A 144179-nucleotide genomic window follows, 5' to 3' on the forward strand; every position below is an offset into this window, starting at 1 on the left:
TTTCTATCTTAAAAGTCCAGCTAATTTAGGCTGTTTTATCAAATAAATAAAAACTACCTGCATGGACAAATAATTGCATAACATTTTTTGTATTTTTTTTTTCTAAAATATAGTCCTTTTATCTTATAATTTGTCAGCTCTTTTTTGCAGTGTGTTAATCTGGCTCTATGTAGTTGGTTTCCAGGCTAAAAAACCTTTGAAGCATGAATTCCATCCATCCATCCATCCATCCATTTTCTACCGCTTGTCCCTTCATTGTCTTTATATGTCCAACCATCACTACGGCATCTAATCAATATACAGGAAAATATAGAATATTATAGAATAGGCTACACAGATAAGCCAGTAATGTTTTAATTTTTTTTCAAATTATTTTTACTTCATTTTATTTTTTTTCCAATACGCTCGTCAATGAACATGTTATTAAAAAGTCATGTCATCTTGCAATATCGTTCATTTAATGAATTAAAAATATCAACCAATCAGCTAAACAAAAAAACTACATGCATGAATGTTTGATTAGTATCTATTTCCTTTAAAAATATAAATTATTTTTGCTGTTAATAATTCAATTTTAAAAAGGCTTATTCACCTTTCTGCACCTATAAGTGGATGGATGGATTTGAAAAAAAAAAAGATTAGATTGATCGATTAAAAAATATATTTTTTATTTAATAATACTTTTTTAAATTATATATTTAAAATATTAAAATAACTATACTTTGACTTTTTTAATCAATTTTCCTCTGGCTTGCTCGCTGGGCCTATATAACATATGTCAGCAGCTAATATATTATTATACCAAACTATATATAGCAAGAATCTTTAAAAATCGAGAAGCGTGTCGAATCAAGATTTTTTTTCTGAATCAAAAATAAAACATGAGTTGTTGTAAGACTATGGATAAAAACTAAAAATGTATGTTTTTATAGATTTTTTTATTAAAAAATAAATGTTCGATGGCTTCCTCGCTGCGCGTCTACGTCCTACGCAGTGTTACTGTAACGCCGTTACTTTTGGCGGTAAATAGTAATCTAACGTGTTATTTTTTGTATTCAGTAACTCAGTTACCATTACTACATGATGCGTTATTGCGTTATTTTACGTTATTTTTTATGTAGTATCGGCTAGAAACTGAGAAGATTTTAGTGTCTTTTATTGGAGCACTGCGAAAGAGGCGACGGAAAAGAGGCGCGCCGCTCGCTGTCTGTGTGTATGTTTGTGTGTGTGTGTGGGAGGGGCGTGTCTGTGTTTACTAACAAGACGTCATGGCGAAGCCCGAAGCCGAGTTTCTTAACATGGAGATATTCTCACTACTTTTCTTTTGTCGACCACAAAGAAAATAACATTTTAGTTAAATGTAAGTTGGGTCTTGGATCAAAGATCCTATCCTAGCAGTTCAAATCTGCTGAAACAGCTACAAAAGCAAAATGCTTCGACGAAGCTAGTAAAGAGAGACACACTTCATCTCCTAAGCAACAGCGGCTGGATTTTAACGAGGCACTGCGCACTGAAGGTACACACACTCTGTCAATTCTCTTGTATAGTGTTGCTCTTTCAGTCTAGACTTCTAGAGTGTTTGATTATCACATCACTCTAAATGTATAGACTATAAAGTTCACAAACATAAAGAGGGATGCTAGTGGGCCAGGCCAATCTTTCCTTATCTCTAAACTAAATCTGGGGAAATGCGTAGAGTGTTCTGGGCTTCAGACATGATTTTATTTCAGAATTCCTTGAGAGAGAAAAACACCTGGTTAGGCTTTGTGTATGTAGTGTGTGCCTTCCTTGGTTTACACCTATGTTGTTATTATGCTGTTTGTTACTTATGTATGTTATGTTGGAGCTATTTAAAATAATTTTGTCAATTTGTTCTGGCCCAAAACAAATTGGCCCTTTGAAACATATCTTTGTCTTTGTGTGTTGTATGTAGACCACATTGTTTAGCAGAGTTCAGTGATGCAAATGCATGTCAAGTTGATCAGCAGATTGTATTATTCTCCAGTGCAATAACAGTACTGAAATGAAGGCTAAAATGGCATTAAAGGGGGCCTTAAAAATACAAACCCCATTTCCATATGAGTTGGGGAATTGTGTTATATGTAAATATAAACGGAATACAATGATTTGCAAATCCTTTTCAACCCATATTCAATTGAATGCACTACAAAGACAAGATATTTGATGTTCAAACTCATAAACTTTATTATTTTTGGAAATAATAATTAACTTAGAATTTCATGGCTGCAACACGTGCCAAAGTAGTTGGGAAAGTATGTACCTTTCAACATTAAAGGTGCCTTCACAGATGTGTAAGTTACCCATGCCTTGGGCACTAATGCACCCTCATACCATCACAGATGCTGGCTTTTGAACTTTGCGTCGATAACAGTCTGGATGGTTCGCCTCCCCTTTGGTCCGGGTGACACGATGTCGAATATTTCCAAAAACAATTTGAAATGTGGACTCGTCAGACCACAGAACACTTTTCCACTTTGTATGAGTCCTTCTTAGATGATCTCGGGCCCAGAGAAGCCGGCGGCGTTTCTGGATGTTGTTGATAAATGGCTTTCGCTTTGCATAGTAGAGCTTTAACTTGCACTTACAGATGTAGCGACGAACTGTCTGTAGCAACAGTGGTTTTCTGAAGTGTACCTGAGCCCATGTGGTGATATCCTTTAGAGATTGATGTCGGTTTTTGATACAGTGCCGTCTGAAGGATCGAAGGTCACGGTCATTCAATGTTGGTTTCCGGCCATGCCGCTTACGTGGAGTGATTTCTCCAGATTCTCTGAACCTTTTGATGATATTATGGACCGTAGATGTTGAAATCCCTAAATTTCTTGCAATTGCACTTTGAGAAACGTTGTTCTTAAACTGTTTGACTATTTGCTCACGCAGTTGTGGACAAAGGGTTGTACCTCGCCTCATCTTTTCTTGTGAAAGACTGAGCATTTTTTGGGAAGCGGTTTTTATACCCAATCATGGCACCCACCTGTTCCCAATTAGCCTGCACACCTGTGGGATGTTCCAAATAAGTGTTTGATGAGCATTCCTCAACTTTATCAGTATTTATTGCCACCTTTCCCAACTTCTTTGTCACGTGTTGCTGGCATCAAATTCTAAAGTTAATGATTATTTGCAAAAAAAAAAAGGTTTATCAGTTTGAACATCAAATATGTTGTCTTTGTTGCATATTCAACTGAATATGGGTTGAAAATGATTTGCAAATCATTGTATTCCGTTTATATTTACATCTAACACAATTTCTCAACTCATATGGAAACGGGGTTTGTAATAAAAAAATAAAAAAATATATATAAGTAACTAAATAGTTACTTTTCACAGTAACACATTACTTTTTGGTGTAAGTAACTGAGTTAGTAACTGAGTTACTTTTGAAATAAAGTAACTAGTAACTGTAACTAGTTACTGGTTTTCAGTAACTAACCCAACACTGATCCTATGTCAGCAGCCAAGAGAAGCTTTCACCTTTATCCTGTTTTGAAAAGGTTTAATTTAATTTTTTATAACAAATAGTACTTTTGTATATTGTGACAATGGTGTTGAATCAAGATTGGATTCTGAATCAAATAGTCAACCCAAGAATAGGAATCAAAACGAGAGTTGTTGTGAGATTTTACATTCATTACATGAATGAAGGGTGGATGGATGGATAGATGGATAGATGTGACCTATAAAGGCTTTATCCTCAGAAGGCATGTAGTCAGCCAGATAGACAGACAGACCTTGCAAGAGTTGTCCACAACAATACCAGACGACGTGTCTGCATGTGAGGAGAGACGGGATGAAAGAATAGAGGGCACCAGAAAAGAGACAGACAGGAAATGAGCGAGAAGAAGCGGGGTGTGCACAGAAGATGGAGGCTTCGCCTGTCTTGGCCTTAATGGTCCAAATGAGACCGGGGGGTGGGTGTGACGCAGCAGCGGGGGGTCTAGGCGTGGTGGGACATACATAGAGAGAGTGTGGATCGAGCAGGGTTAGGGTCTGGGCTTAAAGACGCAGGCAGACCGGGGCTAAGTGACTCAGACTCAGCACCATATGAGCTGGCAGCCTGTCACATTCCGGCCTGTCAGTGAGGGACTGGATAGCAGAAACTGTTTTGACTACAGAGCAACATTTATCACTTCAAAACACAAACATACTTTTAGAGATGAGCCGATAAATGCGTTAAAATGTAATATCGTAAATTATCGGTATCGTTTTTTTTATTATCGGTATCGGGTTTTTGTTTTTTTTGTTTTTTTTGTTTTTTTATTTTGTTTTTTTATTAAATCAACATAAAAAATACAAGATACACTTACAATTAGTGCACCACCATATTAATATTCATACTTTTAGAGATGAGCCGAAAAATGCGTTAAAATGTAATATCGTAAATTATTGGTATCGTTTTTTTTATTATCGGTATCGGGGTTTTTTTGTGGATTTTTTTTTTGTTTGTTTTTTGTTTTATTAAATCAACATAAAAAACACAAGATACACTTACAATTAGCGCACCAACCCAAAAAACCTCCCTCCACCATTCACACAAAAGGGTTGTTTCTTTCTGTTATTAATATTCATACTTTTAGAGATGAGCCGATAAATGCGTTAAAATGTAATATCGTAAATTATCGGTATCGTTTTTTTTATTATCGGTATCGGGTTTTTTTTGTGTTTTTTTGTTTTTTTTAATTTATTTTTTTTAATTAAATCAACATAAAAAACACAAGATACACTTACAATTAGTGCACCAACCCAAAGAACCTCCCTCCCCCATTTACACTCATTCACACAAAAGGGTTGTTTCTTTCTGTTATTAATATTCATACTTTTAGAGATGAGCCGATAAATGCGTTAAAATGTAATATCGTAAATTATCGGTATCGTTTTTTTAATTATCGGTATCGGGTTTTTTTTGTGGTTTTTTGTGGATTTTTTTTTGTTTGTTTTTTGTTTTATTAAATCAACATAAAAAACACAAGATACACTTACAATTAGTGCACCAACCCCAAAAACCTCCCTCCACCATTCACACAAAAGGGTTGTTTCTTTCTGTTATTAATATTCATACTTTTAGAGATGAGCCGATAAATGCGTTAAAATGTAATATCGTAAATTATCGGTATCGTTTTTTTTTTTTATCGGTATCAGTTTTTTTTTTGTGGTTTTTTGGGTTTTTTTGTTTTTTGTTTTTTTAATTAAATCAACATAAAAAACACAAGATACACTTACAATTAGTGCACCAACCCAAAAAACCTCCCTCCCCCATTTACACTCATTCACACAAAAGGGTTGTTTCTTTCTGTTATTAATATTCATACTTTTAGAGATGAGCCGATAAATGCGTTAAAATGTAATATTGTAAATTATCGGTATCGTTTTTTATTATCGGTATCGTTTTTTTTGTGTGTTTTTTTTTGTTTTGTTTTTTTATTAAATCAACATAAAAAACACAAGATACACTTACAATTAGTGCACCAACCCAAAAAACCTCCCTCCCCCATTTACACTCATTCACACAAAAGGGTTGTTTCTTTCTGTTATTAATATTCATACTTTTAGAGATGAGCCGATAAATGCGTTAAAATGTAATATTGTAAATTATCGGTATCGTTTTTTATTATCGGTATCGTTTTTTTTGTGTGTTTTTTTTTGTTTTGTTTTTTTATTAAATCAACATAAAAAACACAAGATACACTTACAATTAGTGCACCAACCCAAAAAACCTCCCTCCCCCATTTACACTCATTCACACAAGAGGGTTGTTTCTTTCTGTTATTAATATTCTGGTTCCTACATTATATATCAATATATATCAATACAGTCTGCAAGGGATACAGTCCGTAAGCACACATGATTGTGCGTGCTGCTGGTCCACTAATAGTACTAACCTTTAACAGTTAATTTGACTCATTTTCATAAATTACTAGTTTCTATGTAACTGTTTTTATATTGTTTTACTTTCTTTTTTATTCAAGAAAATGTTTTTAATTTATTTATCTTATTTTATTAATTTAAAAAAAAAGTACCTTATCTTCACCATACCTGGTTGTAATGTGTTAATTCCACGACTGTGTATATATGGTTGATATCGGTATCGGTAATTAAAGAGTTGGACAATGTCGGAATATCGGATATCGGCAAAAAGCCATTATCGGACATCCCTACATACTTTGCATACACTAGATTTAAAGTTGTTGTTTTTGTTGTTGTTTTCGTTCGCCATAGAAACAGGAGAAAGAGGCACCTCCTGCTGAACTCTGATTGGGCAGCACTGCAAAAAGTCAGTTTTTCAAAAAAAAAAAAAAAAAAAAATTAGGGGTATTTTATTTGAACTAAGCAAAATTATCTGCCAATAGAACAACAAAATTTGGCTTGTCAAGACTTTCCAAAACAAGTAAAATTAGCTAACCTCAATGAACCCAAAAATACCTTAAAATAAGTATATTCTCACTAATAACAAGTGCACTTTTCTTGGTAGAAAAAAAAAAGACCTTTTTGCTCAATATGTTGAAAAATATTCTTAAATTAAGTAAATGCTAGTGCCATTATCTTGACATAATGATATGCGCTCGACATTACATTTATTGAAACCAGCAAACTTATACTAAAAACTAGTTTATTGTTCTTAATGGAAAGGCAACAAGGCAACCGCTTGTTACTCTCGGGGTCTACTAGCCGCTCAGGCAAATCATATGGTCTAAAAATGCATTTTTCCATCGATAACATGACATCATCGCGCCAAGTGCGTGCTCTTTCAGTCAATTAGTGCGCATATATACAGCCCGGCCCCCGGCCAAAATTGTAATTTTGAAGAATTCATCTGAATGTGCATGAACTATTTCTGTTCAAAATTGTTAGAAATGTCACATGTTAAATGTTTAAATATTAACTGTCAGTTTACTGTACTGGGCCAACTGTACTACTATATGAGTACGTGTTTTCTATTGTTTCATTGAAAATAAAACAGCAAAGTCCATTTGGCTGTCATCTGTTTTAATTATGAGACACAATTGTGTCAAAATCATGATTTTTTTTGCATGCTTGAAATAAGAAATTATTACTTTAAAAAAATAGTTTTATACTTGTGAGTGTTGATGACACAACTTTGCAACACTTGATATTCTAGCATATTTCAAGCATGTTTTATTCAATATAGGTCATAAAATCTCAGCAACAAGCTGTAATATCTTACTGAGATCATTTAGGACCAAAACACTTAAAACAAGTAAAACACTCTAATATAAAATCTGATTAGTGAGAAGAATGATCTTATCAGACAGAAAATAAGCAAATATCACCCTTATTTGAGATATTTCATCTTACTTAGATTTCAGTTTTTGCAGTGAGAGTGTGCAGATCTTAGGCAATGTGATTTGCGTATTTATAGGGGGCGTGGCCTGGGCGTGCCAAGCCACACAAAGTGCGGAATCCAAGTAGATTGCGATGTGAGTGCGCAGGCTTTAATACATCTGCATTTTTTTCTTGCGTACGCAGTTTTCTGGATCTGAATGTATGCCAATTGTTAGTCGATAAATCCATGCAACTTAATGGATGAGGCCCTTGATCTTTCTGGCCACTATTGTCTTAAAAGGAAAGTAATATTTTATCTGAGTCTGTAAATTAGTTTGCTTGTTGATGATTTTTGTTTGGTTTTGTATTGTTTAGTTATATTTATATGGTGATTAATCTGTGACTGTAAATTGTTTGCTTGTTGATGCTTTTATTTGTTTCTGTATTGTGTAGTTTTAATTATATGCATTTACTTGTAATTGTATTGAGTTTGTGGACCCCAGGGAGACTAGTGGGTTGTTGTGGCAACCAGCTAATGGGGATCCTTAATAAAAATAAAAATAAAATAAAATTAATATCGTCGTATATTTGTTCATTGTACGGTTACATACGGGTGGTGATGGTTTTACATTAGCGCCGGAAGTACAAAACCCAAAACCAGTGAAGTTGGTAGGGTGTGTAAATGGTAAATAAAAGCAGAATACAATGATTTGCAAATCCTTTTCAACTTATATTCAATTGAATAGACTGCAAAGACAAGATATTTAATATTCGAACTGAGAAACTTAAAACAATTTTTTCAAATAATCATAGGTAAAATTTGAAAAAAACTTAAATAAAATAAGCCACTGGGAACTGATTTTTAATGATTTTAACCCTTCTGAAATTGTGATAATGTTCCCCTTTAACTTACAATTTAATGGCAGCAACACATTGCAAAAGAGTTGGCACAGGAGGATTTTTACCACTGTTTTACATGGCTTTTCCTTTTAACAATACTCAGTAAATGTTTGGGAACTGAGGAGACCAATTTTTGAAGCTTTTCAGGTGGAATTATTGGTGGTGACCCTCGCCTCATCCTTGTTTGTGAATGACTGAGCATTTCATGGAAGCTGCTTTTATACCCAATCATGGCACCCACCTGTTCCCAATTAGCCTGTTCACCTGTGGGATTTTCCAAATAAGTGTTTGATGAGCATCCCTCAATTTTCTCAATCTTTTTTGCCACTTGTGCCAGCTTTTTTTAAACATGTTGCAGGTATCAAATTCCAAATGAGCTAATATTTGCAAAAAATAACACGGTTGTCCAGCTCGAACGTTAAGTATCTTGTCTTTGCAGTCTATTCAATTGAATATAAGTTGAAAAGGATTTGCAAATCATTGTATTCTGTTTTTATTTACCATTTACACAACGTGCCGACTTCACTGGTTTTGGGTTTTGTAGGAAAAACAGCTTTTCACACGGCTGGTTTTTCGTGTTTGATTAAAAGGGAGTCCTTCAGCTGACCGCCTTGTTTGATTACAAATCACTGCTTTTTCACATGTAAATGCTTGGTTTTTACATTTAAAATATCCATCCATCCATTTACTACCGCTTATTCCCTTTGGGGTCGCGGGGGGCGCTGGAGCCTATCTCAAATAAATCAAATAAATAATAAATCAACACAAAATGAGTACTTTGGAGCAGTAATCATGGACGGTAATTGGCTTGATTTTTTTGGATGTGCATGTAATGCAACGCACGTTTACGAGTCAAGGTGTGCGGCCGTACTGGGGTGTCGAGACGGGTGGGATGTGAGGCTGATGTGAAGATGTCGCCGGCACAGAGCGTACAACGAACCTTAACATTGTTGTCATTTGCTGACAAGGACTAGAAATAATGGCAGTATTCTCAGCAAGAACATGCCAATCTCTCTTCTCCCTGCAGCTTGCTGCTTCCACGCTAAGTATGTGTTGCACGTGGCTCGTCCTCATGCTCAAAACGTGCATTGTCGCGTGTATGATGTCATTCCCTGAGGTGCAAAAAGAAAGAAAATACATATATTTTTACTGAGGAAATTATAAAGTCGGTAACGCGCAGTGAGTTGGATAATTGGTCAAATTAGAGTTGTCTGTTAGAGGCATCGCTGGTGATGAAATTCATTGAATCAAAGGGACAAAAGCGAGCACTGATTAAAGTGATTGTGGAGGGAGGCGTGGCCAGCGCTGCCTGCGGGAGTGGAGGTCATCGCCCCTGTCCAAGGTGCTGAGGACAGCGCACCGACAGACAGGGGCGAAACACCTGAACAGGTGATTAGATTTCCCAGGTGGTACGAGTTGTCTAATCACCTGTTGTCTTTAACAGTAGCGGCCGGGATCAGGAAGGGGGAGGACTGAAAAGTCCTGTATATCTGAAAATATTATTGAGGAGCTTATTATTATTATTTTCAATGGGTGACATTAGCTGTGTCCCAATTCCGTAGCTGTACTCTTTTTTTTTTTCATACCTTAATTTATAAAGTTCAACATTTACAAACATATGAAAATATGACATAACAAAGACAATTAAAACAAGTACAAAAAAAGTGCATTATATAGCGCTAGGGGGTTGTTAATTCAATAAAGTAATTATAGTAGAATGTAAAACATATACTGTATATATAGTAATGTGTATAGTTATAGGCTCACAATTTCTGTAAATACTTTAAATTTGTAGCATAGGATTATAGTTTTCACAGCTTTTTGGTTGCTAGAGGTAGCTAGTAGGGATGTCCGATAATACATGACTTAAATGTATCTTCATAAAGAACCAGGATGAAATGCAGTCTCCATCTGGTTGACGAACTGACAAAGAGCTGGAGTTATGTTGTTGGCGGAAAGATGCAGAAAATTGTAAGGATGACAAAAAGCCCATATAAGAATTTTCTGTCCGTTCCGATAAACCTTTTTTCAAACTGGCGGCGCCATGTCCACCGTGCAGTTCTTAGTGTCTCATTGGAATATTCATGCCAATTAAAAGGCAGGGTCTAAAAATAGGCAACTATGATGATTATGTTGGTGGGGCGCATGAATCCTGTATGAAAATGAGTTGTGTATTTTCATTGAAATGAGGTCACATACAGTCACGATCAAAAGTTTTTCATTCATTCATTCATTCTTATTTATCTCCTTCATTGATGTGCATCTTTGATCGATAGACAATTATACCACAATTATTCAATTATACATTTACACACCAATGCCCGAGAAGGAGCAGGATGAAGAAAAATCTTATATTTTCCTTCCCCCTTCAACATAATACGTAGTCTTACTTAATGATATCATATAAACCAGTCATCCCCAACCTTTTTGTATCTGCGGACCGGTCAACGCTTGAAAATTTGTCCCACGGACCGGAGGTATTGATCTATATTGTAGGGCTGCAACAACTAATCGATTAAATTGATTAAAATTGATTATAAAAATAGTTGGCGATTAATTTAGTCATCGATTCGTTGGATCTATTCTATGCGCATGCGCAGAAGCATTTTTTTTTTTTTAATTTTTTTTTAATAAACCTTTATTCATAAACTGCAACATGTACAAACAGCTGAGAAACAATAATCAAAATAAGTATGGTGCCAGTATGCTGTTTTTTTTCCAATAAAATACTGGAAAGGATAGAAATGTAGTTTGTCTCTTTTATCCGATTATTAATCCATTAATCGAAGTAATAATCGACAGATTAATCGATTATCAAATGAATCATTAGTTGCAGCCCTACTATATTGATATATAATGTAGGAACCAGAAATATTAATAACAGAAAGAAACAACCCTTTTGGGGTTGGTGCACTAATTATAAGTGTATCTTGTGTTTTTTATGTTGATTTAATAAAAAAAATAAAAAAATAAAATGTTTTATTATTATTTTTAATTTTTTTAATTTTTGTGCAGCCCGGTACCAATCGATCCACGGACTGGTACCGGGCCGTGGCCCGGTGGTTGGGGACCACTGATATAAACCAACAATTACATCCAAATATAATGAAAACAAACAAAAAAACATACAAAAAAAACACAACAAGTGCAAAACTTCATGAAGTACAAACCGAACAAAAAAAATAAAAGTAATATACACCTCACGGGATTATACAAAACAAATACAAAACCAGGCAAAAAAATAAGTAAACTAATAAATATAAAGCAAAATGTAAACACTTATGGCTGTCCATATGATCTTATTGTTCTGTCTTTATATATTTTTTTCAATTGGAATATATTTTTACAATCTTTTATCTCATTGTAAAGAGAATTCCATAGTTTACGGCTGTCTTGAGTTTCCAATAACGACTCTTATTTTTTTTTGTAATAGAGTGATTGGAGCACACACTTGTTGGTCACAAAAAACATTCATGAAGTTTGGTTCTTTTATGAATGTATTATGGGTCTACTCAAAATGTGACCAAATCTGCTGGGTCAAAAGTATACATACAGCAATGTTAATATTTGGTTACATGTCCTTTGGCAAGTTTCACTGCAATAAGGCGCTTTTGGTAGCCATCCACAAGCTTCTGGTTGAATTTTTGACCACTTCTTTTGACAGAATTGGTGCAATTCAGCTAAATTTGTGGCCAAACAGCTCAATTTTTGTTTCATCTGACATCACATAAACAAAGATAAGACCTTCTGGAGGAAAGTTCTGTGGTCAGATGAAACCAAAATTGAGCTGTTTGGCCACAGTACCCAGCAATATGTTTAGAGGAGAAAAGGTGAGGCCTTTAATCCCAGGAACACCAAGCCTACCGTCAAGCATGGTGGTGGTAACTACTAACCACCAGTGTTGGGACTAACGCCGTTACTATCGGCGGTAACTAGTAATCTAACGCGTTATTTTTTATATTCAGTAACTCCGTAACCGTTACTACATGATGCGTTACTACATAAAAAATAACGCAAAATAACGCAGTATCGGCTAGAAACTGAGAAGATCTGAGTGTTGCAGCGCTGCTGAAGAGGCGACAAAAAAGAGGCGCGCCACGCGCTGTCTGTGTGTACGTGTGTGTGTGTGTGTGTGTGTGTGTGTGTGTGTGGGAGGGGGCGTGTCTGTGTCTACTATCAAGACGTCATGGCGAACCCCGAAGCCGAGTTTCTTAAAATGGAGATACGATTTCAGTACGTTTCTTTTATCGACCACAAAGAAAAGAACATTTTAGTTGAATGTAAGTTTCAAATATGCTGAAACAGCGACAAAATCAACATGCTTCGACGAAGCTAGTAAAGAGACACACACTCACCTCCACCTCCAACAGCGGCTGGATTTTAATGAGGCACTGCACACTGAAGGTACACACACTCTGTCAATTCTCTTATATACTCTTTCATTTTAAACTTTTAGAGTGTTTGATTATCACATCACTCTAAATGTTTAGACTATAAAGTTCACAAACCTAAAGAGGGATACTAGTGGGCCAGGCTAATATTTCCTTTTCTCTAAACTAAGTGGGGAAATGTGTAGAGTGTTCTGGGCTTCAGACATGATTTTATTTCAGAATTCCTTGAGAAAACGCCTGGTTAGGCTTTATGTATGTAGTGTGTGCCTTTCTTGTTTTACAGCTATGTTGTTATTATGCTGTTTGTTACTTATGTATGTTAAGTTGCAGCTATTTAAAATAGTTTTGTCAATTTGTTCTGGTCTGAAACAAATTGGCCCTTTAAAACATATCTTTGTCTTTGTGTGTTGTATGTAGAGCACATTGCTTAGCAGAGTTCAGTGATGCAAATGCATGTCAAGTTGATCAACAGATTGTATTATTCTCCAGTGCAATAACAGTACTAAAATGAAGGCTAAAAGGGCATTAAATGGGGCCTTAAAAAAATTAAAAAAAAATATATAAGTAACTAAATAGTTACTTTTCACAGTAACGCATTACTTTTTGGTTTAAGTAACTGAGTTAGTAACTGAGTTACTTTTGAAATAAAGTAACTAGTAACTGTAACTAGTTACTGGTTTTCAGTAACTAACCCAACACTGCTAACCACATTGTGAAGTATGTGGACGACACGACAGTAGTGGGCCTCATCCGTGACAACAACAACATGGACTACAGGGAGGAGGTGAAAAATCTGGTTGACTGGTGCAGAACCAACAACCTGGTCCTGAACGTCGACAAGACCAAGGAGATCATCATCGACTTCAGGAGGCACCAGTCCAGCCATGTTCCACTCTTCATCAACGGCACAGCAGCGGAGATCGTAAGCAGCACCAAGTTCCTGGGGGTGCAGATAACTGACACTATGACCTGGTGCCTACACACCGGAGCTCTTGTAAAAAGAGATCAGCAGCGCATGCACTTTTTAAGTCGGATGAAAAGGGCACAAATTTGAATGACAATAAAAAGGAAGTCTAGTCTAAGTCTAAGGTTGTCAATGGAACTGGTGCTTTACAGAGAGTAAATGGGACAATGAAAAAGGAGAATTACCTCCAAATTCTTCAGGACAACCTAAAATCATCAGCCCGGAGGTTGGGTCTTGGGCGCAGTTGGGTGTTCCAACAGGACAATGACCCCAAACACATGTCAAAAGTGGTAAAGGAATGGCTAAATAAGGCTAGAATTAAGGTTTTAGAATGGCCTTCCCAAAGTCCTGACTTAAACGTGTGGACAATGCTGAAGAAACAAGTCCATGTCAGAAAACCAACAAATTTAACTGAACTGCACCAATTTTGTCAAGAGGAGTGGTCAAAAACTCAACCAGAAGCTTGTGGATGTCTACCAAAAGCGCCTTATTGCAGTGAAACTTGCCAAGGAACATGTAACCAAATATTAACATTGCTGTATGTATACTTTTGACCCAGCAGATTTGGTCACATTTTCAGTAGACCCATAATAAATTCATAAAAGAACCAAACTTCATGAATGTTTTTTGTGACCAACAAGTATGTGCTCCAATCACTCTATCACAAAAAAATAAGAGTTGTAGAAATTATTGGAAACTCAAGACAGCCATGACATTATGTTCTTTACAAGTGTATGTAAACTTTTTATCGCAACTGTACATGCAGATTATCCTAAAGTTATCAAATAGGCTTTGGTTGTTAGATAACCGTATTACACTTCCCTAAAAGATGAACTACATGATAATGACACGCAACAACGTATGAAAACACAAAACACTGTAGTCGATTGTATGAGACAAAGTTGGAAGACTGAGGAATAATAACGTTAATTAATATTTTTGGAGAGTATTAATAAATGATCATGGTCTATTTGTTTGCTTAACTAGTTGAGGAACATTGCGATTACTTTCACACAGGACCGCCCCTCCCTTTAAAGGCCTACTGAAATGCGATTTTCTTATTTAAACGGGGATAGCAGGTCCATTCTCTGTGTCATACTTGATCATTTCGCGATATTGCCATATTTTTGCTGAAAGGATTTAGTAGAGAACATCGACGATAAAGTTCGCAACTTTTGGTCGCTGATAAAAAAGTCTTGCCTGTACCGGAAGTAGCAGACGATATGCGCGTGACGTCACAGGTTGTGGAGCTCCTCACGTCCGCACATTGTTTACAATCATGGCCACCAGCAGCGAGAGCGATTCGGACCGAGAAAGCGACGATTTCCCCATTAATTTGAGCGAGAATGAAAGATTTGTGGATGAGGAAAGTGAGAGTGAAGGACTAGAGGGCAGTGGGAGCGATTCAGATAGGGAAGATGCTGTGAGAGGCGGGTGGGACCTGATATTCAGCTGGGAATGACTAAAACAGTAAATAAACACAAGACATATATATACTCTATTAGCCACAACACAACCAGGCTTATATTTAATATGCCACAAATTAATCCCGCATAACAAACACCTCCCCCCTCCCGTCCATATAACCCGCCAATACAACTCAAACACCTGCACAACACACTCAATCCCACAGCCCAAAGTACCGTTCACCTCCCCAAAGTTCATACAGCACATATATTTCCCCAAAGTCCCCAAAGTTACGTACGTGACATGCACATAGCGGCACGCACGTACGGGCAAGCGATCAAATGTTTGGAAGCCGCAGCTGCATGCGTACTCACGGTACTGCGTCTGCGTATCCAACTCAAAGTCCTCCTGGTAAGAGTCTCTGTTGTCCCAGTTCTCCACAGGCCAATGGTAAAGCTTGACTGTCATCTTCCGGGAATGTAAACAATGAAACACCGGCTGTGTTATCCGGCACAACAGTCAGGGGGTGCATTCTACGGTGTGGGTGCGTTATCCAGCACAACACTTGCCGCAATACACCGCTTCCCACCTACAGCTTTCTTCTTTGCTGTCTCCATTGTTCATTGAACAAATTGCAAAAGATTCACCAACACAGATGTCCAGAATACTGTGGAATTTTGCGATGAAAACAGACGACTTAATAGTTGGCCACCATGCTGTCCCAAAATGTCCTCCACAATCCGTGACGTCACGCGCTGACGTCATCATACCGAGACGTTTTCAGCAGGATATTTCACGCGAAATTTAAAATTGCACTTTAGTAAGCTAACCCTGTCGTATTGGCATGTGTTCCAATGTTAAGATTTCATCATTGATGTATAAACTATCAGACTGCGTAGTTGGTAGTAGTGGGTTTCAGTAGACTTTTAATGCAGATCATATGGTGTGCGTAGGGCCCCGCAAAAAATAAGCCGAATAGCTGCTGAGAGCGGCCCATTCTTTCACAAATGTTTGTAGAAACAGTCTCCATGCCTAAGTGCTTGATTGTATACACCTGTGGCCGGGTCAAGTGATTAGGACACCTGATTCTGATCATTTGGATGGGTGGCCAAATACTTTTGGCAATATAGTGTATATATCCATTTATCCATTTTCTACCGCTTGTCCCGTTCGGGGTTGCGGGGGTGCTACAGCCTATCTCAGCTGCATTCGGGCGGTAGGTGGGGTACACCCTGGACAAGTTGCCACCTTATCACATATATATATATATATATATATATATTTTGTATTTTAATTTTAATTTTAATGTACAGTTAATACATGTGATCTGTATCGGTATTTGTATCAGCCGATCTCAATCATTGATGATCGGTATCGGAATCGACAGCAAAAAAACTCTGATCGGAACATCCCTACTTTTAATGACGCAAACACTTCTTCCCTGGGATTTCTGGGCTCCTTCTAACTCTATAGAATCCTCTGAAGGCTAACTGACTGTATCGCGACGCTCATTCCCACAGTGGTGAACTGACCATGTGATCGTGACAAAGGTGTGCCTTGTCAACAGGTACAAATACCCTCCTGCACGGCGACGCTCCTCAAGGTAGAGTTACAAGTCAGTTTTAGCAAAGTGAAGCCCCACAGCTCCTCTCTCATTATACTGCTCTTGCATTCACTCCTAATAAAAGGCAGTGTGCATTCACTGTAAACTAGAGCGGCGTACACGCATGTTTGGAACATCTCTAAATCTGAAGTTATTTTTGTATTCCGTTAAAGACCCCACACATACAGATTTTTAAAAAATCAGACACTGAACAGTTTTGACCACTCTGTGTGACTGTTTTGGACTTATGTTTGGTTTTTCCCCAGTTACTATCCTGTGCTCTTATTTTGTATTTTCACTTCCTAGCATACTTGCCAACCCTCCCGATTTTCCCGGGACCCTCCCGAATTTCAGTGCCCCTCCCGAAAATCTCCCGGGGCAAACATTCTCCCGAATTTCTCCCGATTTCCACCTGGACAACAATATTTGGGGCGTGCCTTAAAGGCACTGCCTTTAGCGTCCTCTACAACCTGTCGTCACGTCCGCTTTTCCTCCATACAAACAGCGTACCGACACAGTCACATAATATATGCGGCTCTAACACACACACACAAGCAAATGCAAGGCATACTTGATCAACAGCCATACAGGTCACACTGAGGGTGGCCGTATAAACAACTTTGACACTGTTACAAATACGCGCCACACTGTGAACCCACACCAAACAAGAATGAGAAACACATTTCGGGAGAACATCCGCACCGTAACACAACATAAACACAACAGAACAAATACCCAGAAACCCTTGCAGCACTAACTCTTCCGGGACGCTACAATATACACCCCCCGCTACCACCAAACCTCGCCCCCACCCCGCCCATCTCCCGAATTCGGAGGTCTCAAGGTTGGCAAGTATGCTTCCTAGTGCCGTCAGTCCGGCGCTTATTCCCTGACAGCGTTGGTTCATTGTCAATTGGTATGCACTTCCTTGCTGTGCCTAATGCTTTAAACAAAAGAAGTTCCGTGTCGTGTGCCCTAATTACTTGCACTCGCCTTCTTTTGTTCCTTTTTTCTACTCCTCGTTGTGTTTTCCTACCTCCTTGTGAGTGCATTTTCTTTTGTTGTGTTAAAAATATTATTTCACTCTCTTTCTGTCCCCCGTCTGCTGCATCTTGGGGTCACGTCGCCAAAGTTGCCTTCCACGCTTCAACTATTTTTGTCCCACCAGCGATCCAGACTCTAGTCCCTCAAGCCCAAAATTTTGCTCGAAAAAAATGTGATCAAACAAATCGAAGAAGAAACATAGAGTTCACTATAGCAACAACCGCAGCACAAAAACAGGCCACATGAAAAATGACATATGAGACGAGGGAATTACCCCAACCTAAAAATAAGACTGCGGAAAAAATATAATCGAAAGGGCGTGAATATCTAAATGAGTCAGAATCAGAATCAGAAATACTTTATTAATCCCCGAGGGGAAATTAAGATTTTCAGCACAATCCCATTCAAGAGCTGACAAACATTACAGGGAGACAGAACAGGATCGCTGACGGGTCTGCCAACTTCCGGTGCCCCTTACAAAATAGGTGAGAAACAGGTAAACGCTGGGGAAGGGAGAGGGTGAGAAAAAAAACCAACAGTCTAAGCCTGGGCCTTTGGAGAGGGGGTCCAGACAGAGGCCAAGGGGGAAAAAAACTCATTGCCATAGCACACAAAAAGCATGTGTGTAAGAGGGAAACATCAAAGAAGACAAAGGACATTAAAAGAGCAGAACTGATTGAACCAGCCATTTATACATACAGCTACAAAAATAAATAAATAAACATATACACTGTGGTGGCCTCTGCGGTGTTCCACGCCATCGTCTGCTCGGGTAGGGGGAAGCATGGCCAGAGACAGGAGCAGACCCAACAAAGCAACCAAGGGAGCCGACTCCACCCTCGGCTGCCCACTAACTCTCGGCCAGTGTCCAGTCTGCATGGATGAACAAGGCCCGTATGTTCTGACTCTAGTTGCATCGTATATGCATAGAAAAGAGATCTGGGTCGTATTTGAAAAAAAAAATCACACTAGTATGAAAAAATATAAATAAGAATGACCTTAAGTGTGAACGTAACTAAAGCCAAACTCAACATGACAATACAACTATGCCCGTTAATACTAATTCTAAGAACTCCGGCTTATTCGTGATTCCCAGAGCCCCCGAAAAAAGTCTGCGGGCTGTAGAGCGTTTTCTATTCGGGCTCCAGTACTCTGGAATGCTCTGCCGGTAACAGTTAGAGATGTTACCTCAGTAGAAGCATTTAAGTCCCATCTTAAAACTCATGTATACACCCCAGCCTTTAAAAATAGGCCACTTTTTAGACCAGTTGATCTGCCGTCTCTCTTTCCTGTTCTGCCCCCCTCTCCTGCGTGGAGAGGTTATCAGGTGGCCACGGAGAAGGGGCTAGCTCAATTAATCAATCAATGTTTATTTAAATAGCCCTAAATCACAAGTGTCTCAAAGGGCTGCACAAGCCACAACGACATCCTCGGTTCAGATCCAACATCAGGGCAAGGGAAAAACTCAACCCAGTGGGATGACAATGAGAAACCTTGGAGAGGACCGCAGATGTGCCCCCCCAACCGATACACAGGCGAGCGGTTCACCCCGGGTCCCGACTCTGGACAGCCAGCACTTCATCCATGCCCCCCCCCCCCCCCCCCCCCCCCCCCCCCCCGAGGGAGAGGGGGGCAGAGCAGAAAAAAAAGAAACGGCAGATCAACTGGTCTAAAAGAAGGTTTATTTAAAGGCTAGAGTATACAAATGAGTTTTAAGATGGGACCTAAAGCTGGTCCAATTTGGGACCCGGGATAGACCACTAATCTATGCATCAGTTGGTGACGTCTCTGCGCTACGGACTTGTTGTCTACATGCAAGCTGGCCTCACTATGAACTGAACTCTCACGTTATTAACTGTATCCACTCTGCATCTATAGCACCGGTAACCCAAGGGAGGGTCCCCACATATGCGGTCCCTTCCTAGATTTCTCCTTATCTCCATTGGGTTGAGTTTTTTCTCGCCCTGATGTGGAATCTGAGCTGAGGATGTTGTTGTGGCTTACGCAGCCCTTTGAGACATTTGTGATTAAAGGCTATATACCGTATTTTTCTGACTATAAGTCGCAGTTTTTTTCATTGTTTGGCTGGGAGTGCGACTTATACTCAGGAGCGACTTATGTGTGAAATTATTAACACATTACCGTAAAATATCAAACAATATTATTTAGCTCATTCACGTAAGAGACTAGACGTATAAGATTTCATGGGATTTAGCGATTAGGAGTGACATATTGTTTGGTAAACGTATAGCATGTTCTATATGTTATAGTTATTTGAATGACTCTTACCATAATATGTTACGTTAACATACCAGGCACGTTCTCAGTTGGTTATTTATGCCTCATATAACATACACTTATTCAGCCTGTTGTTCACTATTCTTTATTTATTTTAAATTGCCTTTCAAAGGTCTATTCTTGGTGTTGGGTTTTATCAAATACATTTTCCAAAAAATGCGACTTATACTTGTCAATACGTGGATCTTGGGGTTTGTTTTCCCGGAATGCAAAGGAAAGTTGGCGCCGGCAAGACGTGAATGTAAGTACATATTTATTCATTACACTAACAAACTACAAAAAAGGAAGCAAACAAAAGGCGCGCACAACGGTGGAGAACAAACTTGACTAATGAAAACAAAAGACTAGCACAAAGGCAATTAACTATGAACACGAAACAAAAACACTTACTGTGGCATGGCATGAAGCATGAACTATAATAAACAGGAATCGCATGGGTAGCAGAGGTAGTACGGATGGATAGATAGATAGATAGGATAATGTCACCAGGACGAACAACAGAAACAGACCGGCTTAAATAGCAGTGACATGATCAGTGAAAACAGGCGCGTGACTCAAAACGTGAAACAGGTGCGTGACATGACAGGTGAAATACTAATGGGTTGCTATGGTGACAAAACAAACAAAAGTGCACACAGAGTCCAAAAACAAAACCGAACATGACTAAAACAAAACATGATCACACAGACATGACAGAGCCCCTCCCTTAAGGACAGATACCAGATGTCCATAAAATAAAAACAGCGACTTATACTCCAAAAAATACAGTAAGCAAACTTTGATTAAAAATATACTTTTACATTTTTAGACTAACGGGTTATGGGTCATACTTGTATAGCGCTTTTCTACCTTCAAGGTTCTCAAAGCGCTTAGACACTATTTCCACATTCACCCATTCTCACACACTGATGGCGGGAGATGCCATGCAAGACCCTAACCACGAGCAAGGGTGAAGTGTCTTGCTCAAGGACACAACGGACGTGAGGAGGTTGGTAGAAGGTGGGGATTGAACCAGGAACCCTCAGGTTGCTGGCACGGCCACTCTCCCAAACCCGCCACGCCGTCTCTAACTGTACATTCAAGGCTAAAAATGGTGATGTAATGAACAACACCGAAAACCATTAATGTACAGTATGAAAAGAAAGCCATAATGCTGATAGTGATGAGTGAGTGATGATAGAGAGAAGGTGTACATGTCTCTTTCTGCAAATCAACAAAATGTAAACACTAATGGAGAAAGTACTATGGAACCTGATGCTGGTGACGGCTCCTCCACCTGCTCACTCAGGTTTCCAAGGAGGCCATTCTGCTGGCCACGGGACAAAAGCCGTGCAAAAAGCCAACACCTCTCACCCTCTCAGGTACAGGTAGACAAAAGAGGGAGAAAAAGCGATACAACACCTTTGTTTGCTGAGATTAAAACGCGTTACTTTCTCCGCCCTTCTCCTGATTGGTCCCTCCTCTTTCTCCCAGACGTAAATCAGACCGTAGCTGTCAAATAACTCTCTCTCCATATCATTAAATAAATGTTATTGTTGTCAGTGTGGTGAATGACCCCCCCCCCCCCCCCCCCCCCCAATACAAGCTTGTAAACATGAGAAACTGAAGGACTATGAAGTAATACTGTAACCATAAACACGTTGGACATGGCTGAGATTAGCCCTCAGAATATTCAGCATGTACAGTACATCAAATCCAGTAGTGGTCACCATGGTGCGGGTGGTGGCCTTGAGACATGCATCTTCTCCATGGGGGATATCTGCCAATCTGGCAACCACAGTAGGAGGTCTCACTCTCATCAGAACTGTAATAACCCAACCTGCTTTTCTTTTGTCCGCACAGGCTTTAAATAGATTTAAACCTGCACAGACGTATTTATTTTTTTAACAAAAAGTGCTTACAATACATGGAATAACATATTTTTATGGGTGAGCTGCGAAAACTGCTTATAAAATGGCTTTAAAACTGGAACTTAACCTTCTGAGACCCATACATATATTTAAATATAATTCATTTTTTTCAGAAAATGTTCATTTATTTTTTTAGGTAAGGCCCTTTTAGAGGGGACAACTCTATAGCAATGACAAATTTCATCCATCAATAGGTTATAGCAGTGTTTTTCAACCTCCAGTGGGAAATTATGTAATTTCACCTAATTGGGTTAAAAATATTTTTTTGCAAACCAGTAATTATTGTCTGTGCTGTCAAGAGCTCGGCCTAGTAACTGTGTAATACTCTTCCATATCAGTAGGTGGCAGCAGGGAGCTAATTGCTTTGTAGATGACGGGAACATGGTTGGTCGTGATCACAATATGCAGACGACAGCGGGTAAAAAGGTATCTAATGCTTAAACCAGTGGTTCTTAACCTTGTTGGAGGTACTGAACCCCACCAGTTTCATATGCGCATTCTCTGAACCCTTCTTTAGTGAAACATTTTTTTTCTTTTCTTTTTTTCAAATTCAAGACAAAAGTTATATGTTTTTTTTACTGGTGCACAAAATGAACCGTGCATGAGCATCACCTTGTTCAAAGAACAAAACCAACACAGTGCATAAACTCACAATAAATTACACACCTGCAAATCAGATGGAAAATTAGAGGGAACATTGTTTGGTGGAATCCATAACACACCGATAGGGAGAAGTTTTAGTTTACACGATGAGTCGGGTGTGTCTTGACCTCCGCCGAACCCCTGAGGCCGACTCACCGAAACCCTAGGGTTCGATCGAACCCAGGTTAAGAACCACTGGCTTAAACCAAAAATAAACAAAAGGCAATGAAGCTTAGGGATGGGCTAAGCAAAACCAAACTAAAACTGAACTGGCTGAAAAGTAAACAAAAACAGAATGCTGGACGACAGCAAAGACTTACAGCGTGTGGAGCAGACGGCGTCCACAAAGTACATCCGTACATGACAATCGACACCAAAATAGGAGCGCAAGACAAGAACTAAAACACGACACATGGGAAAACACCAAAAAACTCAAAATAAGTCACAGCGTGATGCGACAAGTCGTGACAGTACACCTACTTTGAGACAAGAACTATAGTGATGCATGGTTGGTTATGGTTTGCGAGAACGACTTTTTACTGTCATTATCGGCTGCTAAGTTTCATTATTTGCTTTCTGCTGGGGGTGTGCCCTGGGATTTTTTCAGTGAAAAAAATGTGCCTTGGCTCAGAAAAGGTTGAAAAACACTGGGTTATAGAACTGAAAAGGTTGGACAGCAAGTAACTAAAATTAACCAAATAACACATTTTTGTGAAGCCTGTCTTATTAAACTTAGCAAGTGCTGGTATTGTCGTAAATCACATGTTGTATTGAACGGTGCATGATTTTTTTTTTTTTAACAAAATAAAGTGGCTGGTGCACAATAACTAAACAAAAGCAAAAACTACTATAGGTTCCCATTTACAGTAAATCATAGTGTGTGAATGTTGTCTGTCTATCTGTGTTGGCCCTGCGATGAGGTGGCGACTTGTCCAGGGTGTACACCGCCTTCCGCCCGAATGCAGCTGAGATAGGCTCCAGCACCCCCCGCGACCCCAAAAGGGACAAGCGGTAGAAAATGGGATGGATGGCATTTGGGTTTTTGCCCTCATAGTCTTCCTGTATCCAAATACATATTCCCTGTGTTTGTAAACAACAGGTCTTAAAGTGGAAACACATTGCATTGTGGGTCTTGCTGGATTCTGTATCGCTTATTTGTGATTGAGTTCAGAATTTTTCTTTAACAAGTTCAAAACATGGCGCGAACGTGCATCATCACTAACTGCCACAATTGCTTCGGGCGGAGGAAAAAAGGGATTTGGTTAAATGTTTTTTCATTTCCAGCTTGAAAGCAAAGCCAAAGGAAATCGGACTATGATGCGAATAAAGAGACGGTGAATAGTCTGGATATCAGCCGTGAGACAATCAAACATGACTTTTAACGCCATCACCTGGTGCATGTTCGTTCACTGCATTTTCAGACTGGTAAATTTGAATCAAAATCACGTTTTATTCAGTCACACACATAGCAGTTAGTGTTAGCCAAGATAGCTACGGGCGACAGCGTACCGTCGTTTGGAAGAAAGCATGTTGTCTGTTTACTTCAAGTCTTGATTAAGCACAAAAATGAATGAGTATTATTTTTGGAGCAGTAAAACGGTGATCAAAGTATTTAAAAGTAATAATGGACTTGTTTTCTCCGGGAAACCTGCTTTATGTAATGAGGCTGGGCACCCTCACTCCATCTCGAACACATAAGAGATAAAAGCCGTAGATGATGCGCAATTTGAATGGAGGACAATGAGCCTTAACAGACTTTTCATTCTGAAATTGTTCACCGTTGACAAAATACACTATATTGCTAAAAGTGTTTGGCCACCTGCCTTAATTCACATTTGAACTCTACGTGCCATCCCATTCCTAACCCATAGGGTTCAAGATGATGTCGGTCCACCTTTTGCAGCTATTACAGCTACAACTCTTCTGGGAAGGCTGTCCACAAGGTTGCGGAGTTTGTTTATAGGAATTTTCGACCATTCTTCCAAAAGCGCATTGGTGAGGTCACACACTGATGTTGGTCGAGATAGCTCGGCTCTCAGTCTCCGTTCTAATTCATCCCAAAGGTGTCCTATCGGGTTCAGGTCAGGACTCTGTGCAGGCCAGTCAAGTTCATCCACACCAGACTCTGTCATCCATGTCTTTATGGACCTTGCTTTGTGCATTGGTGCACAGTCATGTTGGAAGAGGAAGGGGCCTGCTCCAAACTGATATCCTGGAGCATCCATTCAAAGTTCCTTTCACTGGAAATAAGGGGCCAAGCCCAACTCCTGAAAAAAAAAAAACTCACACCATAATTCCTCCTCCACCAAATTTCAGACTTGACACAATGCAGTCCTGTTGTTCCTAAACTCTTCCATTTTCTTATAATAAAACCGATAGTTGACTTTGGAATATTTAGAGGCCTACTGAAATGCGATTTTCTTATTTAAACGGGGATAGCAGGTCCATTCTATGTGTCATACTTGATCATTTCGCGATATTGCCATATTTTTGCTGAAAGGATTTAGTAGAGAACATCGACGATAAAGTTCGCAACTTTTGGTCGCTGATAAAAAAGTCTTGCCTGTACCGGAAGTAGCAGACGATATGCGCGTGACGTCACAGGTTGTGGAGCTCCTCACATCCGCACATTGTTTACAATCATGGCCACCAGCAGCGAGAGCGATTCGGGCCGAGAAAGCGACGATTTCCCCATTAATTTGAGCGAGGATGAAAGATTCGTGGATGAGGAAAGTGAGAGTGAAGGACTAGAGGGCAGTGGGAGCGATTCTGATAGGGAAGATGCTGTGAGAGGCGGGTGGGACCTGATATTCAGCTGGGAATGACTAAAACAGTAAATAAACACAAGACATATATATACTCTATTAGCCACAACACAACCAGGCTTACATTTAATATGCCACAAATTAATCCCGCATAACAAACACCTCCCCCCTCCTGTCCATATAACCCGCCAATACAACTCAAACACCTGCACAACACACTCAATCCCACAGCCCAAAGTACCGTTCACCTCCCCAAAGTTCATACAGCACATATATTTCCCCAAAGTCCCCAAAGTTACATACGTGACATGCACATAGCGGCACGCACGTACGGGCAAGCGATCAAATGTTTGGAAGCCGCAGCTGCATGCATACTCACGGTACCGTGTCTGCGTATCCAACTCAAAGTCCTCCTGGTAAGAGTCTCTGTTGTCCCAGTTCTCCACAGGCCAATGGTAAAGCTTGACTGTCATCTTTCGGGAATGTAAACAATGAAACACCGGCTGTGTTATCCGGTACACCAGTCAGAGGGTGCATTCTTCGGCGGGGGTGCGTTATCCCGCACAACACTTGCCGCAATACACCGCTTCCCACCTACAGCTTTCTTCTTTGCTGTCTCCATTGTTCATTGAACAAATTGCAAAAGATTCACCAACACAGATGTCCAGAATACTGTGGAATTTTGCGATGAAAACAGACGACTTAATAGCTGGCCACCATGCTGTCCCAAAATGTCCTCTACAATCCGTGACGTCACGCGCAGGCGTCATCATACCGAGACGTTTTCAGCAGGATATTTCGCGCGAAATTTAAAATTGCACTTTAGTAAGGTAACCCGGCCGTATTGGCATGTGTTGCAATGTTAAGATTTCATCATTCATATATAAACTATCAGACTGCGTGGTCGGTAGTAGTGGGTTTCAGTAGGCCTTTAAGAGCGAGGAAATTTCACGACTGGCTATGTTGCACAGGTGGCATTCTATGACAGTTCCACGCTGGAAATCACTCAGCTCCTGAGAGTGGCCCATTCTTTCACAAATGTTTGTAGAAACAGTCTCCATGCTTAAATGCTTGGTTTTATACACATGTGGCCGGGCCAAGTGATTAGGACACCCGATTCTGATCATTTGGATGGGTGGCCAAAAAATTTTGGCAATACAGTGTATATAGACAAGTTTGGCTTCGACAATGGCAGCAGCTTACTCAAATCTCTTGTCCATTGGACGAGTTCATACGGATCAATTCCACCAATTGTACTTATTTTTTTCGAGGTAGCGAGCCTTTGTAATAGGGTACAGTTTGTTTGTGTACGGTCCCATGATTTTTTTTATTCGTACAATCCAGTTTGTTGCTCTCTTTCACATTACCGCAGATACAGTACAGCCATGTAAACAAAACCTACGTCCTCCAAAATTGGCTATCCAGCACCCACAATGTACTGCAAAATCATGTGCCCTTTCGAGCCCCAAAACAAAAACTGATACGCCAGGTGAAACGAAAAAAAAAAAAAAAACCATTCATTTGAGCAATTCAACTTCAAATGTGAAACTAATACATAATATAAACTTGTTACATGCAAAGTGAAATATGTCAAGCTTTGTTTTTCTTTTCTTTTTTATAATTTTGATGATCGTGGTTTAGTTTTTGAAAACTCTAAATGTTTTGAAATTTTCGATTTGAGGTTTTCATAAGCTGTAAGCCTTAATTATCCAAATTAAATAAAGAGCTGTCTTGAAATATCTTGAGTTTCACATTATGAGCCTATCTCATATATCAGTTTCATTTAGTGAATCTAATTGCTGGCATAAACAAACCTTTGCACAATGTTTACATTTTTTTTTTAGGTCCACCTGTATATTAGGTATCGATAGTATCGACATCTGGATCGATCACCCCTACTCTACATTAAAGCGTTAGTAGTTAAGTGGTTAGCTTCCTGCTCGGTGTGTGTGGTATGCTTAGCCTTTCCCTTTCCCCTGGTCCTACAGTGATACTATTGCATGAAAAAAGTTTATTTTCCACCATATCTAACCTATGGACCGTGGATAGAAAATGTGTTCATTGCAGCTAAATCTCAATTTCAAGCCAGTGTTCTAGCAAGACATGCACCCTCCCGGATTCCATGCAACTCCTGCATTTGTGTAACAAAGAATATGAAAAGATGTCGGGCGGTATAGCTCGGTTGGGTAGAGTGGCCGTGCCAGCAACTTGAGGGTTCCTGGTTCGATCCCCACTTCCGCCATCCTAGTCACTGCCGTTGGGTCCTTGGGCAAGGCACTTTATGCGGTCCTCTCCAAGGTTTCTCATAGTCATTCACATCGACATCCCACTCGGGTGAGTTTTTCCTTGCCCTTATGTGGGCTCTGTACCGAGGATGTCGTTGTGGCTTGTGCAGCCCTTTGAGACACTTGTGATTTAGGGCTATATAAATAAACATCGATTGATTGATTGATTGACTTTACCCACCTGCTCCCAGTGCCACCCACACTGGTTTAAAAAAATGTAACTTAGATATTGGGTGTCACTATGTAAAAGCGCTTTGAGTCACTAGAGAAAAGCGCTATATAAATATAATTCACTTCACTTCATTCCCAGAGCGTGCATCCCTTTTGGAGGAATCTTTCACGTGACTACATGTAAACACCGGGTCACAGCCGCAGTAGAGATCAGTTAAAAAAGGCAAATATCGGCATCTCTACTATCTCCATATATTTTTTATATAAAATGTATACAGCTATGTTAACTTAAGCCTTTTAAAAAAAACATTGACAAATGATGCTTGAACTTAAAGGCCTACTGAAACCCACTACTACCGACCACGCAGTCTGATAGTTTATATATCAATGATGAAATCTTAACATTGCAACACATGCCAATACGGCCGGGTTAGCTTACTAAAGTGCAATTTTAAATTTCGCGCGAAATATCCTGCTGAAATCGTCTCGGTATGATGACGTCAGCGCGTGACGTCACGGATTGTAGAGGACATTTTGGGACAGCATGGTGGCCAGCTATTAAGTCGTCTGTTTTCATCGCAAAATTCCACAGTATTCTGGACATCTGTGTTGGTGAATCTTTTGCAATTTGTTCAATGAACAATGGAGACAGCAAAGAAGAAAGCTGTAGGTGGGAAGCGGTGTATTGCGGCCGACTGCAGCAACACAAACACAGCTGGTGCTTCATTGTTTACATTCCCGGAAGATGACAGTCAAGCTTTACCATTGGCCTGTGGAGAACTGGGACAACAGAGACTCTTACCAGGAGGACTTTGAGTTGGATACGCAGAGGCGGTACCGTGAGTACGCATGCAGCTGCGGCTTCCAAACATTTGATTGCTTGCCCGTACGTGCGTGCCGCTATGTGCATGTCACATACGTAACTTTGGGGACTTCGGAGAAATATATGTGCTGTATGAACTTTGGGGAGGTGAACGGTACTTTGGGCTGTGGGATTGAGTGTGTTGTGCAGGTGTTTGAGTTGTATTGGCGGGTTATATGGACGGGAGGGGGGAGGTGTTTGTTATGCGAGATTAATTTGTGGCATATTAAATATAAGCCTGGTTGTGTTGTGGCTAATAGAGTATATATATGTCTTGTGTTTATTTACTGTTTTAGTCATTCCCAGCTGAATATCAGGTCCCACCCGCCTCTCACAGCATCTTCCCTATCTGAATCGCTCCCACTGCCCTCTAGTCCTTCACTCTCACTTTCCTCATCCACGAATCTTTCATCCTCGCTCAAATTAATGGGGAACTCGTCGCTTTCTCGGTCCGAATCGCTCTCGCTGCTGGTGGCCATGATTGTAAACAATGTGCAGATGTGAGGAACTCCACAACCTGTGACGTCACGCCACTCGTCTGCTACTTCCGGTACAGGCAAGGCTTTTTTATCAGTGACCAAAAGTTGCGAACTTTATCGTCGATGTTCTCTACTAAATCCTTTCAGCAAAAATATGGCAATATCGCGAAATGATCAAGTATGACACATAGAATGGACCTGCTATCCCCGTTTGAATAAGAAAATCGCATTTCAGTAGGCCTTTAAACTTTTTTAGGTTTGTGTATTTTGTAAAAATAACGCCACATTATTATTATTATCATATTAAGAATTAGAAGACTTATATTTTATTTCATTGGACAAACCTCAAAAAAGTCACTTTGATCTCCTTTGATCAAAGTTGTATCAATTTAAAACAAAATGTACACAATACTTGTGGTTTGAACTAACTAAGTAGGTCTTTTGCACTTGAGTACTAAGAATAGCAAGTGGGGGAAAAAAAGTCCTTCCTCTCAGTGCCTGCATGACCTAACCCACTACACAAACACAACTCCAGGATAATGAGGCTTGGTGAGCAAGCCTAAAGTGGAGGTGCTTTGAGGGGCCGTGTAAGCCTGCCTAATCCCCCTTTACAGCATTTGTTGTGTCATTAGAGCTGCATGGGATGTGGATGCTGTGACATAGAACCTATCCAGCCCTGTGGCCCTCAGGCAGCCACACTGTACAGACACCACATTCAAGTCTTCTTCCATTAAGACCCCACGGGATCTGTCCACTCAGACAAATACCACTACAATAAAAAACACAAAATTGCCAAATTCTCCCAGTGGTTTTCTTTATTTTATTTATGTGCAAACCTGACAATAGTTGAGCTAAGAGATGTGCTTTGCAACAAGTCAGAGGATTACTGACGGAACGATAGTAATTGTAGGCGTGATGTCTACAAACAAGTATTATGGCCAAAGCACAACAAGCAGGGTTTTTTTTTTTCAAAATCAATAATATAGCAGCTGAGCAGTTGCTGAGGCTGGCCAAATATAATTCTTTTTTTTTTTTTCACCATGTATCCTATTCCAGGTCACGGGTGAGCTGGAGCTTGTCCCAGCTGATATCACAGAACACATGTAGACAAACAGTAATTCACACTCACGTTCACACCTGTGTAGGGATGGGTACCAATCTGTACTTTTATCATCACCGACTGAATTCAGAATTCTACTAGATATCAATTCACATAAAATCAAACGGTGTCGTATTTTATACCTTCGTTGCACGTGACGTCCCGTCCGGTTGCAGACTTGGTGGGCAAACAAGCACTCAAGCAGCACTCAGAAGAGACTTAGTCGGACTGCCTCTTGTTGTTGTAATTTTCTATACCAACAAAGCAAGTATGCCTGATAGAAAATACTTGAATGTACAGTAAGCTCCACTAATTTCCCCTAGAGGGGGGGGGGGGGTTACCCACATATGCGGTCCTCTCCAAGGTTTCTCATAGTCATTCACATTGACGTCCCACTGGGGTGACTTTTTCCTTGCCCTTATGTGGGCTTTGTACCGAGGATGTCGTTGTGGCTTGTGCAGCCCTTTGAGACACTTGTGATTTAGGGCTATATAAATAAACATTGATTGATTGATTGATAATCAAAATGTGCGAGCTCGATACTAATTTATATTGGACATGCTACCATACTTGCCAACCCTCCCGATTTTCCCGAGAGACTCCCAAATTTCAGTGCCCCTCCCGAAAATCTCCCGGGGCAACCATTGTCCCGAATTTCTCCCGATTTCCACCCGTACAACAATAATGGGGGCGTGCCTGGAAGGCCCTGCCTATAGCCTCCGCTTTGCCTCCATTCAAACAGCGTGCCGGCCCAGTCACACAATATATATGGCTTTTACACACACACACAAGTGATTGCAAGGCATACTTGATCAACAGCCATACAGGACCCCCCCATCTCCCGAAATCGGAGGTCTCAAGGTTGGCAAGTATGCATGCTACTGATTAGCCATTTTTCATGGTGATTTTTAACACCTCCAATTTTGGTAATGAAAACAACAACTAAGATGCACGTTACAATCAAACATGTGATGTGTAATAAGTACAATATTTACAGTATTAACACTTTCTAGGGTGCAACAGAAGACTATCAAGTTAATGGCAAAGATGACTTTCTAGCTAGTCAACACACTGTAGGCTATACACTACTGCCATGTAACGTTTTGAAATGGCAAGGTCTACTATATAATATGTGCAAATGAGATTCAGAAGTCTAAGAAATCACAATATAACAACTGGACAGCACAGTTATTGTCAACTCACTGTTAAAAAAAATGAAATTGTATTATTAAACGAACATGAACAGACCCAAAGGTACAGACAAATGGAACAGTTAAGTACCGGCATCGAGTCTAAGGTACTGATAATTGGTAGAGTATCGATTCTAATGTGAACAGTGCCCATCCCTACACCAATGGACAATTTAGTGTCTCCAATTAAACTAGCATGCATGTGTTTGGACTGTGGGAAACAGCTGCAATACATGGAGAAATACTAAACAAGTGTTTTATTGTTTGTGAAACTTTATACTTAAAGTGGGCAAATTCTTATATTCTAATTTTTTTCCACATAATATAAATATATACAAGTCATACTTTCCCCTCCTAGTATTACGTCATTTCTACTTTTGTCATTATATATGATTTATTTTCAATGTTGTCTTTAAACTCCTTTGTAGACATGCATTAACGTTGTGCTGTAAAAGCAGTTGACTTTAAGAATGAATCCTGACTTTAGAGCTAAGACTAACTTTGCTATGATACATTTGTTTGCATTACTTTTAGCCTCCGAGGAAAACATCCCAGGTAAGCCTGACAAGTTACATTGTATACAGTACCGTGGAGGGTTACAAGACATTTTACATATTACAGTGCACTTATTTTTATTTTTTTTAAAAGATAAACCAACAAACCTTAGGTAACAAAAAAGGGTAACAACGGTCTTTCAAGTTTCAAAGAACAGGCTTATTGCTGAGTTGATTGAGATGTCTCTAAGATGGCACCATGCAGTGTGATAAGTTGAGTTGTGCTACAGCTGAAGGTGCAGACTCAAACTTACAAGTTGAGTATCTGTCAAGCAATGCTCTTTTTTTTTTTTTTTTACATCTGGACATCCTACACACCCTCTCTGGTGGACAGTTGCTGCTTTGTTAACATTGTGCGTCTGTTACTTCACATTTTGTGTGTCTTACCATACATTGTCGATACGAGGTAGTACACTCAATTACTACAACCGTAATCCACAGAAATGATAAATGCATATTCATACATAGAGCATCACAAGGGAGGCTTGCAATATTGCTTTTGGCTAGAGCTCTTAATGTTAAGACTATTAAAAAATAAAATACTTCGCTTAGTTAAAGAGCTGTAATTTGCTGGATCTCAACTGTCAGCACAGTGAGTACAGTAAGACCACAAACCTCCGCTAATAACGCAAAATCATCACTCTTGTCACACAATGTTTTTTTTTTACACTGTAGTGAATTTGCTAAGAAAATAAAACGGGTTACAGAGAAATGTCTCTTTAAAAAATATACTAATTTCAATGTCACAACATTTTTGAAGGTTCTTTTTAATATCCACGTTCATCTGGATACTAGCAGCCATGTTTTTAAGACTTTAAAGCACCTGTTATGACCACGTCCACAAACATGTAAGTTTTCAAAAGTACTTATTTTTATTAAATTTCGACCAAAGCTTTCAGACAACTACAGCCAGGTTAAAGACTTTTTTAATTATCTCATTTAAATATTTAATCTGTAAATAGTTAGATTTTATCTCCAATTGTCGTAATGGTGTTACAATGCCTTGTGTGCATCAATTTTTTTTTGAGCAATTAATGATTACATTTCAAATTTTTTAACACGCCGTACGATATACTGTACATATTTCTAAGCTGGCAGATGTGACACACTACATTATACATTTTGAAAATACCTGTGTGTGGACTTAGCCAAACGCCTTAGAGCCCAAATCTTGATACTTATTTCGGCTGCTCTTTGAGTTGGTGTTCCCTGAGAGCACCAGTGAAGGTCGCCGTCCACACGTGCAAGGCCGTTCCAGCAGAGAGGGTGAGGAAGAGGAGGAAGGCCACTTGGTAACCAAACCAGTCCACCACACACCCGGCCAGAGCACTGAACGTCAGCTTGCCCAGCACCTCCAGAGTGGCCAGAAAACTGTAGTGGGTTGCCTGAGGAGAGGGAGCACAGCAGCATTGGGTATATTAGATGAAAAAGGAGGTATGGATAGGCGTATCAAGTTGTTAAAAGGTATCTGCACTTTTGTTAAAATTTTGATAGGGCTATCCAGTGTTGGGTTAGTAACTGAAAACCAGTAAGTAGTTACAGTTACTAGTTACTTTATTTCAAAAGTTACTCAGTTACTTACACCAAAAAGTAATGCATTACTGTGAAAAGTAACTATTTAGTTACTTCTTTTTTTCTTAAAGCTCCCATTAATGCCCTTTTAGATTTCATTTCAGTACTGTTATTACACTGGAGAATAATACAATCTGTTGATCAACTTGACATGCATTTGCATTACTGAACTCTGTTAAGCAATGTGGTCTACATACAACACACAAAGACAAAGATATGTTTCAAAGGGCCAATTTATATCAGGCCAGAACAAATTGACAAAACTATTTTAAATAGCTGCAACATAACATACATAAGTAACAAACAGCATAATAACAACATAGCTGTAAACCAAGGAAGTACTTTAACTTTACATACACAAAGCCTAACCAGGCGTTTTCTCTCTTAAGGAATTCTGAAATAAAATCATGTTTGAAGCCCAGAACACGCTACGCATTTCTCCAGTTTTAGTTTAGAGATAAGGAAAGATTGGCCTGGCCCACTAGGATCCCTCTTTTTGTTTGTGAACTTTATAGCCTATACATTTAGTGTGATGTGATAATCAAACACTCCAGAAATCTAGAATGAAAGAGTATATAAGAGAATTTATATATATATATACCTATAATTCATAATAACATTGATTTTGATTCAATATTATGTTTTGAGCAATGACAGTTTGAAAGAAAAAAAACAGCTTTGTTATATTAGTCAACATTGCAACTTTTTCTAAATTACATTTCACCTTTAAGCTTTTTTATTTCACTTTTGTTATGTCTTTGTTTATTTTAATAGTATTTTTAGAATGTGCTGTGGGCCTTTAAAACATTAGCTGTGGGCCGCAAATGGCCTCCGGGGCACACTTTTGACACCCCTGCTATAGATAATAAAAAATTTAATCTGATAAATCTATCAAAAAAAGCTGAGCCTGGCGACGCATGCGCGTTTATCATAACTCTCTCGCTCTCTCTGTCTCCGCCCCTCCCTCACGAATGCTGCTGTGCGCACCCCATCCCCTCCCTCCCTCCCCACACCCAGACACACAAACAGCGCACCTCCTCCGTGTGACACAAGAGATTCAGAAGGACGACACCACAGCGCTGCAATAAAGCACAATCAGATCTTCTGTTTCTAGTCGATACTACATAAAAAATAACGTAAAATAACGCAGTAACGCATCATGTAGTAACGGTAACTGAGTTACTGAATATAAAAAATAACGCGTTAGATTACTAGTTACCGCCGAAACTAACGGCGTTACAGTAACGCGTTACGTTACTGTAACGCCGTTCTATATATATATATATATATACGGTATATATATATATGTGTGTGTATATATATATACGGTGTGTATATATATATATATATATATATGAATATATATATATATATATATATATATATATATATATATATATATATATATATATATATATATATATATATATATAAAATTATGTCTGCTTTTATTCATTACATTATGCCCTTCTGCTCCTTTCCCTCACATTCTTACTAGTTTTTTTGTTTGATTTTATTTCGGCAATTTGCTGCAGGCCAGCCAAAGTCTCGCTGCTGGCCGCAAATGTCCCCCGGGCCACACTTGGACACCCCTGATATAAAGCTATGTGCATGTCAAAACAGACCTTTAAACTAATTAAATTGACTGTGTATTTTCTCTCTATTTCTCTCAATGATACATACAAATCACAATGGATAGAAAATACAAAAAAGCTTGAGGAAAAACAGAATAGGTACATAAAAGGAAAATGTGACATGTCAAATTGTTAGTATGACGATTCAAACATATCACAAAGGGAGCAACCAAATATTGAAAAAGCACTAAGAATATGTGACATAATATCCTGAGATGATGGATGCAGGCCAAATAAAGAAGAGGATCCAATCCCAGCCCGGAGGCTTTCAGGATGGGTTGCGAGTGAGAGATATTACCTAATCTCTCCTGATTTTCTTTTTCTGCCCAAGAGTGCTGCATTCAGCAGGTAACTCCATCACAACACTGTACAGTACACAATGTACAGTATATCGTGGCAGAATGGCAGGTAATATTGAGCCGCTCCTTCAATATGTTAAATTAAGAACATGTACTGTACTGTAAATCTAGATATGATTCTATTGTCCTTTATAAACAATGTAGAACAGTTCCAGCCTTCATCACTTTATCATTCCATAGAACATCGCTCACCAAGAGACTGCGAATGAAATGCCGTGGATGAGTGACGGTGACTCAAGAGTATGCGGCTGTGCACACCGAAAAGCCCGTGTGACTACATCTAAGTGGATCTCCTTTATTCCGAGCAACTTGTTTCACAGATTTGGTTTCTTTCTCCTGGGGATCGTTAACAAGCACTCACACGATCAGCTTTCTGTCACCGGATAGCTCTACCTTCAATGACACTCACATACTCTCAGCATGCACAGGCCTGGCAAATGCTTTCTATCTACTGCGTACACACACACACACGCACACACACAAGTTTTATGTCATTGCAGTGATTTTCTCCTCCTTTAATTTTTTCCTTTCTTGTTCACTTTAAGATGGCAATTAAAATGATAATTTGTCACCTTGAGATTGACTGAGTGAACGGCGGCGCTATAACAACGATCACCTCCAGGCAATGATGGCCCAGTTACGACGAAGGACAAAAGGAGTTATGTCAAAGAGGAGAAGACGAATGAGGAGAGAAAAAGTCAGAATGGAAAAGAGAGCACTTAAGGATGAGAGAATGACAAAGAAATAGAGTGAGGTGGTGGGATGTGGAGGAGGGGGGTCAAAGCCAATTCGGTGGGGGAAACAAAAAAGGGTTTGGGTCAAAGAGGAAGCGATGAATAGAAAGTGGGTCTACGGAGACTTTTGAGATTTTCCAGGTGGAAACAGCTGATGAGAAGTGACAGGCAGCGCGTGTGGCAGGGGGCTACATGGTGTTAGGTGTGTTGCTGTCTCGCAGGACCTGCCTGGCTGCTTCAAGAAGTGACCTAACATCCCGAAAATTTTACTAAAGTGAGATGAAGGAACCAAAGCAGAGATTATATTCTCAATAGGAAATGACCTCACACTAAAAGCACAACAAGAAAAACAAGGGAGGCAAAAAAGAGTCACATTGTTGCAAAATCACAGAATACCACATAAGTCTTACCTGTATGCTCTCCTCAGCCCTTTGAGTGCAATGCATCATGGTCGTAAAGGTGAGCGTGGTGATCAGACCACCCAGGAAGTGCTGAGCGCTCATACTCAAGATGGCCATACCTGAAGGAGCGAACACGCACACCATGATGCACAGCAAGTACAGAAAGATCATCTTTATCCTGCTAGTGCTTGTCTCATCGTACACAAAGTCTGCTTGCTGAAAACTCTCTTCGCACTGATACCCCCCAATCATCCCCAAAACACATGTAGTGTATTCTCTGAGGGGAAGCGACAGACTCGCAATGGTGGGAGACACAGAGGAACCACAGAGCTGATCTGTCACTGCTCCTGCAAACGCTGAATTATTCACTCAAGCTTCCAGAGTTTGTGCACAATAAGACACTTCAATCACACAAGACACACACACACACACACACACACACACACACACACACACACACACACACACACACACACACACACACACACACACACACACACACACACACACACACACACACACACACACACACACACACACACACACACACACACACACACACACACACCGATCAGAATGGAGCCGTGGAAGTAGAAGTTTATCATGTAATATTGAAAATTCTGAAACTGAATGTTTTTCCTTTTTCTTTTCTTTCTGCTTCCGTTTTCCGATATTTTTGTTCTGGCTTTAAAGTGGAGAGGGGGAGAGGCCTTCACTTTCAGACTGTGAGGCCTGAAATGGGGAACAGACAACTGGCAGAGATGAATGGTGCTCATCTGATTCCCAAATGCTTTGATACGGGCTGTGCAACACAATCATATGTGTCATTCAGGCAATAACGACTGAATGGCTCTCTGGAGAAGGAACACCAACATCCTTTGAATAATTATTACTTTTTTTTTTGCTTTTAACTTTCAGTCATTTGACTTTTGACTGTTTGCACTATAAACTTGTAAATCTAAATGTATTTTAAATAACATTTTGGGGAATTTAGTCTATCGTTTACAATCCTAGTGAAAAACAAGAAGACAAAATATATATTTTTTTTGCATTCAAATATGTAAAAATCGACTCGTTCCTGGTGGCTAGCAATGCAGCTAATGGGAACAATCCATTCTACCTCTAAAATATTTCTAAACATGCATCCAAAAACCACCAGAATTACTTCCAGTGTTTCCTACACATTCATTTATTTGTGGCGGCCCGCCACGAAAGAATTACGTTCACCACAAATGGATTTTTCGGCTTTTGACTCGCTCGACCGCTCATAAAAGCAATGGGACTCTGTCTGTGAATGTACCTTGTAGTTACAACTCCGGTGCAGTAGGTGGCGGTAGCCTACTATGCATTGTAACTCCGCCAATAGCACTTAATTCACCTGGTGGGCCAGAAGAAGAAGAAGAAGACGAAGACGAAGACGAAGAAGACGAAGACGGACGGACGGACGGGATCAGAATACGAGGGTAATATAGGTTATGGTAGATAGGTTATAGCTGCATCGCTCGCGGCTCGTCATATATTTAACGTTAATCCGCGATTTCACCGAGCGTTTCACTGACGGTGAGCAGCCTGACGCTGCTTCATTAACACCGCCGCTGTTTGACTCTGGGTCCGGGGCAGACGCACGTAATAACAATCACCTGTTTTCATACCGACGAGCTAACGTGTCCAGGTTATAACCCTGTTGTCAATAAACACACGTGGAGACGGTGCTTCAGATACTACATTAATACTCAAGCTAAAATGTCCACTGTCCACTGCAGCATGTGAATGCAATGAAAAGAATACAATCTGAGCCAACCAGCTGTTAAAATGTTGTCCAGGTTAATGTTTTGGCCATTAAAGGCCCTTCATTTCAAGATTTCAACTGTGATCGGGCTTTAAACAGGTGGCTGACCTGTTCAGATGGGTGTAACTGCTACTGGTCAAATAATGTGAAATAGCATTTAATTTTACATGTATGCAATGCCATTTAAATGTAATTATAGATAATAATAATAATAAATACCGTGTAGTGTTGTAAATAGTCAACGGGAAGGATTTTAGTAAGATATAGGCCATGAGCACTACACAGCCAGAAAAAAACCTAGGCAGGACAAGTAAAAATATTGGGGCAAGTAGATTTGAGAAGTCGGGCAAGTAGAAAAATTAGGGCGGAGGGAACAGGTGAGACTCAGCAAACACTGAAAAATAAAGCAGGGTCAGATCAGAACTGCACTTTTCTCATGAAAAGGGTCCTAATTTATATTCCACGACAAAACATACACCTCTGCCTCTGTTTCACTTTATGTTGCTGGTAAATAATATGGTTGTAGTAGTAGGCTAAAGTTAAATTATTTAGTATGCACTAATTAAAGGGGCAGAGCTTTAAGAGACATTTTAGCTTTTATATTTTATAAGATATATTTTTTGTAAGAACCACAATTAATAAATATATTTCAGTGAATAACTAATTGTTCAAATCTGTATATAAATATGTACATAAAGTGTTGTAATTATATTCCAACTACCCGTTCTTCTTGGTCATCGCCGCTGCCGCCGCCACCCCCCGCCCCCCGACCACACCACCACAAATAGATGCCTGCCCTGTGGGAAACACTGACTTCATTTACCCAAGCTGTAGTGACATTGTTATTGTAAGATCGAACACTGGGGAACTCTTTTTCTAGCATAGTAAGACATCGTCTTGGGACAGCATGCTAAGGCATTAGCCGTGAACTAGCTACGGCAAGAGATAAACTTGCCTTTGCGTCAGCAGATGAATCACTTTTGTAATGTATTGTACCAAATGTCCGGGCCAGAAATCTGTGTTCTAAGAACTTTGGCTTATTAGTGATTCCCAGAGCCCAAAAAAGTCTGCGGGCTATAGAGCGTTTTCTATTGTATATATTCAGACTATGCAGGGTGTGCATGCTGTTGAAATACGTCGTAAAAATAAGTTAATTTCAGTGAATGGCTCACCTTTCATGAGTGGCGACGGTTCCAGCACAGTGAGTAAAGAGCTTTGGAAGACCATACTGACAGTCCGCAAGACAAAAACCCGGCGCATCAGAGCACCAATGCTGAGAAGACACAAACAAACAGTCACATGAAAATCAAAAGCTGAAAGTTTTCTGAACTCTGCATTGAGATTTGAATCAGTTGTCACATTTAACATGCGATTAATCACAAATATTATTGCATTAATCACACACATCCTTTACCTTAACCGTGAACGGTTAGCTCAAAGGCTTGCTATATGGTCAATGATCAGGTCAATGCATACGCCGGTGCAAAGATAAGTGAGGAGACTCCGACAGGTGGCAAATTTTGCTTCAAAATACACCCCAATTGTTAGATAGAAAGGTAGTTTGGATTCTTTTTTCGAAACACACGTTCAAAATACCATCTAAAAGCAAATTAGTTTTTTGAGGCAGTCGCTAGCAAGAACGCTATAAATACATCGACAATGAGCAGTGGTCAACACACAACGCTGGATGGTATAGCCACAGCAATGTTGTCAAGACAGATGAATTAAGCTATGTAGCAAATGTGATTCATCGTGATTAATTCAAACTCAAAAGTGTGATTAATCTGATCACTAAAACTTCTGAATCTTAATTGTTTGACCGCACTCGTATATTTAACTCGGGCTGCAACGATTAATCGATGAAATCTATTACAAAAAAGCATTGATTTATATTAAGTTGCTTCGCTTATTTGTTTAATGAGTGTGACTACTAAAAATGTATGAAATCCAGACCGCTTGGAGTGCCTGGAACTTTAAATATGCGAACATGGTTTCCGCACAGCCGGCGCATATGTTAGCGATGATGTGTTATCTGTGTAATGGAGCACCGCTGACATTATTTTATTTTAATTTTTATCAACACACAAGTTAAAAGTGCCACTTCAATGTGGATAATGTGCTTTTATTAGAAAAAAGCAGAAAAATCGTAGTTTATTTAAACTATTTCCTCTATAATACGCATATTATAAAGTGTATAAAGTGTGTTTTGTCCAATAAATCAAACAAACTAATCAAAAGAATAATTGATTACTAAAATAATCGATAGCTACGGCCCTACATTTGACATGTTTGTCTTCATGTGGCTCTCAAATATACGCGCAGTCTTTGAAGTAACACATCCACACAAGCACACACAAAAAAAACACGCACACGCGGGTGCTTAAGTAAACAAGTCCCCAGACACTAATTGATTCGCTGTTAGTGCAAGAAAATCATCCCCCTGTGGTTTTGGTTCATGACGTAATCAATAAGCTAACGAGAATCCCAGCATGAGAGGGATAATTAATCACTGTTAATATACACACACACATACCCAGGCACGCACGTGAACCCACACTGTTTCTTGACATCAAGGATTAGTGATGCCAATCACTCAAGAGTATACCTGCCACTCAAAAAAGTGTGTGTGCTTGTGTGTTGTGTAAAAAAGAAACAATGATTGTATATATGTTAAAATGCAAAAAATATATATATTTTGCTGAGGTGTGATTTTTTACGTGATTAAGCTAAAAATAGAACTCAAAATGTCCTTTTTAACCTTGCCTGCTGTTTAATTATTGAATCTCTTTAGTATTAAGTTAACAATCTCACAAGTTTACTGTCTTACAAAACGGTGTCCATTTGGATAACAGTTATGCTTTGTAAGCAATTATTTTATGATATTTCGCTCAGGAGGTTTCCAAACATTCGATAAACCTAAATAAACCAAGACCCAAATATACACTCTACAGCATATGTATCAAACTCAAGGCCCTTGGGCCAAATGTGGCCCATCATGTCATTTCATGTGGCCCGCGAGGACATGTATTTAGTGTTTTTGTGGAGACTCTTGTTTTGAAACATTTAGTTTTGAAAGTGTCACTTTTGCTTACAGCATGTTACATGCAGTAACTTTTTTTTTTACCCCTGCTTCCTCATTCAATCAGCACTCAAATCATTAAGTGAGTCTTCTAACGTTATAAGAGACATACTTGAAGAATAATAGCTTTTTCCAAATGTTTGTGACGTTTTAACATCGAAGGTGAAATTACAGCTGTGCCATTTAGTAAATAGCATCTGACTGCTAAGTGAATAACTATAATGGATGATTTGAGACAAAATAATTGACACTTGTATGCATGCATGCTTGTATTGATGTTCACTTTCTCTGCATGTTTCATTGGATGACAGAGTGGTGATAAAACTGTTTATTTCAGAGTTTAGTGTTTGAAATAAAACTTTACAACAACAAAAAAAAGCAAAAAAACTGTTACCTAACAATATGTTAAGGAGTAGTTACTTAAAAGGGCACTGTACTTTTCTTTTTTTTTTAGGAATTTTGCCTATCATTGACAATCCTTATGTAAGACAAGCACACATGCTTTTCTTTTTTTATGCACTCTAACTAGTAAATAAATGCAAGCAAATGTATACTTACCATGGAACCCATGGGAGTTGCTCTATTCTGTGCTTAAAAAACATCCAAACACTTCCATCAAGTAATGTAAGTATATATGTAATGTAGAAACAGGCCCATTCATAGTAACATGAAATATTCACGTATGTTGCTCATTTTTAACATATGGCAGCACATTTATTTCACATATGCATCACAACGTTAGCTTTTTCCTTCAACAACATCACTGATTATTACTCACTGCAGACTTCATGAGAGCCAACAAAATTAGACATCACTGTGTCATGTCTTTGTGATCATGTTTTGTTTTAGTTATGACCTGTTGGTTTAAGACTCTTTTTAGTTCCTGTTTACGCTCCATTGTTTGGTTACCATGTCATTAGTTTTCACCTGTTTCACATTTTGGACTCACGCACCTGTTGTCACTAATGAAGAGACTATTTAAGCCGATAGTTGCCAGGTATTCAGCCTGGCGACATTACCTCTGTTACCGATGCTACCCATGATACTCTTGTATATCATAGTTCATGCTGATGTTAATTTAATGCTCCGTTCATGCCACAGTAAGTGTTTTTGTTTCATGTCCATAGTTTCTGCCCAAGTTCTAGTTTTTGTTTTCTTAGTCAGGTTTTTTGCGCTTTTTGTTTGTTCATTTTTATAGTAAAATTTAATTATGTCTTTACCTTCACGCCATGTCCGATCCAATTCCTTTGCATTCTGGGAAAACAAACCCCACCATAGTCCACATCGTGACACACTTACTGTGCAATTTCTACTCTTACTTCGATGCTGACTGTCAGGATGTTGATATATTCCCGTTTGGATGAAGAATGACTCATAACCCTCGCAAAGAAAATAGGAGATTGGAGCTAAGCAGTTTTGGGGTCTTCTTTTTGCATTTCCGGGTCTAAGTTGGCTGTCAAAGTGTACCAACTTCTCAGTTTATGTCCACATCATTTTACCTTCCAGGTGAGATGTATTACTTTTAATCTAGAGTAAACTTTCACAAGCTCCAAGGCGAGACAGCAGCACACAAACTGATGATGTCAATACAGCAGCGTAAAGATGTGACTATTGAAATAGGTCCTTAACGTTAGCGCTTTTAATAACAATATCGCTAATACTTGGTTAATATTCAGGTCACAAAATGTAAATGGAATAATGTTGCTTCTTTTTGGATGGCTATTTAGTGTTTTTTATGGAGTTTGAATGTTCTCCCCGTGACTGCGTGGGTTCCCTCCGGGTACTCCGGCTTCCTCCCACCTCCAAAGACATGCACCTGGGGATAGGTTGATTGGCAACACTAAATTGGCCCTAGTGTGTGAATGTGAGTGTGAATGTTGTCTGTCTATCTGTGTTGGCCCTGCGATGAGGTGGCGACTTGTCCAGGGTGTACCCCGCCTTCCGCCCGATTGTAGCTGAGATAGGCTCCAGCGCCCCCCGCGACCCCGAAGAGAATAAGCGGTAGAAAATGGATGGATGGATGGATTGTTTTTATGGTCGACATAAAAGCAATAGAAGCAATGACATCATGGCTCCCATTGGCTCCATTTGTAAGTGGATCTTTATGTACGAGTTACAATGATTTAAAAAAAAAAAATAATTACCTGTCCTTGTCTCTCATAAGGATTGTGAATTATAGGCACAATTCCAGTAAAAAGTGCAGTCCCTCTTTAACATTTAGTTACATTTACTGTCTTCGAGTTACAACAGGTCCTTTAAGGACACCTATTATGCTGATATGGCGAAAATGAGTTTTTACAGACCTGTCAAAATACTGAAATCACAAAAAATTCAGTAACAAAATCTGCCTTTTACCAGCACAAAGCCGTAGCTTGATCTGACAGTTGGTGTTTTCAATCATATTTGCAATTAATATAAGAGTAAATATAAATAAAATACCATGAACCTGTCAACACTGTACTCACATTTAAGAATTAAAAAACAGCAAAGTCTAATTTACACAGCTTCTCTGATACACTAATCAAAAAGTTTTACATGTTTGTATCTATGAATTCAACAATTGTGTGCGCGCACCCTGAGGAGGCTGTGTGTGTTTGTGCATGCACGCTAATGTGTACGTCTGTAATAGATTTGCTGCTCATGCTGTTCTCACACCACACAACAGACACAGGGGGGTTCCCCGAGCTCTCCAACAAGGCTCTGTTTACTTAAATTACTGAACACACTGAGCGAGACATACACACACGCACTCGAAAGTAGAATAAAAAATACAATAAAAAAAACAGGAAGCAAGCATTAGAAAGTTATTCCTATAAAAAAAGCAGGGAAACCAATAATTTCAAGTGACACCAACAGCTGATGATGAAAACGGATACCGTATTTTTCGGACTATAAGTCGCAGTTTTTAATAGTGTGGCCGGGGGTGCGACTTATACTCAGGAGCGACTTATGTGTGAAATTATTAACACATTACCGTACAATATCAAATAATATTATTTAGCTCATTCACCTAAGAGACTAGACGTATAAGATTTCATCGGATTTAGCGATTAGTAGTGACAGATTGTTTGGTAAAGGTATAGCATGTTCTATATGCTATAGTTATTTGAATGACTCCTGCCATAATATGTTACGTTAACATACCAGGCACGTTCTCAGTTGGTTATTTATGCCTCATATAACGTACACTTATTCAGCCTGTTGTTCACTATTCTTTATTTATTTTAAATTGGGGAGTTTTTGCGTTTGCTTACACACATGAAAAATTAGAGGGAACATTGGTCATAAGTCCATTCAATATAAGTGGCCTATTGAAGCCTACAGAAAGTTGACCTTGGCACAGTGAATTTCAGAATATGGTCTAATAGCTGACATTAAAAGAGATTATATGGATTTGTTGACCACGGCTACCTGAACTGAGCGAGCAGCAAGCCTCCCAGTGATGACCCACAGATGGAGAAACCCATGGCGATGACGCCGTTCCAGAAGCCAAGCTCCCTGGCGGTCATGTGGTGATCCAAAAGAAACAAGGGAAACATAGTGACTGCACCCTGCTCACCTGTGCACAGTAAAAATGGGGAAGGCGTGGACACACAACGGACAAAGTCAGTTTACTAACAAAGAGAATAAAAGAGACAAAACAGAATTGACAACATTAATACATTAACAAAATGTATAATTTACTGGCTTTCCTTAGAAATGTACGGTTAAGTAATTCTAAAAATGTATTTTTCATAAAAATAAATCCAGAGATCTGAAACAAAAAAGTTTAACCCTGTGGGAAAATGTCGCAGATTGTGTCACTTTATTTTGCATTCATTTTATAAATTTGTAATCAGTGTTTTTGTAACCCAACCCCATAGACCACAAGCTTTCAACAAACCTAACAAAAATATGCTTCATTTGAATCCTGAATTTAACATTTTTAATTTGACATCAATTTATAATTTTCCCACAGGATCTCACAGGCCTTTTCTGAGATGCCATAATATTCACAAGTTGTTCCCAAAAACAGCAACGAAAGGAGCAGGGTTTAAAAAAAAAAACACTGCGGAAGAAAGTGAAAGTTGCAATGAATTGTTGTGATTTTTCCTCTGTAATTATAATAGGGAAATTTGTTGAGTAAAAAGTGATTACCGGTAATGAACAAATATAGACAAAAATAATGAGAAAAGCATTTTATCAAATGGCACACAAAAATATGCCAAATAGGCTTTATTCCGGTAGAATAAAGTAAAGACTGAACATGATTATCTCAGCCTTCAAGTGAGAAAAAAATAAATAAAACCTTTTACTGTTGAAATTCATTTATGCTGAAGTCAACTAAACAATACAAATAAGGACATTACCGTACTATAGACATGTACTGTAAAGCACACTCCATCTGCTCACATGTTTATACATGTGAAAAATTCCCACACATGCGTACATTGTTTGTTAAACAAACACCACCAAAGATTGTCTTATTTTTTTTGTCGTCCACAAGTTGCAGACATTCGTAGTTGATCTAAAAATGTTGTTTATGTTCCAACACATTGAACTTTGTCTACCCACACTTTTGGTGAGAACATTGGGTAACTGTCAAGAGCGATATATATAGTGGTACATTTTTGTTGTTAAATGAGTGAATGAATGACTCTCTCTCAATTTAAAGGGGAACATTATCACCAGACCTATGTAAGCGTCAATATATACCTTGATGTTGCAGAAAAAAGACCATATATTTTTTTAACCGATTTCCGAACTCTAAATGGGTGAATTTTGGTGAATTAAACGCCTTTCTAATATTCGCTCTCGGAGCGATGACGTCACAACGTGACGTCACATCGGGAAGCAATCCGCCATTTTCTCAAACACCGAGTCGAATCAGCTCTGTTATTTTCCGTTTTTTCGACTGTTTTCCGTACCTTGGAGACATCATGCCTCGTCGGTGTGTTGTCGGAGGGTGTAACAACACGAACAGGGACGGATTCAAGTTGCACCAGTGGCCCAAAGATGCGAAAGTGGCAAGAAATTGGACGTTTGTTTCGCACACTTTACCGACAAAAGCTATGCTACGACAGAGATGGCAAGAATGTGTGGATATCCTGCGACACTCAAAGCAGATGCATTTCCAACGATAAAGTCAAAGAAATCTGCCGCAAGACCCCCATTGAATCTGCCGGAGTGTGTGAGCAATTCAGGGACAAAGGTCCTCGGTAGCACGGCAAGCAATGACGGCAGTTTGTTCCCGCAGACGAGCGAGCTAAACCCCCTGGATGTCTTGGCTCACACCGTCCCGAAGATGATCAAGAGAAAAATATCGACCCTAGCTTCCCTGGCTTGCTGACATGAGGATATGTCTGCAGAATATATTAATTGATGAAAATTGGGCTGTCTGCACTCGCAAAGTGCATGTTGTTGCCAAATGTATTTCATATGCTGTAAACCTAGTTTATAGTTGTTAGTTTCCTTTAATGCCAACCAAACACATACCAATCGTTGGTTAGAAGGCGATCGCCAAATTCGTCCTCGCTTTCTCCCGTGTCGCTGGCTGCCGTGTCGTTTTCGTCGGTTTCGCTTGCATACGGTTCAAACCGATATGGCTCAATAGCTTCAGTTTCTTCTTCAATTTCGTTTTCGCTACCTGCCTCCACACTACAACCATCCGTTTCAATACATGCGTAATCTGTTGAATCGCTTTAGCCGCTGAAATCAGAGTCTGAATCCGAGCTAATGTCGCTATAGCTTGCTGTTCTTTCCGCCATGTTTGTTTGTGTTGGCTTCACTATGTGACGTCACAGGAAAATGGACGGGTGTTTATAACGATGGTTAAAATCAGGCACTTTGAAGCTTTTTTTAGGGATATTGCGTGATGGGTAAAATTTTGAAAAAAACTTCGAAAAATATAATAAGCCACCTGGAACTGATTTTTAATGGTTTTAACCATTCTGAAATTGTGATAATGTTCCCCTTTAAGTAAGGAAGTGAAGACGGCGTGGCGAAGTTGGTAGAGTGGCCGTGCCAGCAATCAGAGGGTTGCTGGTTACTGGGGTTCAATCCCCACCTTCTACCATCCTAGTCACGTCCGTTGTGTCCTTGGGCAAGACACTTCACCCCTTGCTCCTGATGGCTGCTGGTTAGCGCCTTGCATGGCAGCTCCCGCCATCAGTGTGTGAATGTGTGTGTGAATGGGTGAATGTGGTAATACTGTCAAAGCGCTTTGAGTACCTTGAAGGTAGAAAAGCGCTATACAAGTATAACCCATTTATCATTATTATTTATTTATTTAAGACGTGGGGCGATGCAGGGATACATTTGATTGGTCAGACATGGGGTTGTACGGTATACCAGTACTAATAAAGTACCGGTATATGTACTAAAGAATTAAAAACTGTACTGCCTCTGGAAAATATAAGTACTGGTCACTGGCTAGCGGCTAATGTCTATCTGCAGTCGGCAGTGTTTTAACGATTTGTAAATCACTAATCCTCGCCTCCATAGTGACAAATAAACTACGTTTTGTAAAAGTATCCTCGCTGCAGGATGAGGAATAGCTAACCATGTTTCACCACACGCCATACGAGGATACAATAGCTAACTGCTAACAGCAAGCTCGCACTCTTGAATGCAAACAGCAATGGGTGGATCTACACAGGTATCGACTGTAACTATAGCAAGTACAAAAGCCGTATCTAGTCGATACTAAAATGATTACATCGATATTTTTTATTATCACAAAATCTTCTTAAATTTTGTATAGCTCATAAACCCTATCCAATACGTCCCTGGACAGAAAAGAACTTTAAAGGGAAACTGCTATTTTTTTATTTTTTTTTTAAAGTTTGCATATCATTCACAATCACCGTTGTAGCCTTCAAAGCCCTCTAAAACAACTTGAAAACCCTACATCAGCGGTTTATTTTCACATTGTACGTCTATGTATAATGTACTAACAGACACGTTCATAACAATATGTAATATGTACAATATTTACCGTATTTTGTTAATTTTAATCATTGCCGGAACAAATTCCTCGGCGCATTTGTTTCCGTTTCCATAGCAGCACACATATGACTTCTGGTAACAACCTGTGTGTCCTACTAAGGCGTGTGTGTTTTCTAATCATGGCAGATTCGGTAACAAACAACAAAGACGACTATTTTTTGGATAAATGAGGAATCACAAATGTATCTTTTTGAATCTGAATATACTGCTTCTAGAAGCCAGCACGAAGGAAGAGTGAGACGTTGGAGCAGGCAGAAGCTGAGAGAGTGAGGTAAAAGTGACTCGAAGCTGCAATATGTGGAATTTGAAGCCATGCTATTTCGACATAAATGGTGTGCTTACCCAAATAAACCAGAAAAAAAGTCCCCGGCCAGCTTGACCAAATGCACAACTGTCCATCGAGTGAGATACACTTTATATTGCTCATGATACACGCAGCAGGTCATGTGTGTATCATAAAAGAAAGCATATGCTGTCTGGCTAGCTGTGTACAAACAAAACATGAAATGCGGGCTACTTTACGGATACTGTAACATGATTGGTCATGTTTTTCAGTCAGTACAGATTGGTGTCTTATCACATTGTGCTGTGCATTACAAACTCAGCGCTTTTCGTGTTGACATGCAGGCAAGCTTATCTCTTGCCGTAGTTAGCTTTTGCAGCTAATACCGTAGGTCGTATCACCCAAAATGTATGTAAAGTATTCAAACAACAGAAGAATAAATAGTTATTACATTTTAACAGAAGTGTAGATAGGGACGGCGTGGCGCAGTGGAAGAATGGCCGTGCGCGACCCGAGGGTCCCTGGTTCAATCCCCACCTAGTACCAACCTCGTCATGTCCGTTGTGTCCTGAGCAAGACACTTCACCCTTGCTCCTGATGGGTGCTGGTTAGCGCCTTGCATGGCAGCTCCCTCCATCAGTGTGTGAATGTGTGTGTGAATGGGTAAATGTGGAAGTAGTGTCAAAGCGCTTTGAGTACCTTGAAGGTAGAAAAGCGCTATACAAGTACAACCCATTTATCATTTAATTTATTTATTTATAGAACATGTTAAAACAGAAAGTAAGCATATATTAACAGTAAATGACAAGTAGATTAATAACCAATTTTCTTACCACTTGTCCCTCATAAATTTGACAAAATACTAGAATGTGAAATGACACAGAATGTTACTGCATATGTCAGCAGCCATATTAGGAGCCTTGGTTTACTTACTTATGACTAAAAGAAAAGTTATCTAGTATGTTCACTATGTTATTTAATGCCAAAATTGGTCTTAAATTTAAATAAGAAACATATGTTTAATGTATCAAATATTTTTGAAACGTATGTTTAATGTATCAAAGATTTTCTGTTGGAATAAAGCCATTAATTAAATTTTTTTGTGGTCCTCTTTATTTTGAAAAGTATTGAAATACATTTTGATACTGGTACCTGTACCACAATATTGGTACTGGGACAACCCTGGTCAGAGACTTGCACTGTGTTTGAGTGCTGCTGGGACAAATTTGATTGGTGAAAATGTTGATGACGACAGGCCAAAATATGCGGGGAAAGGACAAAGTTGGGAATCTGTTCATAATTTGCGCGGATTGGTTAAATTTGCGTCAATTGGCACTATCGCAACATTGCAAAATACTGGAGGGACTGTCTTATGTATACATGTGTATCATAGAGTAGGTAGGACGTATCTTGCATGGTTAAACCAGGAAAAAGACGGGTAATAAGGAACGCAAATGTCCTCTAGGCCAGTGTTTTTCAACCACACTAGTGTGCCGCCGTGAGATATTGTCTGGTGTGCTGTGGGAAATTATGCAACTTCCCCTAATTGGTCCAAAAAATATTTTTTGCAAATCAATAATTATAATCTGCAAATAATGTGCCGTTTCTTAGTGTCTGTGCTGTGTAAAACTCGGCAGGGTATCCACGTAATACTCCATGTCAGTAGGTGGCAGCAGGTAGTTAATTGCTTTGTAAAAATCGGAATGTGTCGGGTTATAGGTTATAGGGTTATACTTGTATAGCGCTTTTCTACCTTTTTAAGGAACTCAAAGCGCTTTGACACTATTTCCACATTCACCCATTCACACACATTCACACACTGATGGCGGGAGCTGCCATGCAAGGCGCTAACCTGGACCCATCAGGGGCAAGGGTGAAGTGTCTTGCTCAAGGACACAACGGACGTGACTAGGATGGTAGAAGGTGGGGATTGAACCAGTAACCCTCAGATTGCTGGCACAGCCACTCTTCCAACTTCGCCACGCCGTCCCCGGGTGACACGAGGATGGTTTGTTGTGATCCCAATATGCTGACCACAGCGGGAGGCAGTGTGCAGGTAAAAAGGTATGTAATGCTTAAACCAAAAATGAACAAAAGGGATAGGGAACGGAAAAGGCAATGGCTATGCAAAACGAAAGTAAAACTGAACTGGCTACAGAGTAAACAGAAACAGAATGCTGGACGACAGCAAAAACTTACAGCGTCCACAAAGTACATCCGTACAATCAACAATGTCCACACAAAGAAAGATAGCAACAACGTAATTAGCCTTGCTTGCTAACATAAAGCAGGTGCGCGGAATAGCGCTCAAAGGAAGACATGAAACTGCTACAGGAAAACACCAACAAAACTGGAAGGGCCACCAAAAAAACAGCGCAAGACAAGACCTCAAGCACTACACACAGGAAAACACCAACAAACTCAAAATAAGGCACGACGACAAAAATAAAAAAAATAAAGATAGGATCCCAATAGGACGTTTCAAGTACAGTCAACTTATAACACAACTTCTTCTCAAAAAAAGAGGAGAAATATAATCTTAGTGAAAATTTTAATTTAAAACATTTGTATGCACGTACAACACTTAAGACTTTCAGTATATCTGTATGTGGAATTAACTGAAGGAATGGATTAAGCAAAGCAATCAAACAATGTACTAATATAATCCACTTCAAGAAACTCTTCAAACTTAGTGTTTACAAAGTACAAAGAAGAAGAACCATGATAAACATTCTGAATTTATTTCATCCATCCAGCCGTTCATTTTTATCAAAATAATCTTACTCATCTCACCATATGAAATGTAACTTACTTCACCGAGTATTATTTATTTATTTTTATTGTAAAAACTTATTGAGTATATTGTGAATAAATTGAGAACAGGAAGTGAACAAAAGTTTTAGCAACTGTTATATAAAAGAAAAGGGGTAGGATTAAATAAACTCTGCTTCTTCCTACTCCTTTTCGAACATGTTGAAAAGAGAAACTGGAAATTGTGATGTATCATGTTGTATACTTGCATATTCGAAATAAACTCAAACTCAAACCTCCTTAAAGAACACCCTTTATCCAATCAGGTGGTTGCACCGAGAATGTTACTCCAAGTTGTTAAGACCGCAAGACGGAACAATAAGATTAATCTGAGATGATGACTGCAAAATCATGTCGAGCACCAGCATGCGGCGCACCTCGGCCTATTCCTGGAAAGTGTCAATAATAGATGCCTGACAAGAAAAAGAATACCCTCAGTCAATCTATCAAACGGAGGCCTCGCACTCTTCCTAATGCACAAAAAGGAAAACACAACAAAAACACCAGAACTTCCAAGATGAAACGCACATCACACAAACCTTTCAGACAAAATAAAAAGTTTCTGTCAGGCAGTCAGACTTTCTCTGTGTGGTGTTGAGTGTGGGGGTAATGTTCTGCTGAACATTACAGTAAAATATTCAGTGGTGCCGACTACACGCCATTATTATATTAATGGAGACTGACTTCAGAAAGACAGTGGGACCAAGGAGCTGCGTGAGTGACAGCTTGGCTCCCAGGTTGCTGTCAAAGACGCACAACACAACCAACGACTCGCTCACTCAGTCAGCCAGGAGACAAACAAAAATAGAGAAAAAGGAAGAGAGACAGATGAAACAGACTGCACGGAAAAAAAGAATCTGAGACGCTCCCAATGATCGGGAGTGCTGGAGTAGAATGAGTGTCACTGCTGTAACAGTGGTGTGACAGACAAACCAACAAAAAGAAACGTGTGGAAGGAAATGTGAATTTGCTGTGTTGGTAACACATGTCTTTCTTTCACTTCTGTCACTCATGTTTCCCTACTGGCAGTTTACACAGTTATCACAGCCACAAGTCACTATATTCAGGTTAAAAAATATATAATGATTAGCCAACAACACAGGTTTATAGGGACAAAAACAAGCTACCAATGCAATAGACGGGTATTTTCTAAAATTGACAAATCAGTCAATAGTCATAATGAGTGGCGGCACACTAATGACTATTAGTAAATATGGCAATGGTTTATTTATTGCTACATGCTTAACGAAGTTACATTAAAGAACATCACATTTACACTTGCACAAGTCGCTTCTTGTGTTTAACATCTTCACATGTGACCATTTCTAATATGGAAATACAATAATAAGAAAGTGTGATAGAAATATTAACCCTTTGTGGATAGTTTTTCAGTAATGGAAAAAGAAAGTGAACAAACAAAAGTGTATAAAATTGCTATGAAATTGAAAAGGGATAGGATTTGTCCTACTAATTTTTTGACATGTTTTAATGAGAAGCTGTGAATATGTGATGTACCATATTGAAACTGTATCTATGTTTGAAATGTAATTAAAAACATAACCAAAACCATAGTCAGAATTCTATTTAAACTAGCTAACGTAAGATTGGATGAATCAGCATTTTTAAATTACTCAATCTTTTGGGGAAAAATGATATAATAAAATAAAATGCATTTGGCACACTTTATATTGGATTTTAAATGCATTGTTAGTTTTAGATACAAATAAATCAAACAAAAGCATTTTCTATACAGGTATATGATGTCTCATTTTTGTTTGTGTTTGTTATGTAAAAGGTTACCCCAAAAAATAAAACCCATAAAAAATGGTATCCTACAAAGGTCCAGTAATTTGCTGACCTTAAACCTGTTTACAATCATTCCCCAAATTTCAGGTATCTTGGTTGTGTTGCACAAGCCCTGTTTTCTCCCAAATTATGTCCAAATGGGCTCAACAGCATTAGAGGCAAACTTGCATACGTTGCGCAAAGTTGTCAATTACTCTAATGTGTTCCTCTTTGGGATTTTAGAATTAAGATTTTGCAGAGTTCCATACTCTCTTAACTTACGAACCCAGTCAAAAAATATATTTTTTGACGGAGCATGATGCCAACAACCTTTTCTCCGAAATGTTGCCTGCGCTAGTGTAGGATTTGTTGGAGAAATAGGGCTCCATGCAAAATGTATTTTCCTTGGTTGACCAAGACATGTTGGGGAAGACTATAGTTCCAATATGAAAAAAGAAAAGAAGAAACCTTTGAATCAATAATAATAAATTAGATGTATATAGTGCTTTTTTCTAGTGACTCAAAGCGCGTTACACTGAGAACCCATCACGTGGTAAGCTACATTTGTAGCCACAGATGCCCTGGGGTAGACTGACGGGAACGTTGCTGCCAATATGCCCCTACAGCCTTTCTGAGAAATTAACAGATGTATTCGAAGATTGGTGTTTTTTGGGTCACCCTGTATGAAAAAAATCTAAATCAAGTAAATTGTACTGAAAAAACTCAACTGTAAACTTGTACCTTATTGTTTATTACTCTTATGCATCTGATTGAACAAGAAAAAAAAAGATCTATCAATAAAATACAAACAAGAAAAAACTGTGCTCAATGAGTAAAACAGCTTTTGTGAGCAAATCCTTCCTAGATATAACAGGTCTAAATTCAGAATCATGACCAAGGGATTTTTGCAAAACTGTTTGAACAGACAGACAAAAAAGAGACATGGCTGGGGGAGGTCGTTAAACACTGATCTTTCTATTTTTAAGTGGCAACACTGAACACTGGAAAAAGGAAAGTGTACTGCTGAAATGCAAATATAATATACAACGCGTGTTGTGGTATAAAATACATCATTAGTGGGCTTGTAATTAGTTTGCTTGCACAATATGAAAGACTTACAAAAAAAGCTTGTACTTACATTTTTCCTGCAATCATATATAAATAGTAAATACCAATATTTTCTCCCAACGCTCACCAGGTCTTGAAGTGTAAAATTGGCTAATTGACCGACCATCGAGGGAGTGGAGTTTCTGAATCTGATTTTAACATTTGTTTGAAGGTGTACTGTGATTTATGCCAATTTAATGACCAGATAAAACATGTGCTAAATTGATAACAATGAGACCTTCACTCACGCTGTGTATTATCTACATTCAAATCTTGATCATTCAAAGTACAAAAACCTCCTGTGACTTGCGTTGGTCGTATATTAGTACTAATAAAGCAGCTGTACCCATGATGATAGATTTACGCTTCTCTGCATGTTTGCCTGTTGTTTATCTCAGCGCTTCGAGCTTCCACAGATCTGCATTCAACTAATTATTTCTTTAAAGTGGGGGGTTGGGGGATATGCAGACTAACACAGGCATGCTGATTATTCCTTACTATAAATATTCTCAAAGCAACAATTGTCCATTTCAGCAGGGATTTCATGAGACATGTGCAAAGATTAAACAAGAAGAGCAAAGGGGATCGGAAGGGGGAGAGGCTGGAATCAAGGCAGGCGAGAACGGGAACACATTGGGAGAAAAAAAAAAGAAAGGTAGAAATAAAATAAGGAAAGAGACCAAGGGATAGTCAGTCAGAAAGAAAGAAATAAAGAAAGAAGTAGGTGGGAGGGGATGAGAAACTGAAAAAAACAAACATGTCTGCATGGAAAAAATGACAATCACAATGTATTTATTTCTTTAAAATGTAAGTTAAATATGACTACAGAGAAATGAGAGCAGTCAGATATGAAGACAGTTAAAGACAGAGGCGGAGCAGGGGGGGGCAAAACAACAGAGACATTGTTACGAGGTTAGTGAAGGGGAAACAGAGGAGGATGTCAGGCTGAAAGAAAATGTAATGTTTGTGTTTACATTAGAGACAGGCGGCACAAAAAATACTCAGAGAGAGACACAACAGCTTAATAGTAAGAGGGTAGGTGACATACAAAAGGACGTCTGCTTGCCTTGTTTATTTCTGTTTATTGAGATTGCTCGTCCAAGTGGCATTTTTCTCAGCACAGTCTGCCGCCTGTTGTGTCGGCTTAGAAGGTCTCAGCGCTTTTGACACCCTTGTTGTGTAAAATAACTGCACTAAATCATACTAGGGGGTGTTAAGAATTGTCTCGTCTTGATCTAATCACATTTTATTATGCAGGTATAGCTTATGTTCCTGTTGGACACATAGAAACACATTCATCTTCTCCATACGACAATGGCGATAGGAGATTCTCCCATCCCTCATATGCAATCCTATATTTTGATGGAAAGTCAACAAACATATTTCCACCTGGGCTAGAAAAGTTAGCACATTAGTTTGTGCACATTCCTTCACTGTCTTTACATTTGTCTTGAATCTTAGGGGATGTTCATACTTGTAGTCCGGACTAGGGATGTCCCGATCCAGGTTTTTGCACTTCCGATCCGATACCGATATTGTTTTTGCACTTCCGATCCGATACCGATACTGACCGATACTGGCCTATCCGAGCATGTATTAAAGTTTAAAGTTATTTAGCCTACTTAGTTGTCAGAATCATGTTGAAGAGGGTTTTAGTACTCTTGATAACAACTAGCCAGCTGAATTAGGGGAGTTTGAATAATACACAACGGTTGGTAACAAGAAACTGACCTGTTCATTCAAGGATAAACACAAAATAGACAAAATTATACATGACAAACAGAAATGGCATCATTGAAACTAGGGCTGGGCGATATGGCCTTTTTTTAATATTGCGATGTTTTAAGGCCATATTGCGATACACGATATATATCTCGATATTTTGCCTTAGCCTTGAATGAACACTTGATGCATATAATCACAGCAGTATGATGATTCTATGTGTTTTGATTGATTGATTGAGACTTTTATTAGTAGGTTGCACAGTGAAGTACATATTCCGTACAATTGACCACTAAATGGTAACACCCCAATAAGTTTTTCAACTTGTTTAAGTTGGGGTCCACTTAAATTGATTCATGATAAAGATATATACTATCAGATATATACTATCATCATAATACAGTCATCACACAAGATAATCACATTGAATTATTTACATTATCTATAATCCAGGGTGTGGAGGGGGGCGCCGGATGTAAGTGTCAAAAAGACAGCCAAAAGAGTTTGATATGAGAATTAATCTAAAGTTAAAATATAGGGTAGAAATGCACCCATTTGCAGGAAATGTAGTCTTGATTTTCAAAATTTTCTTTCAAGGCTTGCATGTCTACATTAAAACATTCTTCTTCATACTGCATTAATATATGCTACTTTTAAACTTTCATGCAGAGAAGGAAATCACAACTAAAAAAATCACAAATTTTTTCATACGGTGTTGATATGGAAATTTTTGCCTCGGCATTTTGATGATGTGGACGTGTGGCACCAAATGGAGATAAGCGTCTCGACAGACGTTACAATATTTGAACAATGATGACGAAAACGGTTTTCTCTGTCGTGTCCGTGTGTCGGAAATTGTTATGCGCTTATTTTTTTTATTTGATGTTGTGCGTGGCATATAATTGCCGTGCGCAGAGGACGCTTGAGCAGTGCGTAATTGCGCAGGCTCGCACCTTAGAGAGAACGTTGGTCACTGCGCTAGCATCACAGCTAACGTTAGCCATGCTGCTACCTCTCTGCTGGGAGAGGACGTATACGTATGTGACGTATGACGTGACAGTATGTGACGTGTGTCGTGACAGTATGTGACGTGTGTAAGAAGGTGCGCTTGCTGTCTGTGAGAGGGAGACACAGAAAAGAGTGAGAAGAGCCTGTCGTGTAATGCCAGCAGCTAAAAGCAACTGCGTGAGAATCCACAGACCTGTGGATGTATTGAGGGTGTGCTGGAAATTGCGGAACGGAAATTAGGGAGCAGCAGAAAAGTGGAATGTTTTATTTAAATCGGTGCGTTGGAAAACACGGACCGGAGTTTTTTTTTTAAACTGGATCTGGATCGGCATTTTCCCATGCCTTGCCGATACGCATTTTTTGGCAAATATCGGCGGCCGATCCGATCCAAATATCGGATCGGGACATCCCTAGTCCGGACCAAAAAATGAGTGGTCACTTAAGCACCATCTGGTTTGCTTCAACTATTTTTGTCAGAGGACCAAACAATGCTTAGTAAAGCAAATGCATACATTTGTGCTTCGATTGCACAGCGTATGTGACGTGTCATGTACATTGTCCGAGATGACATCTTACGGGTCACATACACTTGTAGGAGCTTACTTTCTATCCTCCTGAGAATCAGCGTCCTCTGCAATACCATAGAAATTTGTTTTGTGTAACAAGGATGTTTCTTTTCCGAAACATGCAACTTTGACAAAATAAATAGCCCAAAAACAAATGTTTCTTGCAGAGGACGATGCTTCTTAGATGGTTGTGGTAAAAAGATTGGCAGGCAGACTAAGACCCTTCTCCCAGGTAGTCTCGGCCCCCTGTTTGGGCTGGAGTTCCACCATCTAATTGCATCCCCCTTGCGCACCTGTGTCAAACCCCCAAGGCCATTTGAAAATGAACATGCATTTGGCCTGTATGGCAAGTTTCACTAAATAAGAACACCTACATACCTTCGCCATCAACACAATCTCAATTACACCTAATGTATTACATTTAACTGTGGCGGCCACAGTGGTATTTATAGGATGCAGTGCACAAACCATTCTTACTAAAGGGGCATTTACACATTGCTGTTTTTTTCAGCAAACTTTCCCAACAATGGCGGAAAGCTTTCTCAACTAATTCATGACAAAGCCAGGAACAAAACGAGGATTTGTAATGGGGATGCCTTTGAAAAATGGAGACGATTGAAGGGGGAGAAGATTTTTTCATCTGACGCCAAACATGCTAGTTTCCTCCTTGATAGGTAAGTGAGGCATTTGTGTTTTCTTATTACTTGTAATAAATGGAAATGGACATTTCATCTGTAAACCATATTGTCCAATACAGTCTATGATCTTGTCTAACAAAGCTAGTATGTTCGTGCAACGAATGCTTATAGTGTGATGCTCAGCTCCTAGTGCAAGGATGTCCAAAGTGCGGCCCGGGGGCCATTTGCGGCCCGCAGGTCATTTTTTAACGGCCCCACAGCACATTTTAAAAATACGATTGAAAAAAATGTTTAAACATAAAAAGTGGTATAAAGAACAAACAGGTAAAATGTAACAAGAAAATGTTGCAATGTTTACTCTAATAACACAAAGCTGCCATGCAGGCTGTTTCTTTCTTTAAAAAATATTAATGAATCAAAATCAATGTAATTATGAATTATTGACCTATTAAAGGCTCCAATTATGTCACATTAAATATTTCACTTTGAGATATTTTGTTGCATATGTTGTGTTTGCCATACAAAAAACTGAGCTGTTTTTTTTTTTAAGAAGGGCCTAAAACGAACAAACAAAAAACATAAACAACAACAGAACTTATAATTGACGGATAGATCTGAAGTTGATCTTGAGATTATTGTGTTAAAAGTAAACAGTAAAAAATTGTATAATTTATTTTTTAACACTTTAATGAGTAGGACCCTTTTGGATCCACAATCATTTTAGAGTGATTTGTTTTTAAGTGCCATTGCGCAAAAAATAATAATGAATTAAAATCAGTGGTGTTATGAGTTATTGACCTTTTTAAGGCTCCAATTATTATATAATCTCAAATATTCAACTGAAAAATGTTATTGGGTGAAAATATTGCATATTTTGTGTTTTTTCCATTAAAAAAATTGGTTTTCTTTGACAAAAAGAGCATACAACTTAAATCTTTAAAAACGTTATATTGACAGATAGACCTAATGTTGATCTAGAGATTTAAAATTTGAATAATAATAAAAATAATAGTACTGAATAATGACACATTTAAAAAAAATTTTTTGACCAAAACCCTTTGGGGTCCCCGGGATCAAGCTTGAGTGGAGGCCTACATGTATATTTTTTTATACATATATTGTATTGGTTTTTGAAATAAAAAAATATCAAAATGGCTCCTGCTTGCTTTGATTTTTCAGTGTGCGGCCCTCAGTGGAAAAAGTTTGGACACCCCTGTCTCAGTGTAAAGCTTAGTTATTAGTATGCTAGCCAGGCCAATGTTGTTGTCAGTTGGATGACACATCAACATACAGGCTATCGGGGGAAATATATGCCCGTTAGCCTGTATGTCAATGAGTCATCCAACTGACAGGGAAAAATATATTTTCGACAAATAAAACCTATGTGGATATGGGTAGAGTCAGTGCCTATTTTGTTCTCAATATGCGGATACCCTGAGGAAATGTGTTCCAACATTAGCACAGCTAATTGCGGTTTCTAGTACTGTATGTGCATGGGGTGGTATTTGCTTGGCACAATATAATGCATTACATGTAATGATTTTCTACTTTGTGTATTGACATGGTAGTAGGCTATATGATTTATGCGTAATGTGGTTTTTGGGTAACGTGGGTTGGCTCATAGAATTGCACTCTGCACTGAAAGATGGTGATGTGTGTACATGGAAGAGAATGCAGTGTCAGGTTGGATGCAACATGGAGTTATGCTGAACGAAATGTGGCGGTAATTTTACTGTTGGCCTTGGCTTGCCATCAAATTAGGCCTATGTGATATATAATATATTATATATTAATATATATAATTACTTCGGTGGTGGTTCATGCGGTCAAACTCTACATTTTAGCAGGGTAATGTCAACAATCTGTCCTGACTCCCGACGAAAATATTGCTGCATAACTTTACAAATACATTTGGCTAATCCACATCAGTAAAATGTGGCATAATTACTTAGTAAACCAACCATCTTGCAAGAAGCATAAACAAGAGAAACCTACAGCGTAGGACTCGTCGATTGCTATTTGAAGTTCTTTGGAGTAGGATTCGGATTTGGCTGCATATCTGGCAACCTCAGTCATGGAGAGTGAGAGGGGACTACAGAATTTTGACCGCGATTGCAGTACCATTTCTGGCACCTTTAAGATCCAGAGCATATCTCAATCAAGAAATCCATCCATCCATCCATTTTCTACCGCTTAATCCCTTCGGGGTCGCGGGGGGCGCTGGAGCCTATCTCAGCTACAATCGGGCGGAAGGCGGGGTACACCCTGGACAAGTCATCGCAGGGCCAACACAGATAGACAGACAACATTCACACTCACATTCACACACTAGGGCCAATTTAGTGTTGCCGGAGTACCCGGAGGGAACCCACGCAGTCACGAGGAGAACATGCAAACTCCACACAGAAAGATCCCGAGCCCGGGATGAAACCCAGGACTGCTCAGGACCTTCGTATTGTGAGGCAGACGCACTAACCCCTCTTCCACCGTGCTGCCTCAATCAAGAAATGTACTTTATTAATAAGCTGAAAAACTATAAATCATGAGATAATTTTACATTCACTAATACGCCAATAAAGGCTTATTGAGTCAACGATTCCTTTGAAAGATTCCCTTGAAAAGGATGTACAGTTTGATGGTTGGAACATTTAAAACAGGTTTTAAATGGGGTTATGTGCATGTATAGTAGCTAGTGGATGCACAATTCGACAAAGAACGGCTCCAAAGAACACAGTCCTTCCGGTTCTGAACTGCATTCACACGACACCAAATTAATTGATTCGTTCTAACCCGACAAATAAAGACAAGTGTGAATACAACTTTAGTAGAATGTGGTCATGTTGTCATGCTCATATTTCTCAGCAAGTAACCAGTAAACCGTATTTAGTAGTTTGTTTATGTTGAATGTTTCACGTGATATAAAATTAAAAAAGTCCCTAAATATGACAGAGCACCTTGGCATCTAAAAATTGCCTCATGATTTAAAGGACACCTATTATGCAAAACAAACTTTGTGTATTGTGTATGTGGTATCTGCATAAGTCCCGAAAATTTTAAATTAAAACATGGAGGAGATGTTTAGAAAACAATACTGCCTTCCTTCATACTTCCTCCAAACAAGCCATTTGGAATTTGCCCCATTTGTGACGCTTTTTTCCCAATTTTGATGTCAGTGGATAGCTACATTTATGGTAGAAATGTACCCAAAGTGCTTTACGCGAGTCCGCGCTGTAGTAAATAAGATCCTTATTTTTCTCTGTCCTCTTGCTTTGGGGCAGACTGGCTCGTATATTGACATGCATCCTCCGTTGTTGCCATTTCTAATACAAAGAAGTGTATAGTTCGAACTTATATGTGTTAGTAGACTAACTAAAAACTACAACATCGATGACTGGGACAAAACGCAGTAAAAAAAAATGGTGCACAAAACGACGCATCCCGAAGAGACGGTCAGAAAGCAGCTTGAAAACAGTCTGTAAAACATAATCCATGCAAAATTTTGACCAAACAACCACCGTTGCTTGTTATGTAGACCACAAGGAAGTGTTTAAAAGTAGAAAAGAAAAACATAATACGACCCCTTTAAAAGATTTAAATGACACCAAAATAGAAACAGTAGCTGTTGGAAACCAGTGTTTATTTCATAACCCTATTGTTACATTTTTATTATACTAAAGTGAAATGAATGCTAAAATCACCTGCGTTATCTTCAACGGACACTTAAATTATATTAGATTGACTAAATAAAAATCAATAGCCAGAAAAGACTTCTACCACACTGCGATGAGGTGGCGACTTGTCCAGGGTGTACACCGCCTTCCGCCCGAATGCAGCTCAGATAGGCTCCAGCGACCCCTCGTGACCCCAAAAGGGACAAGCGGTAGAAAATGGATGCATGGACTTCTACCACACTCTGGCTTGGATTTGCTAACTCATCTGACATTGTGTTGCTTGTTCAAATGTACTAGCGGAGCAAACAGACATTCTCTTCAGCAAATATTTACATCATTACATATTATTGAACCTCTGCTTGTGTGACCCCCCCTGTAGTTTATTTTGAAAGCACAAAGTCAATACTCATTCATCAGTCACCAAACCAGAAAAAGAACAGTTTTATAACACATAAGATGGTACATAGAGGAGGCAGTGTGCTTCCCGTGATTATTTCGATTGGTGTTCATAACAGAAATGATTACCAGAACACATGTGTTCTTTGAGTTTGATACTTGTATGCAGCTAATGAGTTACAACAATGCCCACGTAACTGATTAAAGCTGTAATTATAGCTGTGCTGGCGATATTGTTACAGAATCACTGTTATATTCTACTGCATATCAAATACTAGCAACATCATTAGTTTGTTCTTTTCATCATATCTTTTGACCCCAGTGCGAACCTTGCAGACCTCTCAGAAGACATCTGGCTATATGGAATAACTATGTTCAACAATTAAACATTTACAAAACTGCCTTAGGCATCTTTGCTGTGCAGATGCTTATATACAAGCTGTTTCAAAAGCAGCCAACATTAAGTAAAGTACATCTGTACTGTCTAATGAGATAAAAAAAGGTATATGTCTTTGTAAAATGCGGCTCAGTTTTGATTGACCATGATCCTGCCAGAGAGATGTTTATCGGACACAATGTTTAACCTTCACCAGGAAGTATCTGTGAACACGGGGTGAAAAAACTGTTTTTATTTTGATGACACTTTCTGGAAATATCAGAAATGGGATAAGGAACATATTGTTAGATTTTGGGGGTGATCAAAATTATTTCTACCATGTTTCTGTTATAAGGCTCACAGAGAGTAGATTACTGACAAGAGGGTTCATTCTTTTTGTTTTCATTTCGTGGGAGATAGGGCCTGGCATTGGTCTGCACTCTCCAATAGCCTTTTTTAGTTACTATTGCAGTTGAGGTTATAATATGTTTAACAGCAACTATTATACCCTGTTTTTATTGCATGTGTAGTTTTTTGTTGTAAGTCCTCTATCTTGTCATTATTATTGTGATTTCGACATGCCAATTTATAAAAACCGTATTGCTCAAAAAATGTATTTAAAATACATACTAGAAATAAAGTTTTAAAACAAAATCAGCATAAGCGGTACAAACATGCCAAAGCTAAAATCATGCAGACAATCTCAGCAACATCATATCTGGAATATCCAGAAGGAAATCAAGAACAAACGTCATTGTTCATTTTAGGGCTGCAGCTATTGATTCTTTTAGTATTGTACTTGTTCAGTAATAGAGTGGATTGTAATCGATTAGTTTGCTTGATTAATCAAGCAATCAGATAAAACACATGCTATTGCCTCAATACGTATTTTAAGTAAAATAATTACAATAAACAAAAAATGTTCTGCTTACCTTATCCTTCATACTTATTTTCTAATAAAGGTGCATCATCAACATTTAAATTTCACTTTTAACATGTGTGCATTAATAATAATTTTTAAAAAACTGTTTGCCGCCACACAGATCATGGCACCCACTCACCACAGCTCTCCTGTGCGCTCTATTGCAGTGGCCGTGCGGAAAATATGTCCACATGTTTAAAATTCTAGGTACTTCATGTGGTTCGGATTTTATAAATTTTTATTAGTTTCACTCATTGAACGATCAATGGATGCATTAGGAAATTGATTAAGCTTTGTAACTCTAGTTCATTTGCTGCAGTTGACAAGTTGCCGATGATAACTGTAAGCTGAATTTTAAAAACGCTGAATTTTAAATACTCTAAACCAAACCTTTATTCCAAGTGGTGTGATGAGAGATGGCGTGCGGGCACGAGTTTGAACACCATGGGCCTGATTTACTAAGATCCAATACCTTTGTAATATCTACAAAGACAGCTAGTGCAATTGATAACTGGTTTGTAATATCTACAAAGACTGAGACTGCAATTAATAACTGGTGCAGAATGCCCTATTTAAATTAGGATTTAACCAAGAAGACACTTATTTATTGCGCATGCATGTTATCATGAGCCTACTTGTGGCATTTTGCTATGTTTTGAAACATGCAGCAGACCATTACGTACCACTTTTTATAAGCATTTTAAATGCAGTCGTGCAGTGCATCTACAACAGAAAACACTTTTTTAGCGCTAAAGGTGAGCTAATGGAAGATACTGGCACTAACTGCGAGCGTGCCCTGGAATGTTCCAGCCACAAGAAAATGCATATTGCAACAAGTTTTTTGTTTTTTTTACATTGGAGATACGTTGTTATCATTTTTATATTAAAAAAAACAAAAACATAATAACACCAACAGCCACCAAAACGCATCAATTAATTGTGTTTTAATCAGCCTCTTAAGTCATCCAGCAGCTAAAAAAAATACATTGATATTGCAGAATAGACAATATGTAAAAAAAAAAAAAAATTCTGACAGCTCATATATGTTGACAAGCATACGTTGACCAGCGCAATGACCTCCTTTCTCACAGCTTTGTTTGCGCAACTGCCAGTTTGCATGCCCTTTCTAGATGTACTAAACAGTGTTGGGTTAGTTACTGAAAAACAGTAACTAGTTACAGTTACTAGTTACTTTATTTCAAAAGTAACTCAGTTACTAACTCAGTTACTTACACCAAAAAGTAATGCGTTACTGTGAAAAGTAACTATTTAGTTACTTCTTCTACTTTTTTTTTTTAAAGCTCCCATTAATGCCCTTTTAGCCTTCATTTTAGTACTGTTATTGCACTGGAGAATAATACAATCTGTTGATCAACTTGACATACATTTGCATCACTGAACTCTGCTAAGCAATGTGGTCTACATACAACACACAAAGACAAAGATATGTTTCAAAGGGCCAATTTATTTCAGGCCAGAACAAATTGACAAAACTATTTTAAATAGCTGCAACATAACATACATAAGTAACAAACAGCATAAAAACACTAACACTAATAACCACGTTAAACCCAGATTCCGAACTAATAAAGGTCTTAACTCATTCTCTTTCTATGCCACTTCAATATGGAATGCACTCCCAACAGGTGTAAAAGAAAGGGCATCTCTATCCTCCTTCAAAACCGCACTAAAAGAACATCTCCAGGCAACTACAACCCTAAACTAACACCCTCCCTTCCACATAATACCTCTTCGGATTGTAAATAATCAAATGTAGACACTTTTTCTTATACTTTCTCATCTCTCTCTCTGTGTCCACTACTTGCTGTACATATCCTACCAAGTCAGTCCTACACTGTTTCAATGTCCATTTCTCTGATGATGCAATTGTTGATGACTGAAGTGTTGATACCAACCAAACCTAACCCCGCCCCTCCATATCCCACACCCCGGATTGTAAATAATGTAAATAATTCAATGTATATACCCTGATGATTATCTTGTGTGATGACTGTATTATGATGTTAGTATATATTTGATAGTATATATCTGTATCTGGACCCCGACTTAAACAAGTTAAAAAACGTATTTGGGTGTTACCATTTAGTGGTCAATTGTACGGAATATGTACTGTACTGTGCAATCTACTAATAAAAGTTTCAATCAATCAATCAATCAACAACATAGCTGTAAAGCTGGCTTCACCTAAGGAAGGCACACGTGACATACACAGAGCCTAACCAGGCAGATTTGAATTGTTGTTTTGGGCAGTAGACGGGATCTTTGATCCAAGACACAACTTACATTTAACTAAAATGTTCTTTTCTTTGTGCTCGACAAAAGAAAAGAAGTGAGAATATCTCATACTTGCCAACCCTCCCGAATTTCACTGCCTCTCCCTGGTACAACCATTCTCCAAATTTCTGCCGATTTCCAGCCGGACTTAAGGCACGCCCCCTCCCGGTCTGTGCGGATCTGAGTGGGGACAGCCTGTCGTCACGTCCGCTTGGCCAACCAAAAAGTAACCACAGAACACTATACCGTATAGGCGTATAGTGTTCTGTGGTTACTTTTTTGTTGGCCAACGGTTGTATTGCAAGCTGTAGGTGGGAAGCGGTGTATTGCGGCCGACTGCAGCAACACAAACACAACCGGTGTTTCATTGTTTACATTCCCGAAAGATGACAGTCAAGCTTTACCATTGGCCTGTGGAGAACTGGGACAACAGAGACTCTTACCAGGAGGACTTTGAGTTGGATACGCAGACACGGTACCGTGAGTACGCATGCAGCTGCGGCTTCCAAACATTTGATCGCTTGCCCGTACGTGCATGCCGCTATGTGCATGTCACGTACGTAACTTTGGGGAAATATATTTGCTGTATGAACTTTGGGGAGGTGAACGGTACTTTGGGCTGTGGGATTGAGTGTGTTGTGCAGGTGTTTGAGTTGTATTGGCGGGTTATATGGATGGGAGGGAGGAGGTGTTTGTTATGCGGGATTAGAGTATATATATGTCTTGTGTTTATTTACTGTTTTAGTCATTCCCAGCTGAATATCAGGTCCCACTCGCCTCTCACAGCATCTTCCCTATCTGAATCGCTCCCACTGCCCTCTAGTCCTTCACTCTCACTTTCCTCATCCACAAATCTTTCATCCTTGCTCAAATTAATAGGGAAATCGTCGCTTTCCCGGTCCGAAACGCTCTCGCTGCTGGTGGCCATGATTGTAAACAATGTGCGGATGTGAGGAGCTCCACAACCTGTGATGTCACGCGCATATCGTCTGCTACTTCCGGTACAGGCAAGGCTTTTTTATCAGCGACCAAAAGTTGCGAACTTTATCGTCGATGTTCTCTACTAAATCCTTTCAGAAGAAATATGGCAATATCGCAAAATGATCAAGTATGACACATAGAATGGACCTGCTATCCCCGTTTAAATAATAAAATCGCATTTCAGTAGGCCTTTAATACACACAAACATTCAGTAGTCATATTGGGGGGAAAGGTGATCACATTTCTAGGGGCCCACACATAGGCCCCAGGAGCCTCTATGACAAAATTATTATGCATACACCTAACTAATCCGGATTAAAAAAAAGTTACAAGTCATACAATATTCTAATTGTGAACATTTCAATAACCCCCTTGGCGCCTTCTTAAAAAAATGGTTTGGTCCACACCGCGGTTCATTCTTCCCATGGTTCTTCCTCATCGGAATTAAGTGAGTGCGAGCGAACTCCAGCAGTGTAGGATTAGGGCTGGTCGGTATTTTTAGAAAGAGATATGTATTTGAGACAATATCGCAATACCTATAAATGTAATCCTCAATGTCTTGACGCGGAAGTCTCTCTGCCCATTCTGTCTACGCTGGGATCTGTCCCGCAACCTGCAGGGTAGGAGCCGCGCTCACTTGACACACACTCCAGTACGAGGACTGTGTGAAGCATACCTGTCAACCTTACCGTTTTGCCGGGAAATCACGTATTTTGACCTCCTTTCCCGGCGCCTTGCCGATCCCGGATTTTGCTCTCAATGAAAAAATAATCTTGAGCAGTATTGTTGCAAGTGATCGGGGTCCGTTCGACTCAAGCCTCGGCAACACTCGGCATCACTTGGGTTAACACGCGTTCAAGACAGCAGCGTGGCGAGTTTCAATTTACGGAATTTTATCATATCAACAACGCGTGAGAGATGGATGGACTTGAAAACGATGAAGAAGACATTTCTGCCTGTGTGTAAATAGATATGTTCCCAGTTACATCTGTATGAAAAAAACAGATTTAAGAAGCTGCCATAAATAATGTATTCGTTATCTGAGCTTGTAGTTACAACTACTTTTCTCAAGAAGCACCGTCACATCCAATGTATACACATTCTGAAAAGGTGTTTAGCTCCAGTGGTAATATTGTCATCAGCCACACGCATCCTGCAGTTGACAGCTTGGTGTTCCTGGCTTAAAATTTTAAGGGTCTTCAAAAAATGTTGAGCTAAAAAGTACTGTTCTTAAAAATCCTTAAAAATATATTTTAAAAGCTTTTTTTAATATTTGTATTTGCATCTATCTATGCATGAAACTTGAACATTTTCAGAAAATTACTCATGTTAAGTACCGTATTTTTCGGAGAATAAGTCACTCCGGAGTACCGTATTTTCCGCACTATTAGCCGCACCTAAAAACCACAAATTTTCTCAAAAGCTGACAGTGCGCCTTTTAACCCGGTGCGCTTTATATATGGATAAATATTAAGATTCATTTTCATAAAGTTTCGATCTCGCAACTTCGGTAAACAGCCGCCATCTTTTTTCCCGGTAGAACAGGAAGCGCTTCTTCTTCTACGCAAGCAACCGCCAAGGTAAGCACCCGCCCCCATAGAACAGGAAGCGCTTCTTCTTCTACTGTAAGCAACCACCCGCTCGCGTAGAAGAAGAAAAAGCGCGCGGATATCACCGTACGTTTCATTTCCTTTGTGTGTTTACATCTGTAAAGACCACAAAATGGCTCCTACTAAGCGTCAGGGATCCGGTTCATGAAAAGACGCAATCTCTCCATCCACACACGGATTACTATTTCACAGCAACTGATATTCCTGTGAAACGCACCGTGGATACAACGGGAGCATGTACGGTGAATATTCGCACCACAGGGAATGAGAAGTCATCCTTCACTGTGGTTCTAGCTTGCCATGCTAATGAAACTTCCACCCATGGTGATATTCAAAAGGAAGACCTTGCCAAAAGAGACCTTTCCAGCCGGCGTCATCATAAAAAGCTAACTCGAAGGGATGGATGAAGAAAAGATGAGCGAGTGGTTAAGGTAAGTTTAAGTTTACGCGAAGAGGCCGGGTGGCTTTTTTCACGCAGCTCTGTCCATGTTGATATACGTATGTTTGTGATTGCACATTTGCGTACATTTTGGGAGTGAACAGAGTTGTTAGAACGCTGGTTTTTAATATATTATTAAAGTTTGACTGACCTATCTGACTGTTTTTTTGACATTCCTTTAGCGCAGTTAGATGCGGCTTACAACACCGGGCGGCTTATAGGTGGACAAAGTTTTGAAATATGCCGTTCATTGAAGGCGCGGCTTTTAACCCAGGGCGCCTTATGGTGCGGAAAATACGGTATAAGTCGCACCCGCCGAAAATGCATAATAAAGAAGGAAAAAAACATATATAAGTCGCACTGGAGCCCAGCCAAACTATGAAAAAAACTGCGACTTATAGTACGAAGAATACGGTATTTGTTTCAAAAAAACAACTTGACATGCATATTTGGGTTTGACTTTGTCTAAATTCACTTTATGAAAAAAATGTTGCGATACATATCGTATATCAATGTTCAGCCAAAATATATCGGGATATGAGTTTTGGTCTATATCGCCCAGCCTGAGTTAGGATGCCCATTAAATAGCACAAGTCCAGACAAAACAAAATGTTTGGGGGAGAGGCCAGGAATAGGAGCAGCACAGCAGTGGTCCAATCAAGAAACGTTTTGTTGAAAGAGTAAAACTACCAAGGGTTGAAACAATTAGTCTACTTGTTCATTTATTTAATGTCTTTAACTTTACCTTTGACAGGGCGCACGCTGGACTCTGGAGACTACGTTAGCTGTCATCTGGCCATGCTACAATCTGGACAAGTCACCAGTGGCACAGCCAGTTACACATTTTTTGAGTTTGTGAGTGTTCTCCTGTGTTTAGTGATTTAGTTCCTGTCCTGTGCTTTTATTTTGGTAGCTTTTCCACTTATGTTGGGTGTTTTCCCGTAACCACTTGACTCCTGCCTTGTGAACGCTATTCCCCTTACGGGTTTAGTGTTTTCAATTAGGACTATTTAAGTTGCGTCTTAGCCACCATTCTTTGTTGGGACTTAATTAATACTTATTCATGTGGACGCTTCTCCTGCCGCACTTCTCTATGTGTGAGTTTTTTTTGCTGTGTTCCATCATTTTGTTTTGCAGTCTGTCAGTTTTAGTTTCAGTTTTGCATTGCCTTCCCTATGCACGTTGCCTCCACAGGTTTTCTGCATCTTGGGAGCACGCCAAATATCGCCATCATGCGACTCTAGTGTCACAGCCAGTTCATTAAAAAAAAAGTTGCCAGTTTATTGTAAAGCCACAGTCTGACAGTGTGTTTCACACATATTACTCAGTAATTAATAATGACTAAATAATTGTCTTTGGTTAGTTACGCTTTATTGTGTTCGGTGTGGTTTTGTAAAATGTGTTATTAGTGGGACATTTATATAACCTAAATACAAAAAAGGTAAATATTCACAGATTTGTTGTTTGTATTTATAGCATTACAAAATTAAAGACATTCATAATAGCTGACAACAAAAAAGTAAAAAAGACTATTCAGAATTTGGGAAAGTTTTTACACTGACTTTCATATCATAACATTACCTGACTGTTGCAGGTAAATAAAGGATGTTTAACAAACTGAAACTAGTTTAAAAACTATCTCAGATCCATAACAAGTCAAGAGAGGCAATAGCCTTGCTAGACTTGCATTTAAAAAGTCAGTCAGGCTGACAATTTGACTTCAAAAGATCTCATAAGCAAATTTGCTAACAGAAAGGCTTTCTGATGAGACTTAAAGGGGAACATAATCACCAGACCTATGTAAGCGTCAATATATACCTTGATGTTGCAGAAAAAAGACCATATATTTTTTAACCCATTTCCGAACTCTAATTGGGTGAATTTTGGCGAATTAAACGCCTTTCTAATATTCGCTCTCGGAGCGATGACGTCACAACGTGGCGTCACATCGGGAAGCAATCCGCCATTTTCTCAAACACCGAGTCAAATCAGCTCTGTTATTTTCCGTTTTTTCGACTGTTTTCCGTACCTTGGAGACATCATGCCTCGTCGGTGTGTTGTCGGAGGGTGTAACAACACGAACAGGGACGGATTCAAGTTGCACCAGTGGCCCAAAGATGCGAAAGTGGCAAGAAATTGGACGTTTGTTCCGCACACTTTACCGACGAAAGCTATGCTACGACAGAGATGGCAAGAATGTGTGGATATCCTGCGACACTCAAAGCAGATGCATTTCCAACGATAAAGTCAAAGAAATCTGCCGCCAGACCCCCATTGAATCTGCCGCAGTGTGTGAGCAATTCAGGGACAAAGGACCTCGGTAGCACGGCAAGCAATGGCGGCAGTTTGTTCCCGCAGACGAGCGGGCTAAACCCCCTATCAACCCTAGCTTCCCTGGCCTGGTGACATCAACTCCAAAACTGGACAGATCAGCTTTCAGGAAAAGAGCGCGGATGAGGGTATGTCTACAGAATATATTAATTGATGAAAATTGGGCTGTCTGCACTCTCAAAGTGCATGTTGTTGCCAAATGTATTACATATGCTGTAAACCTAGTTCATAGTTGTTAGTTTCCTTTAATGCCAAACAAACACATACCAATCGTTGGTTAGAAAGCGATCGCCGAATTCGTCCTCGCTTTCTCCCGTGTCGCTGGCTGTCGTGTCGTTTTCGTCGGTTTCGCTTGCATATGATTCAAACCGATATGGCTCAATAGCTTCAGTTTCTTCTTCAATTTCGTTTTCGCTACCTGCCTCCACACTACAACCATCCGTTTCAATACATTCGTAATCTGTTGAATCGCTTAAGCCGCTGAAATCCGAGTCTGAATCCGAGCTAATGTCGCTATAGCTTGCTGTTCTTTCCGCCATGTTTGTTTGTGTTGGCTTCACTATGTGACATCACAGGAAAATGGACGGGTGTTTATAACGATGGTTAAAATCAGGCACTTTGAAGCTATTTTTAGAGATATTGCGTGATGGGTAAAATTTTGAAAAAAACTTCGAAAAATATAATAAGCCACTGGGAACTGATTTTTAATGGTTTTAACAATTCTGAAATTGTGATAATATTCCCCTTTAAACTTTAATTGAGATTAGATGAGGCTTCTTTCTGTTTTTGATATTTGTTTTTTAACAAGGCTTTTTGTTTTACTTGGACATTTAAGTTAAATGCCACATATTTACCTGTGGACTATTTTGGTTAGTTAGTTAGTTAGTTTATTATTTCTTCGGTCAGTGGTCAACAAAATAAACAAACAGTTGCCAGGACACTGGCAAGACACTGTTTTTTTGCATTTGAGTGCCTAATTGTTAAATACAAAAATACCCACTACCTATCGATTGGTTAATTTAAAATGCATTTGCAATCAGAAGTATAAGAATGTTGCAAAATCAGTGAAATGAGAATAAGAAAACTAAATTCTGACTTACGAAAACAAATTGGGTGTATTAAACCAGGCACCGTCAAGAACACTGAAAAACAAAAATATTGAAGATGGCAATGAATGGGGTAGAGGGGCCACACCGATATTCTTTCATGGGGCCCAGAATTCCTAGCAACGGCCCTGTGTGTAACATATAGGGGGTTGGGATGTTGTTTAGATTGAGACCAGGGTTGGATCAGGGTAAAATGAGGGTGAGAGGTCGACGAGGACAGTGAGGTCAAACCCTCAGATCCAATGCTGCAGCTTAGACAAAAGAGCTGGCAGAGCAGTAGAGATCAGCAAGGACACTCAGTCACTCTGCACAACAATATTATCACTCCTGGCTCAGAGCTTAGTAAACAAAGACAGGTTCATGCATATGACATGTTTGAGTAGAACGCATATTTCTCCCTTTGGCCTCTCAAGGACTCAGAAATCTCTGCACACACATCACTTTCACATGAATATTAGTCTGTTGACACAAGTTTCCACATAAAGACATGATAAATCACTGCAGATCTGTGTAGATGTCACTGAGTTCTCTGTGGCCCTCGGGGCTCCAAAATTTGGGTAACAACATTATGTTGTAGATTAGTGGGATTTGTCACCCATTGAAAGCCTATAAGACAAGCAAAGAAGTTACATTGTCAACTTCCATCCATCCATCCATCCATTTTTCTACCGATTGTCCCTTTCGGGGTCGTGGGAGGTGCTGGAGCCTATCTCAGCTGCATTCATTGTCATATTCTTCTGGTCAAATGAAAAGTCACAAAGATCAACTAGGCAATCGCGATCAATGGTTGAGGGTATTAAAAATAGGCTTTCTAATAAATATCTGTTTATGAGCGTGTTCATTATTTGCAGTTTATTGTCTATCGGGGGTAGGTCTTGGAATGGAACCCCCAAAAATAGCTGGGATCTAATATGTTAAAATATAGACAGACAAAATTACAGCAATAAGTAGACAAAATATATATTAATGCTAGTTATTTTAATGTTAAGCATAACATAAGATTTATATTTAGGATTTTTTTTTTGTTATTTCTGCATTTTGCAAAATTTGTTAAAATGACTTTAAATAGTAGCTTAAAGTGTACTTGGAGGACAGGTGGTGACGAATTCAGGCCGAAACAGTTTATGACACCCACACAAGCATTAATGGATTTATTTGTCGTTAAAAGGAATGCAACATCTTTAAGACACACATTATTTTTTAGGTATGTGGTCAATGATGTAAGAATGACATGCACCATCACAGTATGATTCTACATGGCTAAATGTGTTTATCTCTATGCTCATGTTGCTCTGTCTCTCTCAGGGCACCATGTGGTGCTTGTTCATTAATTCATCCCCTCTATCAGCCTCCATCGCTGCAAGTCCTTTTCCCCTCTGGAAAATATCCTCCTGTCTCTATAAGTTTCTCTCCTCCCCCACTACCATCCTCCACTAAAAACAGGAGTATGGACTATTATTTGATGCAATTCTCCTCATCCTAATTGTGAATTTGAGTTGTTGAAATTAGTTTAAAAATATTACTTGAATGTTTTGTTTGTTTGTTTTTAAATCACTCAATTGAAACTATGTACAACATACTGTAGACTCTAGAGTATGTCAAAGAGTAAAAGCTCAGAATGAAACTGTACCTTAAAGGGGAACTGCACTTTATTTTAAATGTTGCCTATCGTTCACAATCATTATGAAAAACATGACGATGGATGGTATTTATTTTTTTGCATTCTAAATATTAAATAAATGCGATCAAATGTCTGCTCACAATGGAGCCTATTGTAACCGCCCAATTCCGCCTACAAAGCTCTTTAAAAAAACATTCAAACACCTATTGATGTTTTATATACATGATTTAAGTATATATGTAATGTGGTCACGGGCACATTTATAATAACATTGATTGTGAACGATAGGCAAAATTCCCAAAAAAGGGCACTTCACCTTTAAAGGGGCGCTGTACTTTTTTAAAATTTAGTCCATAATTCACGATCCCTTTTATGAGACAAGAGCAGATATGTCTTTCTCTTTTCTGAGCATTCTAAATAGTGAAAACGTCGAGCAAGAGGTGGCTGACAATGCAAGGATTGACCTATTTTGCAAAAAAAAAACAATTAAAACATCCAAAAGCTCCATTAAGGTTTCATATACATGCTGTAAGTATGTATGCAATGTAGTAATAGACACATCAGTAGTAAGTAGGCCTAGGCAATATGGTCTAAAAATAAAATCTTAGATTTTTTCACAAAAACTTATATTTTCCGATATTTCTCCCTACTTTTTAAAGAAACCATTGAATACAAATGACAGGGATAATTCAAAACAATTTGTTTTTCTTTTATTTGATCAAAAACGAGTAGTTGTATGACACTACTTACACTGCATCTTACTCTAAGCAAATTCTAATTTGAATATTTTTTTTGTTTTTAGACTACATATAAATGTGTACTTTTTATGGAATAATTTTTGAAGAACTAAAATAAGAGCTTCCTCCGTGAAGCAATTCTTCTGTATTGAATAAAATACTTCTGTTAACAAAAATTTTGCATTGCACATAAATAATAATCTCCAACATTGAGATTAATAATGTGAAAACTTAAAACTTTAGTCTTGAATAAAATACTAATGTAGTATTATAGATTATATGCAAATAAATAAATAAGTAAAACATTGAAAAGACTATAAAACAGTTTTAGTAAATGGATAAACGCAGCCTTCATTCACACATCTTGGCGGTGTGCAGAGCGACTGCTTTAGTAATCGTTCTCCCCTGTGCTTGTTTCTCATCATAAATACCTGGTGTAAATGATTCCACCACAGTAAGATGCATTTTAACTGGAGTTTGTTTGTTGTTACGGTCTTGTTCGGCTGCTAGAGTTGCATTTTCCGCACGCGACTGGAGGCTCCGGTTTCAGGTACTGGAAAAAGTTTGCTTTGCTGCTGCTTTTTTGAATAAACTTTGCACCGTGCAGTTATTTGTTCCATGCCCGTTGCCGCAAAACCAAATTACTGAAAACACTTTTACTTTCTTTGAAACAAACGTTTTGCTCTTGTTATAGCGTTAGCATGTTTTAAATATCTGCTCAGGAGGGTTACAAAAGCTAACAGGGGCAAAAAGTATGCTGGAGCAAGAGGGAAAAAAAATATATATACCGTATTTTTCGGAATATATGTCGCACCGGCCGAAAATGCATAATAAAGAAGGAAAAAAACATATATAAGTCGCACTGGAGTATAAGTCGCAGATTTTTGGGAAATGTATTTGATAAAACCCAACACCAAGAATAGACATTTGAAAGGCAATTTAAAATAAATAAAGAATAGTGAACAACAGGCTGAATAAGTGTACGTTATATGACGCATAAATAACCAATTGAGAACGTGCCTGGTATGTTAACGTAACATATTATGGTAAGAGTCATTCAAATAACTATAACATATAGAACATGCTATACGTTTACCAAACAATCTGTCACTCGCTAAATCGCTAAATCCGATGAAATCTTATACGTCTAGTCTCTTACGTGAATGAGCTAAATAATATTATTTGATATTTTACGGTAATGTGTTAATAATTTCACACATAAGTCGCTCCTGAGTATAAGTCGCACCCTCGGCCAAACTATAAAAAAAACTACGACTTATAGTCCGAAAAATACGGTATATATATATATATATATATATATATTTTTTTTTTTTTTTTGTCAAATGGTCTGCAAAAAAAACTTGAACTTATCGACAAATTAGATATAACACCCAGGCCTAGTAACATGTAATATTTACAGAATTTTGGTCATTTTAAGCAATACCGAAACTTCTTTCCTGGACACATTGATTTCACAGAGAACATGGCAAAGAACGCTCTAACAATAACATCTAAGTGTTTTGTGTTTGCTACTGCTAATCATGGCAGACTTTGTAAGCGACGACGATTACTACTTTGGGACAAATGAGGACGCAGAACTTTTTGAAGCCTGAATATATGGAGAATAGGCTATTGCTTATAGCAGCTGGGTGGGCAATAAAAGAGGGGAAAAAGTTGTAGTAGACAGGGACCGAGAGAGTCAGGACTGGCATGACTTGGTGGCGAAGTGTAGAGCTTGCCAAGCCATGCCGAAGAGAAATTGAGTGCATCTGCTGCACACAGCGCTACATTGATGGAAAGGCTTTGTGTACCTGCCGAGGAGGACATTGCTTAAGAGACTGCATCACAAAGAATAAAAAAGTGTTTGTGCTAACAAACCCAGTGGTAGAAACGTTTTTCCATCTACCCAAAATCAACTAGAAAAGACGAACAACTGTCCATCAAGTAAGTCACCATGATATTGATTCTAAAATATGGAGCACACACAGTAGTGCTTGATATCACAGTTGTATACACAGTCGAGGTAGATGTGTACAAACAAAACATGAAACTTGGGCTAATATTTTACAGATAATGTTTGTCTTTTAGTAGTAATTCCTATGATTTTTGTTTTTCAGTCAGTACAGTCTGATGTCATATCGCATTGATTTGTGAATGAGTAGCAAAGCACTGTCACTACTACGCAAGAAAAGTAATTTGTCCTTTTTTGCTTCTACATTAACAATGTCGCTATAGCTTTGGGAATAATTTGGAAGTTTTATGGGGGTGGGGGGGTTTATAGGCGGAATAGATGACTCCCCATGACTCCTGTATTGTTAGCCACCATTTGCTAGCAGTTTTTCACTATTTAGAACACACAAGAGAGAAAGATGTGTGTTCTTGTCTCACATAAGGATTGTGAATGATGGCCAAAATTATTTTTAAAAAAAAGCAGTGCATGAATAATTATCAGCAATCAGACAGTAATGGAATATAATTATCAATAGTATAATTCAGTATATTTTTTACTATTAGCTGCAAATGAACATGTGATGAATGTAATTTGAGAGTGGCACATTTATTCTGTGCTAGCTGCTGAAATGTGGCATTATATCCTAATTCTGAATGGACTTTTTAACCAGCAATTAACTCTTCATCTACCTTTATTATCCACATTAACAATTGTCAAAGAAACAGCCTCTTAATGTCACATGTAGGCGATATGAGGATGCTAAACACACCTACAGTATGTGTAACCCTTGTGCACCCCTTGGGCCCAAAACGGGCATCATATGTATTTCTTAAGTGATATGATTTTTCAGTCTGAAGGATAGCGATGTGAACGTTTTTAAATGTGACATTGGTAAAAGAAGATACAAAAACTTTCAACACTTTCTTTTTAGAAATCTTTCGGCCCTATTGTCTCCCATTAGCAGCTATGTTTTTAACGAACTGTAATCCTGGTATATTATTACGCTTTTTCAATGAAAACTGAATCAATCTCATTGTTGTCGATTGAAAAAGAAGAAAATAATGTTTTGGTGTAATTGTGCCCCTTAATCACCAAATGGCGCCAAAATAACTAACAGCACAATTCTCAGAGCTTTAATGAGAATTAAACCACTGAAATACAATTAAAATTATCTTGGGCAGTTATATATAACATGGCAGATATATATATATAAAAGACTTGTGTGAACTTAAACTTAATGGAGTTGTTTCTGTTTTCTCTCTCATTCTAGTTCAGTAGGTACTGTAAAAATAATATTTTTGTCTACTGTATCAAAATCAACATTGTCATAAATTATTGACCTATTCTGTAATTACCCTACCTCAAATATTCCACACTGTAACTTGTTTTTTTTTTAGAAATATTGTATATTTTGCATTTTGCCATTATACAAAAACAGTTGACATTTTTGACAAAAAGACCATAAAAAATAAAAACTATTAAAAAAACTATTAAAACTTTGTATCGAAACATAGATCTAAAGTTGTTCAAAGATTTCAAGTGCTGAATGTAAAAAAATATATGTTATTCCAGACTTATGACCTTTCTATGAGCGGATCCTAAGAGTAAGTACGTAAAGTCAATCTTGAGGTTGCATGAGGGTTCAAATAAATCACTTGTTGTAAGTGACAGAGTTACGCAAAATAAATCAAAATTTGGCAACACCAAGCAATAAGATGTCAAGTTAAAAATTAAGTTAAATAAACACGCAGTACTTCCCTTCTATGTGCAACTTCTAGATACCACATGCTCCCATCATGCCCGTGGTCACTGGTGGCATGGGGGTTATAGCTCACAGCAAAGCTGCATCCAACATGGTCAACCTCAAGAGATCATTAGGGAGAGCTGAGAAGATGGGGTATATTTGTGTCTCGACAAAGACAATGGTTGGGGGGTGGTCCAGACAGGCAGATCACCGCTCTTATACAAACACCCACTTTTCTGCAACAAAAACAAAACGGTCTCTGGAAATTACGCCTGCATGTTGGGGCCTGAAATGTTTCAAAATCCATTCTCCATACAAAGTTCATAAATATTTAGGGTTGCATTACAGTAAATTCAAGAAGTGGCACGGCTGTCAATAACCCAACTACGCAAGGTAGAAATGCTTAAAACACCTAAATTATTACTGGTTGAGCGCACCCGCGGGCTCGTGTGACAGAGAGAGTTCTGTGGGGGTGGGGGGTTGCTCCCTAGACAGATTAGGGGCTCCAGCCAGCCTTCATATTTTGTCTAGCAGTGTCGTCTGTTGGGGCTCATCCGATTACAGAACAACCCCAAACACTCTCAAACACAGACACACACACAACTTAAAAACAAAAGCTCTATGCATTCTCGCACATGCATAAGTGAATGCTATGCAAATGTGCACAATTACATTTCCGACACCCACATGCAGACACACATCAGAATAATGTGGTGTCTTCCATTTCAGTTTGTGAACGCTACAGACACAAAGACACTTAATCCTTATATAATCCCCTCTCTGCTACCAAAGTCAGAGACATATAAACTCTCTCTCCGACACACACTCACTGAAAGGATTTTCAACTTGTTATCTTTGTTTCTCTGAGGAACTTACATGCATTCAATTAAGTATGGTTTCATTGATAGTATTGCTTTACCTTCAAAAATATTCTTTAGAACTTAACGTAAATATATCCCATTGTAAAATCATGACAAGTCTGCCGGTTTCTCTAGAGCCGTTACTGACCAAACTTGAAGTTGGACAGTACTGTAACTTGACTAAAACCAGTTTTCATAGACATACAGAGACATCTAGCGGTGAGTTTGAGTCCTGCATGCAGACAGAAACTATGAAAAAGCATACAATATGGACAAGGTACAAGAGTTCCTCAAAATGGAACCCAGCAATATTTCAGTTCCAAAAAAGAAGACTTACGTCTGTCTCACCTGTTTTGCTATTAAGATTAAATTAATTTAGGCATATTTTATTGTTGTACCATCAATGTATCATCTACTTATTAAAAAATCACAACCATATATTTGTTAAGATAAATATACTAAGGATAAACTACTGCTTATAGAAGAGAGCACAAAGAAGAGGGTGAGATGTTGGAGCAGACAAAAGCCGAGAGAGTGAGGTAAGTAAAAATGTCTTCGACACTATAAATCTGGAACTTGAGGCCAAGCTATTTTAACATAAATGGATTGCTTACCCAAAATCAATAGGAAAAAAAACGTCCCCGACCATCTGGACTAGACGAACAACTGTCCATCGACTAAGTCACTATATATATCGATCGTGATATACGCGTGTTCTTACAACTACAGTGCATACACTGTCTGGCTAGCTGAGTACAAACAAAACATGAAATGTGGGCTAATACTTTATACTGTAATATGATTGATCTTGTATTTCAGTCAGTACAGATTGGTCAAACTTATTTTGTGCGGACGTAGAAGCTAGCTTATCTCTCGCCGTAGTTAGCTTTTAGGGTTTATAACGAAGCATGCCGATGTGTTACTACGCTAAATCAAATCAAATCAAATCAACTTTATTTATAAAGCACATTTAAAATTTACCACAGGGGTAGCCAAAGTGCTGTACAATGAACAGGTTAAAAGATAAAACGAGTACCGAGCAAACACAACACAACACAAACAGAACACGATAAAAAATAAATAATTAAAATAGAATTAATAATAAGAGTAGAATAAGAGTTCAACAGTGTTCGCTCTTACAATAATGTTGTTACAGCTTGGTTATTATACAGGTTATGAAGTATTGTTGACGGTTTTTGAATGCATTTTTAAAGTGAGCTAGAGGTACAATGGATTGCTCCCATTAGCTGCATTGCTAGTCACCAAGAACTAGACACTTTTTACATAAGGACTGTGAACGAAATTCCAAAAAAGTGCAGTTCCCCTTTTAAAGGGGAACATTATCACAATTTCAGAAGGGTTAAAACCATTAAAAATCAGTTCCCAGTGGCTTATTTTATTTTTCGAAGTTTTTTCAAAATTTTACCCATCACGCAATATCCCTAAGAAAAGCTTCAAAGTGCCTGATTCTAACCATCGTTATATACACCCGTCCATTTTCCCGTGACGTCACATAGTGATGCCAACACAAACAAACATGGCGCATAGAACATCAAGCTATAGCGATATTAGCTCGGATTCAGACTCGGATTTCAGTGGCTTAAGCGATTCAACAGATTACGCATGTATTGAAACGGATGGTTGTAGTGTGGAGGCAGGTAGCGAAAACGAAATTGAAGAAGAAACTGAAGCTATTGAGCCATATCGGTTTGAACCGTATGCAAGCGAAACCGACGAAAACGACACGACAGCCAGCGACACGGGAGAAAGCGAGGACGAATTCGGCGATCGCCTTCTAACCAACGATTGGTATGTGTTTGTTTGGCATTAAAGGAAACTAACAACTATGAACTAGGTTTACAGCATATGAAATACATTTGGCAACAACATGCACTTTGAGAGTGCAGACGGCCCAATTTTCATCAATTAATATATTCTGTAGACATACCCTCATTCGCTCTCTTTTCCTGAAAGCTGATCTGTCCAGTTTTGGAGTTGATGTCAGCAGGCCAGGGAAGCTAGGGTCGATATTCTTCTCTTGATCATCTTCGGTCGCATAAGGGACGGTGTGAGCCAAGACATCCAGGGGGTTTAGCCCGCTCGTCTGCGGGAACAAACTGCCGCCATTGCTTGCCGTGCTACCGAGGTCCTTTGTCCCTGAATTGCTCACACACTCTGGCAGATTCAATGGGGGTCTGGCGGCAGATTTCTTTGACTTTATCGTTGGAAATGCATCTGCTTTGAGGGTCGCAGGATATCCACACATTCTTGCCATCTCTGTCGTAGCATAGCTTTCGTCGGTAAAGTGTGCGGAACAAACGTCCAATTTCTTGCCACTTTCGCATCTTTGGGCCACTGGTGCAACTTGAATCCGTCCCTGTTCGTGTTGTTACACCCTCCGACAACACACCGACGAGGCATGATGTCTCCAAGGTACGGAAAACAGTCGAAAAAACGGAAAATAACAGAGCTGATTTGACTCTGTGTTTGAGAAAATGGCGGATTGCTTCCCGATGTGACGTCACGTTGTGATGTCATCGCTCCGAGAGCGAATAATAGAAAAGCGTTTAATTCGCCAAAATTCACCCATTTAGAGTTCGGAAATCGGGTAAAAAAATATATGGTCTTTTTTCTGCAACATCAAGGTATATATTGGTGATAATGTTCCCCTTTAACCTAAAAAAGGACAGGAATTTGGAAAAAATTGGGAAACAAATACTGCATTGATGTTTTACTCGTTGTATACCACGCTGCCTAAAAGTAGAGAGTGGGTGGTTGTAAAAGCACATACTCACTCATTATCGAATTAGTGTACAGTTTTATTTATTTATAACTAACAATAGTAAGAATTCATCATAAAGACAGAAAGAAACACCAAATGCTTCCTTATTTTCCGCTTTGTCATCCACAATTTGCAGACATTCCCCGTGTATGTTTTACACTTGAAAAGTGTTTGTCTATCCTAGAGGGGAACTGCACTTATTTCTAAATGTTGCCTATCATTCACAATGCCTATGTAAGACAAGAACACATTTTTGTTTTGTTTTTCATACAATACAAGACGGGTAATAATGCAGCTAATGAGAGTACACTATTCTTCATGTAAAGCCCTCTAAAAAAAAAAAAAATCAAAAACCGCCAACAATACTCCATTTACAGCTTGTGACTTGAATATTAACAAAGTATTAGCAATACTGTTATTATAAGCGCTAACACAGACAATCTTTATTTAGTGGTGCTGTGGTCACAGAGAGCTAACTTGCTTGTGCTGCTATATTTACACATGGAGCCAATGCCTCGCCACTGAGCTGGGGAAAAATTAATTATAGATTATAAATCATGCCTCTCACTTGGATAGTAGAAGAAGTTGCCCATAAACCGAGAAGTTAGTCAAATTTGACATCCAACTTGGGACCCAGAGTTGGCGAGAAATACACAGAAAAAAACGCTTGTTTGTGGCATCTTTATGAACATCCCATTGAGAGCAGACCTTGTACAGTGATTGATTTATTATACTCGGAGTTTGTATTTCTTGTTTAGTACTGAGCAATACTGTTACATGATGCTTGCTGGATCTGTTTAGCACTCAGCTTCTAAAACTTGTAGCTCATCCTACTTTTGTTCAGGCTCAGAAGATAAGGTTCTGGATCATCATTTGTCCCAAAGTCTCTGATGGCTCTCATGAAGTCTGTCATGATTAGTAAGTGTTGTTGTTGTTGAAGGAAAAAGGTAACGTTGGGATGTGTCTTTGAAATTAATACGTCGCTTTATACTTAAAATTACCAAAATACGTAAATATAACATGTTATTATGATTGTGCCTGTTACTACATTACGTATGTACTTACAGTGTGTATATAAAACGTTAATGGAGGTTTTTTCTAGAGTGATTTATAGGGGGAATAGAGCGACTCCCATTGGCGCCATTGTTAGTCTACTTTTGCTAATGTTCATTTAAAAAGTACCAATGATTGTCACACACACACTAGGTGTGGAGAAATTATCCTCTGCATTTGACCCATCACCCTTGATCACCCCCTGGGAGGTGAGGGGAGCAGTGAGCAGCAACGGTGGCCGCGCCCGGGAATCATTTTGGTGATTTAACCCCCAATTCCAACCCTTGATGCTGAGTGTCAAGCACGGAGGTAATGGGTGCCATTTTTATAGTCTTTGGTATGACTCGGCCGGGCTTTGAAATCACGACCTACCGATCTCAGGGCGGACACTCTAACCACAAAGCCACTGATTTATGAGCTAGAATGCATAAAAAACATGTGTTCATGTCTTACATAAGGATTGTAACATCTGTAAATTGTTGAGAGCAAACAATAGCCATAATTTTTGTTGGGAAATGAGAGACGATGAAAGATTATCATCACACATCAACATCTCTGTTGTGTAAATGCTGCCTGTTTGCTAGGGCAGCATTGCAAATTACAATCTCTTCCTGACTGTCTTAACATGGCTAAATACAGGTTAAATAAATATACAAATACTGTATGTAGAAAACTAGGAAGTCAATCTTTATATACTACATCACCCAGAAGGCTTAGTGCCGCAGACAGAAACCGTAAGTAAGTCTGAGCTGCATTTGATCAATAAACACTTAATATATTGTCACACGTACATTTTATTGTAGGCTACTTGGAGACACTACATACAGAGTTGAAGATAAATATGCCAACATATTCAGTGAAGAATAACGCCATCCACAAACCATGTTAAACCCAGATTCTGATCTAATAAAGGTCTTAACTCATTTTCCTATGCCACATCAATATAGAATGCACTCCCAACAGGTGTAAAAGAAAGTGCATCTCTACCCTTCTTCAAAACCGCACGAAAAGAACACTTCCAGGCAACTACAACCCTAGACTAACACCCTCCCCCCACCACATCCCACCTCCCCGGATTGTAAAAAATCAAATGTATATACTTGTTCTTATGCTTTCTGAGCTTACTATGTTCACTGCTCGCTGTACATATCCTACGAAGTCAGACCTACACTGTTTCAATATCCATTTCTCAGATTATATTATTGTTAATGACTGAAGTGCTGATATCAACCAAACCTAACCCCCCCACCCCAAACCCCTCCACATCCCACCCCCCGGATTGTAAATAATGTAAATAATTCAATGTATATACTCTGATGATGATTAACTTGTGTGATGACTGTATTATGCTGATAGTATATATTTATACCATGAATTGATTAACGTGGACCCCGACTTAAACAAGTTGAAAAACTTATTCGGGTGTTACCATTTAGTGGTCAATTGTACGGAATATGTACTGTACAATCTACTAATAAAAGTCTCAATCAGTCAATCAATCGTTTGCTTTGCCCTGTGATTTTATATCGTTTGAAGATCATTCCCCAAGACCGGCAACAATTATAATACACTACTCATTAAATTTCACCAGACATATTAGGTATATTTGCACAAAGTATCAGATCGGTATCGTCAATAACAGCCTGAATTTTACTTGGCATCGGAAAATAAATCAGTGGTATCGCACATCACTAGGTGGTACAGGTTGAATTTGCGTGAATTGTGCAGGTTTACCTAAAGCTGTACCAAGCGATTGTATCATATCTTAGTACTGTTTTATTATTCATTTTCATTCATACATGCTTTTTTAATCAATCAGACTCACCCAGTTTGTATGTGAGCACGTAGAGGACCGTCCAAGTAGTGCCCGGGACTGCCAGCATCTTCCTCCACACACTCCATGGCCTCATAGCATCAACTACCTGTCCTCCTCTTTTGCCACCATCCGCCTGCTGGCCCCTCAAAGTTTCCTCATCCAACACAGGAGCTCCCCAAACAAACAGGGCCACACCTGCGTACACGAAAGTTAGCAGCAAAAACATCCAACTCCACCCGGCCACGTCAATCACAGCCAGCAGCCCGCCTCCGGCAAACAACGATCCAGCTTTGTAGCCCACAACTTGGGCCGTGTTACCCAATCCCAGCTCCCCGCGACCTTTCAACAGCCCCACGGCTGCACCATCCACTGCAATGTCTTGAACCGAGGCCAGGGTGTTCATGGCAAGCAGGGTCCCTGCTACTCCCCAAATGTGCATCTCTGGCGCAAGAACAGAACTGAAGAGGCATGTCAGTGCCAGTCCAGACACTGTCGCCACCAGCCACCGGCGCTTTGTGCCAATCCTGTCGACCAAAGGAGCCCAAAGCACCTTGAGGACCCATGGGAAATAGAGGATCTTGGTGAAGCCAATGCGTGTCAGGGAATGGCCAGCTCCACGCAGATAGACAGGTAGCAGGGAGGATTGCAGACCGTAGGGGATACCCTGGACAAAGTACAGCAGGCCCAAGAAGACTAGTTTGTCATTCATGATCTAGCTCCGAACTTGCTGTGGTCCATTGGTCACGTTGTTGTCATGGTTTGGATTACGGAGGACCTGAAATGGAAAGAGTCACGTCAATCAATCAAAGTTTATTTATATAGCCCTAACTCACGAGTGTCTCAAAGGGCTGCACAAGCCACAACGACATCCTCGGCTCAGATCCCACATCAGGGCAAGAAAAAATTTAACCAAATGGGCTCCAATGAGCAGAGGTGAGTAGTAACGCGCTACATTTACTCCGTTACATCTACTTGAGTAACGTTTGGGATACATTTTACTTCTAAGAGTAGTTTTAATGCAACATACTTTCACTTTTACTTGAGTATATTTATAGAGAAGAAACGCTACTTTTACTTCGCTCCATTTATCTACATTCAGCTCGCTACTCGCTACTGATTTTTATCGATCTGTTAATGCACGCTTTGTTTGTTTTGGCTTGTCAGACAGACCTTCAAAGTAGGATCTATCGCATGCCTGCGTTTCACCAATCTAATACAGTCACTGGTGACGTTTGACTCCGTTTCACCAATCAAATGCAGTCACTGGTGACGTTAGACTCCGTTTCACCAATCAAATCAAGGCGGTCACATGACAATGTTTCAGCGGCAAAACAACAACAAGCTTAAGCTTACATGAACTCAACTTCAAATTTGAGGAAGCACATCGCGGTAACGTTAGTAGATATTTTGGCTGTCACCGTAGGCTGATGTTAGCTTCCCTGCTATGAATCACTGTCAAATGTACATCGTGTGGGGACATTTATTAACGCACTGCAGCCTCATAGACAGACAAGACACACACACGTACACATGCATAGAAACACCAATCAGAAGCGCACAGTGTGTTCCCAGGTGCAGCCCACACCTATCAGTTTATGGTTTGCGTAAATAAATAAATGATAAATGGGTTATACTTGTATAGCGCTTTTCTACCTTCAAGGTACTCAAAGCGCTTTGACAGTATTTCCACATTCACCCATTCACACACTGATGGCGGGAGCTGCCATGCAAGGCGCTAACCAGCAGCCATCAGGAGCAAGGGGTGAAGTGTCTTGCCCAAGGACACAACGGACGTGACTAGGATGGTAGAAGGTGGGGATTGAACCCCAGTAACCAGCAACCCTCCGATTGCTGGCACAGCCACTCTACCAACTTCGCCACGCCGTCCCGTAAAGGCTAACTTGTAATTGTCCTTTGTAATCTCTACCTACTGAGCCTATGGTGCTGTTAAGTTATTGTGGCTCAATTTGCCTTAATTTTGTATATGTTAATGTATTATTATTTAATTGATATTATTGTTTTAGTTGAGAGCACCCAGCTTTGGGTTATGACTGAAAGGACAAGATCACGGGTACAAGCGGCCGAAATGAGTTTCCTCCACCGGGTGGCGGGGCTCTCCCTTAGAGATAGGGTGAGAAGCTCTGCCATCCGGGGGGAGCTCAAAGTAAAGCCGCTGCTCCTCCACATCGAGAGGAGCCAGATAAGGTGGTTTGGGCATCTGGTCAGGATGCCACCCGAACGCCTCCCTAGGGAGGTGTTTAGGGCACGTCCGACCGGTAGGAGGCCGCGGGGAAGACCCAGGACACGTTGGGAAGACTATGTCTCCCGGCTGGCCTGGGAACGCCTCGGGGTCCCACAGGAAGAGCTGGACGAAGTGGCTGGGGAGAGGGAAGTCTGGGCTTCCCTGCTTAGGCTGCTGCCCCCGCGACCCGACCTCGGATAAGCGGAAGAAGATGAATGGATGGATGGATCTAATACTAATAATAATAATGGATTTTACATTTGTTGCCGTCATCATTAAACGAACAGGTTACTCATCAGTTACTCAGTACTTGAGAAGTTATTTCACAACATACTTTATACTTTTACTCAAGTAAATATTTGGGTGACTACTCCTTACTTTTACTTGAGTAATAAATCTCTAAAGTAATAGTATTCTTACTTGAGTACAATTTCTGGCTACTCGACCCACCTCTGCCAATGAGACGTCGAGTGGATCTAGCATAATAGTGTGTGTCCAGTCCATAGCGGATCACGTGATATGCAGGCTTCGTGACGCTGACCTTCTCACTGAGCTACCATAGAACATGACACTTTGTCAAACTGTACAAGAGCAAACATCATCAAACCATAGAACAATTTCGTGTTTTATCAATGTAAAACATTTAGCATTTTTCGGACGCTTTACTCGCCGTGCACATTTGCCGAAGCCGTTATCGTATCATTTCCTTAGCCACCGTTAGCTAGCAGTGCCTTCTGTCATGCTAAAACAGAAACGCATGTCGATTTTAAACACACACGCACAGCTTGGAAATATAATTTCGTAGTTTTAGTCGCTCCGTTTGTATCCCTCATTAACTCGATATCTATAAATGTATACATCGTTGACATAAAAGTCCGTTACCGTAGCGCTAGCTCACCGTGCCTGCTCTGATGTTTACAGTGGAGGTGAACGAGGTTGCCAGGTGGGAAGGTTGTAATTCTCCTTTTGCAATGTAAAACAAGAAGGCGCCTCGTTATATTTTGTTATAAAATCTGGCAACCCTGATTATTTGACCTTTCAAAAACTGCGAATAGAATTCACATTTCATGCAATGCATCTATGACAATTATGGCTTTTGGGGCTGCTGTGTGGATTATATTTAGTACAAATGCATTTTTTTATTGTTATGTTGTAGTGAGGGTTAATCTGTGTTGTGTAGTTTAAAAAAAAATAAATAAAGACACTTCACCATGCCGTCGGTTCAGTATTTATTGGCCACCTGTGTTGGAAACACGAAACAACACATACAGGTCTCAACTTTCTGTCCAAAGGAAGAGGAAGTAACAAACATTCATTCATGTGTACAGCTCCACTAATGGACATTGGAGTGTTACTTTCAAAGGCAAAATTAAAGTATTGCTAGAAACATAATTTTATATGGGACTTTATTGTATTATATATATGTATAGTACATGTTCCAAAAAGAAAAAACCATAAAACACAGTATATATACTAAATGTAAAAAAGGGAAAAATATTCAAAATAAAATCATTAAATGAATGGTTATGCCAGGGGTCGGCAACCCGCGGCTCTAGAGCCGCATGCGGCTCTTTAGCGCCGCCCTAGTGGCTCTCTGGAGCTTTTTAAAAAATGTATGAAAAATGGAAAAAGATGAGGGGAAAAATGTTTTTTGTTTGTTTTAATATGGTTTCCGTAGGAGGACAAACATGACGCAACCTCCCTAATTGTTATAAAGCACACTGTTTATATTAAACATGCCTCACTGATTCGAGTATTTGGCGAGCGCCGTTTTGTCCTACTAATTTTGGCGGTCCTTGAACTCACCTTAGTTTGTTTACATATATAACTTTCTCCGACTTTTTAGGGCGTGTTTTATGCCACTTCTTTTTCTGTCTCATTTTGTCCACCAAACTTTTAACGATGTGCATGAATGCACAAAGGTGAGTTTTGTTGATGTTGACTTGTGTGGAGTGCTAATCAGACATATTTGGTCACTGCATGACTGCAAGCTAATCGATGCTAACATGCTATTTAGGCTAGCTATATGTACATATTGCATCATTATGCCTCGTTTTTAGGTATATTTGAGGTCATTTAGTTTCCTTTAAGTCATCTTAATTCAATTTGTATCTCATGACATATATCTGTATGTAATATGGCTTTTATTTTTTTGCGGCTCAAGACAGATTTGTTTTTGTATTTTTGGTCCAATATGGCTCTTTCAACATTTTGGGTTGCCAACCCCTGGGTTATGCCATCATGAGCGCAACACAAGGTTGTAAAAGTTTCAACTACAATTCTAAATAAGATGTCAAAAGCAAACTGAAATCAAATACACGCAGCTTAAAGATTGATCAATACCTATTTAAATTTAGTAATACATAAATATGATGATTTATCAAAATATAAAAGAATTATACCTGAACAGAACGCTCATGATGGTTACACCAAAAAGTAACGCTATGAATCGCCGTTTTTCCAAGTTTTTGGTGCATTTTTATGCTATTTCCAAGCATCTCCTTTTTATTATCGTTGATTTTATTTTATTTATTTATTTTTTATGTCCTGTCCAGCTTCTCAGGCAAATCATATAGTTGATGTAGATGCCCATGTCGGCTGTTCAGATTTACTTTACAAAAGAGAAGTGTAGGATACTTCTCTTGTTGCCTTATTTGTATTTGACTTTATTAAATGTATTTATATTATCATTTAGTGCAGCCGGGCCGGAGCAGGAGGGGATAGAAAGAGGAAAAAAAGAAGACAGAGGGGGAAATTGTGGGGACAAGAGGGGGATTAGACAGAGAGACAAAAACAACAACAACAATAGAGCAACATCAGCAAATACGACATGTACAAATATGATGGTAAAAGTAATAGCAAATAAGCAGTTAGCGAAAAATAAAAAATAATACAGAAATGACAATGAGCATTATTACACTACAAATGGATCAATACAAATACCAATAGAAATAGCGCTATTGATAAAGAACACTACCAATACTTTACCTTTATTATCAACAATACAGTTGTTCAAGTGCAACAATACATATACGTACCGGTAATGATAACTTGACATACGAAAGAATGCAGAAAAATGGAGGGGGAGAAAGAGAAGCATGCAATCTACATTAACCTTGTAGATTGTTATAGTAACAATAGGTTAAGCTTTGTCAGTGTGCCATGTGTTATACCCATGGCACACTGACCATTTAAAATCGTTGATTTTAAATGGTCAAACTAATGCATATTATATATACATGCCCTAGTAAACAAAACAAAAAGTCATATTTATTTTGATTGTTACATTTTGAAGTACATTTGTGCAGGTGGGTGCGAATGTACCCATTACCAGAGCTGTACACTCATATAAAAATAATAATACATTAAATTACTTTAACAAAAACGATTTATCACAAAATAATAATGCACAAATCCACATACCTGTGTTTGAAACACGAAACAACACATACAGGTCTCAACTTGGGGTGGTATGGCGTAGTGGGTAGAGCAACCGTGCCAGAAACCTGAGTCTTGCAGGTTCGCTCCCCGCCTCTTACCATCCAAAAAAATCGCGGCCGTTGTGTCCTTGGGCGGGACACTTCACCCTTTGCCCCCGGTGCCACTCACACCGGTGAATTGAATGATGAATGATAGGTGGTGGTCGGAGGGGCCGTTGGCGCAAATTGCAGCCACGCTTCCGTCAGTCTACCCCAGGGCAGCTGTGGCTATGAAAGTAGCTTACCACCACCAGGTGTGAATGATTGATGGGTTCTACATGTAAAGCGACTTTGGGTACTTAGAAAAGCGCTATATAAATCCCAGTTATTATTATTAACTTTGTGGCGGACTGATATCTGCTCCTGTGTGATGTAAATACCATGCGTAAATACTACCAAACAATTCACACAGCTCTACTTCTAAATAAACGAAAATGTGCATAAAAATTACTTTAAACAACACATCACTTGTACCCACAGCATTATTGGGTTAACTTTTAAAGTATCTAAGAACGTTTAGGAAGAATATTTACAATATGAAGATACAAGGAGCAGGCTTCCTCCCACCTCCAAAGACATGCACCTGGGGATAGGTTGATTGGCAACACTAAATTGGCCCTAGTGTGTGAATGTTGTCTGTCTATCTGTGTTGGCCCTGCGATGAGGTGGCGACTTGTCCAGGGTGTACACCGTCTTCCGCCCGAATGCAGCTGAGATAGGCTCTATCAGCCCCCGCGACCCCGAAAGGGACAAGCGGTAGATAATGGATGGATGGATGGAGCAGTAAAGAACTATTACCTTGCACTCAAAAGTCCGAAGGAAGAGGAAGTAAATAACCGAAAAAACAGCAAAGACACTTCCCGCACCGGACATCTGGTTCTTCAAAATAAAAGCGATACTTCAAAATAAAATATAACACCCTGTCTAGTTCATAATATAGCGCAACAACATCACACTATTACACTGTCCAGCTACTCAGGCAAATCATATAGTTGATGTAGATGCCCATATCGGCTGTACAAATTTACTTTACAAAAGAGAAGTGTGGGATACTTCTCTTGTTGCCTTATTTGTATTTGATTTTATTAAATGGATTTATATTATCCATCCATTATTATTTGGTGCAGCCGGGCCGGAGCAGGAGGGGATAGAAAGAGAAAAAAAGGAAGACAGAGGGGGAAATTGCGGGGACAAGAGGGAGATAAGACAGCAAACACAACAATAACAATAACAACAACAACATCAGCAAATAGGATATGTACAAATATGATGGTAAAAGTGATAGCAAAAAAGCAGTTAGTGAAATAAATAATAATACAGAAAAGGCAATTAACATTATTACACTACAAATGGAGCAATACAAACACCAATATAAATATCACTATTGATATGGATGATAAGAATAATTAAATCTATTATCAACAATACAGTTGTTCAAATGCAACAATACATATATGCAATGATAACTTGAAATACAAAAGAAAGCAGATAAATGGAGGGGAAGAAAGAGAAGCCAACTATATTAACCTTGTAGATTGTTATAGTGACAATAAGTTAAGCTTTGTCAGTGTGCCATGTGTTACCCAGTTTCCCCTAGGGCAACAACGTTAATATACTGTATGTTAGATGAAACTTGATTATATGCATGAGTGTAGGTATGTATACGTACTTGTATATGTACAGTATGTGTATATGTATGTTTGTACAGTGAATGTATATGTACAGTATGTGTATATGTACGGTATGTTTGTACAGTGAATGTGCGTGTGGATGTACGAACTTTGAGTGTGTAGGTATGTACTGTATTTGTGTATGTATGTGGGAGCGTAGGTACCGTACAAATGCATTGAGAAAACAAGGCGGCTGTTCCCGCGACCCGACTTCGGATAAGCGGAAGAAGACGGATGCCACGAAATGAAATAATTAAAATTAAATGAATAATAGGAAGGTCCTGAGTTCAATCCCGGGCTCGGGATCTTTCTGTGTGGAGTTTGCATGTTCCTCCCCGTGACTGCGTGGGTTCCCTCCAGGTACTTCGGCTTCCTCCCACCTCCAAAGACATGCACCTGGGGATAGGTTGATTGGCAACACTATATTGGCCCTAGTATGTGAATGTGAGTGTGAATGTTGTCTTGTCTATCTGTGTTGGCCCTGCGATGAGTTGGCGACTTGTCCAGGGTGTACCGCGCCTTCCGCCCGAATGCAGCTGAGATAGGCTCCAGCACCCCCCGCTACCCCAAAGGGACAAGCGGTAGAAAAAGGGATGGATGGATGTTGGCAGCACGGTGGAAGAGGGGTTAGTGCGTCTACCTCACAAAACGAAGGTCCTGGGTTCGATCCTGCCCTCGGGATCTTTCTGACCCCGAACGGGACAAGCAGTAGAAAATGGATGGATGGATGGATGAATACGTCAACATAATGTAGTATATTGTGTTGAAAAATTGCTGACACTGTATTTTGTTATGTATAGTTGTTTTGGGGTCAGCACGGTGACAGTGGTATGCACATCTGCATCAGTGTCAGGGTCAGGGTAAGCTTTATTGTCCCGTTAAGGAAACTTATCTTGGGCTTTGTGTTATATTATTGCTTCATGAGGCATACAAGGTAATCACATAAAAACACAGACATTAAAATAAACATTAACCTCTTAAGGCCCAAGCTGTTTTATTACATGCTTTTGTTTTTATTTCTCTTTGCTATTTGGGCTTATTGGACCCTAATTAGAATAAAAACTAAGAATCATCTTTTGATATGATGTACCGAGTCCATAAGTACACGACCGTGTACTTCATGTTTAGTGACATGCTAATTCTTATTTTTACACTTTTTTTTTCCAAATTCCATTGTGTTATACTCTTCTGACACCACCAGATGGCAGTGTAAGTGTCCACATAAGCGGCCATACGACTCCAATTCAGTAGTGTACACAATTTTGGAAATAAGAGCTAAAAGGTGCTGTCCACGCATGTGGCCACTAAGCCTTTAGAGATATAACAAAGCATGGCTAAAAACAGGAACTATAGTATATAAAATGGCAACACAGGGACATGCAGAGACAATATAAAGTCCCAGAAAAGTGCTCGGTGCTTAAGTGCTTGTGTTCAGTGCACATTGCTTTTTTTTTTTTTTGCATCGTTCAACAGCTTAATAGAAGCTGGGATAAATTATAATTTTGAGACAGTTTGTTTTGCACTTTGGTATATGATGTCTTCTTCCTGATGGGAGAACGTCACATTCTAAGGACAGTGGGTGAGTGGAATCTGAAGAGATTTTTGTTGCTTGTGTCATAAGTGACTGGTTACACAAATGATCTAAGGACTCATGTTTCATCTTCATTGCTGTTTTGTGCATGTTTTTCAGTTGTACGGTTATGTTGCCCCATCACATCTGTCTACTTAATATTCCTCCCATATCCCCAAAACGTGTGTCAGGCTAGTGCAGGGGTCGGCAACCTTTACCACTCAAAGAGCCATTTTGACCAGTTTCACAAAATAAAGAAAACAATGGGAGCCACAAAACTCTTGAAATTTAAAATGAAATAACACTGCATACAAAGTTTTTTTTTTGCTTTGTGCTATGTATAAACCAGGGGTCTCAGACACGCGGCCCGCACCTTAATATGAAAATGTAATGTTAATACGGCCCGCGAGTTTTATATGAATGGCGCTTGACAGCCCTCACGATTTTTCCGGGAGACTCCCGAATTTCAGGGCAACTATTCTATCGATTGTCTGCTGATTTTCACCCAAATAACAATAATAAGGGCGTACCGTGATGGCACAGCAATTAGTGCCCTCTACAACCTGTACAAACAGCGCGGGGGTGTATAATGTAGCCCGGAAGAGTTAGGGATGCATGGGATTCTGGGTATTTGTTCTGTTGTGTTTATTTTGTGTTACGGTGCGGATGTTCTCCCGAAATGTGTTTGTCATTCTTGTTTGGTGTGGGTTCACAGTGGGTGCATATTTGTAACAGTGTTAAAGTTGTTTGTACGGCCACCCTCAGTGTGACTTGTATGGCTGTTGACCAAGTATGCCTTGCTGTCACTTACGTGTGCAAGCAGAAGCTGCATGCAACATGTGGCTGGGCTGGCACGCTGTTTGTACAGGTTGTAGAGGGCGCTAAATGCTGTGCCATCACGGCACGCCCTTATTATTGTTGTTTGGGTGAAAATCGGAGAATATTTGCCCCGGGAGATTTCTGGGAGAGGCACTGAAACCCGGAAGTCTCCCAGGAAAATCGGGAGGGTCGGCAAGTATGCAGCTGAGCCGCATCAGAGTGGTCAAAGAGCCGCATGCGGCTCCGGAGCCGCGGGTTGCAGACCCTTGGGCTAGTGGAAGACTCCACATTACTGGTTGTTTGTCTTCATGTGCACTGCTGTTGACTGGTAAGTGGTAATCAGTTTAGGATATAGCCCGCTTTTCACCTGCAGTCAGCTGGGATAGACTACAGCTCACACAGATGAATGGTTGAATTGTGTCTGACAAAGTCCTGAAGTACACTCAGATAGAAAAAAAAAGCTTTTATTCGCAGGATGCCGAAGCTCCTTCGCTTGCACGGGTGTACAGTATATTTGTCACATATGAAGAGGATTTTTTTCGCTGCTGCGTTGCAATTCTTCTTTTCCTTCAAGCACCAGTTATCACTCTACCTTTACAAGACACATGATCAACCGGTTGGATAACTCAAATGTATGGTAAGGTCAGAGTGCTTTGGGTTTAAAATGAATTAAAACAGTATTAGAAAGATAATGTCTGCTGAGGCAATACTGCAGTAATTTGGCATTAGTCTTTGCTCATTGCTGTTATTATCTAATATTTGTCATCATGCATGACAGCAGGTTACTTGACACAGCTGGGCATTGGACGCAATTCTTCAGCTACATGACTTTGTCAGCTGTATGAGAGCTTATAGTCAGTAGATGAGAAATCAGTTCTCACTCCCGCAGAGAGCCAGTAGAATCTTTTCATAGTCTCCTTTAGTGTCATCCTGGAAAAAGTAATCATAGTTTAAATATTGGAACCTCCATACTCTCCCTGTGTTGGCAACATTAGATGGACAAAATAGTATTTACAGTGGTACCTCAACTTAGGAGTGCCCCAACCAAAGAGTGTTTTGAGATAAGAGCTGTCTCTCGGCTAATCGTTATGCTTTAAGTTACACACAAAAATTTGAATTACAATCATCCCGACCATTAGTTGCGTATCAAATATCACAGTGAACCCCGTAACATCCAACTAAAACATTTGGTCTTACTCACTCGCATTATTTTATAGCTAGAGATCAACATACATTTGCTTTCTAACCATAGGAAGGTAGAAAGCGTGTGAAAGACCATGCTGAGAAGAAGAAGTAGATTATATTAATTGAATTAAAGAAATAAATCATCAAAAACTTGACTGAGCATATCACCAAATTGGCAAAGCAATTTGAGCGTAGCACTGCTAGTACGCACCCTACTGAAGCAGAATGAGTGTAATGCCAGCCACAAATGTTTCAATATTTGAACGATAGCCGTTCATCTATGAAAATTTAGAAAAGTTGCTGATGGTGTGTTCGACGGAGAAGCAGCTAGAAGGAAATACTGTAGGAATTTGCTCCCCAAGGGTAATAAAGCTACTGTAGTTGTTAGGAGTAAATTCTATATTCTTGTTTTTCATAAAATATTTGTTAGTTTTTCCTATCAAAAGACATGTTACATTTTAAAATTGCGCGTTTTTGGAGTGTGGTGCAATTAATTGATTGATTTAAATTAGGGGTGTAACGATTAGTTTTATCAACGATTTGATTCGGTATTTATGGTTGCCAATACGATTCCAGGACAATATTTTTCAAGAACGATCCAATCCGAAACGATTCAGTGAGTTGAAATCTATTCACTAACTTTTTAGCAAACAATTGACTTTGAATTAAATTCCGGATACGGCAAGTGAAGTTTTCTATATTCCTGTTATTTCTTGGAAGGAGATTACCGTAGATTACTGTGGTTAAAATCACCCAAGATAATTACATTATTATAAATTATTAATTTAAATGAGAGACATTGATTTGAAATAAATGTGTTTTGAGTTAAGAGCTCTGTCACAGAACTATGGAAGTATTATTGTCGTAAAATTATTTGAAAACGTGTATCTCAGTCTGTACATGTCTAACACAGTTCACGTGTGCTTGTACTAGTATGTATGTTTGTATATTAATCTGTGTGTGTGTGTGTGATCAGATCCACGTGTGTGTGCTTTAATTTGTCTGTCCGTATTATCATTTGTCTTTGTGTAAAAAATATATCTGTATTGCGATTGTCGTGTTTGCAAAAAAGAATGTGTGCGTACGTATTTACATGTGTTTGAAGCAGGAACCTTTTATTGGCTGTCTTTTTACACGCGACTTTTGCGACACTTCCGCTGTGTACGACAAGTCTGTCTGTATAGCGTTTTGAACGTGTAAAAGGATTTGTCAGTAACTCCCCCTTGCCTTTCCTTATACTTACCATTAGTCGGCACAAGATGGATACACAGACACACACAATAATACACAGACATGTGAATTGGATTACACACGCACAGATCAAGATACATGTTTGCAAATAATTTTGCTACAACGATATTTCCATTCAGAACCAATTAAGTTGAGGTACTACTGTATGTGCATTTAGTGATATAGAGAACTATCTCACCAGAATATCCTGGTGGAGTGTTTTGCCGTATTTCTTCTTGTACTCCTCCTTGATTAGTTTCATGTCTTTTTCGGAGCGGCTCACCATGATCCGGGTTAGGATGTTTTTGCGAGTCCCGGATCCCTGAAAAGCAGAAAAGCCCAAAGAGAAAAACACAGAGAATAAGGAGGTGATGTCATATTTTTTGATTGTGCATGATACAAGGTACAATACCTTCATGGCCAAGTAGAGCTTCTCAGCAAAGAATGCAGGCCTGCTCCCAGCACACTTGACTAAAGTAAAAAATGTATACATTAAATATGTGTACATGTATATTCAGGTAATTATTGTATGTTTCAACATAAGACTGTGTCTTTCTTTACCTACTGCTGTGAGGCAATTCTCAATATCACCCTTCAGCTCCAGGTCAATTGCTTTGGCGACGTCTATTTTGCTGTACTTGGAGTACCTATCAAACACTGAATGATGATAGAGATGAAGCATGTAAGACGTACACTAAGAAGATAGACACTGCAAGCCAACAGACCTTGACGGAGATGAGCGGCGCTCCGGCTGGTGAGGATTTCTATGAAGACAGAGCAGTCTTTGCCTTTGCGCCCCTCTCCAGCCTCATACAGGGCCCTGGCATCGCTGTCAATCAGCTGATCACACACTCCCTCAGTGCGGTTAGCCTGTGATGAACAAAAAATCTTAGATGGCTCAAACTACATTTTGCTTTAATACAATAGAAACTTAACGGTCATTCATAGTGATAATAACTTAAGACATGAGGTCGCTTTATAATAGTAGAAACAATGGGGAACTTCACCCAAATATAAAGTTGTTTAACGTTCGTTTTCTGTTCTAACATATATTAAAGGGGAACATTATCACCAGACCTATGTAAGCGTCAATATATACCTTGATGTTGCAGAAAAAAGACCATATATTTTTTTAACCGATTTCCGAACTCTAAATGGGTGAATTTTGGCGAATTAAACGCCTTTCTAATATTCGCTCTCGGAGCGATGACGTCACAATGTGACGTCGCATCGGGAAGCAATCCGCCATTTTCTCAAACACCGAGTCAAATCAGCTCCGTTATTTTCCGTTTTTTTTCGACTGTTTTCCGTACCTTGGAGACATCATGCCTCGTCGGTGTGTTGTCGGAGGGTGTAACAACACGAACAGGGACGGATTCAAGTTGCACCAGTGGCCCAAAGATGCGAAAGTGGCAATAAATTGGACGTTTGTTCCGCACACTTTACCGACGAAAGCTATGCTACGACAGAGATGGCAAGAATGTGTGGATATCCTGCGACACTCAAAGCAGATGCATTTCCAACGATAAAGTCAAAGAAATCTGCCGCCAGACCCCCATTGAATCTGCCGGAGTGTGTGAGCAATTCAGGGACAAAGGACCTCGGTAGCACGGCAAGCAATGGCGGCAGTTTGTTCCCGCAGACGAGCGAGCTAAACCCCCTGGATGTCTTGGCTCACACCGTCCCGAAGATGATCAAGAGAAGAATATCGACCCTAGCTTCCCTGGCCTGCTGACATGAGGGTATGTCTGCAGAATATATTAATTGATGAAAATTGGGCTGTCTGCACTCTCAAAGTGCATGTTGTTGCCAAATGTATTTCATATGCTGTAAACCTAGTTCATAGTTGTTAGTTTCCTTTAATGCCAAACAAACACATACCAATCGTTGGTTAGAAGGCGATCGCCGAATTCGTCCTCGCTTTCTCCCGTGTCGCTGGCTGTCGTGTCGTTTTCGTCGGTTTCGCTTGCATACGGTTCAAACCGATATGGCTCAATAGCTTCAGTTTCTTCTTCAATTTCGTTTTCGCCACCTGCCTCCACACTACAACCATCCGTTTCAATACATTCGTAATCTGTTGAATCGCTTAAGCCGCTGAAATCCGAGTCTGAATCCGAGCTAATGTCGCTATAGCTTGCTGTTCTTTCCGCCATGTTTGTTTGTGTTGGCTTCACTATGTGACGTCACAGGAAAATGGACGGGAGGTTAAAATCAGGCACTTTGAAGCTTTTTTTAGGGATATTGCATGATGAGTAAAATTTTGAAAAAAACTTCGAAAAATATAATAAGCCACTGGGAACTGATTTTTAATGGTTTTAACAATTCTGAAATTGTGATAATGTTCCCCTTTAAAGCTTACAATAAATCATCTTTATAAAAGACGAGTCTTGGTTAAAATAATGCCTTTAGGAGGATTATGTCCCTCTGTAGACAATACTGTGCGGGTGTCCAACCCTTTTGAAAAATCAAAAGAATGCAGGGGCCACTTTGATATTTATAATTTTGTAGTAAAAAAAATATGTTATATATACCTATATAACTATATTTGCTGTTTTTGTGTGATTTTATTCCTACAGCGCAGCACGCCCCTTAAAAACACACCTTAAAAAAACTCTATTGCTATGATAAAAATATAAAAAATGTTTCACTAGCTTTAGTATTCATATAATTTGTTTTCGTAGGGCAGTCAAAATTGACAAGTTAACTCACGTGATTAATCACAAAAATTGATCGCATTATTCATGTACACACTTAAAATAATGATGCAATTTATTTTACCTCTCCAAGCTCTTTTAGCTTAATATGGTCAGTGATCAGATATATGCATAAGTCAGTACAAAAAGGAATGAGACTCCAACTGATGTGTTCTCTGGCAAATTTTACTCCAAAATAAACCCTGAAAAAACTTTTGATAGAACTGTTTCCAAGTTTTGTGCATTCAAGTAAAATATTCAAAAATGCCTCTCAATGACATTCTGACAATAAAATGGCATTTGTTTATAAATGGGTTTTTTTCTTAAGAAAATGTAATTAATCACCTGTGATTAATCACGATTAATCCAAATTCCAAAATGTGATTAATCGGATTACATTTTTTTATCATTTGACAGTCCTAGTTTTTTGCAATGAATGATGATTTGAGACACATTACTGAATCTTGGTGACTTTCCTACATGGGTCAAAAATGCTTTCTGACATATACAATATCTTCCTTAATTTTATTATCCTTTTGTTGTTTATTATTGGCCTAAAAGTATTGTAGGACAGGATAGACTCTATTCACCGCACAATATGGAAATTCTGTGGTTGCGGTGGCCATTTTACATGCCGTAACAAAAGTAAAACCTAATAAATAAAAAAAAGCTAAAATGAGTAGTAATAATAATAATAATAACCACTATTCCAACTATGTAAATATACACATATTACACACTATGTACACATACTATATTTTCACCCATATAATTATGGGTTGTACTTGTATAGCGCTTTTCTACCTTCAAGGTACTCAAAGCGCTTTGACACTACTTCCACATTTACCCATTCACACACACATTCACACACTGATGGAGGGAGCTGCCATGCAAGGCGCTAACCAGCACCCATCAGGAGCAAGGGTGAAGTGTCTTGCTCAGGACACAACGGACATGACAAGGTTGGTACTAGGTGGGGATTGAACCAGGGACCCTCGGGTCGCGCACGGCCATTCTGCCACTGCGCCACGCCGTCCCGAATTAATAATATTATTTGTAATAATACTAAGCATCATATCAAGAATGTATACGGTAATTTGTGTATAGGGTCTAAGTCAGTGGTGTCCTAACCTTCTCCGTTAAAAGGCTACAGACTTCAAATCAAATCAAAACACACAATAAATATATTTTTTGAAAGAAAAAATATATTTATAAAATCTTTTATTGTACTTTTTATGTTTTCAGGCCATTAAAAATTATCTTTGGACACCCCTTGTCTAATTATTAGTTGATAATGACTATCAATCATTTTTGTAATTAGTTATTGAACGTGGCATGTGGAACTATTCTGAAAAATGTAAATAGCATAGGAAGTAGTTTTCATTGCAATGCAATCTATTTTTTTTTTTTTTTTAACAATGAAATATATTGAACTGGTCAACATTCTAATTGTCAAATGTAAATATTAGCATGTGTGGTATGTACTTTTAAAAAAAAAAACTTTCACTGTAGTATTAACAGGGGAGTGGTATGTTTCTTTAACCTAAGACCATCCTAGAGCATTGAAAGAAAGGCAACATCCGCCTCAAACATCCTGTAACAAAAATAAAGAGGGCCAATATTTGAACTCACACATACCTTGCAGAGTGTAAGGAGTGCAGTCCTAAATTCTCCGCTGGTGTCAGATCTGACGTCTTCCTCCAGGTCCTTCTTGTAATCTTGCAGATGACAAACATTTTAAACAGTGTATTCTGAAAAGTTTTAACCTCTTTTCATACAATACTGTGTAAAAGTCTGAGGCGTTTTAGCCATAACGTAATGACCACATACAGTATAACTACAACTATGTATGAGCTCGAGATGTTCCCATCAGGGTTTTATGCTGCTGATTCTGATATCGATCATTTATGAGTAAGATCAGCCAATATCAATTCAAATCTCATGTGTTAACTGTAATTGTGTCAATGTATTTATCAGAGTGCTATTGCCAGTTTACCAATATCAACACAATATTTCAACTAGTTCCTTGTTCTCTTTTATTACATATAATTGTTCGATCAAAAAAGTCAATAGTCCACAGTAACTAAACAAAAGCCAATACTACATTTAAATCTACTACTTATTTAAAACCTTTGGGTTTTGCCTTCAAAGTTCTCCTTTGTCCAGGGAATTATTCCCTGTTTTTGAAATGAATAAAAAAAAATTCTATCAAACCAATCACTCTAGTATAGAGCATAAACTGATACCGATACTACTCTTGGTATCGACACTACCACCAAACGTGGTTCTATCTACATTTCTTAAACTTTATTAAGTACTTGTATCTTGATGTTGTTTAAAGATAGCTTGGATCAGTGGTTCTTAACCTGGGTTCGATCGAACCCGAGGGGTTCGGTGAGTCGGGCGCAGGGGTTCGGCGGAGGTCAAAACACACCCGACTCATCGTGTAAATAAAAATTTCTCCCTATCGGCGTATTACGAATACGACAACAGCAGAAGTCACACTGATTTGCAGGTGTGTAATTTGTTGTGAGTTTATGCACTGTGTTGGTTTTGTTCTTTGAACAAGGTGATGTTCATGCACGGTTCATTTTGGGCACCAGTAAAAAAAATATGGTAACACTTTAGTATGGGGAACATTTTCACCATCAATTAGTTGCTTATTAACATGCAAATTAGTAACATATTGGCTCTTAACTAGTCATTATTAAGTATTTATTAATGCCTTATTCGGCATGGGTCTTATTATAACCCTAACCCTGGCCCTAACCCTCTAACCCTAACCTTTACCAAATAACTCTAAATTAAGTCTTTGTTACTTAGAATATGTTACCCTAGTGTCCAAAAAACTCTAAATTAAATCTTTGTTACTTAGAATATGTTCCCCATACTAAAGTGTTACCAAAAACATATAACTTTGTCTTGAATTAGAAAAAAAACACATTTTATTTTTCCACCAAAGAAGGGTTCGATGAATGCGCATATGAAACTGGTGGGGTTCGGTACCTCCAACAAGGTTAAGAACCACTGGTTTAGATATTAGCATGCCTGCTTCTGGCTTGGACGCGGTGTGTGACATGTTTAGCCTCGAGCTCCAGTGATAACAGTACGTAAGATACTAAATAATGCAATTTATTTAACGTAAATGTAGGGGAGGCTCCACAGTGTGTATGGAGACACATAATTACCGTATTTTTCGGAGTATAAGTCGCACCTGCCGAAAATGCATAATAAAGAAGGAAAAAAACATATATAAGTCACACTGGAGCCCGGCCAAACTATGAAAAAAACTGCGACTTATAGTCCGAAAAATACGGTAGCTGCGAGCCGCTGGTCAGTCGGGGCACTAAAAATAAATACATTGTCTGCCAAATGGGATTGGTGATTGTTATCCGGATGAAACGGCATTTAGCAGTGCACCCTAATATGAACACCTTTATCCAGAATCTCTCCAAAACATTTAATAGTTTCTTCATTGGCTCATGCACCAGTAACCGGTGGTCCAGCCCTGCACACAAGCTTGTGTTCTTTACGCACCCACTTTCCAGTCACTAAAATACAGTATTGTATTGTGTAATAATAATTTGGATCTCCAAACAATAGCTTGATGAAACGGAAGCCTACACTGCAGAACACACCTTCCTTGTAGGCCTTCTTTATGTCCAGAATCTCTTTGTTGGTCCGAGTGGCCAAAATCTCAACCAGGGTGTCCTCATCTGTTCCCATACCCTAAATTCATGAATTGAAGCATAAAGGGTGTTAATCCAGAAGTATTGTAATTTCATCAACAGCCAGTCTATTGGGACTAGCCAACATGAATACATGGAAGTGGGCGGAGATGGCTGTGAGCCAGAAACTTAAAATCAGTGTTGACCTCCAAAGTGCAATAACAGCAGTTCCACTCAGCTAAATGACTGAGAGGAAGGGTGCGGTGCAGTGTGTACTTGCACACGTACCTTCATGGCCATTTTCAGCAGCTGGGCATCATACTGGGCTGGTGTTTTTAGCAGAGCCATGACCACTTCCTCCAAGTCTCCCTTCAAAGCCTTCTTCAGTGCTGCATCCAGTGGCTTCAAGGCAACAATACAAACAGAAAGTATGAGGGAATGTGTGTGTGTGTGTGCGTGTGTGTGTGTGATGCTGTGAGTACTTGACCGCCTTTCTTACCTTTCCACTGGCTTGTTGGTAAGCTTCTTTGATCTGCTGCCTCTGCTCATTGCTCCTCTTCACCAGGAGTTCAATAATGGTGTTTTCATCCACACCTGCACAAATGACATCATGTGAAATAGACACAACTTATGTTTTTCAGTGAAAAAGGTGCAGTCACGAATGTCTGCCAGCAGGGTGTGCTATAAGCAGTAAGAACAAAAAGGTGGTCCTTCTTTATCCAAGATGTCACAATTCTATGACAGGACAAGTTGCACAAGCCTTTCTATGAGGACCACAAAGAGAGATCACCTTTTGCCTTGATTGCCTGGTCCATGACTGCTGCATCGCCACTGGGGCTGAAGTTGTGTGCCGCCTTCACTGTCCCCTCATTCTTTAACACCTAACACACAACACAGATTGGCGTTTGGTAAGTAGTCACTACCATTCAGCGGTGAGGCCAAATAGTCTTTCACTATTTACATTTCACTGTTCAAACTGTAAAATATATTTCTAGAAAATGTATAATATGCTACTTCTTGGAAGTGTATTGTCCTTCACCATGCTGCTAATGGTAAAAAAATATGTCTAACTCTCTGGGAACATTTAATTTTAATTATGTTTTAAGCCAAACAAGACAAAAAAAACTTTAGTTTTTGAAGAGGGCGTGGGGTTTGGATTATTTTTTTTGTTCATATTTCTCAATACAATATCAAAAATGTAATGTTTTATTAGAATTTTAATTTGGACTCTTTTGAAGGCTTTTTGATCAGATAAAGTCACAGGTTTAAATTTGGAAAATAACTACTGGTAATGTAAAATGTATACTAATTAAAAACTGTAACATAATTTGATCAAAAGGCATTTAGAGGGATAAAATAAAAAAACACATTTTAAATGTTTTGTATTTTTGTGTAAGGCTGAAGCTGACAAGAGATTTGAGCAAATAAATACAAAAATATATGAATCAAATATTCTTTGAGAAATGAATGACTTATATTATAATATATATATATATATATATATATATATATACACACACACACACACACACACATATGTATATATATATATATACACACACACATACATACATATATATAGATATACATACACACACATATATATATATATATACATATATATATACACACACACACATACATACATACACACACACACACACATCCATACATACACACATACACACATACATACATACATACATATATATATATATATACACATATATAGTATTTCAAAAAACAATACAAGTTTGACAAAGTGCTGCACAGTAGTTAAACACACATTTAAAAGCAGGATAACACTAAGGATTGTCAAGTGCAGGAAACATTTAAGTTAAAAAAAATAAAAAAATTATACATTAAAAAAAACAACAACACTATAATCCCCCAAAATCTCCTGCTGGTTTAAAAGCCAATGAGAAAATATGTTTTAAGACGTGATTTAAAACTCATTAAAGAGGGAGACGTCCGAATAACAAGGGGGATATCGTTCCAAAGTTTCGGAGCCACAGCAGAAAACGTACGCTCCCCGCTGTATTTTAACTGGGTTTTTGGGACGACAATGAGAATTTGTTCAGACCTCAGAGACCTTGTTGGGGTGTAGATTCTTAAGAGGTCTGAAATATATTGTAGCGCTAATCCATTAAGACAGTGATTCGAAGTATGTGGGCTCTCTCTGGTGGTACACCAAATACGTACTGTATATGGCGTTTCATTGTTGATAATGTTTGTGAATTGTGTGTAATGTTACAGTGGCCAAAAATATGAAATATGCTTGTTAAATAAAACCTCTGCCTTGGTTTTAATGAATACTTGGGCCTACTATATGCTACTGTATTTTAATGTTGGTCATTCTGATTACTTGGAGAGCCAAGTGTTTTCTCAGGTGGTACATTGAGAACCACTGCGTTTAGAGATTCAAAAACAATCATTTTTTCAAATGAATATGCATGTGTGGTATTAAACCAAAGCAGAAACAAATCAGCTTCATGACAAAAAACCCCAGCTTGTGAAACCTCCAAAGCAGTCAGTGAGGAGTATGTGTAGACTTCAACAAGGGAGGGGCTGAAATTCTTGCTCCGATGAGTCACACATTCACAAGATATACAAATGCTCATGGTTTGACTTATGTGGAGTGAAAATATTTCACCATGCTCGCTTTGTCTCATGCAATCATTCCTCCTTGCTCACTTTTTTTTGTTAAACCTTTACTGTACTCCGTTCTTCTCCTTGCAATCTTGTTTTATGTTCCCTCCTCTTCCTTTGCTCTAAACCCTGCCAAGAAAACTTTCCACCAAGAGAGCATACCACAGGAAAAGGAAAAAAGGGAACAAACAGGGCGGTCGGCCTTAGCAACTGGAAGAAAAACCACAGCAACTTACTGACTCATCGGGCATGCCCAGATAGACGGTCTGCATCATGAACTCTCTGATGAAAGACATGGTGGGGCTGGATGATGCAGGACTCTATTAGGACAGAAGAACACATTTGGATATAGGGAACACAATAAAACAATAGTCAGCAGGTTTACAGACAGCGAAGAAAGTCCAATTTAAAAATATTATATGCAGTATGTTGGTTTCAAGGTTCAAGGGTTTTATTCGTCACATGCAGAGTACACCACAGTGAAATGCTTTTTTCCATGCTCTTCAGATATTGCATACAGTGGGATCCAAACTAGTTGCTGAATCTAATACACTAAATACAAAAAATACAACAATTTGAATAGCTCTGATGTACATTAATTACAAGACAATAAGTTGCACAATAAGTCCCAGTAGTTATGGTAGAAGTATCAGTACAAGTAAATGTACAGTAGTCACATACAGTACCAGTGCAATATCAAATAGTATAACAGTATACACAGTATATACAGTATAGGAAGTAATAAATATTAAGGTGTCTACAGTTCTTTTGGCAGTTGAGTAGTGACAGTAGTATGAACAGAGGTAATGGAACAGCATGACTTCTTTATACTCTTGTTTGCATCTGTAAGTAGTTCTGCAAAGTTCCTGTAGGTTTTTATGTTTGTTTGTTTTTTTTTTTTTATTGAACAACAAACATTCACACAAAAGTCAAGGCACTTTCAACTAGGGCTGCAACAACTATCAATTATAAAAATAGTTGGCGATTAATTTAGTCATCGATTCGTTGGATCAATGCTATGCCCATGCGCAGAGGCAATTTTATTTTTATTTTTTTATTATTATAAACCTTTATTTATAAACTGCAACATGTACAAAAAGCTGAGAAACAATAATCAAAATAAGTATGGTGCCAGTATGCTGTTTTTTTCCAATAAAATACTGGAAAGGATAGAAATGTAGCTTGTCTCTCTTATCCGATTATTAATCGGTAAATCTAAGTAATAATCGACAGATTAATCGATTATGAAATTAATCGTTAGTTGCAGCCCTAGCAGTATGTTGGCATCTGTAAGTAAGACAGTTCTGCAAATTTCCTGTAGGTTTTTATGTTTGTTTTGTTTTTTTTAATTTAACAACAAACATGCACACAAAAGTCAAGGCACTTTCAACATCAGCGAAACATGTCAAGGAAAGAAAACAAATGCAAATACAGATAAAAAAGACAAAGGGCTACTTAAATCACTTTAAATGTTTTTAACAAAGATATCAATTTAAGGGCTTTTGTACTCTTAATCATCCTCCAATATTTGATTGACCTAGTGTTTAGAGTGGTCGTGAGTTCAATCCCCGGTCGAGTCATACCAAAGACTATAAAAATGGGACCCATTACCTCCCTGCTTGGCACTCAGCATTAAGGGTTGGAATTGGGGGTTGAATCGCCAAAAATGATTCCCGGGCGTGGCCACCGCTGCTGCTCACTGCTCAACCTCTCCTCCCAGGGGGTGATCAAGGGTGATGGGTCAAATGCAGAGAATAATTTCGCCACACCTAGTGTGTGTGTGACAATCATTGGTACTTTAACTTTATAATTGCAAACCATTTAGCCAATTAGAAAATGTAGTCCTTACTTTCATAAATCGACATTTATGTAGAAAAATGTTGCCTGGAGGGTTTTTATGTTGATGTGGTTTTCATGATGGCAGTCATATGGAGACACGATGGCCACACCCACGTCCAACACTAACACGGATATACTGTATGTTGTAAGCTTCCATCTTCTACATTTCACATTAAAAATGTGTCTTTAATACACACAAACTCTATAGTATTCAGTAAATGACTAAAAATGAGTCATGTTTCCGGCCTCACTTACACAACTTGAACGAACACCGGAAATAGCGCGCACTTAAATCTGTGACACCGAGCAGCAAACATTTTAAATGACGAAGAAAGAATGAAGTAGACGACACGGTTTACATTGTAAACTTACCTCGCCGCAGAAAAAGAGAGGAGACGTTCAAGTGTGAGTGAGTTGGCAGGGGCGTCGGACAAGCAGAGGGCGTTCATTTATACGCATGATAAACTCCACCTAGAACCGAGCCCGGCCCATATCCTCCTCCATGACTTGGACTTTAACACCGCCTGTAAAATGTCTGTCCGCCATCACTGAGCTTCAGGGGCGATGAGAGATAAAAAGGCATTCGGTGGAATGGAAACAGGAAGTTTTAGCTCTTCCTTACTCTGAAAAATAGCGTTAAAAGTGTATAGTATGTGTTTTTAAGGATATTAAAAGTGCCTTAACCTTAAAACATATGAAATACCGATACCAGATATCCAATCCACTTTATTTATATAGAAAATTTAAACAACAAAAAATGTTTCCAAAGTGCTGCACCAAGTACCACCTCAGAAAACATTCGGCTCTCCAAATACGACCAACAATAAAATACAGCAGCGTAGTAGCTCTAAGTATTCATTAAAAACACAACATAAGTTGTATTTAACAAGTATATTTCATATTTTTGGCCACTGTAACATTACACACAGTCTGAACAGAGACATAGTTTGAATACAGGAAAATAAAACACCGTAGGCTACTTAAATAATGAGTCAAATAAAATTCACTGCACATAAACGTTAAAGTACCACTAGATCAGTGGTTCTTAACCTGGGTTCGATCGAACCCTAGGGGTTCGGTGAGTCGGGCTCAGGGGTTCGGGGGGGAGGTCAAGACACACCCGACTCATCGTGTAAATAAAAATTTCTCCCTATCGGCGTATTACGGATACGGCAACAGCAGAAGTCAGACTGATTTGCAGGTGTGTAATTTGTTGTGAGTTTATGCACTGTGTTGGTTTTGTTCTTTGAACTGGGTGATGTTCATGCACGGTTCATTTTGTGCACCGGTAAAAAAACATGTTAACACTTTAGTATGGGGAACATACAGTATTCACCATTAATTAGTTGCTTATTAACATGCAAATTAGTAACATATTGGCTCTTAACTAGTCATTATTAAGTACTTATTAATGCCTTATTCTGCATGGCCTTATTATAACCCTAACCCTCTAACCCTGGCCCTAACCCTCTAACCAAATAACTCTAAATTAAGTCTTTGTTACTTAGAATATGTTCCCCTAGTGTCCAAAAAACTCTTAATTAAGTCTTTGTTACTTAGAATACGTTCCCTATACTAAAGTGTTACCAAAAACATATAACTTTGTATTGAATTTGAAAAAAACCCAACATTTTATTTTTCACTAAAGAAGGGTTCGGTGAATGCGCATATGAAACTGGTGGGGTTCGGTACCGCCAACAAGGTTAAGAACCACTGCACTAGATGGAGCACGCCTACCACTGGTGGTACGTGTACCACAGTTTGAAAATCACTGATTTATGTAATTGACAAGGAACACAGTCTAGGGCCCCCTTCTACACTAAGGTTATCCAGGGTAAATCCCACCTAACCTTATCCGTGTCCACACACACACAATGGTCTTTTAAGACCGCCTCCGTCCGCCGGCGCAACGCAACCTAGTACGCATGCGCGGAAAAAATGCGCACGTCATAGTCACCTCTGACCTGGAAGTGTATCCTTACCCTGTGTTTCAATGTAGACTATTGCCACATTTCTTTTACCAGTAAACCTTGCTTGCCTCACCGTCAGCAGCTGTTAGACTATTGTAGTGAATCACACCTGAGCCATCATACATGAATCATACCTTTAATGGAAGCGTGAGAGTAAACAATGTGATAAAGAACATTTTACAACAATCATAGATATCTGGTCAGGACACTGTGCTTGTAGACTGAAATTGGCGGTCGTACTTGACGGCCGCAACCACTTCATGGCTTCACAAAAGTTACGGAGTACAAAACTAGACGTTGAGTAATCGCTCAACATATATTGCGGACAATAACTAGTAATAGTCTGCTTTGCCAGTCCGAATGTATTCGCTGTTTTTCATAGTCTGTCGTTGTCTCCCCTTCGACAAATGGACAACGTTTTTCACTAAGTAGACACACAGCTGACCTGGACATTCGAAAGTTCTCTTGCCGTTCAGCTGGCACAACACACTCGTTGACAAACATATCCCACCAGGCTGCCGTTCTTCCAGGCCTTATCCAAAACCGTCGCTCAACCGTCTATGTTGCCGTCCGAGATGTGTTGTATCCGAAATAGCTGCAATCAGGCGTTTGCTTCTCTTAAGGTATTCATGTGTGATTTCCACACATGTCTGGATGACTCGCCTCCATCTTTCTGGCGTCACTTCTTCTCCGAACTCAGTTTGTAAAAGATCAATGAGTCCATACAAAGCCAAGAGCTGGAGATTCAAGAAATAGACGGCACACTTACCCGTGTAAAAAATTGTCCGAGGAGGGAGACCTTAAACGCTGGTTTAGTGTGGCCGAAACGGGGCTTAGACTAAATAATTTTTCATTTAAGGGGTTATCCAGCTTAGTGTAGACCAGTGGTTCTTAACCTTATTGGAGGTACCGAACCCCACCAGTTTCATATGCGCATTCACCGAACCCTTTAGTGAAAAAATAAATAAATACAAAATTCTAATTCAAGACAAAGTTATATGTTTTTTTTACTGGTGCACAAATTGAACCGTGCATGAACATCCCCTTGTTCAAAGAACAAAACCAACACATGAACTCACAACAAATTACACATCTGCAAATCAGATGGAAAATTAGCGGTAACATTGTTTGGGGGTATCCATAATACGCCAATAGGGAGAAGTTTTTATTTACACGATGAGTTGGGTGTGTCTTGACCTCCGCGGCGCAGGCTCCGCCGAACCCCTGAGGCCGGCTCACCGAACCCCTAGGGTTCGATCGAACCCAGGTTAAGAACCACTGGTGTAGACATAGCCTAAAGCAGGGCTATTCTACAGGCGGCCCGGGGGCCAAATGCGGCCCCGGGAATAACACCAGACTGCCCCTAGAGTTTAGGTCAAAATTTTGGAGACAAACATTTTGGCAGCAAATTCCTAAAAAACACTGAAGTGCTTGGACCGCTGTAAACACTTTGGCAGATCCTTGTATTGACATTTGAACCTTTCTAGCAAACATAATACTAGGGTCTAAACTTGTGATTTACATAATCGAGGCGTTCCTCAAGGCACCCCCCTAAGTCCTCTCCTTTTTGGCAGTTATAATGTAAAAAAGTAATGTAATTTTTGTAAGTAAGATGTTGCTGTGGCTTGTTTAAGCTGCATGCAGTCAGTTGTTCAACTTCTTTAGTTATACTAGTGGTGATCCTCAAGGTTCCATTTTAGATCTTAATTTTTTCATCGTTTGGGCTATTCAACTGGTGGCCTGCGAGTTCTGTTTTAAAAAGTTGTGGGAGACTCACATTTTTGCAGAAGATGCTTTAAAACACCAGAGTGCTGTCATGGAGATGATTTTTGACAAGCTTTTTCGCACAAGGTCTTTAAAAACAGCAAAGCGCTTCTGTAACTCTGGCAAAAAAAAATAGACCAAATTTAAATGTCTATTGCAGAGAATGTTGGTTCTCCGGAATATACAAAATAAGTCGAATAGTGAAGGGAGAAGCCCCCCAGTCCTTAGCTTTCTGGAAAAGTGGCCTCAAAACAATTTAGTTGAATAGCCCTGGTGTAAAGTAACTAAACAATTGAGATCTCGTCTAAATAAGACACGATTGGTGGGAACAACTTTTTCTTCCGCCTCGGTAAGTAGGTAATGCGCAATTGCCTATTTAAGAAAAATACTGGCAATGAAAATGAGTTCCTATAAGTATTATAAAACAGCAAGTGTATGTATATTTTTTATTGTAGGCTATTAGGGGACACTGCATACAGAGTTGAATATGAATAAGAACCCGCATTAATTGCAGGATAACGCCATCATTTGTTTTGCCCTGTGATTTCATATTGCTGGAAGATTATTCAATATACTACTTTTGAAATTTTACCAGACACATAGGGCCGTAACTAGTATTTGACAAAGACTGAGGTCAAAATGATTCAACCTTTGCCTTCACCCTATTCTCTTTCCATTCCTCCATCCAATCTATCGCTCTCTCTCCTCCTGCCAATTGAATTACAAGAGCATTAAGTAAAATGAAATAAATCTCCTTCATAACAACATACGAATGACAGAATGCAATCAACAAAATATAAGCAATACAGGAGTAAAAGTAAAGTTTAAGTTGTCCAGTGCTATCACTATTATTGTACTTTGGTACTTTGTTAAATTTAGGATATATAAATGTCATTGTGATTACATGCGAAAACCTGCATGGTCATTCTTTAAAGCAGATGGAAGCCATGGTTGCTTGTTTCTCTGGTGTAATGTGGCAACACTGTTTCTGTCGTGTAACGATAGAAAACAGGACATTGTTGTTTATGTTACACACAAACCTCTGAGTGACAAACATCTGGCCCAGTGAGCAAGGCTAATGCTCGCTTGTCCAGTTTGTAGAGTCAGGAGAAAAGAAGAAAATTAAAACACGTCCAACAGACCACTCGGCAAGTTCTCTATATTCATGGATTAATGTCAACTGTGCAAATGTGGTTCTGATGCGAACGTTGGATTCTGCTTCAAAGTGGTGCAGACTGACGGCAAATTGGCTAAACGAATGGACATGTTTTTAATGGTTTGTTTTTCTGATTGGGTGGGTGTTATTCTCCACACCCACATTTTCAGTTGAAGTGGTTGGGGACCAGGATTGTGTCAATCTCTGGCTGTGTTTTGTTTGCTTTTTTGTTCATTTGATACAGTTGGGACATTGTATAATATCAATTGTATAACATTTCAACAAGCATTCTTCAATGACCTAACAATTCCTAACATATTTTATTGTAAAAAAAAAAAATATGTTGATATGTCACCAAAATTTGCTAAAAACGTAGTGCCATTGCAGCAGAGAATTCTGGGTAATTACATATCATTTTCAACAGCTGAATCTCTCCATTTAACAACAAAAGTTGGACCTTAACTTGACAGTTAGAAGTTTTGGCAGAGTGGATAACATATCTGCCTTGGGCGTTCAACTCCCAGAAGGGACCCAAAGCATAGATCTTTTTTTTTTGTGGCAATTTTGCATCTTTGAGTCAAACAGTTTAATTCCAACTATTACTACATATATTTATCATGTCTATAACAATAGTATGTTTAGGCTCCAGCACTCCTCGCAACCCCAAAAGGGACAAGCGGTAGAAAATGGATGGATAGTATGTTTTAGTACGCTTTAATCTCAGTCATGGTTTCAACTTGTTTTTCCTTTAAATTAGCTTGTTTGAAAGTATTTTTTTTCCTATAAAATCATGTAATATATTTCATTGTAAAGAAGAAACATTAATTTGTGCCCGAAATTACCCAAAAAGGTAGACCTTACACAGCAATGCTTTTTGGTATTACAGCCTGGACATTTAGCTGAGTGGCTAGAAAGCTTGTCTCTCAAGCAGGCAACTTGCGTTCAAATCCCATTTACCAAGAAGTATTGATGGTACACGGAGGATTAAAATTAGTGTGGGAATTTTTACAACATTTATTTATCATTTCCATATTCATACTGTGTTTCAGTACAGTTTCTGATCTTCAACATTCAAATCATTCCTACAATCACAGTATTTCTATGTTCCAACCATTTCACAGTCAAACTGGTTATATCCTTCTATATTCTACTGGTATTTCACCTAGCATTCTTAAATCTTCATACCATTCCTAAACATATTTTTACAATCATTTTACATTCCTTCTCTATTTCAGTTTAGCTGCAGGATTAAGGCATTCAGACACAATTTCTACAGAAATTGTATTTTCTAGTTTATACAGCCTTTCACCACAAGTGTCTGAAAGGGCTTCATAAACCAAAACGATATCCCCTGATCTGAACACACATCCGGTCAAAGAATAACTCCAAAAGCCCAAAATGGTAAAGAGAAGAAACTTTGGGAAACTGCCGCATATGTGACAACCCCCCTCCTTGGTGACCAGTGGCAATGGATGCCTAGTGGGTACAGTTCTTGAATTATTACATTCATGAGAATGTGAGAGTCCAGTCCAATCCATATATTGCACAGACCACATATGGCAACAGTACAAGCTCATGTTCGTCAGTCAAAGGCAAAGTGATAGCAGGTTAAAAATTAAATTTGAGATTCAACTCCATAAACTGTAATTACAGATACAATCTAAAATACAGCTGTTCAAAAAATATTACTTCAACCCGGACGCAAATGCTAAATAACTGTGTAACTGACCAACTTTTTGGCACAATAACTTAGGTTTTAGCACTATGAAGTCCAGTTCTAAGTAGAACACACCCAATGAAATGTGTGTAAATGTGACTATATGGGTGTTATTTCATGTTTACAAGACTCTAATTATGTAAAAAAAAAAAAAAAAAAAATATTAAGAAGGTCGTAACTGTGACAATATTTGATTTATTGATAATAAACCTTTTTTGTGGAAATTCCTTTACCATGGTCAGGTCCTGAACCAATTAGTCGCAAAAAAACAAGGGACGACTGTAATGGTAAAAGTTATGTTAAATGTTAATTCATCTCTTTATTTATATGCATTCCCATTCATTTTTAGTTCTCATTCATTTTCTGTGTGTATATCTACAGTTATTGTCTATATAGTGTGTTTTGTAAGATTATTTTTGGTTGTCTGGAACATATTATTGGGATTTATATTATTTCTAATGGGAAAATAGTTTTGTTTTTCAACTGACCCTTTGTAATATATTTGTGCACTTGGAAAAAATGCATTAGATTTTTCTAAGAGAACTTCTTGGCCTCAGCAAGAACATTAAAGATGAGTCGGGAATGAGTCTTCCAGCCTGACAAAGACCAAGACAGCAAAGGAGTGGCTCAAAAAGAAGCCCATTAGGATCCTTTTCCCCAGTCCGGATCTTAATACCATAGAACAGGGGTGCCCATTACGTCGATCGCGAGCTACCGGTCGATCGCGGAGAGTGTGTCGGTCGATCGCCAGCCAGGCATAAAAAAAAATAGTCCTAAAAATGAGCGATCATAAATCTTCACTATGACGTCACTTTCCTCACTTGATTGACATTCACGGCACCCGAGGGTCTTCTGAGATGACGCTGGCTGCTGCCAGCTCATTAGTAAGAAAAAATTACCGACAGGAAGGCGAGAAACACTTTTTATTTCAACAGACTCTGGTGCCGTACCTGTCGTCAAAACTCCAAAGACCGACTGCACAGTTCTTATCTTCACAATAAAAGCTCTGCTTCATCCTGCCTGCGCTAACAAAATAAGAGTCTCAGAAAGCTGGCGTGCACAAGCTAGCAAGCTACAGAGTTTGCCGCCAATGTATTTCTTGTAAAGTGTATACAAAGGAGTACGGAAGCTGGACAAATAAGATGCCAAAAACCAACCACTTTCATGTGGTATTGGACAGAAAGGAGGACTTTTTTTCCTCCTCCATTTGAAAATGCGGACATTATCAGCACCACTGTCTGATTCCAATCAATGCAAGTCATCAGAATCAGGTAATACACCAACTTATATTCTTGTCTTCATGAAAGAAAGGAATCTATATGTGTTAAACATGCTTGTATTATCATTAAACACCTGTAACTTGTTAACAATATTAACTATATATGTTAAACATGCTTGTATTATCTTTAAACACCTTTAATTTATTAACAATATTAACTATATGTATTAAACATTCTTGTATTATCATTAAACACCTTTAATTTATTAACAATATTAACTATTTGTGTTAAACATGCTTGCATTATCATTAAACACCTTTAATTTATTAACAATATTAACTATTTGTGTTAAACATGCTTGCATTATCATTAAACACCTTTAACTTGTTAACAAAAACATATCTTTCATAAATAAGTAAATATAAATTATATATATGAATGAGGTAGATCCCCACGACTTGATCAATTGAAAAGTAGCTCGCCTGCAGAAAAAGTGTGGGCACCCCTGCCATAGAACATATGTGGATGGAGCAAAACAATTGAGTTGACAAGTGACAGCCTCAAAACCTGTCTTTAAACAGGAGTGGACCAAAATCCAACCTGGGATGAACGTCTGACTTCTGTATTGCTTTAATATAAATTTTTTAACCCACTCAATCAAATACAATTAATTTAGTTCTTGGCATTATGCAGGCACACCTGATGTAGTGGATATGTGCATTGTACTGTGTATCTCCAGTAAATGTACTTCTTGTAAATGTTAGTGTTTTGTTGTTACATTTCCTACATTTTCTCTTACAAATGTAATTCAATCCCAATGTGTTTTCTGCCATTACAAATGTTACCATGAAATATATCAGATGACTTGATTCACTTCAGTACCCCAGCCTCCTGTAACATTCAGGAATAACAACGCAAAGACTTCCATGAAAAAAGTTGTGATGAGTTTTCTCCAGGCATGTCCACATCCAGGAGTTTATTCTGCCCTCAGGCTACATGTCCCAACATAGGACAAATTCCACAGAGATTAACATCCATGATGACACACATATAGTAGCACTGTTAACTGTGTCCTTCTAGCTGAGTTTCATCAGTATGCTAAATAACAACATCACAAGCCTCTATGTGTAAAGATAAAGTACTGCTCAGTTGGCAAACTGATCAGGTTTGTCTTTAAGACTGTAAACAAGCCTTGCATATTGAAGAATCATCCATTTTTATTAGTTTGTGAAGAAAAGACAAAGCTCTACTTTCATTAAAGTGGTATGAGGGTAGGGTTTATCTTAAAGCAGTGGTGTCAAAGTAAAGGCCCGCGGGCCAGATCCGGCTCGCGAATAAATTATCTAAGTCCCCCCGGATGATATTTGATTAGTATTAGAACCGCCTGCTGCTGTTTTGCACGCACCAATACTCCATTAGTGTTGGCGCTAGGAATTATCAAAATGGGGTCCCATCAAGTCATAAAAATGGGGTCCCACAGTAAATTTTTGGGGTCCCACTTTTTTGTAACCGTTTTGAAAACAAATGATAAATGTATGCATTATCCTGTTATATCTCACATTGTATATTGTGTTTTGGAAAAATGTTGTCATAAACATTCATTTAAAAAAATAATATAAAAGAAAACAAAAATGTATGCATATGTAAATGTATTCAGTTATAAACATTCATTCACTTTCTTTTTTCCTTCATGGATCTAAACTTTACCGCTGCCGGTATTTTTTTTCTATATTTTTTATCGTAATATTTTCAGAATGCGTTTGTTCTATTTTTGGCCAAAGTAAGACAAAGAAAACAATCTGAAGTTGTCTTTATTTTTTTTATTTTTTTTTTATTTATTTTTTTTTTATTGACATCCAGCATCAGACATTCCTATCCATTACATCATATTCACATAAATCATATATATATCTATTGTCTGCCCTGAATGTCAAAATATTGTTGTTCTTATCCCACCCATACCACCCAACCTCCCTCCCCAAAAAAAGAAAGAAACAACAACAAAAACAAAGTAATATCTACAAATACATCAACTAAATAAACAAAGAAAAAAAAGAAAAATAAATAATAATACATTAATAATAATAGTAATCAGAAATAAAATAAAATATAAACAGATATATATATACCTACACATACATATATATAAATATATACATACATATATATATACATACATACACATACAGGGAGTAATCCTTTTTTTTTTTTTTTTTTTTGCAATACAATCACTAATTCGAAAAATTAAAGTCAGGTTTACGGGGCGTGACATAGTTGACCCAATTTTCCCAGTATGAAGTAAATTTCTCCAATTTATAATTAATAAAGGCGGTTATCTTCTCCATTTTATATATGTCCATTGTTATTTCCATCCATTGCTTCAAAGTTGGGCTCTCCTGGGATATCCATTTCCTAGTACCGGTAATGGTCTTTTTGCAGGCCACCAGTAGGATATTCATTCATTAATATTTTTTTAGTTTTAATGCCATGGTTTTAATAGTCCGGCCCGCGTGTGCACAGATTTTCCTCCATGCAGCCCCTGAGCTAAAATTAGTTTGACACCTCTGTCTTAAAGTCAGACTGAGCTTTGGTCCACATTTTGAAAATGTACTTTTTTAGTCATATTTTGACCGAAAGTAATATTTATTTGTATTAACTAAAACTAAAATGTCAATGTCCACCTACTATTGCCGTTACGTTATGGTAAATCAACATATTATACAGAAAATGTGTGTTGTGTTGTGTGTTTGTTTTGTTTACATGTGTGTGTGCTTGAGCGTGTGATGTCCAGGGGTGTTAAAGTGAGGGGCGGTGTTGTGTAAATAATTTAATCGGACTGTCTGATTGTGGCAGTCCGCTCCCTGTATGATCAGTGCCAGAGCTTGGTCCGCATTGCCGGTAGTAAGTCGGACACGTTTCCAGTGAGGGTTGGACTCCGCCAAGGCTGCCCTTTGTCACCGATTCTGTTCATAACTTTTATGGACAGAATTTCTAGGCGCAGTCAAGGCGTTGAGGGGATCTGGTTTGGTGGCTGCAGGATTAGGTCTCTGCTATTTGCAGATGATGTGGTCCTGATGGCTTCATCTGGCCAGGATCTTCAGCTCTCACTGGATCGGTTCGCAGCTGAGTGTGAAGCGACTGGGATGAGAATCAGCACCTCCAAGTCCGAGTCCATGGTTCTCGCCCGGAAAAGGGTGGAGTGCCATATCCGGGTTGGGGAGGAGATCTTGCCCCAAGTGGAGGAGTTCAAGTACCTCGGAGTCTTGTTCACGAGTGGGGGAAGAGTGGATCGTGAGATCGACAGGCGGATCGGTGCGGCGTCTTCAGTAATGCGGACGCTGTATCGATCCGTTGTGGTGAAGAAGGAGCTGAGCCGGAAGGCAAAGCTCTCAATTTACCGGTCGATCTACATTCCCATCCTCACCTATGGGCATGAGCTTTGGGTTATGACCGAAAGGACAAGATCACGGGTACAAGCGGCCGAAATGAGTTTCCTCCGCCGGGTGGCGGGGCTCTCCCTTAGAGATAGGGTGAGAAGCTCTGCCATCCGGGGGGAGCTCAAAGTAAAGCCGCTGCTCCTCCACATCGAGAGGAGCCAGATGAGGTGGTTCGGGCATCTGGTCAGGATGCCACCCGAACGCCTCCCTAGGGAGGTGTTTAGGGCACGTCCCACCGGTAGGAGGCCGCGGGGAAGACCCAGGACACGTTGGGAAGACTATGTCTCCCGGCTGGCCTGGGAACGCCTTGGGGTCCCACAGGAAGAGCTGGACGAAGTGGCTGGGGAGAGAGAAGTCTGGGCTTCCCTGCTTAAGCTGCTGCCCCCGCGACCCGACCTCGGATAAGCGGAAGAAGATGGATGGATGGATGGATGGATGGATGGATGGATTAAAAAATATGTAATGAATGTTAGTATAAAATATTACAATAGAATGTCTAAAACCACCTAGAACACCCCCTATCAAAAATTTGAAATGGTTCGTTCCACTTGGTAGGCAAACCTAACTTCGAACACTCAACGTGGACGTCATAACGCCATAAAAGCTCACCTTGAAGCATTCACACATAGTGATGTGAAGTGAAATATATTTATATATTTCCTCTAGTGACTCCAAGCGCATAGTGAAACCCAAAATCTACATCTTTAAGCTACATTTAGACTAGTGTGGGTGGCCCTGGGAGGAGGTGGGTAAAGTGTCTTGCTCAAGGACACAACGATGGTAACGAGGATGGCGGAAGCTAAATCAGGCTAGAATTAAGGTTTTAGAATGGCCTTCCCAAAGTCCTGACGTGTGGACAATGCTGAAGAAACAAGTCCATGTCAGAAAACCAACACATTTAGTTGAACTGCAACAATTTTGTCAAGATGAGTGATCAAAAATTCAACCAGAAGGTTGTGGATGGCTACCAAAAGCACCCTATTGCAGTGAAACTTGCCAAGGAACATGTAACTAAATATTAACATTGCTGTATGTATACTTTTGACCCAGCAGATTTGGTCACATTTTCAGTAGACCCATAATAAATTCATAAAAAAACAAAACTTCATGAATGTTTTTTGTGACCAACAAGTATGTGCTCCAATCACTCTATCACAAAACAATAAGAGTTGTAGAAATTATTGGAAACTCAAGACAGCCATGACATTATGTTCTTTACAAGTGTATGTAAACTTTTGACCACGACTGTAAATATTCAGAGCGCGATGATGTCACATTATTGATGGGAAAATGCATTTTTAGACAATATGATTTGCCTGAGCGGCTTAGAGACACCGAGAGTAACAAGCGGTAGAAAATGGATTAGAAAGGACGGATTTAAAAAAATAATAATTACAAAAATAATTTTATTTTATTTATTTATTTATTTATTTTTAACTTGGGACTTCCCGCGAGCCGGATTTTGGATGCTGGTGGGCCTAATCCGTAGTTTGGGGACCACTGATTTAGGGAGTTTTTCATTAAAAAAAATCAAAAACCTAATAAAGGTTTGTACATGTGTTTTAAAAAGCTGATTTCAACCAAATACATGCAATAATACATTTTATAGTGCATGTAAACATATCAAGAGTGTGTGTGGGCACCACTGATTTAGGGAGTTTATCATTTAAAATGTTTTAAAAACCTAATAAAGGTTTGTACATGTGTTTTAAAAAGCTGATTTCAACCAAATACATGTAATAATACATTTTATAGTGCATGTAAACATATCAAGAGTGTGTTTATGAGGTGGCATTGTTGGGTTTATGGTGGGATGGGGTTTACCTTCAGGACTCTTGAGTATGGGGGCCCAGAATTGGGTGCTACAACCCTTGTAATGGCACTGTTTCTTTACCCAAAAGCTAACGTGAGGACTATTTGGGGCTTCTTCTTACCAACCCACTTTGTGGGGTTTAGTATACTACGGAGTGAAACCTCATCTCCAGGGGTTTAATATTTAAAGACTGTGGAGAGTTTGGTTCCGCTCTCCTCCTCCTGTTCCTCCTCCTGGTCAGCACTCAGGCACCTGAACCGAAGCACACAAAAGGATCTTTGTAGCTCAGGGAACAGGTAATCATTTTAAAAAGATTCATGCAATAATTTGTTGACTTGCTGGGATTTAAGAAAACATGTCAGTGCAGTGTCGCCTCTCTGTGTTATTCTAAAGTTGTTACAGAAATTGTTGAAATAATGATGATCAGGTCAGCTTTTGGAATGTGAGGCAATAGACTCGGTGCTTGGTAACAAGGAAAGAAAGGCAAACATATTATTCTCCGCTGGATTCTATTGACAGACTGATAGCTAAACTGGGATTTTAATGATTTATGTTGGATGTTAACCACAGACCCTGTTGCTTGAGTTACATGAACAACATCAGCAGTGACGGCAACTTTACACATTTGTTGTAAAAATGTATGTCAACTCTCCTGGATCTGAGATTGGATCCTTCACACTGACCTTCCTGGGAAAGAAAGTGGGCAGACATCACTCTGTGGCCCCTGCAGGCAAGAAATGTAAGTACTAAACAATCGATAAAACACATGCATGCGAGCATACACAAAATGTTTTGTTTATGATGCTACTTGCATTGTGTGCATTTCTATAAATAAAAAGAACTTGGTATGTGAGGAAGCTATTTGAAATTACAAACACGTATGACATGAAATAAATGCCCACTGAGACACTTAAATCTTGTCTTCTAGTAGAATGGAAGCAGTGAGGGAGAAAATAAGACATTTTCATTACCAGATTCCCACTATTAGCAGAGGTTATGTACTGTGGCTACTCATGAAAGGCAAATAAATGTGAGTATCGTAGTTTTCGGACTATATGGCGCACTTAAAATCCTTTCATTCTCTCAAAAATGCGCTTAATGTACGGAATAATTCTGGTTGTGCTTACCAACATCAAAGCTATTTTATTTGGTATGTGGTGTAATGATAAGTGTGACCAGTAGATGGCAGTCACACATAAGAGATACGTGTAGACTGCAAGATGACACCTGTAAATAAGACCAAAGCATTAAATGTACCATTGAGAATATAGAGCACTACACACGGCGGTCGAAAATCTGTCAAAATGTTTTAGTACGACTTTGGTAAGCTACGAAGACGCACCGCATTACGGATACCAGAGGTACTGTGCTTCAACATACGAGTATTATTATGGTGTGTGTATAAGGTAAGACATATTATCTGGCGTTTTGTGTCGCAATATTATGTAAAACCAACTTTTCTTACCTTCTGGTACCTGCTGACATGTATTTTGGATCTGCATAAGTCCTGAAAACGTGCGCGCGTCTGCCGTTGTAGTCGATAAGCTTCTTCTTTTTCTCCGTCTTCTTGTTATGGAGCATTCATCCTCCGCTGTTGCCATTTCTAGTATAAAGTAGCGTAAAGTTCTTACTTATACTGTATCTGTCAGTAGACTCGATATGGAAGCACTAATAACTACCGGAGTAGTGGGTTTACAAAATTCACCCATGGAACTTTAGTTATTAGAGGGTTCCGGTCGGATGTTTTTTCACGGGACACATTTCCGGCGTTGTTGTTGCACTAGTGAGCCACAGATGAGGAGATGTTGCTCCTTTATTGCTATAAATGAGCCATATGTAATAATTTAATGTCAAGTCATCATTAAAGGGGAACATTATCACCAGACCTATGTAAGCGTCAATATATGCCTTGATGTTGCAGAAAAAAGACCATATATTTTTTTAACCGATTTCCGAACTCTAAATGGGTGAATTTTGGCGAATTAAACGCCTTTCTATTATTCGCTCTCGGAGCGATGACGTCACAACGTGACGTCACATCGGGAAGCAATCCGCCATTTTCTCAAACACATTACAAACACCGAGTCAAATCAGCTCTGTTATTTTCCGTTTTTTCGACTGTTTTCCGTACCTTGGAGACATCATGCCTCGTCGGTGTGTTGTCGGAGGGTGTAACAACACGAACAGGGACGGATTCAAGTTGCACCAGTGGCCCAAAGATGCGAAAGTGGCAAGAAATTGGACGTTTGTTCCGCACACTTTACCGACGAAAGCTATGCTAGGACAGAGATGGCAAGAATGTGTGGATATCCTACGACACTCAAAGCAGATGCATTTCCAACGATAAAGTCAAAGAAATCTGCCGCCAGACCCCCATTGAATCTGCCGGAGTGTGTGAGCAATTCAGGGACAAAGGACCTCGGTAGCACGGCAAGCAATGGCGGCAGTTTGTCCCCGCAGACGAGCGAGCTAAACCCCCTGGATGTCTTGGCTCACACCGTCCCTTATGCCACCGAAGATGATCAAGAGAAGAATATCGACCCTAGCTTCCCTGGCCTGCTGACATCAACTCCAAAACTGGACAGATCAGCTTTCAGGAAAAGAGAGCGGATGAGGGTATGTCTACAGAATATATTAATTGATGAAAATTGGGCTGTCTGCACTCTCAAAGTGCATGTTGTTGCCAAATGTATTTCATATGCTGTAAACCTAGTTCATAGTTGTTAGTTTCCTTTAATGCCAAACAAACACATACCAATCGTTGGTTAGAAGGCGATCGCCGAATTCGTCCTCGCTTTCTCCCGTGTCGCTGGCTGTCGTGTCGTATTCGTCGGTTTCGCTTGCATACGGTTCAAACCGATATGGCTCAATAGCTTCAGTTTCTTCTTCAATTTGGTTTTCGCTACTTGCCTCCACACTACAACCATCCGTTTCAATACATGCGTAATCTGTTGAATCGCTTAAGCCGCTGAAATTCGAGTCTGAATCCGAGCTAATGTCGCTATAGCTTGCTGTTCTATGCGCCATGTTTGTTTGTGTTGGCATCACTATGTGACGTCACAGGAAAATGGACGGGTGTATATAACGATGGTTAAAATCAGGCACTTTGAAGCTTTTTTTAGGGATATTGCGTGATGGGTAAAATTTTGAAAAAAACTTTGAAAAATAAAATAAGCCACTGGGAACTGATTTTTAATGGTTTTAACCCTTCTGAAATTGTGATAATGTTCCCCTTTAAATGGCCCTGATCTGTCAAAAGGCATTAATAAATCATGTTCTTTTTGAATACTTCTATAACTGATAACTGTAGTTCAGCCGGGATATGCTCATTCCGAAATTAGATTTACAGCCCCGAAATCTTGTTGTTGTTTTCATTTCAAAGTCCCGCCCTCTACCGTTTGACCAATTAGAAAGTCCGTGAGTGTGTCACATCCTGGTTGCCAGTTACGCACCGCCATCTTTGTCGAGCTCCTGCCACTGGTAAAGTTACTAAACATGTCAGACCTTAGTAAATCTAAAAGGGGATTCTCAATGTATTCATGACAAAGTTAGGAACAAAACGAGATTTTGTATCGGGGATGCCTTTAAAAGATGGAGACGATTGAAGGCGGAGAAGATTTTTTCATCTGACGCCAAACTTGCTAATTTCCTCCTTGATAGGTAAGTATGGCATTTACGGAATGAAACATAGTGTAACTGAGTATAAGTAACATTTCTTCACAAATATACTCAAGCAAATGTAAAAAGTATGTTGCGATAAAACTACTCTGCCAAGTACAACTGATCCAAAAATGTAACGGAGTAAATGTAACACATTACTACCCACCTATGTTGTACCTGGTGTTCCAGTACCTTTGTCCATGTTATGTCTGCATGTGAGAGGCAGATGGCTGTCAAGTATGCAAGAATGAGGAGCTCAGCACGTCTGAACAAACATAAACTATTGTTCCAGGCTGGTTCTGGTTGATAAGAAAGCCACGAAAAAGGGTGCAGGCAAAGACTAGTCCAGACTAACACCAGTTTTTTCTTTGTGTTTTCATAAGGAATTTGTCCAAACCCCCTTTTTGCTTTTGAAACACTGATCTCATGCCAAATACATTCAACTTCCATTCATAGACTTGAACAAATAACTTGCATTTCTTGGTGTGTTTGCTCCTCATTTAAGATGACATAACATTTATCTAAGGTGCCTGGGTGGTTAATAACTCATCCACTTGCCCGGAGGACCCTGCCATGCCCGCACTGCCAGGACCAGTCTCTATGACGACACACGAGCAGGATTTACCAGGAAGCGTTCCACAGTCTCTGAACAAGAGTCCCCAACAAGTAAACCCGAATTCAGGTCAGACCTAGACCACACATATCCCAACACACATAACAACTTCAAATAAAGCAAGCCAAAACATGAAATATTAACTGTGTTAAAAGTGATCATTAAACTCTCTCACCCATTTGATGATTCATAATGTTCGCTTTTGAGGGAATGATATCACCAGTTTTGTCATGTTTTTTGTCTCCTGTGAAAGGTGTTTCTGAGAAAGAATCTTTGAAGTCTTGAGGAAAGTTCCTCCTGCGTCACAACCACTGTTGAGGAAAACAGATACGGGGGTGTGGAAATGGAAATGTCACGGACAGATTCGGGAAGGTCATTTAATGCCACTGATCAATACGTAAGACGAGATAAGTCACAATGTTATGTTCAAAAGATAAAAATTAAACACATCACTTTGATCAATTGTACATTTAATTAAAGGGGACATATAATGATTTTAATCTACCCTTGTGTGGTGTTCGGGTCTGTGGGACCCGTTTTCATTTTTTATTAAAAGAAAAATGATACAATTAATGCATTTTTCAAACTGAGACTCACTGACTTTGGCTCATTTTCTGTGAAGAACATATATCAGAATACATATTTAATGACCACACACCATACACCCCCCCTACACATTTCTATTGCATATAAGATGTCCAGGTCCACGGGCTAATAGAAGTATGGAAATTGATGTTCTGTGTACCACACACACATACTTGCCAACCTTGAGACCTCTGATTTCGGAATTCACTAAGTCAAGTATTTCATTTCATATATATATATATATATATATATATATATATATATATATATATATATATATATATATATATATATATATATATATGTATATATAAGAAATACTTGACTTTCAGTGAATTCTAGCTATATATATATATTTATTTTATTGTATATATATATATATATATATATATATATATATATATATATATATATATATATATATATATATATATATATATATATATATATATATATATATATATGTATGTATGTATATATATATATATATATATATATATATATATATATATATATATACAATATATATATATATATATATATATATATATATATATATGTATGTATATATATATATATATATATATATATATATATATATATATATATAATACTTGAATTTCAGTGTTCATTTATTTACACATATACACACACATAACACTCATCTACTCATTGTTAAGTTAAGGGTTGAATTGTCAAACCTTGTTCTATTCTCTGTCACTATTTTTCTAACCATGCTGAACACCCTCGTATATGTTATTGTCACATATGCATGTACAGTAGATGGCAGTATTGTCCTGTTTAAGAGTGTCACAACATTGCTGTTTACGGCAGACGAACTGCTTTACGGTAGACGAAAACGTGACTGCTGTTGTTGTGGGTTGTTTGCGCGCTGGGAGGACGTTAATGAAACTGCCTAACAATAAACCCACATAAGAAACCAAGAACTCGCCCTCGATCATTCTACAGTTAAAACGTCACTGGGCAGGCACGCTGTTTATATTGTGGGAAAGCGGACGTGAAAACAGGCTGTCGACACGTCACTCAGGTCCGCCTGAATTTCGGGAGATTTTCGGGAGAAAATTTGTCCCGGGAGGTTTTCGGGAGAGGCGCTGAATTTCGGGAGGGTTGGCAAGTATGCACACGCACGTTCTGTGTACCACAGATGTTTAGTGGGATAAGGTAAACATCTGTTCAGTATTTTAACATAAAAGTGTTTGATTGTGAGGCATTAAAGGCCACAAAATGCAACGGGTCCATCAGACCCACAAACGCTGGCTGAGTAACAACAATATGAACATTACACAAGGGTTAAAACACGTCTATGTGCTCTAGATCAGTGGCACCGCCACTGGGCCGCCCAAAACATTCAATAATTTATAAACGACCACACCAATAAACTTGTTCATAGACGTACAATAAATCTTTGTTATATTTGGTAAATCTCTGTTACATGGGACAATGCACATTATTGAAAAAATAAAATGGATATGCCCCAGATTTCTATCTGCACTCTAACACATGAACATAGTGCCTACATTAAACTGGCCATTGGTGCAAAAAAAGGTTGGGGCATGGTCTAGATAATATATATTGGATATGCTTTGATGTAAATTTTGCATAAAGTCTGCACTACTGTTGTTCTGCCCTCACTATATGTATTGAGGTTATACAGCTTGGCAGACAGCTAACAATCCAAGACGTTTCTATATGTTCCAAAGCATGTTAATCCATTTAGGCTCTTTATTGTTGTTGATCTTGCTTTGTCTTGCACTTATCTTTACTTTTGTCTTGCACTTTACTTGTAAAACTGAAATACACACAATGACAAATGTATTAAGCTATGTGATTCAAATACCATACTGAAATGTAATACACAAACATACAATACTATCATCAAATAAATAGTGTTGAAACTATTTCGATAGTGGAAATATATGGCTGGCAGCCATTTTAAGTCCTCAAAACATCCATTAAAACAGTGCACAAAACATCTTACTATCACATTGAACCACTTTATACCTTAAAATTGAGTTATATAAACAAGTTAAACAGTTGACTTACAGACGTATCTTTTCCAAGGCTTGTAAGAGCCAACACAACTTGTCTGCTTCTCAATTGTCTCATAAACTGACTTCCTGAAATCGTCAGCCCGAAAGTACCTAAACAAATCAAGCGTAGTAATTTCCTATCGCCACAAGGTGTCAGTAAGAGTCTACAATCAAATGGGCATAACAACTGTCACTTTTATAATCCGTTTTGAGTCTGTCTGCAAGATGCTCGATTGTGGAGGCGCTACCATATTGCAAATGAAACTACACCCCACTCTCTTCAAAAGTATCATAATTTATCTTTTGTACACAATTGTACACTGTTTCAATATATCTCTTGAAGTCATCACCACAATTTTTTTTTCCAGACACGGTTGAAAATAAACTTCATACACAATATATAGATTCACCCGGTCACAACATTAGGTACACCTGCACACTCGCCGATCGATTAAAACAAGTCACTGCATGTCACACAACAGTGTTATTATGTACATGCTTTGATAACCGTATTTCACGGACTATTGAGCGCACCGGGATGTAAGCTGCACCCACTAAATTTCAGAAGAAAATAATATTTTTCCATATATTAGCCGCACCGGACTACAAGGCGCAGATACATACGTTGTGAAATGAGTTATTTACACAGAAAGATGCTCTAAATGTTTCAAACAAAACAGAAGTCATTGTCATGGACCCGCTAGCTGCGGAAACTAGTTCTCCAATCAGCTAAACAGACTCGATAATTATACGTTGACGTTTTGGTGAGTTTACTAAGGAATTTGTGAAACTGAAACGATACAAAAACGAATGTCCTTGTAAGTTAATATTACAAACACAGACACTCGTAAATGTGTTAGCATATTAGCTCATGCTAACGACGCTAGGGTCATTACATTAGATAGCATGTACAAGTATGCAAGAAAACACTCATACAGACATTACATATATGGGACGGTTTAGTAAGTATAAACAGTGTTAGTTATATTGCAAAACCTACAAATGTTGATTGTACTGATGAATGAAGAATCTATATGAGTCAAAACGATTTGCACGGCTGGAAGACGAATGACAAAAAAAAAAGAAAATACTGCCCGAAAATTTAAGGAATTAGTAGAGTTGTGAGCTATACTCTATTGCAGGGGTTCTTGTACTTTTTACCTCGGGGCACATTTTTTTCCACTACAGGGGGTCCCAGAGCCCACTCGAATCTCAAATATCAACAATGAATTAGTCATATTACTTTTTATTTTAGTCATATTCAGTAAATATATCTAACCTACTTACAGTTTGCAATATTGTCAAATAATATGAAACCGTGTGTTAATCACGAAGATTATTGTTTATTGAACACATAAACCTCTGGTTTAGGTCAGGCTAATTCGAAAAATAAGTACTAACTAGAGATGTCCGATAATATCGGCCTGCCGATATTATCGGCCGATAAATGCGTTAAAATGTAATATCGGACATTATCTGTATCGTTTTTTTTTATTATCGGTATCGGGTTTTTTTTTGTTTTTTTTAATTAAATCAACATAAAAAAACACAAGATACACTTACAATTAGTGCACCAACCCAAAAAACCTTCCTCCCCCGTTTACACTCATTCACACTCATTCACACAAAAGGGTTGTTTCTTTCTGTTATTAATATTCTGGTTCCTACATTATATATCAATATATATCAATACAGTCTGCAAGGGATACAGTCCGTAAGCACACATGATTCCACTAATAGTACTAACCTTTAACAGTTAATTTTACTCATTTTCATTAATTACTCGTTTCTATGTAACTGTTTTTATATTGTTTTACTTTCTTTTTTATTCAAGAAAATGTTTTTAATTGATCTTATTTTATTTTATAATTTTGTTTTAAAAGTACCTTATCTTCACCATACCTGGTTGTCCAAATTAGGCATAATAATGTGTTAATTCCACGACTGCATATATCGGTTGATATCAGTATCGGTAATTAAAGAGTTGGACAATATCGGAATATCGGATATCGGCAAAAAGCCATTATCGGACATCCCTAGTACTAACCAAACATACTGCATAAGAAACGACTCAAGAACTAAATTTACCTGCAATTATGTTGTGCTAAAATAAATATACTAAATTATTAATGAATATGATTCTTAACTAAACTGTCAATAAGAATGAAGTACAAATGAAAGTACAGCTTCAGCAATTTAGTCATAATTTTTGTGCTCAAGCAACTTCTCCAGACTGTTTGTTTGATATTGTCCTTACTGCCACAAGTGGTGGAAAAGTGTATTACAACTGAGTACTGCTGCGGCCCATACAGACCACAGCTGAGAAACAGATATTTTTAGGGGGGGCTTGCGGCCCAACAATAGCCATACAGTTAAGAAACACTATATATTATGAGGAGATTTTTTTTACATGACTGCAGGTCAGCACATATGACAGCAGAGCATTAGAAACATAATGATTAATTCAATATTGCTAGGGTGAGAATGAGCCGTGTTCATTGTACAAACAAAAGCGGTACTGTTGTGTTGTTGCTGATACTCACATGGCTACCCTGATGCGGCTTGTGTGGCCTTTTGTGGTATCTTATCCGGTTTTGCTGCTATTTGAGCGCTAATCCATGCAGGCAGAGGCAGTTTATATGTGTGTTGAGAAGAAAAAAAATTCACAAAGTGCAGAGAACTGACGATTTCCACAATAAAGCAAGAGGCTGGTTTGAGGCTGCATGAATATATACAGTATTAGACTTAGACTTAGACTTAGACTTAGACTAACTTTAATGATCCACAAGGGACATTGTTCAACACAGTTGCTCAGTTACAATGATGGAAAGTGTAAGGATGGAAAGGACAATGCAGGTATAAATAGACTAATATAGCGATAAAAAAATCTAACATATATACAGTATATATACGAATATATACATAATATGTGTACAGAATAATATATATACAGAATATGTGTACAGATATGCACAGATAAATGATGATAGGCTGCGGCGAGGATCAAATATCATTTCCAGGACGCGATACATTCTGAGAGGACTTCTGGACATTTACCAAGAGAAGATGGAGCTGTATTGACTGGAAGACGAGAGCCACAGAAGAGCACTTTTTTTTTATTGTATTAGCAGGCGGGCAGCACGATGGAAGAGGGGTTAGTGCGTCTGCCTCACAATACGAAGGTCCTGAGTAGTCTTGAGTTCAATCCCAGGCTCGGGATCTTTCTGTGTGGAGTTTGCATGTTCTCCCCGTGACTGCGTGGGTTCCCTCCGGGTACTCCGGCTTCCTCCCACCTCCAAAAGAACTAAAAATTGGCCCTAGTGTGTGAATGTGAGTGTGAATGTTGTCTGTCTATCTGTGTTGGCCCTGCGATGAGGTGGCGACTTGTCCAGGGTGTACCCCGCCTTCCGCCCGATTGTAGCTGAGATAGGCTCCAGCGCCCCCCGCGACCCCCAAAGGGAATAAGCGATAGAAAATGGATGGATATTAGCAGGCTTGTGCCAAATTCAGAATTTAAATTCAGTCCACCCTGCAGGATGTTGAATTGGAATTGCAGTGAGTGGATGTGAATTCAGTGCAATTCAGAACATTCCTATAATAGGCAAGTATCAGGAAGAATTTATGAAGTTTTGCAAAAGTTATAGCGTAAAAAATACAGTAGTAATTCAACTTACGAGCTGTGGTGGAGCTCTTTAACGTATCCCATTGCAGTTAATTTAAATTAATTTAATGGCAGCTTGGCCCTTCCAAATAAACAACACCATTTTAACTTGCCTTTAAAAAACAACTAACTTTTAGATTTAAAAAAAATATTATATAAAAACAATGCAATAGAATGTACTACTAACAACTATTGTAGTGTCATGAAGTAATGTAGTAATAATGTACAACAATTATCTTGGAAAGTGGACTGTGGAGGGGGGCGTGGCCTGACATAACCAAAAATCATGATCATAGTTAAAGATAAAAGTATTTTTTTTATTTACTTTCCCTAAATATCTAAAAGTATTCATATTCTCTTCATGTCATGTTATGCTATTTCCAGTATTGTTGTTTTTAGGTTACATTTTTTAACCAATCAGAATTCAGCTAGCTCATGTTGCCATGCTGTACCAAATCTGCCCGAGGTCTTCAGAAACAACAATGCGGGCGTCTGTGCACTATAAGTGAACAGGGACATATAGTTGATAGACAGATGCGATAGCCAATCAGATCACGAGTTGTTGTCGTAAGGCCTTCTAGCTGGCCCCACGTTGAATGTGACATTAACGCGTCCTGTGATTGGATACTCACTTGTCATTCCAAAGTGAGTATGCAATCACAAGTTGCAATTTAGCAGGAATCGGGAAGTGCTGACCCACAAAGAAGGAGAACAAAACGTCGATTAGGTGGCAGATATACATCTGCAAGGCCATTTTGAAGAAGGATATTTAAAGAAAAACTACATCTTGTTCGATTGATTGATTGAGACTTTTATTAGTAGATTGCACAGTACAGTACATATTCCGTACAATTGACCACTAAATGGTAACACCCGAATACGTTTTTCAACTTGTTTAAGTCGGGGTCCACGTTAATCAATTCATGGTATAAATATATACTATCAGCATAATACAGTCATCACACAAGTTAATCATCAGAGTATAAACATTGACTTATTTACATTATTTACAATCCGGGGAGGTGGGATGTGGTGGGGTGAGGGTGTTAGTGTTGTGAGACGATGTCGGCGATGAAATGGGGAAAAGCCCGCCTTTTCCACTCAAATCAACCGACTACAAGGGGCTATATGGCATCGAATGTGTCCTAAAAATTGTGAGTTTAAATATTTAATTTCTTTACTTTTTCACGTTTAATATGTTTTTTTTTTTGCAATTCTGTTTGACAGTACCACATAAGATATGTTTTAAATGCTGATGCGAGTTTATTGATTTTCAAATGCACCAGAATATAACCCTTTTTGTACACTTTTGATGTGATTAAATGCCCAGTAGGGCGTAAATGTGTTTCTCATACTTGCCAACCCTCCCGGATTTTCCGGGAGACACCCTCTCCTAAAACCTCCCGGGACAAATTTTCTCCTGAAAATCTCCCGAAATGCAGGCGGACTCAGGTCCGTATGGACCTGAGTCCGCTTTCCCACAATATAAACAGCGTACCTGCCCAATCACGTTATAACTGTAGAATGATGGAGGGCGAGGTCTTGGTTTCTTATGTGGGTTTATTGTTAGGCAGTTTCATTATCGTCCTCCCAGCGCGGCAACAACACACAACAACAGCAGTCACGTTTTCGTCTACCGTAAAGCAGTTCGTCTGCCGTAAACAGCAATGTTGTGACACTCTTAAACAGGACAATACTGCCATCTAGTGCATTTGATGAAAGCACTTTTGTGCGTGCCACACAGCAATGCATCATCAGAGAGGGTGTTCAGCATGGTTAGAAAAATAGTGACAGAGAATAGAACAAGGATGGACAATTCAACCCTTAACTCAACAATGAGTAGATGAGTGTTGTGTGTGTGTATATGTGTAAATAAATGAACACTGAAATTCAAGTATTTATTATTTATATATATATATATATATATATATATATATATATATATATATATATATATATATATATATATATATATATATATATATAATAAAATAAATATATATTTATAGCTAGAATTCACTGAAAGTCAAGTGCTTATTGTATATATATATATATATATATATATGAAATACTTGACTTAGTATTTCTTATATACAGTGTTGGGAGTAACGCGTTACTGTAACGCTGTTAGTTTCGGCGGTAACTAGTAATCTAACGCGTTATTTTTTATATTCAGTAACTCAGTTACCGTTACTACATGATGCGTTACTGCGTTATTTTACGTTACTTTTTATGTAGTATAAAGTGTGTTTTATCGGAGCGCTGCTGTGTCATCGTTCTGATTCTTCTTGTGTCACAAGCCGGAGAAGAGAGACGTGCGCTCTGTGTGTGAATGTGGGGAGGGAGGAGAGGGAAGAGAGGGAGGGAGGGGAGGGGGGCGTGTCTGATCATGGCGGAGCCAGAAGTCGAGTTTGCTAACATGGAGATATTTTCACTACTTTTCTTTTGTCGAGCACAAAGAAAAGAACATTTTAGTTAAATGTAAATTGTGCTTTGGATCAAAGATCCCATCTACTGCCCAAAACAGCAATTCAAATCTGTTGAAACAAGCTACATAGCAACATGCTTCGACGAAGCTAGTAAAGAGAGACAGAGACTCTGATGCCACTTCACCTCCACCACTTAAGGATTAACTCTGCCTCTGCTCGTCATCATTCACCGCTGAAGGTACACACTCTGTCAATCAATGTTCCCTCTAATTGTTCATGTGTGACCAAACGCAAAAACTCCCTGAGCATTGAGTGGAGCCCATGTGAGCAACTTTAGACGTGCACACTGTGGCTACACCAGCAGTACACCTGTCCCAAACCTCACTAAATAACAAGTTCAATCTCCATCCATCCATCCATTTTCTACCGCTTGTCTCTTTCGGGGTCGCAGGAGCCTATCTCAGCTGCATTCGGGCGGAAGGCAGGGTACACCCTGGACAAGTCCCCTCCTCATCACAGGGCCAACACAGATACACAGACAACATTCTCTTATTATTATAATCAAATGACAGCAGTCATTTCCATTTCTAATATAAGTGTCTAGGCCCACTTACAATGACAATAACAACAAATATTGTTTTTCATGAACTGTGTACTTGTATTGTTTGTCTGGGTGGAGGTCCTGCTTTGGAAATAGTTTGTACCCCTTTCATTTAGTTCCCATTAAAACATTCACATGTTGCACAATGAGATGTAAGCAGGGGATCATGTGTACATTCCTGCAACTTCCTGTTTGTAAAAAATATATTTGTATTAGTATTTATTTAATATACTAACAGCATTTAATGATTAATATTTATAAATTAAGATTCCTAATAAATGACACTAGAATAAGCACACATTTGATTGGTAAATCATAGTGTAACGACCTGGAATGACACTTTATGTGTGGTGTTGGAGTTGTCCGACTTTTTGTGTGGCTGGAAACGCATCACTGGCTAAGTGCCATATGTGCAAGTGTTGGCACACGTGAGAAAGAGCGAGTGGCTGCTGTTGATATAACAAAGTAGCTTTTGGTCTGGTTTGTACTGCAGAAAATGACCACTTTTGCTAGATATCATTTTTTTTACTAATGTTTTGGTGATGTGTTTATGGCCGACAATAAAGAGTTTTGCTCAGTAAAGAAAATGCCTGGTTAGGCTTTGTGTATGTAGTGTGTGCCTTTCTTGGTTTACATCTATGCTGTTATTATGCTGTTTGTTACTTATGTACGTTATGTTGCAGCTATTTAAAATAGTTTTGTCAATTTGTTCTGGCCAGAAACAAATTGGCCTTTGTAACATATCTTTGTCTTTGTGTGTTGTATGTAGAGCACATTGCTTAGCAGAGTTCAGTGATGCAAATGCATGTCAAGTTGATCAACAGATTGTATTATTCTCCAGTGCAATAACAGTACTGAAATGAAGGCTAAAAGGGCATTAATGGCAGCTTTAAAAAAAGAAGTAACTAAATAGTTACTTTTCACAGTAACGCATTACTTTTTGGTGTAAGTAACTGAGTTAGTAACTGAGTTACTTTTGAAATGAAGTAACTAGTAACTGTAACTAGTTACCGGTACTGCTTTGCAGTAACTAACCCAACACTGCTTATATATATATATAAATATATATATATATATATATATATATATATATATATATATATATATATATATATATATATATATATATATATATATATATATATATATATGAAATACTTGACTTGGTGAATTCTAGCTGTAAATATACTCCTCCCCTCTTAACCACGCCCGGAGGTCTCAAGGTTGGCAAGTATGGTGTTTCTGTATAGTATTTCCCCAGCAATGGTCATGTGGTGACATAAATGATGGTATTTTGGGAGGTAATCATTGAAGTCGGACATCACTGAAGGCCTAGGTGGAAACGCACAGCGCGCCACTGAATTTTAGACACACATTCCTTCCATTGTGAATACTTAAATAAGGTAAAGCATTTTGGCAAAAGTATTCTACATAATTAAAAATAAATTTGCTGTAGTAAAACAATAATTATATTAGGTTCATAATAATGATAGTTCTATGAAATATATCAAACAGTCATGTATGGTATATACTGTCTGTAAAACATGTTTCTGGAATACACTGAGATGATCGATTGGAATTGTTTTGTAATGTAAAGTGTGTGATTGGAAGTGCATCTCCAGTCATATCACCTAATGTTGAAAGTAGTGTACAGTATATTTGTCATGTCACTAAACAGGACATGATACAAACGGAAAAAGTGAAAAAGAGGAAGAGACGCAATGACAGAAAAATGTTCTTGGACGTGTCTCATGACTTCCTCGACCTGTCAACAGTACCCCCTTGTGGCTTTATGCTGTACCTTTATAACTGGTGTTCGCCATTTCAGTTATTTTATAACAACATAAATCATACAACATTAAAAGTGTCTTTAATCTGCAAATAGATTTTCTGGATAGTAGTTTAGGTAAACATTGGATATCAAACATGTGATCATTTGGGACTTAGTATATTTTTTAACCTTATGTAAGTGCCAAGATATCTGGTCTGTAGTGATCTACGCTGCCGCTGGAGGGTAGCAAACGCTAAGTAGTGTTCTATTTAAACTCCATAATACAAAGTACACGCACATGCTCATGCACGCATGCACACACTCACGCACACACACACACGATGAAAACATGAGTGTGTCACAAAATAAATCATTGTATGGGGTCAGAAACATTTCCAGAAATCATTGTTGAAGTTAGTAGATTACTGCCTGATCAGTGAGTGGACAAAGGTTTGGAACAATGGGCCCCATTCAGCAACCGTTCTTAAGAACACACTTTGTTCTTAGGCCCACTTACGAAGTTTTTAAGAAGATTTTTGTATTCACCAATGTTTTCTTAGCTGGGATTTGTTCGTAGGTAAGAACAACATCTAGAGTGCTCCAGAGCACTCTTAGGGTGGCCTATTTGTTCTTAGGTGTGACAAGTTCCCTTACTTCTATTGTCTAATGGTAAATTAATATCATATATATATGTATCTATGTGTAATAATACGAATTAATAATATGAATTTGTCTTCTGTAATTTGTTTGTTTTCTCCGTGTGTTTTATGTTCGGCTTTTCCGCCGGAATTGTGCCCTTATATGGGGAATTGAGGGCGTTTACCTATGCAAATTACAGAATTAAGGGCGTTTACATATGCATATTGAGGAAATAAGGGCGTGTTTATATGCAAATAATGATAGACAGGAACGCGTAACTATTTGGCATTCAGCAACTTAAGACCAGCAGGTGGGAACAATTTGGCCGTTTAAGAACACGTCATGAATTTGAATGGACTCCTCTTAGGAAATCACTTCGGGAGAAAGATAAAAGGAAAAGTTCGGAACTTATTGCTGAATGGGGCCAAATGTTACTGGATCAAGTGGGGAGTGTCACTGCAACCAAACTGTGATGGAGCGAAGGGTTTGATTAATAGACAGGTCAGCTATTATTTGAAAATATAGCGAAAGCCATTAACAACTGTAAGTATTGTACTTATTATTATGTGAAACAATTTTTTGATTTTTTTTTTAATCCAACTTGAATTGAATTTGATGTATATTTTGTACTATAACAACTTCCTGGGAAATAAATTGTTCAATAAGTAAAACAATTTTGAATAAAACATGATTTTGCGAACATTTCTGCCACAATTCGACGCCGTTACTATTGCCTAATAAGACCAGTGCTAACAGTGCACGCCTCAGGGGACAGTGGCAATGTTAAGGCAAACATGCCTTTTGTTATTATCAGTGATGGAGCAGTAAAGGGTTAAAAATGCAATTGTGATCTAATTTCATCATGTCAGATGAGTGAGGAGACTCCAATTGGTTTGTTTGGTGGCAAATTTTGCTTCAAAATGCACCCTGACTGGACATTAGATAACACTGTTGCTAAGTTTTGAGAAAATAAATAGAGTGCATTCAACACATTAGAAACTGTTGATTTTCAAACAATAAAATTGCATTTGTGTCCAAATATTTTCTATTTATTATTATATTTTTCAAAAGTAATTTAATTCAGGCAGACAAGTTATTAATCATGATTAATCCAAATGTAAAATGATAAATAATTAGATTTTAAAAAGTACCTATATATATATATATATATATATATATATATATATATATATATATATATATATATATATATATATATGTCCCTTTTGTTTATTATCTAAAGTCGGTTTTAGACGAGAAGCAGAGAAAATCTCCCCCTTCACATTCTTAAAAGTTGGCACACAGTACTTGCAGACAACCAAAAGATAACAAATAAAGAACACAAGCTGTTTTGTAATATGACTATGAAAATAAAGAAGTAACACACAAATATGGATATATGTAATTATCTGCCTCAGTCTATATATATACACATATATACATATGTATATATGTATACATGTATACACACACCAGAGGTGGGTAGTAACGCGCTACATTTACTCCGTTACATCTACTCAGAGGTGGGTAGTAACGCGCTACATTTACTCCGTTACATCTACTTGAGTAACTTTTGGGATAAATTGTACTTCTAAGAGTAGTTTTAATGCAACATACTTTTACTTTTACTTGAGTATATTTATAGAGAAGAAACGCTACTTTTACTCCGCTACTTTTATCTACATTCAGCTCGCTACTCGCTACTAATTTTTATCGATCTGTTAATGCACGCTTTGTTTGTTTTGGTCTGTCAGACAGACCTTCAAAGTGCCTGCGTTTAAAACAAATACAGTCACTGGTGACGTTCACTCCGTTCCACCAATCAGATGCAGTCACTGGTGACGTTGGACCAATCAAACAGAGCCAGGGGTCACATGACCTGACTTAAACAAGTTGAAAAACTTATTGTAATGATAGTGTTTGACCACATAGTAGTAGTAAGAGTCTACAAATGACTAGGAACCAATATATAGTAGGTGTCAGGTAGCACTCTTCAGAGAGGTACACACCTTGTACGCACGAGTGTTGAAGTAGCGTTTGTAATATGTGATCGTGATTAAAAGACAGTTCTGCAAGTCATCCAACGATGTGTTATTTAAAACAATAACATAACATGGTACCAGGAGTGAACGAAAATTGAAGTGGTGTATTGTGAAAAGCGACATGGATTTGAAGCCACCTGAAAAGCTGAAGCTAAGTGGAAATGTCGACAGCAATTGGCGCACCTTCAAGCAGCAGTTCCAGCTGTACATGGCGGCTATGGCACTGCAGGATAAGCGGATGCAAGGAAGGTAGCGTTACTGCTTACAATAGCAGGCCCACATGCCATTGAAGTTTACAACACTTTTGTGTTTGATAATTAATCCAGATGAAAAAAACAAGTTGGATGTTGTCATTGAAAAGTTTGATGCTCATTGCTCTCCCAAGAAGAATGAGACATATGAGAGATATGTGTTTCGTTCAAGCTAGAGTGCAAGCTCATGGAGAAAGTTTTGACAGTTTTGTGACTGATTTGAGGCTGAAAGCACAAACTTGCAACTTTGCTACACTGAAGGACTCTATGATAAGGGACCAGATTGTATGTGGCATAGAAGACAAACAAGTCAGAGAAAGACTGTTGAGAGAGACAGAATTGTCGTTGGAGAATGCCATTAAAATTTGTCATGCAGCAGAATTGTCACAGATGCACGTCAAGACGTTTGGTGAAATGGCGTCCACCGCAGCCATCAGCGTGGGAGGTGACAACGTGTATGTCGTGTCAAGGGGATGGAAGTCGCAGCCTGCACAGCAGAAGAGTGACGTCATGTGCCAATGCAAGCGCTGTGGATCGCAGCACAAGCCAAAGCAGTGTCCAGCATTTGGTAAGCAGTGTTCCAAATGCTATGGAAAAAAATCACTTTGCCAAACAATGTTTTGCTAAAGGAAAACCATGCGCTAAAAAGGAAAAATCTGTCAATGTAGTGGAGGACACTGAGCTGGGTGAAACATTCTTTGTTGGCCTAGTGAACAGTGAAAATAAAACTGAAGAAGTAGTCAATGCTGTTGATAAAGACAAGTGGATTGCACCGCTACAAATAAATGGAACTCGAGTTAACATGAAACTAGATACTGGTGCAAAGGCAAACTTGATCAACATGTCAGACATCAAGGAATTGAGAGAAAAACCGAAAATCCACAAAACAACAGTTTCACTGAAAGACTACAATGGTTGTAGCATTGACAGTCTGGGCACATGCAAATTGAGAGTCACTGTAAAAGGAAAAGTGCACTACCTGCTATTTTCAGTTGTCACTGAAGAACAGGGCCGGCCCGTGGCATAGGCCGTATAGGCAAATGCTAAGGGCGCCGTCCATCAGGGGGCGCCACGCCAGTGCCACAAATGTTGGGAGAAAAAAAAAAAAAAGAAAAAAAAAGTTGGTACTATTATTTCTAAATACAAAAAATAATCCCACGTTAATTAAAATGCAAAGTAAAGCCTATTTAATAGAAATATTATTTGTTACAACATTACGCCCCCCCCCCCCCCTCCTCCCCCGCACGGTGCGCCCCCTCCCTTCCCGTATCGTGACTCTTTTTGGATGTCCCCACATCAAAAAATCAACACAAGATGCCAAAACTGTCAGGTGCCCAGGGAAGAAAAAAGAGAAAAGAAGAGGAGGAGAAACGAGAAAAGACAGAGGTAGCAGGTAGGTAACGTAGCCTACATGAAATTATTTGTCTGTTACAGAATGTGATAGTAACCTGGCTTTTTAGCATTAAGCTAATGTTACATGATTCGGCAATTGCTAATAGTTCTATTTTAACGTCGGGTTAATATTGTGGAGGGGGCTAAATTGTTATGGAAAATAATAATGTAACGTTAGGTAATTACAGTACTCCCACTTTACATTCCTCAGGGACATTTCTTTCTTTCTTTAGTTTATTTCGAACATGAACACACTTACATCATAATACATCACACAATTTCATATCATTTCATTTTACATCATGCCCGAAAAGGAGTAGGAAGAAGCAAAGCTTATTTAATCCTACCTCTTTCCCACTTCAAAGCGTTTACAAATATATAGAATCATTTACTGACCATTTTATATAATAAAATAACATCTATGAATTAGTATACAACAGTTTTGTAATATGTAATTAATTAATTAATTCAGTCATTATTAACATACTGAGATGAAGAATATCTTATTTTCAATAAGGTTGAAAGTATTTCTCATAATTCTTCTTCTTTGCACTCTGTAAGCACTATTATTTTGAACAACCTCTTAAACTGGATCATATCAGTACAATTTTTAACTTCTTTACTTAATCCATTCCATAATTTAATTCCACATACTGATATGCTAAAAGTTCTAAGTGTTGTACGTGCATATAAATGTTTGTATTAGATCTCTCTCAAGCAGGTGTTTTTTGTTTACATTGTTATTGCCTTCTGGTTAGCTAATGTTTGCCCTGCAGGTAATAGTCACTTTTCCACCCCTTTATATATTAGGTATAGTTGTAAGTAAAAAAAAAAAAGGTCAAAGACAAAGCTATTCGGGTTCTTGTGAGTATATACACTTCACTGCCGATGTTGGGGGGCGCCACCTAAAATCTTGCCTAGGGCGCCAGATTGGTTAGAAGAACGCGAGTCAATATTGGGTGACAAAGCATGTGAAGTTTTAGGACTGGTGAAAAGAGTGTATCTTGTGAACACAGATGTGAGCGCTCAAAAAATTGAAACTGATTCAATAGTGCAGAACTGTGCTGGTGTGTTCACTGGTTTTGGTGCTTTACCTTTTACATACAAAATACAGCTTAAAGAGCAGGCACGTCCAGTTGTCCATGCAGCGCGAAGAGTTCCAGCAGCACTTAAAGAGCGTCTCAAAAAGGAACTGGACCGGATGACAACACTGGGTGTAATAAAGAAAATTGAGGAACCAACAGATTGGGTAAACTCCATGGTCTGTGTGAAAAAGAAAAATGGCGATCTAAGAATATGCATGGATCCAAAAGACTTGAATGAAAACATAAAACGTGAGCACTACCAAATACCAAAATGTGAAGAAATAGCCAGTGAGATGGCTGGTGCAAAATATTTCTCAAAATTGGATGCGTCAAATGGCTTTTGGCAAATCAAACTAGACGAAAACAGTAGCAAATACTGCACTTTCAACACGCCTTTTGGTCGCTACTGCTTCCAACGCCTACCATTTGGGATCAAATCTGCATCAGAAATATTCCATAGAGCAATGGAACATATCATTGAAGGCTTGGAAGGCGTGCGAGCGTACATCGACGACATTGCTGTGTGGGGAAGAACAGCAAAAGAACACAACGTGACCAAAGTGTTGGAAAGAGTAAAACAATATGGACTCAAATTAAACAAAAAGAAGTGTCAGTTTGGAGTGGCAGAGATAATTTTTCTGGGAGACAAGCTCAGTGCACATGGCGTTCAACCTGATGATGAAAAAATACACGCCATACAAAGAATGCCGAGTCCCACAGACAAGACAGGTGTACAGCGTATATTGGGCGTGGTCAACTATATTGGCAAATTCATCCCAAACCTTGCTGTGAAAACATCCTGCATTCGTGAACTCCTTCACAATGACACAGAGTTCAAGTGGACGTCCAGGCACGAGAATGAGTGGCAGAGACTGAAGGAAACACTCACTACTGCACCTGTGCTGACGTTCTTCGACCCTACAAAGAAAACAAAGGTGTCAACAGATGCTTCAAAAGATGGACTGGGTGGAGTTTTACTACAGGCTGATGATGAACACTGGAAACCAGTAGCCTATGCATCACGATCCATGACACAGGCTGAATGTAGGTATGCTCAAATAGAAAAGGAATGTCTAGGGTTAGCATATGGCCTGCAAAGCTTCCACAACTATGTTTATGGTCTCCCTACCTTCACTGTAGAAACAGACCATCGCCCACTAGTTTCCATCATCAAGAAAAACTTGAATGACATGACACCACGAATACAACGTTTCATGATGAAGATGCAGCCATATGATTTTCAGCTCATCTACATACCTGGAAAGCACTTGATACTGGCTGATGCACTCTCAAGAGCACCCATGGAAAACAGCGTCAGTGCTACTGAAGAGGATGTACAAAACCATGTGAATATGGTGTCAGCTACACTTCCAGTGTCAGACATAAAATCACAACAAATCGCTGAGGAAACGGCAAAAGATGAAGAGTTGCAGCGTGTTATTACCAACATGCAGAATGAATGGCCTCCACGTTCCAGCCCACGGTTCTTCCATGTTAGAGGTGAACTAAGTGTTGTGGATGGACTTTTACTGAAGCGAAACCGAATAGTCATTCCACAAACATTGAGGCAGGATATACTACAAAGAATCCATGAAGGTCATCTAGGGATTGAAAAGTGCAAGAGACGAGCACGCGACACTGTATACTGGCCTGGAATCAACAAAGACATTGACAACATGATTGGCAGATGTTCAACATGTCAAAAATACAGAAACAAACAAACCAAAGAACCCATGATATTGCCTGAAGTTCTTACTGCACCATGGCAGAAAGTGGGAATGGACTTGTTTTATTTGAAGGGCAAAGAGTATGTTGTTGTAATTGACTACTATTCTAATTTCCCTGAAATGGCTTTGCTATCAAGCACATCATCAAACTGTGTGATCACGCATGTCAAATCTATATTTGCTAGACATGGTATACCGCATACTGTGGTGAGTGACAATGGACCATGTTTCAACAGTAAATAGTGGCAGCAATTTGCAAAACACTATGATTTCAGACACATGACGTCAAGCCCTCTGTATGCACAGTCAAATGGAAAGGCTGAGAAAGGAGTACATATTCTCAAACAACTTTTGAAGAAAGCAGTAGTAACTCTGATCCATACCTAGCACTACTTAGCTACAGAGCGACACCTCTTGAGTGTGGCTTGTCACCCTCTGAACTACTGATGAACAGAAAGCTTCGTACTACACTACCAAGTATGTCTACACCAACGCAGAGTCAAAAAGTACAACGGAAGCTAA

General features: G+C 38.8%; 2 protein-coding genes and 1 long non-coding RNA gene across 5 annotated transcripts; 1 reads left to right on the forward strand and 2 right to left on the reverse strand.

Annotated features, from left to right (window-relative positions):
• Window positions 1-23888: 23888 nt before the first annotated feature.
• On the reverse strand, window positions 23889-88257 carry mfsd3 (major facilitator superfamily domain containing 3). 3 transcript variants are annotated; one of them, XM_061986190.2, is made up of 7 exons: window positions 88170-88257; window positions 85039-85804; window positions 44843-44990; window positions 39525-39625; window positions 36573-36682; window positions 32996-33248; window positions 23889-24725 (listed from the first exon to the last, which is right to left on the reverse strand). In XM_061986190.2, exons 2-6 carry the CDS (start codon window positions 85736-85738, stop codon window positions 33042-33044), a joined length of 1266 nt encoding a protein of 421 aa, XP_061842174.1. In that variant the 5' UTR covers window positions 85739-85804; window positions 88170-88257; the 3' UTR covers window positions 23889-24725; window positions 32996-33041. The 3 variants fall into 3 exon arrangements, with proteins under 3 accessions (XP_061842174.1, XP_061842175.1, XP_061842176.1); XM_061986191.1 differs by lacking the exon at window positions 23889-24725 and having other exon boundaries at window positions 29606-33248; window positions 88154-88235; XM_061986192.2 differs by lacking the exons at window positions 23889-24725; window positions 88170-88257 and adding an exon at window positions 87722-88077 and having other exon boundaries at window positions 29606-33248.
• Window positions 88258-95257: 7000 nt separating this feature from the next.
• anxa1a (annexin A1a) lies at window positions 95258-108581 on the reverse strand. Its single transcript, XM_061986193.1, has 12 exons — window positions 108446-108581; window positions 106471-106554; window positions 104376-104466; window positions 104085-104179; window positions 103874-103987; window positions 103556-103646; window positions 101556-101635; window positions 97950-98094; window positions 97786-97881; window positions 97637-97695; window positions 97424-97546; window positions 95258-95739 (listed from the first exon to the last, which is right to left on the reverse strand). Exons 2-12 carry the CDS (start codon window positions 106528-106530, stop codon window positions 95680-95682), a joined length of 1014 nt encoding a protein of 337 aa, XP_061842177.1. The 5' UTR covers window positions 106531-106554; window positions 108446-108581; the 3' UTR covers window positions 95258-95679.
• A 12749-nt stretch (window positions 108582-121330) lies between these two features.
• Window positions 121331-125996, forward strand: LOC140679231 (uncharacterized). Its single transcript, XR_012050736.1, has 4 exons — window positions 121331-121446; window positions 121721-121889; window positions 125337-125492; window positions 125677-125996. It is a non-coding gene; the product is annotated as an uncharacterized lncRNA (long non-coding RNA).
• Window positions 125997-144179: the final 18183 nt, after the last annotated feature.

The sequence above is a fragment of the Nerophis lumbriciformis genome, linkage group LG12 (assembly GCF_033978685.3).
Source record: "Nerophis lumbriciformis linkage group LG12, RoL_Nlum_v2.1, whole genome shotgun sequence".
Taxonomy (NCBI): domain Eukaryota; kingdom Metazoa; phylum Chordata; class Actinopteri; order Syngnathiformes; family Syngnathidae; genus Nerophis; species Nerophis lumbriciformis.

Coding starts and splice junctions, on each gene's coding strand:
- mfsd3 (XM_061986190.2), bottom strand. CDS start 85,738: ATGAATGACAAACTAGTCTTCTTGGGCCTGCTGTACTTTGTCCAGGGT. Junction 44,991..85,038: donor CGTGCTCACATACAAACTGG/GTGAGTCTGATT, acceptor TACTGTGCACAG/GTGAGCAGGGTGCAGTCACT. Junction 33,249..36,572: donor GGGCTGAGGAGAGCATACAG/GTAAGACTTATG, acceptor CCCTCTCCTCAG/GCAACCCACTACAGTTTTCT.
- anxa1a (XM_061986193.1), bottom strand. CDS start 106,530: ATGTCTTTCATCAGAGAGTTCATGATGCAGACCGTCTATCTGGGCATG. Junction 103,647..103,873: donor TGCTGAAAATGGCCATGAAG/GTACGTGTGCAA, acceptor TCATGAATTTAG/GGTATGGGAACAGATGAGGA. Junction 101,636..103,555: donor AAAGAAGGCCTACAAGGAAG/GTGTGTTCTGCA, acceptor GTCATCTGCAAG/ATTACAAGAAGGACCTGGAG.